Source organism: Alligator mississippiensis, chromosome 11, assembly GCF_030867095.1.
Source record: "Alligator mississippiensis isolate rAllMis1 chromosome 11, rAllMis1, whole genome shotgun sequence".
Classification (NCBI taxonomy): domain Eukaryota; kingdom Metazoa; phylum Chordata; order Crocodylia; family Alligatoridae; genus Alligator; species Alligator mississippiensis.
Window position 1 is genome coordinate 62688412 of NC_081834.1, and position 119974 is coordinate 62808385.

A 119974-nucleotide genomic window follows, 5' to 3' on the forward strand; every position below is an offset into this window, starting at 1 on the left:
CAGAAAAGATGTGGATGAATTGGACAGAGTCCAGCAGAGGGCAATGAAAATGGTTCAAGGGCTGGGACACATGACCTGTGAGGGCAGGCTGAGGGAACTGGGCTTATCGAGTCTGGAGAAGAGAAGACTGAGGAGGGTTTAATAGCAGCCTTCAACTGTGGTTGGGGGAGGGGTGCAAATCGAGGCCCCCATGGTGAGGGAGGGAGTGGGGAAGTGGCATGGGTGAATAGGGCATGTTGTGGGATGGTTGCAGCTCTGGGTAGCTCACCCAGGGGCATGGAGGGAGGGGCTTCCACCACTGCACATACCCCAAGGGAGACACGAGGTGTCCTCCATGTACACAACCTCCCCTTGCATGTCTCATGATCTGGGCATTACCCCCCCACTGCCCTTGGTCCATCATGTGCTCTGAGGAGGGTATGGACAGCTCTGCCCACACCCCCACAGGCACTGACCCCCCTTCTCCCCATAGGGTGGTGTTGGGGGGCCACGGGCCATGGTGCCACTTACAGCCTTTGTGGCAGTGGCCCTGCAGCAGGCATTGGTGCTGTACACAGCCCAGGAGTGCAATGATGAGCTAGGGGCTGCGCGGCTGGCAGAGCTGCGCCAAGTGGTATGGGTGGAAAGGGTGGGGGAGGGGACAGTGGAGCTAGGGTGGGGGGATATTGAGTTAGGGGTTTAGAAGAGGGTATGGGACTGGGTGGGGGAGGAGATGGCATCATGGGCAGTTATGGGGGTACTGAGAGGGATAGGGGCAAGGGCCACAGGGAAGAATGGAGCAAAGGTTGGGAGGGGGTCAGGCTGGAGGAGGGGCCACCCTAAAGAGGGGTGGAGCTAGGGTGAAAGGTGGAGCTAGGTAAGGAGGCTTCATGAAGGGGATGGGGCTGAGTTGGGGGTGGAGGAGAGGGGTGGGACTTGGGTCAGGGGCAGTTATATAGAGGTGGGGGGATGGAGCAAGGTGGGGGAGGGCAGATGGAGCTGGGACTGGGGCTGGGGGTAGGGGGTCAATGGGAGTGGATGGGGACAGGTGAGAAAGGGCAGGAGGGCAGTTGTTGGCTGGGGCCTTGATGGGGTATGGGATGGGGGCAGTGACCAGGCTTGGGAGGGAGAGGGGTGACCGGGGGCGGGCTCCATCCATCTTACCACCCCTCCCCCACCACAGCGGGACAGCCTGGCCCTGGCCTGCCGCTACCTGGCAGGGGCAGGGGAGAGGCTGAGCCTGTATCCAGCCGCCATCACGGCCTACGCTCTCTTGCTGGCCTCCAGTGACCGCAATGCCATTGCTGCTGCTGACCGCTGCCTCCATGACCTTGCCACCACCTCACTGGGTGCATGAGTCCCTGGCCCCCGTGTGCCATGGGTGGGGGGAGAGCTCCAGCTGCTGGGGATGCCCCCCAGTCTATTTCCTCATATACAACATGCGTCTCCTCCCTCCCCCACCAAACCTAGTGCAAGGAAATTGGCCTGCATGTTATATGCAGGGAAATACTCCTTGGCCGGGAGTGCGGGGAGAGCTCCAGCAGCTGGGGTGCCTCACAGTCCCATATTTACTTGAACACAACACGTCTTGCCCCCAACCCTCCAAACCGCACAGTGGCTAGGAACTGGCCAGTGCATTATATGCCTGGAAGTATGGCAAGTGCTGTTTCCAATGCCTTCTGGGGTCAAGGCCACGATCAAGACCATGCAAGATGTGATGGTGGAGACCCTGGCCACTGCCTACAGTAAGGGAAGACCTACCCCCCGCCCCCATGCTTAATTTGTGCATATGGGGCAATACAGTAGTAGCAGCTCCTGGGAGGCCCCCTACTGGTGTTGGAAGGTGTTGAGGCCCAGGAAAGTCCCCTAGCGGTGGGGGGTTGCTGTTGTTGGTATCTGGAGAGCCCCGCAGTGGCCCTAGGGGGTACTGCAGCTGGCTGCAGCCTGACAGGTTTGGGTCCCATAGATGGGGCACAGATATTCTGGGAGGCACAGGTGCAGGGTGAGCCCAAGGGGACCTCGGCCACAGCAGTGTCAGTGGAGGCCACAGCCTACGCGCTGCTGCATCTGCTGCTGCAGAACAACCTGACGACTGCTGCGAAGGTCGTGTGCTGGCTCACGGAGTAGAGGAGCTGTGGTGGCAGCTTCAAATCTACCCAGGTGCTGTCTGGACTCTGGTGTCCCCTCTGTAGGCTGGGGCATGGGTCTGCTTGCATTGGACCAGGGGGGAGCTGGAAGCCGGGACACCTGGTTTTCTGAGTGGCTAGGGGCTGACAACCTGGATGCCTGAATTCTCTGGGAGTGGGTATAGTGTGGGAGCCCAGATACCTGTGTTCTCTGGGAGGGGAGTGGGGGCTGGGAGCCCAGATACCTGGGTCCCAGCACCAGTCGGTCACGCACAGGATACAGTGGTGGCACTGGACGCCCTGTCCCAGTACTGGATCAGCACCTACACCCAGGAGGGTGATGTACTGGACGTTACCATCTCCACCCCTGGCCGTGCCGGCGGCAAGAGGATCTTGCTTGGCCGTACTCGGAACCAAATCCAGTAGGAGCTGAAGGTGAGTGGGGCTGGAGCTTGGCCAGAGCTGAACCCGCAAGAAACCCCCATGGGGTTGATCCCTCAGTTTGACACTCTCTCCCTCCCCCCAGCTCCCCCTCGACTCCAACATCCATGTGAAGTTGGAGGGTGAAGGCAAGGGCAGCCTGACCGTGAGTCCCGCCCGGGTGCCCGGGAGGGCTGGGGGCTGGGGGTGGCAGTTAGGGTGGGGTGGGAACCTGGATGCCTGCGTTTTCTGCAAGGGGAGGGGAGGTGGTGGTGACGGGGGGAGCTGGGAGCCTGGGTTCTTTGGGAAGGGAGCGTGAGCGTGGGGGACAAGAGCAGGGGGGTTGAGAGCTGGGACACCCGGGCTCTCTCCCCACTCTGGGTGGAGCGTGGGGGCTGGGCGGTGAGAGCACAGAGGCTTGGACACCTGGATTCTCTCCTTGCTCTGGGACAGGAGTGGGGCATGACAGGGTAACTTGGAGGGGACCTGGGGGCCCCAGACATGTGGGGTCTCTTCCCCTGCTCCCACCGCAGGTGCTAAAGCAGTACAGTGTCCTGGACCTGCGGAACGCGTCGTGCCAGAGCCTGGAGCTGGACGTCACCGTGACCGGTGCCATCGACTACGCAGGTGCGTCCCTGTCAGTGCCCCAGGCGGAGGAGGGGAGGCTAATGGGGTGTGGTGGCTTCCAGGGTGGCTCTGTGCCCACTGTGGAATCAGAAAAAATATATTCCTTAAACTTTGATTATTTTAGTTATAAGATGACATAACTGCTTTGTGGAGAATTGCTGGCTCTGTACAGTAGAACAGATAAGGGCAAGTGTTTGTTCTTTGTAACTCCTCTGCAACTGCTTCGCTCACCGCGGCCTTGAAGATAGCAAAAAAATGTATATACAAAGTTGATTTCCAGGTGCAAGAAGGAGGTTTGTGAACTAACTGCGCCTCCCCCATTAGTTCCCATCCTGATTACAGCAAAAAAATAATGAAGTAATATTATAGCTGCTTTTCATGTTAATTTCTCTATATGATCACGTGAGTTGTAAGCAACTGTTAAAAAGTATATAAGCCTCCTGATTTTGCTCTTGGGGGAGAACTGCTTCCAAGTGCTTGGGAAATCCATGTCACTTTGGAATCCCCCCTACAGCTGTAGTTTCTTTTGAATAAAAGCTTCTGCTGACCTGACCCAAAAGTACTCTGTGTGTGTTTCCACGACACCACATACCATGTCACACCACCGAGGCCCTGCCTCCTTAGGTACCACAAGCCCAGGGGTGGGGACTGCTCAGAGATGTCATCAGGATTGGTCACATCCTTTTGGTCAAGGTGGGAGGGGCTTTGAGGATGGCCCCACCCTCTGTGATGTAATGACATGCCTTTTAAAGGGAAAGGAGCCCCTTTTTTTCCATTTTAGACCCCCCCCCCCCCCCCCCCCGATTTGCAAGCTGTGGGAGGCTCCACCCCCAACCCTGCTGCTATTACATCATCTCTTTTCCGACACACCTTTAAAGAGCGAGGCTCCTCCCAGGTTTCTTTGGGGGGAAGTTGGCTGATGTCACGTCATCTCTCCCCACCTCAACAGAGATGGAGGACTATGAGCATGACTATGGGGATGAAGCCCTGGCGGCTGATGCCCCCCTCCACCCCATCCACTGGTTTGGTGCCTGGCGCCGGAGGGATGCAGCCGACCCCAGCCAGAAGGAGAAGGAGGTTCACTACACGACCTGCATCCAGTGAGGCCCCTCTGCTGTGGGGGTGGGGGCAGACTTCCTGCCCCAGCTCTGTGCCTTGGGGATGGGTCTTCCCACTCTGCATGTGCTCCAGGGGTGGGACTTCCTGATTTAACCCTTGGAGACTGCACTTCCTGCTTTGTACATGCTTCAAGGGGTGGAACTTCATTTCTCCCCACCCATCCCCAGTGGAACTTCCTGCTTTACACTGCTCCAGGGGGTGGGACTTCCTGCTTCCTGCCTGCTTTTATCTCACCCCATTGGCAGATGCAACTTCCAGCCACAGTCCCCTTATTCCTTCCATGGTCTGTGCCATGGGGTGAGGGGGAACTTCCTGTTACTTCTTTGATCTATTGGGGAAGAGGTGGGACTTCCTGGCATGTTCTGACTCTTTGTCCCTCCCCCCGACACCGCAGGAGGAAGCCAGGGGCCCCAATCTCGTGCATGGCCATTGCCGACATCACACTGCTCAGTGGTTTCCAGCCCCACACAGCTGATCTGGACAAGGTCAGGGGACCTGATCGTGGCGCGTCCCCACCCCCCTGCACTCCCCATTCTCCCCATTTTTCTCCTCATGATGGGGGAAGGGAAGGTGCATCCTTTCCTCTGTGGATCATCCATCTCTCTGTCCATCCCACAGCTGAAAGACCTGGTCAACCACTACATCAGCCACTACAAGGTGCAGGGGCAGTGGCTTCTGCTGTACTTTGAGACAGTGAGTGGGGAGGGCCAGCAGAGGTTGGAGTTGTTCGGGGCAAAGGGGCTGCCCCAGGGACATGGGGGAAGCATTGAGGGGGTCAGAGTGAGCACAGAAATATTCTGGAGGAGGTGTGTCTGTCTGTCTGTGGCATGCCCTGCCCCCACCTAAAGCATGACATGAAGGAGCTGCAGAGCTTTCCCTGGTTTCATAACTGCCTTTGAGGCTGGATCTCCATTTTTGTGGCTTGTCTTTGGGTGGTAAATGGCTTGAACAAATTGCAACGTATCACCGGATTATAGCCTTAAGCCTGAGTTAAATGTAGCATTTGCATGTGCCCTGGACACTTGGGTCTTCTGGGAGTGGGTGTGGGCTTCCTCGGACACCTGGGTCCTTTGGCAGTAGGTGGGAGCATCCCTTTACACCTGGGTTTTTTGGTGGGCATGTGCTTTGGGGGGCCTCCATTTCCATCATGAGGCCATTGCCTGAACCCTGTGTTCACCCTTCCCTTTCCAGGTGCCCAAGGCCCGAGACTGTGTGGGGTTCTGGGCAAAGCAGACGGTGCCCGTGGGGCTGCTCCAGTCTGTGGCTGCCACCCTATATGACTTCTATGAGCTAGGTGGGGGCTGTGGTGGGGCAGGGGGTGGAGAGGGGAGGGGGGACAGGCAGATGGGGTGCGGGAGAGCTCGGGTAGTGGGCAGGCTGGGGGGTCAGGGGAAGCTGGATGAGAGAGGGGCTGCCCCAGAGACCATCCCAGGCCCCAACATCTTGCCCCCAGGCCGGCAGTGCAGCGTGTTCTACAACGCCCCCAGCAGGAGCAAGTTTGTCTCAGCCCTCTGCTCCAATGATGTCTGCCAGTGTGCTGAAGGTGAGGTGACCCAGGCATCTGGGTTGCCAGCACCCCAATTTCCTGCTTTAATTGCCCCAGTTCCCACTCCCCTCTCACAACAGGGAGAGAACCCATGTGGCTCCCTGCTGTAACTCACCAACCCTCATTCCCCTCCTGCAGAAGGGAGAGAACCCAGGCGTCCCAACTCCCCTCTACTCTAACCCCACCAGCCCTAACTCCTGCCAGAGTGGTAAGAGAATGCAGGTGTCCTGATTCTTTTTGCCTCCTCCCCACCAGGTGCCTGCCCCCGGAAGAAGTGGACGCTGGATGATGAGGTGACAGAGGCTGAACGCATGGAGTTCACCTGCTACAGCCCCCAGGCGCAATATGGTGAGCTGGGACACCAACCAGGGGGGAAGGAGGGGCAGGTGGAGGCCTGGAGGGGACACCCTGACCTCCACCCCCATCCCTCCCACACCAGGAGTACCACATAGGACCTTCCCCCCCATGTTTTCCTTGCCCCTTCCATCCCCCAGGGTCAACAATCCAAGATGTTGCTTTTTTCTACTGAAAGCTATTGAAATTTTTACTGACAGATGCATTTTTTTTACTGACACTACAGTGGTTTTATGCCTGCTGCTCCCACTCCAGGGGTCCTGGGCCACCTGTAAACTCTGAAATCCCCAACTGTACCCCCCCCCCAGTTCACAATCCAGTTTGCCCCCATCCTGGCATGGCCCTCCATGGCCCCTTTGTCCCATGACTGGCCCCCTCCTCTCTGTCTTACTTGCTAGGGGAGGCTGGATCAGCCCTGATAGGCATGCAGTGGTGGAACATGGCTGGGGAGATTGGGAACCATTCTTTGGAGCTGTCCATTTATAGCCCATGCCTCGCACCTTGCCCCCAAAGCCCAGCTCCTCCCCTACCACATATCACCCGCTTGCCCCTCCCCAACCCAACATCCTTTTGCCCCCTTCCCCAAATCCCTGTGGGGAGCCAGTGGGAAGGATGTTTGCGGGGAGGGTGGCAGGGGCGGGGCTTGAGAGAAATAGTGGGTAGCCCCGACCCTGACCCTCCCTCCCCCAGGGTATGAGGTGCAGGTCCTGAGGAAGGAAGACCAGAGTGGCTTCTGGGCCTATGAGATGGAGGTGCTGGAGCTGCTGCAGTTCAGTGAGTGTGGGGCAAGGGGAGGACCCCAAGGTGGGGGCCTGAGAGGGGTGACTCCATGGGGTGTCTAGGGCGGGGAACTCTGCAGGGGTGGGGGCAGGAGTGGGATGACCCCAGGGGTTTGGGGGGGCCTGTAGGGGGTGGGGGTAGAAGAGGAATGACCCTGGGGGGGGATTGTGGGGCTGGGGGAGGGGGGCAAGTGACCCTAAGGGGGTTGGGGAATCCTGGGAGGCTGTGACCACAAACTGGAGGGCCAAGGGAGGGTTGGGGGTGATTGAGGGAGGAGCTGGGGGTGCCCCTGCCTGATGCGCCCTCCCCCGCAGCAGGTGACGTGGGGGTGAAGGAGGGTCAGCGGCGCTGGTTCCTGCTCCATGCCTCCTGCTGCCTGCGCCTAGAGCCCAGCCACTGCTACCTGCTTATGGGGCAAGATGGGGAGACCCGTGACGCCCAGGGCTGGTGAGTGCAGTGGGGCTGGGGCTTTGGTGAGGTAGGGGAGGCTTGATGGGGCACATTGAGGGGCTCCTGCACCTCCGTGACCCCCTTGTGATCTCCCATGACCCTTGTGAACTCATTGAGACCTCTGTGAGCCCCTTGATCCCTCCATGACCCTTTTCTGACCCCCATTACCCCTCTGTGACCTCATGACCCTCCCTTGGCTGTGGGGTGTTGCGGGGGGTGCATGTGGGGTTGTGGGGAGACATTTAGCAAGGAGATTCTGCTTGGGGGGCTAGGCAGGATATGCCAAGGGTCCTCCCTGCATATCCCCATTCCTCTTGTTACCTCTGTGACCCTTCCACGGCTGTGAGATTTTGGAGGGGGGTGGGGGTTCAGCAAGGGGGTTCATTGGAGGTGCTGGTGGGGTATGCTAAGGGTCTCTTCCCCTCTGTGACTCCCATGACTCCTCTGTGACCCTCATGACCTCTGTGAGCCTTCCATGACCCTCCTTACTAGGCTGGGGGTGTCTTGGCAGGGTGGGCTGAGGGTTTTGTGTCCCCCATTACCCCTCTGTGACCCCTGTGACTCTCTTCTGCTCATGGGCCTGGAGGTTCTGGGGGTCTGGGGAGTGGGGTGTTTGGCAGGACATGTTGAGGGTCTTCTGCCTTCTGTGACCTGCCCCCGGGCCGCGGTACCTGCTGGAGGAGGGGTCGTGGGTGGAGGAGCTGCCCGACGCCTGGTGCTGTGAGGCCACGGCCTTTCGCAACCTCTGTGCCCAGCTCCGCGCCTTCCAGGACACCTACAGCTAAAACGGCTGCCAGGTCTGAGCCCCGCAGGATCGGGACTGGTTTGGGACCAGTCGGTGCCTGGATTGGAACCACTAGTATGCCCCAGATCCGGGCTACCGGATGCCCCAGCTCGAGCTATGCCCTGTGCCCTGTGCCGCCCCATGTGATAATAAACTCAGGTCCTTGCCCCAGCTCTCATGTCCTGGCTTAGTCTGAGGGTCCCTGGGGTCCCCTCGAGGGGCTGCTGGGAAGGGGGTGAGGGAGGCAGAAGCCGTGGGGGTGCTGCAGTGGGGGCCCCGGTTGGTCATTTCTGGGCCCTGGGGGTGAGGCTGAGGGAAGGGGCGGGGCCTGGCTGGATCTGCTCCTGCAGTGCCCGTGGGGGGGATGGAAAAGTGGGCTGGCTGGTCAAGGGCAAAGGGTGGGGCCTAAGCCAGGTTGGCCTCTCCCCTGCCAAGGAGGGTCCTGCATCTAAGGGCGATGGGGCGGGGCCTCCCCACCTATCTCGGGCGTGAGGTCAGTGGTGGCCGGAATGATGTCACTGGGGGTGAGGGGCAGGAGCATGATGCCAGAGGGTGGCAATGCCACCTGCTCCAATGTGCCAGGGGGGATGATGTCACAGCGCCTGGTGAAGATGGGGGGGAGCCCCAACCCTGTGGGATGACGGGCCAGACTGAAGTGCGGGAGAACCGAGGCTCCCAGCCTTAGGGTGTCCTTCACCCCGCCCGCAGCCCCTGCCTTCCCCCGTCTAACTTGAGAGCGGAAGCTGGAGGAGGGGCAGGGGGCGTGTCCCTGGCGGTCTAGCCCCGCCCCCTGGTGCCTCTCCCCGGCTGGACCCACTGTCTGGGGGAGGGGCTCCTCGCTGTGATTTCCCCGCAGTCATGTGGCTTCTAGGAACCCGGGGGGTGGGGGGCAGGGCCCAGCGGGGGGCTGGGATCCGGCCTGCCCCCCCATGTTTGTGTACCCTCCCAGCCCTGCCAGTGCCCCTCACTCCCGACCTGCAGCCCCCTGCCCCCCACCAGCCTGGCCGGTGCCCCTCGCTCCCCCCTCCCAGGCTCTACCAGCCCTGCCCCCCACTTCCCTGTTTGGGGACCCTGGGAAACCCCCCCCCCCCGGTTGGCATGAGTCCAGGGCCTTGACGTGTTAATGATTCATAGCCCCCGCCCCCCCAGCCCGGACCGTCTGTGCCAGCAGCATCCAGAGCCGCGGGGAGCGCGGGCTGCAGGAGACGCACCCTCGAGGCGGCTGCAACATGGGGCCCCTGCTGGGCCTGATCTGCCTGGGAGCCCTCGTGGCCCCCAGCCTCCAGGCCCCCAGGTGCCGCCGGGCTGCGGGGCGGCAGTGCGGGGCACCGGCGGTGCGGGCTGGGATGGGGCTACAAGCCGGGAGCGAGGAGCACCTAACACAGACGGGAGTTGGGGGCACTGGCAGGAGAGGGGGGCTGAGTGGGGGGCACCTGCAGGGGCTGGGGGGAGCGCTGCGGGCTGGCAGTGAGGCCCCCCGCCGGCGGCGCTGGGGGCTGCGGGCCGGGTCGGGGCTGGCACTGACGGGGCGGCCCTTAGGCTGGTGCTGGTGGGGCCGGCATCGGTGCGGCTGGGCGCGGAGGCGGCCGTGGTGCTGCAGGCCGAGGGGGCGCCGGGCGGCCTGGCCGGGACGCTGCAGCTGCTCAACGAGAAGGACACGCGACTGCCCTGCTCCGCCGAGCTGCCCTTCGCGCTGGGGCCGGGAGCCCGCTCCGTGCAGCGCCTCGTGCTCCAGGTACCGCCCCTGCTGGGGCTCCGCCCCCGGGAGTGCTAAGCCCCGCCCCTGGGGGCGCCTCGGCCCGCCCCGGGCTTTCGGGTCCCTGGTATAGGCCACGCCGCCTGCATGGAGCCCCGCCCCTCTGGATTTCTTGGCCCCGCCCACAGGGCCTGGACACCGCTCGCGCGGCTGCTGCTGTCTGGTTTAGCCCCGCCCCTGGGGATCCCGCCGGTGTCGCTGGCGTCAGCTCCACCCTGGGACCCCATGACGCCCCTGTTATTGCCTGAGATTAGTTCTCGGTGATGTCACTAAACTGCTTGCACTCCGGGGGGGAGGATCCCTGGGACAGCCCCGCCCCCTGGGGGGATCCCTGTGATGTCGCCCCGCCCCGGGGATCCCCGTGACGTCACCGCGCTGCCCCCCCCCCCGGCAGGTGTCCCCCGAGCAGGCGCAGCTCTGTGGGCTGGGGTCGCAGCGCCGGGGCCGGTCGCTGCTGCTGATGGCGCGGAGCCCGCAGCTGCCCCCGCCCGGCACCGCGGCGCTGCGGCTCGGCTGGAGCGGGCGGCGCGGGCAGCTGCTGGTGCAGACCGACAAACCGATCTACACGCCGCGGCAGAGGGGTGAGACTCTGATCCTGGAGGGGACTGATTCTGGGGGGGAGCGGGGACAGGAGGAGGGGTCCTAATCCGGGGGTGGGTTCACTGAGACCCCACCAGCAACCCCCCGGCATGCCCTGCACCCCAGGACCCCCAGCCCCCCAGGGACCTCTTAGAGATCCCAGCAGCCCTACACTCGTGGGACCCCCCCTGGACCCCCCTGCTGCTCATCTTGCACCCCCAGGACCCCCAGAGACCCCTCTGCTACCCATATGCCCCCAAATCAGACCGACTCTGTGGAACACCCTAGCCCCCCTGGACTTCTGAGACCTCCCACAGCCCCCCCATCTGGCCCTGCACCTCTGTTTCTTTAGGACCCACCGAGACACCCTCCTCCTAGGGCCACCCTCAGAAGCCCCCCAGGAACCACAGAGACCTTCACAGATGCCTGGCCAGCCCTGCAGCCCCCAGCTAGTCTTACACACCTTAGACCCCTGTGAGACCCCCCTCTCCCGAGACCCCCTGGCCAGCCCTTCACCCCAAGATGCCTAGAGAGTCCCAGGGATCACCATACCCCCCCCAAGACCCCCACAAACACCCCTGACCACCACTCAGTCTCCACAGACCCCCCACAGCCCCTCACCAGCCCTACACCCCTGAGACCTCTCACCCTCCCCAGGGACACCCCCAAGGACCCCCACCCCACCCTCTCCCACACAGCCCCTAGAAACCCCCAAGACCTGCTCATGGCCCCTAGAGATTCCCCACCTGCTCTGCACCCCCAGCCCTCCAGAGATGCCCATGCCCCACAAGCTCTCCGCAGTCCCCATGCGCCTCTCCAGACCCAGGTTCAACCCTGCCTTCCCCCCCCTCCCCCCACAGTTCATTTCCGAGTCTTCGCCCTGGACCAGTCGCTGCGGCCCACAAATGAGCCGGTTGTCATTTCTGTCCTGGTGAGTAGGGTTGGCGGCAGGATTGGGGTCCCTGGGAGCTGGGGGGATAGGATCGGGGCTCTGTGAACTGGGGGGGAAGGATGGGGCCCCTTGGGGTTGGGGCGGTGGGATCAAGCCAGGATCAGATCTTAGGTGTGGGGGCAGGATCGTGCCCCTTGAGCTTGGCGGGGGGCAAGTTTGGGGCTCTAGGGGCAGGATCAGGCCCCTGGAAGCTATTGCCAGGGGACCAGGATTGAGGCCCTTGGGAGGGGGCAGGATGGGGGGTGCTGACCCCTGACCTTTGCCCCTTGCCCCCCAGAACAGCCAGGGGCTGCAGGTGCGACGGGTGCAGCGAGTCCCTTTCAACTGGGTCATTGCAGATCAGCTCAGCATCCCCGACATCGCCCCGTGAGCCGGGGGGCAGGGCTAGTGACTGGGGTGGGGCATGGGAAAGGGCCTGGGGCTACAGGCACAGGGGGCAGGGCTGGTGACTGAGAGGCGGGGCTTGCAGAAGGGGCGGAGCTAGTGAGAGGGAGTGGGGCACAGGAAAAGGTGGGGCTAAGAGGCCTGGGGGGCAGGGCAGGTGACTGAGGGGTGAGGCTTGGGAAGGGGTGGGGCTACTGACTGAGGGGGCAAGGCATGGGAAAGAGGTGGAGGTAGGGGCGTGGGTGACTGAGTGGGGTGGGACATTGGAAAGGGCGGAGCTACTGAAGGAGGCAGGGCATGGAAAGGAGTGGGAAAGGGGCGGAGCTTCTGATGGGTGGGGCACGTTAAAGGGGGCAGAGCTAGCAGCTCAGGGCTGGGTAATGGGAAAGGAGGCGGAGCTAGAGGCACAGGGAGTGGGGCTTAGAGGGGGTTGGGCGCTGGGAGCCCAAGGCCTGGGAGAGGAGTGGGGGGCTGTAGGCTGAGAGCAGGGAATTCTGGGAGCCCAGACACGTGGGTCCCCACCCAAATTTGCCCTCCCACAACTTGTAGCCCAGGCACGTGGCGCATCATAGCGCGGTTCGCCGATGCCCTTGAGTCCAACACCAGTGCTGAGTTTGAGGTCATGAAGTATGGTGAGTCCCAGACCCCTGGGTTCTCTGGGCGGTTGGGGAGTGAGGGCTAGTGGTTAGAGCCAGGGGGCTGGGAGCCCGGACACCTGGGTTCTCTGGGGAAGTGATGTTTAGTGGTCAGAGCACTAGGGGGCTGGGAGGGCTCTGGGCCCAAAGGGTGGGAGAAGGGGGCTGAGAGCCAGGATGCCTGGGTTCTCTGGGAGGGGAGGGGGGCAGGGGGTGGGAGCAGAGGCCTGTGGGTACCCAGACATTTGGGCCCCACACCCTGCTCCCTCTCCCCAGTGCTCCCCAACTTCGAGGTGCGCCTGGTGCCTGACCGCAGCTTCCTGCTGGTGACGGATGACAGCGGCAGTGACCTACAAATCAACCTGCACGTCAGGTACGGCCCCCCTGTTCCCCGGCCCCCCCGGAGCCACTTGGAACTGCCTGACCCCCCGCTCGATCCCCCAGGTTCACCTATGGGAAGGGGGTGACGGGCGCTGCCTTCCTGCGCTTTGGCATCAGCGACGGCACTGGTGGCCACGTCTTCATACGGGGGCTGGAGCAGCAGGTCACGGTGAGAACCCCCACAGGACCCCCCTGGACTCGCATGACCCCCTGGACCCCCCCAACCCCCCCATAGACTTACCACAGCCCCTGGGACACCCCATGATGTCTCCAGGATCCTCTTCAACCCCCATTGAACCCCCAGGGATCCCCGGTACCTCCTTCTTCCTCCTGAACCCTTGAGAGCCCCCACTTCCCCACAGGAACCCCCCATATCCCCTGCCACCTTCTCTGGATCCCCCTGGTAGCCCCCAAGGCCTCTCAGGAGTTCCCTCCTCCCCTCTGGGGCCCCCATCTTCTCTGGGGACCCCCCACAGGGCCCTCAGCCCGCCCCAAGACCCCTAACCTCTCCCCAAGCCTGTCCCGGTCCCCCATCACCCTGCTACCTCCCTGGGACTCCCCCTATAACCCTCCAGACCCTCCCTGGGACCCCCATTGGCCACCCATTGACCTGCTCTCAGGTGTCAGAGGGGGCAGGGCTTGTAGATCTCCCTTGACCCTGCCTCCAGATGCTGGAGGGGGCGGAGCCTTCCAGCTCCCGTGACCCCACCCCCAGGTGCTGGAAAGGGCCTGTATGTCATTGTTGGCCCTGCCCTCTCTGGCCCTGCCTCCAGGTGACAGAAGGGGAGGCGAGTGTGATGCTGCGGCGTGCCCTGCTGGTGGAGAAGGTGGGGCGCCCCCTGCGGGACCTGGTGGGGACTCGCCTCTACATTGCTGCCACCGTCATTGAGACAGCCAGTGAGTGGGGTCCCAATCAGGGAGTGGGGTGGGGGTCTGATCCTGAGAGGGTGGGGAGGGGACTGGAGCCTCCTGGGGGACCCGGATCCTGGAGGGGACTGATTCTGGGGGAAGTGGGGATAGGAGGAGGGGGGTGGACCACCTGGGGGGGGGGCAATTCTTGGGGGGTGGGGCTAGGGGGAGAAGGATGGACCTTTAAGGGGGTTCTGATCCTGAAGCGGGGAGGGTTGGGGGGAGAGAACTGGAACCTTTAAGGGGGACCCTGATCCTGGAGGGGCCCAATCTTGGCAGAGTGGGGAAGGGGCTGCACCCTCCAAGGGGACCCAATTTTGGGTGGTATGGGCAGGGGCCAGGGTCTGGCTCCAATCTGTGCTGGGCCTGATCCTGATCCTGGGTCCTGGCAGGTGGGGAGATGGAGGAGGCAGAGCTGAACTCAGTGCGGTTTGTGACGTCCCCATGGACTGTGGACCTATCAGGGACGGAGCGCCACTTCGTGCCTGGTGCCCCCTTCCCTGTGCTGGTGTGTGCAGCCTGGATGCCTGGGTTCTGAGTGTGTGTGTGCACGCACGTGTCTGTGTGTGTGCGCGTGCCTGTGTATGTATATGTGTGTGTGTGTGGGTGGCTTGGACACCTGTGAGTGTGGCCTGGATGCTTAGGTCCTGTGAGTGTGCATGTGTATGTCCTGGATGCCCGGGGTTCATGTGCGTGCGTGTCTTGGAGCTCCAGGGTCCTGCGTGTGTGTTGATGCACAGTGGGGAGGGCCGTGACTCAGGACTCCCCCCTGACCTCCTCCACCCTTCTAGGCCCGTGTGACGCAGGCTGACGGCTCCCCGGCCCCCCGGGTCCCCGTGCGGATCACAGCCGAGGTCATGGGGGACGCATCCCCACCCCCACTACCCCAGGAGCTGGTGGCCAATGAGCAGGGGGTTGTGCTTCACCAGCTCAACCTGCCGGCCCGTGCCACCGCCCTCACTGTCACGGTCAGTGGGGGTGGGGCCTGGGGCTAGGTGAATGTGGGTGGGGCTTGGGGGTCGAGCTGGGATATGAATGTGGGTGGGGCCTGGATTGTGGGTCAGGTTAGGGGTTGAATGCAGGTGAGGCTAGGGGGTGAATGAGGGCAGGGCCGACTGGGGGTGGGGCTAGAGTGAGTGGGGCGGGGCCTGGAGTGGGGGTGGAATGGAGGTGGAGCTGGAAGTGCAGGCAGGGCTAGGGAATGAATGGGGTGGAGCCTAGAGTAGGGGTGGGGCTTGCAATGAATGGGGGTGGGGGCTGAAAAGTGGTGGGACTAGGTGGTAAATGGTGTGGAGTTAAGTGGAGAAGGGATGGGGCTTTGGGGTGAATGGAGGCAGGGCTGGAAGTGTGGGTGGAGCTAGGGGGTAAAAGGAGTCGGATCCAGGAGTGTGGGTGTGGTTAGAGGCTGTATGGAGGCAGGGCTGGGTGGGGTGGGGTGGGGCAGGAGGTGAATGGGGGTGGGACTGGGAGGAGAACATGGGCGGGCCTTGAAGGTGACAGGGGGTGGGGCTGAGGTGGGTTGCAGGCTCCTTGCAGGGGTCCCTGGAGCCCCTTGACCCTGGCCCCCCACAGGTGCAAGCAGGCACCATCCACCCAGCTGTAACCTCACTGCGGGCCAAGGTAACGGAAGCACAGGCCAGGGGCTTCCTGCTCATCCAGGCCCCCCGTGACCGCCCTGCTCGGCCTGGCACCACAGTATCCGTGGTGCTCAAGGACATCAGCCCTGTTGCCCCCTCCCACTTCTACTACCTGGTGAGTTTGGCACCCCCTTGAAGCTCCCAGGGGGCAGGGGAGGGGCTGCATCTGGTTGGGTGCTCTTTGCTGGGTCGCCCTAGAGCCCCTGAAGCCCCATCTGTGATGACAGGAGATTGCATCAGCAAGTGCTCAGGGTTTGGGGCGAGGAGGTCAATATTGGTCCAGCTCAGCACTCTCTAGGGGTGCTGAAGGGGGCTGGACACCTCCTGCTGCCCCCCACGCTTCCCAGCTTGGCTCCTTGCCCCCGGCAGATTGTCAGCCGTGGGGCTATCGTCTCGGCCCACTGGGTGACCCGCAGCTACTCCACAGTCATCTCAGTGCCCATCACCCACGCACTAGTCCCGGCCTTCCGCCTCGTGGCCTACTACCACCTGAATGGGCAGGTGGTGGCCAATGCCGTCTGGATCGATGTGGAGGACTCCTGTGAGGGCAAGGTACTGGCTAGGGGTGGGGGCCCCTGGGATGGGCTGGGGAGGTTGATAGTGGGCTAGGCTGGCCTGGCAGGGTGAGGGGTGGGCTATGGGGCCAGGGTGGCATGGGGATGGCTGTGGGGCTTGGGGTTGGGTGGACCTGGTGGGGGGGCTGGGGTGGGGGGTGCCATGAGGTGGGGGGCACCCCCTTGACCTCCCTGTCTCCCCTGCCCCAGCTGGAGCTTGGTGTGGCATCCCAGAGTGAGGCACTGCGGCCCCATGAGACCCTGGCCCTCTCCATCTCCACTGACACCCGTGCCTCAGTTTCCCTGGTGGCTGTCGACTCGGCTGTCTATATCTTGAACAGCCGCAACCGCCTCACATCTGCAAAGGTACCACCACCCCCTGTAACCTCAACCTTTGACTCCTGAGGGGGTGTGGATGCTGTCCAGCTTTAGCTTTGACTTCTGATTGCTGACCTCAATGTGTGACCCATCTGTTGGGGTTAAGGGTTGGCTAGCCATTGGCCATTATTAGACGTGCACTGGTACATCGATCCAATATTGGGTCGGTACTGATATAAAGCAAATTGGCTGTATCAGAAATCGGCCTGATGCGGTTGATAATTTGGTGGATAAATGCCATGTGTGCGCGCAGCCACAGTGCAGCACTCAGGCAGCCAGGAGCACAGCCCGGCAGTGTGGAAAGCTGCCTCCAGCTGGTAAGTCCATTGTGGTGGAAGGGGAGGGAAGGGGTGTGTAGGTGGGGCAGATCAACACCCCTCACAGTGAAGGAGGGGGCAGGGGGAGGGGCAGGCACTGCCCAGCTGGGATGGGGTGGGCACAGGACAGCCGTGGTTTTGGGGGGGACACCTCCCACCGCTACTGCTTGCACCCTGGAGGGCACGGGGTGGGGGGGTGTGCCCCCAGATCTATGTGGGGTGGGGTGGGGTGGGAGGGATGCAGCTGTGGGCTGGAGCCAGGGATGTGCCAGGCTCTTCTCACCAGGGCTTGGGGAGGGGCAGCCACCCCAGGTTTCACCGTAGCTCCCTCCCAGCGCTGCGGCCGCTGTGCTTCTAGCACAGCCCCGGCTCTACCCTGCATGTGGGGGGAAGCAGGGGTTGAGCCAGGAAGAGCCAGGGATGCGCCAGGTATGCAGCGGCGGCAGGGCTGGGAGGGAGCTATGGCGAAATCTGGGGTGGATACAACCCTTTTCATAGCTCCCGCTCCAAGCCCAGCCCCCGGCGATAAGAGCCTGGAGCAGCCATGGCTCCAGCCCGCATCTGCAGCCCGCCTGCTCCACCCCGCCGAGATCTGGGGGCACATCGCCCCCCCCACCTATGCCCTCCCAGGTTGCAAGAAGTGGTGGGAGCCACCCCTGCCAACAAGCCGCAGCTCCGTTCTGTGCCCGCCCGACCCCAGCTGGGCAGCGCCTGCCCCTTCCCCTGCTCCTACCCCTTCCTTCACCGTGGGGTGGGGGTTAGATCTGCCCCCCCCCCAACACCCCTTCCCTCCCCGCTCCCCTTTCACCACAACGGACTTGCCAGCTGGAGACAGATCTCCACACTATTTTGGAAATCGGATCGGTATTGGCCGATATGACTCCTTAAAAATTGGATATCAGAATCACCCCCCAAAATCTCTAGTGGTGCATCCCTAACTGTGACCCATGACCCACTGTTTGACCCAGGATGGGTGACTCTTTATGAGTGGAGTTTGATTTGATCTCCTAGCTCTGACTGGTGGGTGGTGGTATGCAGTGCCCAAGAGCCATCCAACCCATGGCTACTTCCTAGGGTCAGGATGTGACCTGTGACCCCTTGGGTTTGACCTCGAGGGGGTCATGGGGTTGAAGCTTCTGAATGGAAGGCCCCATCCCATGTCCTGGGGGGAGATTTGGGTTTTAGGGTTGAGGGAAGCTTGGAGGAGATGATAATGTCATCTTTTGTGTCCCTGCCCCCTCTCCATCCATCCCTCCTCCATCCCATCTCCCCACCCCCATCAAATGCTCCCCTGTCCGTCTCTTCATGCCTCCATGCACCCACTCCTCTGCCCATCCCCTCAAATATTCTGTCCATCTATCTGTTCATCTGTCCATGCATTCTTTCAACCCCTCAAACACTCCTACATGTCTGTTCATCCTTCTTTTTTTCCATTCTTTCTCTCAAACTCTGTCTGACTCCATTCCTCCAACCAATCCCTCAAATGTTCCTTCTTTTTTTGTATTTATCCATTCGTTCACTCAATCCCTCCTCTGTCTGTTCATCCATCCATTCAACCTATCACCACTACCATCTTCCTGTATGTCCATCCATCTACTTCTTTGTCTATCCCATCAAATGTTCTGTCATTCTTCTTTGACTCCATCCATCCTTTCAAATACTAACATCCATCTGTCCACCTGTCCATCCACTCAACTACTCCATACCTCCATCTTTTTGTCCATCCATCTATCCATACATCCACTCAACCCTGCAACTATTCCCACTTGTCTGTTTATCCATTTTTTCTTTTTCTTCCCTGCATTCCCTCAAACGCTGCATCCTTTCATCCATCCATCTTGTCTGACACTACATCTATCCATCCTTTTCTCCATCCACTCAACCTCTCAACACTCCCACCTCTACTCCATCCATCTCTCCATCCACCCCCCTGCCCCTGGTTCAGGTGTTTGAGGCTCTGAATGGCCATGACCTGGGCTGCTCGCCAGGGGGTGGGGCCAACACCCTGGGGGTCTTCACAGATGCTGGCCTGGCCCTGCGTGCTGGGGACCTGCACAGCACCATCCGGACGGGTGAGATTGGGCTGGGGAGTAGAGAAGGGGGTCCCCTGGAGCAGACCAAGGCAGCTGGGGAACACTTTGTGACTCCATGATGACCTTTGTTCCCAGGTCATGGGTGCAGCATGGATGCCCCCCGGAAGAAGCGCTCACTCGAATTCCAGAGGAAGCTGCAGGAGAAGGGTGAGTGCTGGGGAGAGGAGGGGACTTGAGGTCTGTCCACCTGTCTGTCCCTGCACTTGAATATCTGTCCATCCTCTCTCCATCCCCATGCACAGCCACTCACCCATGCCTTCCTCTGTCCATGTGTCCTTCCATCTGTCCCCCAGCACAACCATTTGTCCATCTGTTTGTCCATCCATCCAAATTCTCAACCCTTCAGACACCCCCTGCCTTATTCTGTTTAGCCAGCTAGCCATCAGTCTGTCCATCCATCCGCCCACCTATCTATCTTCATGTGCCCCCTCCATCCGTTCCCAAGCACAGCCATCCATCTGGGCATCCATCCATTCATCCCCAAGCACAGCTGTCCGCCCATCCAACCATCTCTCCTTTTCTCCATCTCTAACTATCTGTCCAGCTATGCTCAGGCACAGCCAGACACCCATTCCTTTTTCCATCCATTCTTCTATCCATTGCTTCCCTAAGCACAGCCATCTATCCATCTGTCCGTCCATGTACCCCATCCATCCATCCATCCATCCATCCATCCATCCATCCATCCATCCATCCATCCATCCATGCCCAAGTACAGCTAGCTACCTATCCCTTCCTTCATCTATCTCTTCCCAAGATAGCCATCTGTCCATGTACTCATTCATCCATCCATCCATCCTCAAGCACAGCTGTCTATCCACCCACTCAGTCATCTTTCTGTACTTTAATCCATCTTTCCTTCCTTTCATCTGTCATTCCCTACATCCATCCTTCTATGCACACATACAGCCAACCACTCACTGCTTTCTCTGTCCATCCTTCTATCTATCCAGTGCCCAAGCACAGCTGTCTGTCCAGCTGGTCACTCCTTCACCTACCCACCTGTCCCTCCCTCCCTCCCTCCCATCCATACCCAGGGACAGCCAACCGTCCATCCCTTCCTTTGTCCATCCTTCCATCCATCTTTCTCAAGCACAGCTGTGTGTCAGTCTTCTTGTCCGTCCTGGCATGTGTCCATCCATGCCCGAGTACAGCCAACCACCCATCTTTTTCTCTGTTTTTCCATCTGTCCATTCCTCCTGAAGGACAGCCATCTATCAACACATCTGTTCATTGGTCCATTGTTGTATCCATATCCAAACCCACCCATCCACGTGCCTACCCACCATCTTGTCTGTCTGTCCACCCCACCAGCTCTAACACTGCCCCCCTTCCCTCCAGCTGGGCGTTACCAGGGTGATGAGCGGCTGCAGCGGTGTTGCCGGGATGGGCTGACAGCAGTACCCATGCGGCGCTCGTGCGAGGACCGGGCTGCCCGTATCCCCAGCTCTGCCACCCGCTGCCGCAGAGCCTTCCTTGACTGCTGCACCTTTGCCACCAACCTCCGGCGCCAGAATTGGCGCCGCCGTCCCCCTGGGCTGGCCCGTGGTATGATCCCCCAGATGCCTGGGTCCTGGAAAATGGGATGAGGAGGCCTGGACGCCTGGGTTCACACCTCGGGGAGAAGCCTGGATGCTTGAATCTGTGCCCCTAGGAAGGGCAGCCCGGATGCTTGGGTTCTGACCCCAGGGAGGAGTTCTGGGAGCTCGGGTGTGAGGAGAAGGGCTGGGAGCCCGGATGTTGGGTTCAATCCCTACCCTGTGGGGTGGGAGCAGGGGGTCTGGGAGCCTGGATGCCTGGGTTCTCTGGGAGGGGAATGGGGGGTGGGGTTTAGGTAAGAGGTGACAAGGGTGTAACCCATATTTGAGGGGGGGTCCTTCTCTCTGACTCTCCCTCCCCGCTCCCCTACCCCAGCCCAAGCCATGGAGGACGAGAATGAGTTCTTCGACGATGACTTTCTTCAGCCACGGAGCGTCTTCCCTGAGAGCTGGCTCTGGAAGACCCTCACTGTGGAGGGCACCAGCCGGTCAGAGGCCTGCCCCCTCCCTGTGTCCCCTTGGCCCCTCCCCTGCCCCTTGCTCCACCCTGACCCTTCCCCCACTCCTGTCTGTGCCCCTAGGCAGAGCTTCCTGGTGCCCGACTCCATCACCACGTGGGAGATCCAGGCTGTCAGCATGTCGCCCCGCACCGGTGAGTGCCCTTCACTCCTGCCCTGCTCAGCCCTGCTGGTGTCCTTCACTCCTGACCCGCAGACCTCTGCCCCACCCAGCTCTGATGGTGCCCCTCACTCTGAAGCTGCAGCTCTCTGCTCCCCTCCTGGCCTTGCTGGTGCCCCTCACTCCTGACCTACAGCCTCCTGCCCTCTTGGTCCCCCATTCTCACACCCGTCCCCCTGCCCAGGACTGTGCGTCTCGTCCCCACTGCGTGTCCCGGTGACCCAGGACTTCCATGTCTCACTGCGGCTGCCCTACAGTGTGCGGCGCTTCGAGCAGCTGCAGATCACACCTGTGCTCTACAACCATGGGCCTGAGCCCCTTGATGTGAGACCCTCCTGCCCCCTTGAGTCCCCCACTGGACCCCTCCAGCCTGGTCCACAGGCCCCCCCTTCCCCATGTGATGTGGGGGGTGTACCAGGATTGTGCCTGACCCCTGTCTCCTGCCCCTTGCAGGTGCGAGTGCAGCTGGAACTGGAAGAGGGTATTTGTGCACCTTCAGGGGGCGGGCAGCAGCAGGTGCAGGTGCCGGGCCAGGGGGCGCTGGCTGTGCCCTTTTCCCTGGTGCCCTTGGGGGCAGCTGACATCCCCATCACTGTCAGTGCCCGCGGGCAGTTTGGTGTTGGTGACAGCATCACCCGCACCCTCCATGTTGAGGTGGGTCCTGACCACTGACCCTGCCCTGACCTCTTCCTCCTCACCTCGACTCCACCGTGATCTCTTCCTGACCCTGTGACCTCTGATTCCCCCATTTTTCCTGACCCTTGACCCTACCTTGATCCCTAAGCTCTTTGTGACCCCACCCTGACCTCTGACTAAAGTAATCCCTGACCTCTTCCTGACCCTACTCTGATCCCTAAGCTTCTCTTGATCTCGGACCTCTTCCTAAGCCCTGGCTCTGCCTGAATCCCTGACCTCTTATTGACTCCCCGACCCCATCTTGACTTCTTCGTGGCCCCTGATGCCATTCTGACCACTTCTGAACCTGCATTGATGCCTGTCCCTTCCCTGATCCCTAAGCTTCCCCTGACCCTTGATCCTGCCCCCTGACCACTTCCTGCTCCCTGGCACCCCTCCCTCTGCTTCCACCCCGACTCCTTGCCCCCCTTCCCCCACTCTGGCCTATGACTTCCCTTTGTTCTGGTTCTTCTCCCTACGTCAGCCCTGATCCTCTCCTCCTCCCCTCTCCTGCAGAGAGAAGGGGCCCCCTGCTTGGAGGAGATGACCTACTCACTGGACTCTGCTGGTGGGAGATGCCCCCCTGGGGGTGTGGTGTTTGGGCAGGGCCTATGGGGGTGCTGCCCAGCTTGAGGGGTCCTTTCAAGGACACCTGAGGTGGGGCAGGGTGGGATGGGGAGGTTGGATGGGGGCAGGGGCCTAGAGGGCTCAGGGGGTGGGTCTATTAGGTGAGGGGCGGTGGGGAGCCTGGTCTGGTCTCTGACCCCCACCCCCATCATGGCTCCCCCTAGATGGGCACTTACGCTCCCTGGAGATCCCGGGGCAAGTGCCATCCAACGTGCTGCCCGACGGGGACTTCAAGATGAGCGTCCGTGTCACAGGTAGGACCATGCATGCGTCTGTCCATGGTTGTATCTGTCCATGTGTCTGGCCTGGCTGGTCTGTGAGTCCACCTGTGGCCTAGGCATCCATCTGTGGGTTGGCTGGGCCAGGTGTCTGTCTATGCCTTGGCTGGTCCTTCTGTCCCTTTGCTGGGCCACGTGTCTGTCTGTGGTCTGGCAGGTTTGTGTGACTGTCCACAACCTGACTGGCCTGTTTGGTGGCCCCGTCTGTCTGCATGTCTGTCTGTGGCTCGGCCACTCCATGTGCCAGCGTGCTGGTCTGTGTGTCGGTCTGTGGTTCAGCAAGTCCACGCACCTGTCTGTGACTCAGCTGGTCTGTGTGTCCATCCATGGTCCTGCTAGTTCGTGTGTCTGTCCATGGCTCGACTAGTCTGTGTGTATCTGCTCATGGTCCACTTGGTCCATGTGTCTCTCTGTAGCTCAGCCAGTCTCTGACTGTCTGTTAGTCTGTGCGTGCTGGTCTGTGTATCTGTCTGTGGTTCAGCTGGTCTGTGTGTCTGTCCATGGCTCACTTAGTCCATATGTGTCTGTTGGTTTGTGTTTCTGCCCATGGCCTGGCTTAACCATGTTCTTGTGTCTGTCTGTTGGTTCATGTTTGTCTGTGGCTCTGCTGGTCCATGTTCCCGTTACCTGGCAGGTCCATGTGTTCATCCGTGGCCCTGTCCATCCATGTGTCTATCGATGGCCAGGCCAGTCTGTGTGTCTGTCTGCTGGTCTGTATATCCATTTGTGGCTCTACTGGTCCATCTGTTTTTGGCTTGGAAGGTCTGTGCTTCTGTCCACGGCCCATCTGGTCTGTATGTCTGTGGCCTGTATGTGTTCGTCTGTGCCTTGGCCAGTCTGCATGTCTGTCTGTTGGTCTGCGTATCTATCTGTGGTTTGGCTGGTCTGCGTGGCTGTCTGTGGCTCTGTTAGTCCATTTGTCTATGGCCTGGCAGGTCCATATGTCTCTCTGTGGCCTGGCTGGTTTATGTGTCTGTCCATGGTTCAGCCAGTCTATGTGTGTGGCTGTAGCTCTTCTGGTCCGTGGCCTGGATGGTCTGTGACCTCCCCACCCCATCCCTGTTGCAGCGGATGAGGCAGGGGACGTGCTGGAGAGTGCGCTGTCACCTGAGGGGCTGTCGCGGCTGCTGCGGGTACCACACGGCTGTGCGGAGCAGACCATGTTCTTCATGGCACCGGGGCTCTATGCCATGCGCTACCTGGATGAGACAGAGCAGTGGGACCAGCTTTCACCCGACCGCAAAGAGGAGGGTCTCCAGAACCTGCGCACTGGTCAGCGTGGGTGGGGGAGAGGCCATGGGGCAGAGGGGCATAGGGGTGGAAGGTGGGTGGAGGGAAAGAGGGGTAGGGAGGTGGACCAGGGGGTGTTGCCTGGGGTGGCATCTCTTGCACATTGGCTTTGCACACTCATGTGCCTGCCCAGGTATCCCTGCTGCCACTGCCAGGGACACCATGTGTGCACAGGTGTGCCCACGTGGCATGCACAACTAATTGCACGTGTGCCTGAGGCTTGCACATATGGGTGGATTGCACATATGGGCAGCTTGCACATATGTCTGGGGCTTCCCCACATGTGCAGCTTGCACATGCAAGTCTGGCATTTGCACATACATGTGGCTTGCATACATGGGCCTGGGGATTCCACACACATATGACTAGCACATGCAAGCCTGGGGCTTGCACACACATGCAGCTTTGCATACGTGTGCCTGGGGCTTCCACTCACATGCGGTTGGGACATGCATGCCTGGGGCTTGCACATGCATCTAACTTGCACATGTGTGCCTTTGCACAACCACTGACACAAACCCCATGTTTATGCCTCACAGCACTCCTAGGATATGAGGGGCTATGGTAGGTGGGGGTGGGGACTATATTGTGGGGTTTGTGCTCTACTCAGACCTTCCCTCTCTGTCTCCCAGGCTACGAGCGGATCTTGACCTTCCGGAAAGAGGATGGGTCCTATGGGGCCTGGTTGACCCGGCCTAGCAGCACCTGGTGAGGGGGTTGGGAGCCTGGACAACTGGGTTTTCTCTCAGCTCTGGGAGGGGAGTGGGATCTGGTTAGATAGGGAAGCAGCGGGGTCTGGGATATAGGATACCTGGGTTCTGTTTGGGAGGGCAGGGAAGTTGGGTGGGATCTGGGAGGGCAGTGGGGTCTGGTGGTTTAGAGGAGAGAGGGGCTGGGAGCCTGGCTTCCTGGGTTTGTTGGGGGGAGCCCACAGGGCCAGAGGGGACACAGCAGGGGTCTAAGGATGTCGGGCAGAGGCCACAAGGGGAAGGAGGGTGGGGTGTGGGAAGGCTAGGGCCGGGGCCCTGGCTAACCCCACCCTCCCAACACTCTGCTCCCTTCTCCCCCACTAGGCTGACAGCATTTGTGGTGCGGGTGCTGGCGCTGAGCCGGCAGTACCAGCCCGTGGATGAGGTTGGGCTGCGTGGCTCTGTGCGCTGGCTCCTGCGGCACCAGCAGCCTGACGGTTCCTTCAATGACCCCCAGCCCATCATCCACCGTGAGATGCAGGTGAGGCCTCTCTGCCACTTCCCACCCCTGCCTCCTCCCTTCCACATGCACGCCTACTGTATTTCCCCACCTACCACAACTTCCTTTCCCACCCCCCCCAAACATGGGCTTCTTGAAATTGGGGCTGGGCAGCTTGGCTCATGCGGCAGCACTCATGGCGGCCTGCAGCTGTGGGGTTAACAGAGCAGCCAATGTCTTTACTGATAATTTTTGGCCTCTTTTTTACTGACAGTTTTGTCACTGGCAAATTTTTTTAGTGATAAACTTTATTTGCAGACAGATTTTACTGGCAAACTTCTTCATTTCTTTTGTAGCAGAATTCTCTACTAGCATTTTTTTCTGATGTTTTTCACAGATAAACTTTTTTATAGAATTTTTTTTACTGACATGTTTTGTACTGACAAACTTTTGGACTGACAGAGAATTTTTTACTGACCAACTTTTTTACTGACAGTAAAAAAATAATCATCTGGGTTGGCAGCCCTGTGTGACTGCAGTAAGAGTTTTCCGTCCTCATGGTTCCCACCACAGGAGTTGCCTCCTTGCCTCATACCATGCTGTCTCCTCGAGCCAGTCCCATTTCCCTCAGTCCAGCATGGAGACCCAAGAAGACCTACCCACAACTCAGTGTTGTTACAGGAAGGGAAGCAGCAGCAGCAAATGGCTGGGGAGTGTGGGGAGGGATTTCCAAACCTTGAGAGGAGGCTTTCTGAGAGGTGCTGTGCCAGGCTGCTCTTCTCTGGTTATGCCTCTGCAAAGCTCTGGCTGTCCAGCTTCCAGCTAGGAGAAACCTTGCTGGCTCTTACAGGCAGCTCAAACTGATGCGTGGACTTTACGGAGGGGCATTTTTAGTTTGGAGTTTCATTGACTGTCCCTAAATTTATGGGCAGCTGCTGGTGTTTTCCCTGCAAAAATCCTGCCCTGGCTGAGATTTCCAATGAAGGATCTTTCCCTCCCACACTTCTTTCTGCCTTTCCAAAGCAAGGTGCACTGTTCTTTTGGGGGTGTGTGGTATATGAGGATATACAGTAGCTTGCAAGGATCTGGCCTCTCCCCTACCCACTGGCAGCAATGTTGCCTGCTCACCCTCTTGCATTTGGGGGTACCTTGCACACTTATGGCTGCTTCTCATGCTTATGGCTCCTGGGCACTCCTGCCCTCGTGAATGCGTGGTCACCGTGCATGCTTGCTCTTGCATGTTTGCACACTTGGAGGTGCCTCATGTCCCCTTGGCCCCTTGAGTCACTGACTCTTGCACTCTTCCAGTGCCTCACATGTGCATAGCTGCCTCGTATGCCTTGCGCTCACTACAGCTGCATGGCCTTTCATGCTTATGGCTGTCTTGCATACCTGCAGCACATGGAGCCCCATGCACACCCTGCTCCTTGTCCTTCTCCCTCCTTCTGTGTCCTCCATGCACACAACCTCCCCTTGCATGTCTCATGATCTGGGCATCACCCCCCACTCTCCTTGGTGCATCATGTGCTCCAAGGAGGGTATGGACAGCTCTGCCCACACCTCCACAGGCACTGACCTCCCCTTCCCCCACAGGGTGGTGTTGTGGGGCCGCAGGCCGTGGTGTCACTCACAGCCTTTGTGGCAGTGGCCCTGCGGCAGGCACTGGTGCTGTACGCAGCCCAGGAGTCCAGCGACGAGCTAGAGGCTGCGCGGCTGGCAGAGCTGCGCCAAGTGGTATGGATGGGAAGAGTCACTAGGGGCAGTGGAGATAGAGTGGGGGGATACTTAGGGGGTTACGAGAGGGGTGGTGTTGGGTGGGGGGAGGGGACGGCATCATGGACAGTTAAGAGAGGGGTGAGGACAAGGGCCTCTGGGAGGGGCAGAGGGAAGGGTGGGAGGGGGTGAGGCTAGGGGAGGGGCTGCCCTGAGGGGGTGAAGCTAGGCTGAGGGGTGGAGCTATGTAATGGGGCCTCATGGAAGGGATGGAGCTGAGTCAGGGGCTGGAGGGAGGGGTGGGACTTGGGTCATGGGCAGTTATGGGGTGGGGTATAGAGAAAGGGGGAGAGGGGATGGAGCTGGGGGTGGGACTGGGGAAGGGGGCAGGACCAGGTGGGGGAAGTGGCCAGTGGGGATGGAGGAGGACATGTAAGAAGGGGTGGGGGTGGGGGGGGGCAGTTGTAGGCTGGGGCCTGGATGGGGTAGGGAAATGTGGCAACAGCCAGGCCTGGGTGGGAGGGGAGTGACTGGGGGCAGGCTCCATCCCTTTGTCCATCTCACTGCCCCTCCCCCACCACAGCGGGACAGCCTGGCCCTGGCCTGCCGCTACCTGGCAGGGGCGGGAGAAGGGCTGAGCCCCTACCCAGCTGCCATCACAGCCTACGCCCTCTCGCTGGCCTCCAGTGACCGCGATGCCATTGCTGCTGCCAGTGCCCGCCTCCGCGCCCTTGTCACCACCTCCCAGGGTGTGTGAGTCCCTGGCCCCCCTGGGCTGGGTGTGGGGGCGGAGGTCCAGGTGCTGACTGTTCCCCACAGTCCCGTATTTCTTTGTATAGAACGTGCATCTCTCCCCGCCCCCAAACCTAGTGGTGGGAAATTGGTCTGCATGTTATATATGAGGAAATACAGTACTCGCCATTCCCACTCCTTGGCTGGGGTTGGGAGCAGAGCTCTAGCAGATGGAAGGACGCTATACTTCCATATTTCCTCATATAGAACATGTGTCTCCCTCCAACCCCCCAAAAACCCCAATGGGTGGAAACTGGCCTGTGCCTTATATGTGGGGAAGTACAGTAAGCAGTGCTTCCTACCCCTTCCAGGGCCAAAGCTATGGTCAAGGCCACGTGAGATGTGAGGGGGAGTGGAGACTCTCGCCACTGCCTACCGCAGGGGAAGACTGCTCCCCCAAAACTTAATTTGTGTTTTCAAGATCAAGGCACATTGTATATGGGGCAATATGGTAGAGCAACAGCTCCTGGGAGGGTCCCTAGTGGTGCTGGAAGGTGTTGCAGGCCCAGGAAAGCCCCCTAGTGGTTCCAGGGGGATATTGAAGGCCCTGGAGAACCCCCTAGTGGTCCCAGGGGGTACTACAGCCCCTCGAGAGCCCCCTAGTGGCCTTAGGGGGTACTGCATCTGACTGGGCTCTGGTGGGGGCTTCCTTTGGTTCCCACAGACGGGACACAGATGTTTTGGGCAGCACAGGGTGAGGCCCAGGGGATCTCGGCCACAGCGGTGACAGTGGAGGCCACGGCTTATGCACTGCTGCATCTGCTGCTGCAGAATGACCTGACGATTGCCCCGAAGGTCACCCGCTGGCTCACGGAGCAGAGGAACTATGGTGGTGGCTTCAAGTCTACTCAGGTGCCGCTTGGATGCTGATGTTGCCTCTGCAGGGTGTGGGGGGGAGAGGGGTCTGTTTGCATTGGACCAGGGTGGGAGCTGGGAGTCTGGATGCCTGGGTTCTCTGGGAGGGGAGTGGGGGCTGGGAGCCCGGATATCTGGGTCCCAGCACCAGCTGATCACCTGCAGGACACAGTGGTGGCACTGGACGCCCTGTCCCAGTACTGGATCAGCACCTACAAGCAAGAGGACAATGCCCTGGACGTCACTGTCTCCACCCCCGGCCGCAGTGGTGGCAAGAGGATCCTGCTTGACCGCACCCAGAACCACATCCAGGAGGAGCTGAAGGTTAGTGGAGCTGGAGCGGGGCCCCCAAGGACCCCCCCCCATGGGCTGAGGGCTAAGGAGTCCATGCCTCAGTTTGGCACCCTCTCCCTCCCCCCAGTTCCCCCTCGGATCCAACATCCATGTGAAGGTGGAAGGCAAAGGCAAAGGCAGCCTGACCGTGAGTCCCGCCCAGATGCCTGAGTTCTCTGGGAGGGCTGGGGGCTGCCGGGGGGTTGAGGGGGACCCAGATGCCTGTGCTCTCTGCAAGGGGAGGGGAACTGGAGGGTGGTGGTGGTGGTGGGGGGGGGAGGGTCTGAGAGCCTGGATGCCTGGGTTCTTTGGGAGGGGAGTGTGGGTGTGGGGGATGGGAGCAGGGGGTTAAGAGCCTGGACACCTGGGTTCCCTCCACACGTTGGGAGGGGAGTGCGGGTTGGGGGGCTGAGAAGGCCTGGACTCTTGGGTGCCATTGGAGAAGAGTAGGGGTGGGGGTGGGAGGGGACCTAGGGACCTGGACATTTGACTTGTCTAGGAGGGGAGTGGGGTGGGGTGGGGAGGGGGGTGAAAGCAGAGGAGCGTGGGAGCCTGGATGCCTGGGTTCTCTCCTCATTCTGGGACAGGGGTGGGGCATGATGGGGTAGATTGGAGGGGACCTGGGGGCCCCAGACATGTGCTCTCTTCCCCTGCTCCCACCGCAGGTGCTAAAGCAGTACAGCGTCCTGGACCTGCGGAACACGTCGTGCCAGAGCCTGGAGCTGGACGTCACCGTGACCGGTGCCATCGACTACGAAGGTGCGCCCTTGCCAGCCCACCAATACTGTGTCATGCCACCAGGGCCCTGCCTCCTTAAGAACCTCAAGGCTGGGGCGGGGTGCTTAGCTTAGTGATGTCATCAGGATTGCCCCCCTTTTGAAAACCGAGGTGGGAGGGGCTTTGAGAATGGCCCCACCCCCTGTGATGTTATGACACATCTTTTAAAGGGAAATGAGTACCTTTTTGTCTGTCCCATTTCCCAGCTGCCTTTCTGGGAAGGTGGGGTTTTGCAAGCTGTGGTAGGCTCCACCCCATCCCTGCTGCTATGACATCATTTTGTTTCAACCATGCCTTTAAGGGGCAAGGCTCTTCCAGGGTTTTTTGGAGGGCAGTTGGCTGATGTCACGGTATCTCTCCCCCCCTCAACAGATATGGGGGACTATGAGTATAACTATGACTATGGGGATGAAGCCCCAGCAGCTGATGCCCCCCTCCACGCTATCCACTGGTTTGATGCCCGGCGCCGGCGCCGGAGAGACGCAGCTGACCGCAGTCAAAGGGAGAAGGAGGTTCACTACACGATATGCATCCAGTGAGGACCCTCTACTTGGTGGTTGTGGTGGTGGGGAATTCCTGCCCCAGCTCTGTGCCTAGGGGTGGGACTTCCTTTTCTCTCTTCGAGGCGGGACTTCTTGCTTTGCATGTGCTCCAGAGGTGGGACTTCCTGTTTTACACTGCCTCAGGGGGTGGGACTTCCTTCTGCCTGCCTCTTTCGAACACAGGACTTCTGCTGGGGAGCGGTATTTCCTGTTGTGCACGTGCTCTGGGGATGGGTCTTCTAGCTACTATCTCACCCCATTGGCAGATGCAGCTCCCAGCCACAGTCCCCTTATTCCTTCCATGGCCTGTGCTGGGGTGAAAGGGGACTTCTTGTTACTTCTTTAGTCTATTGGGGAGGAGGTTGGACTTCCTGTAGCTTCCTTGGGGGTGGGGGGGGCAGGACTTCCTGCCATGTTCTCACTCTGCCTCTCCACCCCACATTGCAGGAGGAAGCCAGGGGCCCCGATCTCAGGCATGGCCATCGCTGACATCACCCTGCTCAGTGGCTTCCAGCCCCACACGGCTGATCTGGACAAGGTCAGGGGCCCTGATCCTTCCCTGTCCCCTCCCACCCACTGCACTTCTGATCAGCCCCCGGGGGGGACCCCTACCTCCTCTCCTCATGGGGGAGAAGAACAGGCATGTCTGTTCTTCCACGAGTCATCTGTATATCTGTCCATCCCCACAGCTGAAAGACCTGGTTGACCGCTACATCAGCCACTACGAGGTGCAGGGGCAGCGGCTCCTTCTCTACTTTGAGACGGTGAGCAGGGGAAGGGCAACTGTGGTTAGAGTTGTGGAGGGGTAAAGGCGTTGGGGAGCTCCAGGGGTATGGGGGAGGGTTTGGGGGGCAGAATGGGCATAGGAGCATCTTGGGGGTGGTGTCTGTCTGGCTGTAGCATGCCTTGCTCCCACCTAAAGTGTGATATGAAGGAGCTGCAGACCTTTCCCTTGTTTCACAACTAACGTTTTTGAGGCTGGATCCCCATTTCAGTGGCTTGTTTTCCAGGGGTAATGGCTTGAACATGCCACAATGTATCGCAGAATTAGCGCCTTAAGCATGAGATAAACATAGTGTTCGCATGCACCCTGGATGCCTAGGGCCTCTGGCAGTCATTGTGGGCTTTCCAGACACATTTGGGTCTTCTGCCAGTAAGAGCATGGGCATCTCCAGATGCCTAGGACCTCTGCCAATAGGTGTGGGCTTCCCTAAACACCTGGGTCCTTTGGCAGTAGGTGGGAGCATCCCTTTACATCTGGGTTCTTTGGTAGTGGGCATGTGCTCTGGGGGCCTCCATGTCAGTCATGAGGCTCTCCCCCCAACCCTGTGTTCACCCCTCTACTTCCAGGTGCCCGAGGTCCGAGACTGCGTGGGGTTCCGGGCACAGCAGACGGTGCCTGTGGGGATGCTCCAGCCTGCGGCTGCCACCCTCTATGACTTCTATGAGCCAGGTGGGGGCTGCAGTGGGGCAAGGGTGAAGGGGGACAGGCAGATGGGGTCTGGGAGAGCTTGGGTAGTGGGGGGGTGGAGGGGTCAGGGGAAGCTGGATGGAAGAGGAGCTGCCCCAGAGACCAGCCCATCCCCCCACTTCTTGCCCCCAGGCCGGCAGTGCAGCGTGTTCTACAACGCCCCCAGTAGGAGCAAGTTCATCTCAGCCCTCTGCTCCAATGATGTCTGCCAGTGTGCCGAAGGTGAGGAGACCCAAGTGTCTGGGCTCTCTGTACCCCCTTTCCTGTTCTAATCACCCCAGTCCCCATTCCCCTCTCACAACAGGGAGAGAACCCAGGTGTCTGGGCTCCCTGCGGTAACTCTCCAACCCTCATTTCCCTCCCACAGAGGGGAGAGAACCCAGGCAGCCTGACCCCCTCTACTCCAACCCCATGAGCCCTAACTCCTCCTGGAGTGGGCAGAGAACCCAGGTGTCCTGATCCCTTTCTCCCTCTCCCTACCAGGTGCCTGCTCCCGGAAGAAGCGAACGTTGGATGACAAAGTGACAGAGGCTGAACGCACTGAGTTTGCCTGCTACAGCCCCCGGGTGCAGTACGGTGAGATTGGACCCCTGAGGGGTGCCGGGAGGGGAGTGGGGGGAGGCCTGGAGGGAACCCTTGACCTCCAATACCTGCCCCACCCCCACACATGCACACACCAGGGATGTCCTAGAGACCCTCTCCCCATGGTCTCCGTGCCCCTCCCACCCCCAAGGTCAACAATTTAAGACATTGCTTTTTTTACTGCCAGACATATTTTTTTTACTGACACTGTAGTGGTTTTATGCCTGCTGGTTCCACTCCAGGGGTCCCCGACTCCTCCATACACCCTGACACCCCCAGCTGCACCCCCCCCCCCGATCACACCCAAGTATGCTCCTTGCCCCATGATCCAGCCCCTTCCACTCTCCTGCATTTCAGGAGAGGCTGGATCAGCCCTGATAGGCAGGCGGTGGCAGCTGCATGTGGCTGGGGCAAGTGGGGAAGGGAACAATGGCAGTTCCTTCAGAGCTGTATATTTATGGCTCCCTGAGGACCCCCCATCTCTCCTCCCCCATCCTGTACCCCCTACTTACCTCTCCCCCCACCCAACATCTTTTTGCGCCCTTCTCCAATTCCCAGAAGCCCCCCCCCCTCCCCCACTAACTCCTGCCTAAGCCAGTGGGGTAGTCCTAGTCCCGATCCCTGACCTTGACCCCTGCCCCCCCCCCCTCTTCCCCCCCAGGGTATGAGGTGCAGGTGCTGAGGGAGGAAGACCAGAGTGGCTTCCGGGCCTATGTGACGAAGGTGCTGGAGCCGCTGCAGTTCAGTGAGTGTGGGGCAATGGGGGGGACTCCAGGGTAGGGGGCTGGGAGGGTTGACTCCGTGGGATCTCTAGGGTGGGGACTCTGCAGGGGTGGCGGCAGCAGTGGGGTGACCCCAGGAGTTTGGGGGGCCTGTAGACGCTGGGGGCGAGAGGGGGGGGAGAGTGGCCCCATAAGGGGTGGGGAGTCCCAGGGGGCTGTGACTACAAACTTGAGGGGGGGGGCAAGGGGGTTGGGGTGACTGGGGGGGGGCAAGGGGGTTGGGGTGACTGAGGGGGGGCAAGGGGGTTGGGGTGACTGAGGGGGGGCAAGGGGGTTGGGGTGACTGAGGGGGGGGCAAGGGGGTTGGGGTGACTGAGGGGGGGGCAAGGGGGTTCCCCTGCCCCTGTCTGATGCCCCCTTCCCTCACAGCCGGTGACGTGGGAGTGCAGGTGGGCCAGAGCCGCTGGTTCCTGGTCCGTGCCTCCTGCCGCCTGCGCCTGGCGCCTGGGCGCCGCTACCTGCTTATGGGGCAGGATGGGGAGACCCGTGACGCCCAGGGCCAGTGAGTGCGGGGGGCAGGGCTGAGGACTTTGGTGAGGTGGGAGGCTTGGTGGGGTATACTGAGGGACTCCTGCACCTCGGGGACCTCCCATCACCCCTGTGACCCCACTGAGACCTCCGCAGCTCCCTTGATCCCGGTGCGACCCCTTTGTGATGCCGTGACCACCGTGCTCCTTCCGTGACCCCATTACCCTCCCCAAACCGTGGGATGTTTGGGGGGGCACCTGGGAGCGTAGGGGGCACTTAGCAAGGGGGTTTTGTGGAGGCAGAGTGTCCCAAGGGCGACCCTCGTGACTTCTCTCTGCGGGGCCGGAGCGGTCGGGGGGTCTTGGCAGGGTGGGCTGCGGGTCTTATGCCCCCCGTAGCCCCTCTGTGGCCTTGCTGTGACCCCTGCAACCTCCCCAGCCCGCATGCCTGGAGGTCTTGAGGGAGGGGACGCGGCGGGGGGCTCTGCGGGGTGTGCTGGGTGCGGGGCTGAGCGTGTCCTGCCCCCCGTGACCCCTGTGACCTGCCCCCAGGCTGCGGTACCTGCTGGAGGAGGGCTCGTGGGTGGAGGAGCTGCCGGACGACCGGCGCTGCGAGGCCACGGCCTATCGCAACCTCTGCGCCCAGCTCCGCGCCTTCAAGGAGGCGTACGGCCAGAACGGCTGCAAGGTCTGAGCCCCGCAGGGCCGGGCTCGCCTGCACCCCCCGGCCGGGATTGGATCAGGACCTGCTGGTGCCTGGATCGGGACCACCGGTGCCCCTGGCCCGGGGCTGCTGCACCCTCCCCGCTCGCGCCGGGCCCAGCCCCTCCCGCTGTGCAATAATAAACCCGGGTCCTGCCCCAGCCCTTGTCCTGGCTTGGTCTGGGGGGTCGCTCGGGTCCCGCGGGGGCTGCCGCGAGGGGGCAGGAGCTGTGGGGGTGCTGCGATGGGGCGGGGGGGGGGTTGTGCCTGCCCCATCCACCCCTGCCTCAAGCCCGCCGGGCCTGGGGGGCAGCCGCGCACGCGGGGTGGGGGCTGTGACTGGGGGTACGTGTGTGTGGGGGGGGTGTCGGGGTGTCAGTGTTGGGGGGTGTATGTGTGTGTGGCTGGGTGTGAGGGGGTGAGCGCGCGAATGAACGTCAGACTGCGAGGGGGCTTGAAAGCGGGAGCGTGTGCGCACGCGCGGGTGCTGCGCGCCCCCACAGGGCTCAGACACGCCCCGCCCCCAGGGGCGCCCCCCGCCCCCGGCTGCCAGTGGAAATCCGCAGGCCTCCCCGGGGGTCACCACAGAGATGAGGCCGCCGCGCGGCGCAGAGCGGGCCCCGTGGTGACGAGAAGGGGCGGACCATCGAGTCGGGGCCTCCACACAGCGCAGAACGGCTCCGCGGCCACCCTCCGCGGAAGCACCCGCCTCCTCCGGCTCGCCTGTATTCGAACCCCGCCGGAAGTGATGTAAGAGGGGGGCGGGGCCCGGCGGGAAGTTCGAATCTCGGCGGCCGCAGCACGGGTGGTTCCCTCCCCCCAGCGCGGGCGGGGCGCGAGCGAACCGGGCTGACGTCACGGAGAGGGGCGCGCGGGGGCCTCACGTCAGGAGCTAGGAGGTTGGGGGGGGCAAGGTGACGTCAGAAAGACATGGGGGCGGCGATGTCATGGGGCAGCCGGGTGACGCCAGAAGGATTGGCAGTGACGTCACTGCAATGCATAGGAAGGGTTGGGGGGCGTGGGTTCCTCCTGGGGCAAATATGGGGCTCCTGGGGGGAGCCGGCAGGCGTGGTCCCTTTCCCAGCTGTGGGAGGACAGTGGGGTCACAGCAAGGGATGCTGGGAGCTGAGCGCCGGGCTCTGTCCTGGCTCGGAGGAGGGGGCTGCCCCTGGACCCCGGGGTCCTCCCCTCTACCCCCCATCTCCCTTCCCCCGCAGGTGCCAACTGTGCCATGCCCAGGCCCCGCGCCCGCAAGACCACCCCCCGGCGCCGCCCCACTCGCCCCTCGCCCTCGCCCTCACCGCCACCCCCGCCCCCACCCCCACCCCGGCGCTCCCCCCGCCGCGCCCTGCCAGGTGAGTGTCCCCTCCCTGGGCTGCGGGGTATGTGCTCCCCCAGCCCCCCGCTAACGTCCCCGGTCGGGCCCTCAGGACCGCGGCGGCGCCGGTACCGCCCAGGGCAGCGAGCACTGCTGGAGATCCGCAAGTACCAGCGCAGCACGGACCTGCTCATCCGCCGCCTGCCCTTCGCCCGCGTGGTGCGTGTGTGCGCGCCCCCCCGGCATTGCCCCCACTCAGGACATTGTCTGTCTGACCCCCGCTTGAAGCCCTCTCTCCTCCCTGCAGGCCTATCTGACCCCCTCCCAAAGCCTCCTGCTCCTCCTGGTCTGTCTGATCAACACCCCCACATCCATCCCTCTCCTTCCTGTTTGATTTCCATCCTCCTGCCCCCTTCCTGGTCTATCTAACCCCCCCCCCCCCCAAACCCTGCCCCCCGCCAGCTTTTCTGACTCCCCTTCCCCCCCAGGTGCGGGAAATCTGCCTGAATTACACACGGGGGGTGGATTTCCACTGGCAGGCCATGGCCTTGCTGGCCCTGCAGGAGGTGAGTGTGGGGGCTGGCACCCCTGGGGCATGTCTGGGCCCTGGGGGGTGTGGAGGGCAGGGGAGGTGACTGGGGTCCGTGGGGGTGCCTGGGCAGGGGCGATGCTTGTGGCGGGTGCCCATGGACCGGCGGGGTATGTTGGGGTGTGTCTTTTCTGGGGGCAGGGCTATGTGGGGGGTGTCCAGGCAGGGGGCAGGGCTGCAGGGGTCTGTCTGGTTAGGGGGCAGGGCCACAGGCTGTTGCCTAGGCAGGGGGTGAGGCTTGGTGGGTTGTTTGTGTGTGGGGATTGGGCTAAATGTGGGACATCTGGGCAGGGGGTGGGGGGCAGGTATCCTGGCAGGGTTTTGTGCATTATCAGGGCAGGGGGCAGGGCCTCAGGGTGGGTTCTGTGCAGGGGGTGGAGCCACAGGTGGGGTCCAAGTAGGGGACAGAGCCTAGGTGGGGTGTGTCCAGGCTGGGAGCAGGGCTTTGCGGGTTGTCAGGGCAGGAGGCGGGGCCTCAGGGACCAGCCCCACCCCTGATGGCTGCCTCCCCTGTTGTGCCCCTTGCTAGGCGGCTGAGGCCTTCCTGGTGCACCTGCTGGAGGACTCGTACCTGTGCGCCATCCACGCCAAGCGTGTCACCCTCTTCCCCAAGGACATGCAGCTGGCCCGGCGCATCCGCGGTTTGCATGAGGGCCTGGGCTGACCTCTATGGCCCTCCAGCCAGGGCACCCCGTGGCACCCCACAGTTCCCCTGCCCTGCACTGTGTAGGGCAGGCAGCTGGGGGCTTTTAATTTGGACTAAGATGTTTCCTCCCCGCAAATCTACCCCAGGGCAGGGGGGTTTTGGAACCTTCCTGGTGCCCCCAGCCCTGTGTTTCTGCCCCCCCAACCCTGGGAGTGTCTGAGCTAGCCCCACTGGAGGGGCTCTGACCCCAGTGGGGAGTGCTGAGCCCTATGGGGAGGTCCTGAACCCCCTGTGGGGGAGAGGGACCATGGATCTCGGGGCCCTGACTTAGGCAGGGGGAGAGGAGATGGCAACAACGGCTGCTCCTGCTCCCCCTTGCCCCAGGCTCCCTAGTTGCCCCCTCCCCAGCTCTGTGCCCCATGGGATCCCTGCTTAACCCCTCCCCCCAAAGTTCCTTCTTCCATAGTTACCCGTGCCCTGGTCCCTCTTCTTCCCCATGATTTTAGCTGGGGGGTGGGGGGGTGCTTGGAGAGCTGTAGTCTTGGCGATGCATTGTTTTCTCTGCTAATTTCAGGCCAAATTAAAGCAATATTGGATTTTTCAAGTGGTGCTGGCTGTGGCAGAAATGCCAGCATCTGTCTGTCTCTCCAGAGACCTGTCTTGGTCAGCTTGGGACACTGGGGTCAAATTCCTAAAGGAGGGGGGATTTCCCTTCCTGCCTACATGACAGAAGCCTGGTTTGGAGGATGTGGGCTCTCTGGTCACCTGAGTGGGGGAGGGAAAAGCCCCTGCTCCTCTGCCCAGGTGACCAGTGATGATTTTTAAATCGGTTGGCGAGTTGCCAACACCGCTGGCTTCTCTTGGCCTGGGCTGCTGAGGTCAGAAAGGCAATACAGGGGCCTGGTCCAAGAAGAAGGGAGAAGCCATTTTTCCAGCATGGTCCAAACACCAGGACACAGGGAGAGAGTCTGATCCAACCGAAACGCTCTCTCTGGAAATCTCCGAGCCAGATCTGTACCATCTTTTGCACAATACTTGTAAGTGTTTCTAGAGCTAGTCCGCTCCCAGTGATGCATTTGCACATCAAACGGCGACCTCAGCCAGACTGTTTTGTCAGTGGTAATGCCTTGATAGCGCTCCACCTCTTATGCTCTTCTACCCCTACCCTTTGTAACCAATACCGTTCTCCTTTGTGACTGGCGTAGGAAACTTATTGAGGGGTGGGTTTAATTATGCCCAGGAGGCCCCTTGGGTCTGCGGACTAAGGGAGACTATCCTTTTGGCCCCCAACTTGGGGAAGTGCCCCAAGTTCTTGTATTGGGTCGAGTACCCGTGGGACTATTAGGCCTGTGTTTCCCCAAGGACACAGGACCTAGAAGGTCCTCTCTCGGGGTGGTGGCAGCACACATTACCCCCGGACTCTGCGGTGGGGGTCGTTGGGGGGTCTGCCAGGGCTTAGGTGCCCCTGGGGAGACGCATGGAGTCTGGCAGGAGGATGGGCGTGGTGAGGTGGGAGGATCAACGCAGGAGCTCCCCCTACTGGCCCACCAAGCCGGCCTCCAGTGACCTTGCGGCCCAGGGACATCTGCATAGCTTTGCATGTTAATAGATGTTTAAATAGCTATGGAGTGCAGGATACTATAATTAATATAATATAATTTGTATAATACAGTGCATAGCTATATATATTATGCAAGTTGTACTATATATATAGATATATATAGTAAAACTTGTATTATATGAACATTTAATAGATTTCATAGACACTAGTGCTGGAAGGGACCTCGGAAGATCAAGTCCAGCCCTCTGCCCCAGGGGCAGGAAGTCAGCTGGGGTCATAGGATCCCAGCAAGATAAGCATCCGAATTTCTCTTGAAGGTGTTCAATGTAGGTGCTTGAACCACCTCTGGTGGCAGGCTGTTCCAGACCTTGAGGGCTCGGACAGTAAAGAAATTCTTCCTTATGTCCAGCCTGAGATGGTCTTGCAGTAGTTTATAACCATTCGACCTTGTCATCCCTTGGGGCGCTCTGGTGAACAAACATTCCCCCAGATACTGATGGTCACCCCTGATAAACTTATAGGTGGCCATCAGATCACCCCTGAGCCTGCGCTTTTCCAGGCTAAAGCGTCCCATAGCTCTCAGCCTGTCCTGGTAAGGTCTGTTTTCCTGACCTCTGATCACAAGCGTGGCTCTTCTCTGGACTCTCTCAAGCTTCTCCACATCCTTTTTGAATTGTGAAGCCCAAAACTGGACGCAGTACTCCAGCTGCGGCCTCACTAAGGGGCGAATGACATCCCGGGATTTGCTTGAGAAGCATCTATGGATGCAAGCCAGTGTTTTGGTCGCTTTACTAGCTGCAGCATCGCATTGAAGGCTCATGTTCATTATATAGTTAGTTATATATAGCTATATATATAGTTATATATATGAATTATACATATATACAGTTATATACTACATAACTGCTGTAGCCACACAGATACATGCATGCATATGTACACTCATATATATATACACGTGAATATACACACGTGCATGTATCCACATGTACATACCCACATATATCCATGCACACACAGGTACATCCACGCACATACACATATATAAGCACTATTATATCTAGATACATATGTTTGTGTATGTATGTTACAGAAATTATATATATTTTAATGCTTGCATTTAAATATTAAATATCTGGAGCCAAGATAGGAAGCAGGGGGGGAGAGCCCAGCTGACTGTGACCCAGACCCCTTTGGCGGTTGTGGGGGCCAAAACAGGGGAGGAGACTTACCTGTAAAATCGTAATGATGTGACGTAATTAATACTTCTAGTAATAGTTGTCACAAATGATTGCTGTTAATCACGGTAATCATCATCATTAATGTTAATAACCAATTACGGGTAATAGCAGCTACCACGACTAATTGTAGTTGTTATAATTAATGGCAATTATGGTGAATAATTATAATGAATAGCAATTGATAAAAGCTCTGCGAATGGTACGTACATGCAAAGAATTAGTAGAGTTATTAGAAAATGAATGATTGTGATTAATATTGATCTTACAGTAATTAATCATACTAATGAGTTGCAATTAATAATAATGGTTGTAATAGTTATAACAACTTTCAATTAATGATAAGTTGTAATAATTAGTTATAATGAGTCGCACCTAAGGATACAGGTTATTATGATTAGTTATGATGACCTACACTTAACAATTATATTAATCAATTATAATAATTGATTGTAATCAGTAGCAGTTAATCAGGATAATCCATTGCAGTGCAATTAATAGTAATAATTATAATGGTCGTTTTAATTATTTGCAGTTAATGATAATGTGAGTGTTAATGATAATGTTTATTATAATTAGTTATAACAATTATTTGTAATTAATCATAGAGGTTATAATAATTAGTTACAGCAGTGAGTTGCCTCAAAGGATAACATTTATTGTAATTATAATGAGCTGCCATTAAAGACAGTTATATTATTCAGATATAAAAAAGTGATTGTAATCAATAGCACTTAATGCAATGAATCAGAAAGTCAATTGCAGTGCAGTTAATTGGAGCGATCAGTTGCAGTGCAGTTCATTAGGAAAATTGATTACAGTTAATGATAGGAGTAATAATAATGATTATTACAATGATGATGATAACAGTGACTGATCTGTGCAGACCTGTGTAATGTCCTGTGGGCGATGCCCAGAGGTAATAGGCCTTCATGGATCCTGTGGCAGCCTAATGGGTAGACACACATGACGGGTGGCCTCTCATGTGTATGAAGGGAGGCCAAGGGAGGGACTTGGCCACGAGGCTGCTGGGACTTCCTTGAAGTCCCCGCCTTGGGGCTGACGGGTGCCTGCGGAGGGATGGGACTCGCGTGCTGGGACTGCATGCTGGGAAGACATCGGTGCTGCCAGGGGGTCCAGGAGAGTCTAGGCTTCATCCAAACCAGCTTGGCCTGGCGTCTCGGGGGTTCCCTGTGGCTCCCAGCCAGACCCCCACTCACAACCAGGACCTGCCTCCTTTGCTCTAGCCTCAGGCTCCCCCAGCTGCAGCTTGAGGCCATGGCTCCTGGTCCTGTCTTTGTTGCTGTCCCCACGTGTCCCGAGTGGGAAGTCAGGATCCAACCTCCAGTCCTGACTGGTTCCTCTGGCCTGGCCTGGCCTGGCCCGGCCCCAGAGCCTGGGCACTGCTTTGCTCTGTGAGGCTCTGCCCAGGCTCTCCAGCCTCAGGGGAAACCTTGCTGCAGGGACCTCAGTGCTTCAGGGGAGGCCAAGCCGTGCACACACATGCATGCACAGCCCAGGTGTCCAGATCTCAACCACCACACGGAACCTGGGCATCTGGGTCTCTTGTGCACACAGACATGCAACCCAGACCTCTGGGTCTCTTGTACTTGAACAAAACCCAGATGTCCAGGTGTGTGTTTCTCTCTCTGTCGCATGTACATACATACACAACCCAGGTGTGTGTCTCATGCACACACAGAACCCAAACATCCTGGAGACACGCACACAGAACTCAGGTGTCTAGGTCTCTCTCTTGCATACATGGTGCTGGTTGCCTTTCAGCATTATTTCTCCTGCTGGACTCCCACAAGTGTGATCCTTTTTCGAAGGATTTCCCAAGGATAGAGGTGAGACTGTCTGGTCTATAGTTGACTGGATCCTCCTTCCTCCCCTTCTTGAAAATAGGGCCCACATTGACCCTTTTCCAGTCCTCTGGGGCTTCTCCTGAGTGCCACGAGTGCTCAAACAGCCATGGCAGTGGCTCTGCTATGACACTGGCCAATTCCTTTGGCACACTTAGGTGAAGATCATCCGGGGCTGCTGACTTAAAAACATCCAGCCCCTCCAAGTGTCTCTTCACTAGGTTGGTGCTAACAGTTGGTGGGCTGGTGTCCCTGCTGTGCTTATCTAAAACCCAGTTGGGAGATTTGTTTTGATCTATGTTCAGAAATACAGAAGCAAAAAAACTAATTGAACTCAGCTTTGTCCCTCCTGTCACCAACTGCCCTAGTCTGTCCTATAGGGGTCCTATGTTACCATGCACCTTCTTTTTGGTCCCTATGTACCTGAAGCAGGAATTATGTTGTCTTTAATTTTTGTTGCCAGCCTAAGTTTCATTGCTGCCTTGGCCTTTCTAACTGCCTTCCTACAAGTGTGAGTCAAGGAGGTGTACTCCTTGGTGGCTACCACCTGCTTCCGCAGCCTGTGTGCCTCTCTCTTTGCCCCTAGGCTTTCCTGGATTTCCCTGTTCAGCCAAAAGGGTTTCTTGGCCCCTTTCCCCCCTTTATGTGCAATGAGATTGTCCTTTTCTGCACCTGAAGGCTCGTTCCCTTGAGGAACGACCACGCTTGCTGGACTCCCATCTCGCCAATCTTGTCCTTCAGTGCCTCACTTAGTAATCTCCTGATCTCATTGAAGTTGGCCTTTCTGAAGTCTAGCACTTTTGCCCTACTGGTTGTCTTCCCCACCTTCCACCAGATAATGAATTCTAACAATCGATGGTCACTATTCCCCACGTTACCCTCTATCTGCAGATCTCCCACCAGGTCATCCTCTGGAGCAAACGCCAAGTCCAGCAAGGTGTTTCCCCCAGTGGGACTATACCTCCTGCATTACGTGGAGGTCCTGTATGCAGGATAAGAAAGGACCTATGTGAACGGTCAGATCTAGCTGACTGCTCCTCCCAGCAGATGTGAGGTGCGGTGGTCTGTAATACACCCCCACTACCAGATCTCCTCCCCCACCACAACCCCCTTGTCTTCTGACTCACAGTGCCTTAATTTCCCTCTCTTCCGATGCCATTGTGATTATAGAAGGCGTGCATTGCTCCCTGCCTCTTTCCCCTCTCTCTCTTTTTTTCCCCACTCTACAGATACATATGGACAAACAGGCATGTGCACACATGCACAGTCACAAAGACACACATGCTCATACCCACAGAGACACATGCACACACAGACCTGCACATACACACAGACATGGAAGAACATGTATGCACACATACACAGAGCCCAGGTGGTCCGGGACGCACAGAACCTAGGCATCTGGGTCTCTCTCTCATATACATGTGCATGTATGTGCACACACACACAGACCCCCTTTCTCCCCAGCATCCCCATGCACACAAAATCCCGGTGTCTGGGTTCACATACAGACACAGGCACATGCATACAGGCACATACATGCACGTGTGCACACAGATGCACACGCAGTCAGTCAGAGACGTGCATATGCACTTGGACAGAGATGTGCACACTGGCACAGGCATAGAGACATGCATACAGGTGCAAGCATGTGCACACAGTCCCAAACACACACACTGACACAAACACATACATGTGTATGTTCGCACAGATGTATGCACATGCCCATAGACACAAATGCACATATGCACGTGTACACACATGCTCATACCCACATGAACAGACATGTATGCACATGTACGCGTGTGCACACACGCATGCACACAACCCAAGCATCCTGGAGACATGCACATGGAACCCAGGCATCCAGGTCCACGGGCACAGGTGTGCACATACAGGCACGCACACAACATGCACACACGCACAGATGCACACGCACAGTCTTAGATGTATGCCCATGCACAGAGACGCACAGACACCAGGACATGCACCCACAAGCACACATGGATGCACACAGAGGCATATGCAGACACACACACACACACACACAGAGGCATATATGCACATATACCGATACACACAGGCGCGTGCATACACTTACAGATACACCAAACTCAGGTGTCCAGGTCTCTCTGGCTGTCTTTGTCTCTCTCTCTGTCACACAGGGCGTGTGTGTGTGTGTGTGCGCGCGTGTATGCATGCGCGTGTGTCCTGCACACCTGGGTTCTCTGTGTGTGTGCATGTGGGGAACTAGAGGAAGCAGCATTAGGGGGTCTTATTGCCCCCCCCACCAGGGGCTGCCTCCAAGCCCCCTCCCCCATCACTGCCTGGGCCCAGGCGTGACCATGACCCCCACTGACGCAGGGATCCCCCCAGCCGTTCCCATAGCGACATGGGAGGGGCACAGGGGTCAAGAGCGATGGAGATGGAGCCAATAACACCTCAAGGCCGGGAAGAGGTGGGGTAGGGACTGGGGATAACAGCCCCCGCCTACCCGTGAGATGTGGCTCGCTCTGGGGGGCACGTGGCGGCTGAGTAGAACAGGGCTAGGCGCTGTCGCTGGCTCGGGCACACGTGGCTGTGGGTCACGGCCAAGATTGCCACATCACGGGGGCTGGTATAAAGCCTGGGTCCCAGCCTCACGGGGCCCAGCCATGCTCACAGCTTTCCTCCTCCTCCTCCTCCTCCTGCTGCTGGGCCTGGGCCTTGGCTTGGGGCGGCAGCGGGGGGCCCTACCTGGCCCCCTAGCCCTGCCTCTGCTGGGCCACCTGCCCCACCTGCTGCACCCACACCTGCCCCAACACCTGCTGCGCCTGGCCCAGCGCCATGGGCCCCTATACTGCCTGCATCTGGGCAGCCGTGGTGAGTCTGCTCTGGGGCCCCCGACCCTCCCATGGACCTTCCCAGACTTGGGGACCCTCCAGACCCTTCCCAAGCCAGCCAGAGTCCCTCCAATGGGATCTCCCAGCCTTGGGGACCCTCAGCCAGGTCTCCATTGCCCCCCACATGGACCCTCCCAGCCTTGGGGTTGCAACCAGGACCCCACTATGGAATCTCCCAGCCTTAGGGACATCCAGCCAGACATCCCCCCCTCACCTTGGGGCCACCCCCAGGCAACCAGGGTCCCCCCATGGGATCCCCCCAAGCCAGGCTCCCCACCCCACTACGGACCCTACCAGGCTTGGGGTTCCCCCCCTGAGACTCCCCTCAATCAACCAACCCCCATGAGATCGCCCAGCCTTGGGCGTCTCCCCCACAGCCAGCCCTTGCCCCATGGAGTCTTTCAGATGTGGGGTCCCCCCCAGCCACCCACCTCCCATAAGGGCATCTAGCTTTGCACTCCCCCCAATATGTCCCCTCTCCTGAGCCGGAGCACCCCCTCACATCGGGACTCCCAGCCTTGGCATCCCCCCATATCTCCCCTCCACTCAGCCAGCCCCCACCAGGGTCCCCTCCCATGCATCTTTGGGCTCCCTTCCCCTGCTCAGCAACCCCCACTAAAATCCCCTCCCCCTACTGGGACTCTTAGCTTTGGCATCCCCCTAACCAGGCCCCCTCCCAAGCTCCTCAGCCCCCAATAACCCTGCCAGCACCTCTCTGTGACCCCCCCCCCCAGCTACCCAAAGCCCCCAGCCCCTGCCAATAGGGGCTCCCAGCTTTAGGGTCCCTCATATCACCCCCAACCGTGGCCCTCCCTGTAATCCTTCATCTTCCCCCATGCCCCTTCCCATGGCGAGGCTCCTGGGTGGGCCCTGGGGGTGAAGGGCAGAGATGGGGGCAGGGCCTTGGGGGGCTCTGGGGGAGGAGGGGCACTCACAGCCCCCCCCCCCCCCCGCTTCCAGATGTGCTGGTGCTGAACACGGCCGAGACCATCCGCGAGGCATTGCTGCGGCACTGGGGGGACTTAGCTGGACGCCCCCCCAGCTACCTGGGTGACTGGGGTCGGGGGTGGGGGGGCTTTGGATTCTGGGAGGGAGTAATGGGGGTCACAGGTAGTGCTGGGGGGTGTTGGGTGGACTTGGGGGATTATGGGGAGGTCTCAGGGGAGGCTGGGGGGCCTAAGGGGACTGGGGGAACCAGGGGGTCTCTGTGGGGGCTTGAGAGGGGGTTGTGGTGGTCACAGAGGGTCGAGAGGGCTGGGAGAGGTTGCAAGGGGCAATGGTGGGGACTGGATGGGGCTGGGGGCTCTGGGCTGGGTTATGTGGGTTGGGCTGCAGAGTTCTGGGAGTCTCTGCCATCTGCCCCAGCTGATCCTGAGGCCCCCCCCCACAGGGGCGCTGGTGTCACTGGGGGGTCAAGATCTGTCGCTGGGGGATGTGGGGGAGCCCTGGCGTAGGCAGCGACGTGCTGCCACCTCAGGGCTCCTGTGGGCGCAGCGGCAGCGCCTGGCCCCGATCCTCGCTCGCCGTGCTGCTGGCCTTGCCCGCGTGAGTCCCACCTGGGAGCCCCCCCGCTTGGGCCCCCCTAAACTCCCCTGCCCTCAAGACCTCCCTCGAAATCCTCCCCTCTTGGAACCCCCCCTTGACCCCCCCCCAAGATCCCCCACCAAGACCACCCTTGGACCTCCCAATCAGGACCCCCAAACCTCCCCTGGGATTTCCCCACCCTGGATCTCCTGACCCCCCCCCAGGACCCTCCCTCGAGTCCCCCCCAGAATCCCCTAGGATTCCCTCCTTGGGGAACTTCCTAGAAGCCCCCCACCAGCAGGACCCTCCCATGGGACCACCCACCACCACCCCCAGCCAAGACCCCCCAGGAGCCCTGCAGCCCCAGCCCTGAGACCCTCCTCCAGAGCCAACCCCCAGCTCTGCCCCCCGGCTAGGCTTACAGCCCCCCTGGGACTCCTCCTAACCCCCACCTCCTGGAATCACCCTGGGCAGCCCCCGCAGGTTGCCCAATCCCCATCATCACCCCAAGAGCCCCAGCCCCACTCCCAGAGCCCTCTTAAAAATCCTCCCAGCCCTGGGACACCCCTGGAGCCCCCCAGCCCTGAGCTTCCCCCCACCCCGCAGTGCCACCCATCCTGGACCCTCCAGGCCTGAGATCCCTCCGGGGCTGACTCAGGCCTCATCCTCTTAGGTCCCCTGACCCCCAGACTCCCCCTCTGGGGCAGCCCTGCCTATAGGGGGGTTCCCTTCTGTAGTCGAGGCCCTGGGGGATCCCCCCACAGCTCCTCCAACCTGCTCTGCACCCCCCCCCCCCAGATTTTCCGTAGCTATGAGGGGGCGGCCGTGGACTTGACCTCTCACTTCACCCTGCACACTGCCCACGTCATTTGTGACCTCATCTTCGGGCCTATGGTGAGAGCTGGTGGGGCAGGAGAGGGTTCGGGGACTCAGGCATCCGGGGGCTCTAGCTCACCCCAGGGGACTTCTAGGAGGGTGGGGAGTGAACCTAGGTTTTTCGGGGATCCCAGCTTACCCCAGGGAACTCTAGGGATCCAACCCAGGTGTCCAGGGGCCCTAGTTCACTCCAGAGGACTATGGGGAAGGCAAGGCATGAACCCAGGCATCCTCTCCCCTCACAGATGCCATCGGAGGCCGAGATCCGGGACTTCACGGCCTGCATCACGGAGCTGGTGCAGCTGTGGAGCTGCATCTCCATCCAGGCGCTGGACACTGTGCCTCTGCTGCGGGTGAGGGGGGGTCCTAGGGGCTGATGTGGGGGGGTCCAGCAGGGGGTCACTAGGGAGTACTGTGCTGTGGGCAGCGCTTTCTCCCCTCCAGTGGGCACTTGTTTGCAACATGGCAGGCAAGGCTACTGCAGCCCCGTAGGGTGATGTGTGACACTAGGGGGCACTGCGGGGCTTGGGGAGGGTCCAGCATGGGGCTGAGTCGCAGTTTTGGGGTCCCCCCCTAGATTCTGCCCAACCCATCCCTGCAGCGGCTGCTGCAGGTGGTGGAGAAGCGTGACGCCTTTGTGCGGGCCCAGATCCAGCGGCACCAGGTAGGGTCTTTCCCTGGGGTGAGAGGGTCTCATGGGGGGTGGAGGGGTCTGGAGTCCAGGCAGTGGGCTCTGAGGCAGTACAGAGGGGTTCCCTGGTGTGGAGGGGGGTGCCCAGGGGTGAAGGGGGGGTCCATATAGTGGGGGGGGGTTCTTGGGGGTTCTGATGGGGGCAGTAGGGTCCCTGGGGGTAGGGCAGAATCCCTTGGGGGGGTCCCTGGAGTGTGAGGGGGTCTCTTGGGTAGGGGAAATTCCTTGGAGGGTCCCTGGGGCAGGGAGAGGGTCTATGTGGGGGGGTCACAGCATCCCTAGGGGGGAACCGTGGGTGGTGGTGGGGTCCCTGGAGTATCCCCGCAGGTAGAGAGGCGTACCTGGGTGGTCTCCAGGGATAGGAGGCTCCCAAGGGGGCAGTCCCTGGGAGCAGGGCCGGGTCCTTGAGGGCAGAGGGGTTCTTGTGGGGGTGGGGCCTGGGGAGGTCTCCAAACAATGTGGGGGGAAGGTTGCTGGGGTGTCCCAGGCTCCCTTTCTGCCACGCCAAGGAATCTCTGGAGCCAGAGAGGCCGCGGGACGTGGTGGACCACCTGCTGCTGGCGATGGGGGACCTGGGCCCCAAGCGGCTGCACATGGCTCTTGTTGACCTCTTCATCGGTGGCACTGAGACCACGGCTGCGCTGCTGGCCTGGGCCTGCGCCTTCCTGGTCCGTCACCCCGAGGTGGGTGGGGTTGTGGGGGAGGCTGTGGCTGATGTGTGGGGCTGTGGCTGGAGCTGTAGAGGAGCTCAGGGGAACCTAGGGGGCTGGGTGGGGGCCCCCAAAGGGCCACGGAAGGGTTGGGTGGTTCCCAAGGGGCCTGGTCATAGGGGGCTGGAGGGATGTACGGTGGTCTAGGTAGGGTTGTGGAGACCCCAGGGGGCCAGGGCTGCAGCTGTGGGGGACTTAGGATCCATAAGGACCCAGGGGGCCACAGGGGGGTCTCACCCATGCCCCCCACCCCCCAGGTGCAGGACAGGATCCATGCAGAGCTGCAGGATGTGCTGGGCCCCACGGCCCCCCTGAGACCCCGTGACCGTGACCGTCTGCCCCTGCTCAGCGCCACCCTGAACGAGACCCTGCGTCTGCGGCCGCCTGTGCCCCTCGCCCTGCCCCACCGCACCACCCGCCCCACCAGGTACCCCCTGCACCCCACAACCCCCCCCCACCCCATTCCCTGGGCTGTCCTGCCTCCCAGGGGGTAGGAACTGCCTGTGTTGCAGGGGGGAACAGCTTGGAAAGGGGCCACGGGGCAGCTCCACGGAGTGTCGAGACCCCCGAGCACATGGTGCTGTCCTGTGCCCCCCTCCAAACCATTCCCCCCTGCGACACTGGCTTTGACCTACAGGTTCCTACCCGCCCTTGATGCCATCACCCAGGTGCTCCCCTGCCTTGCTCGTCCAACCCACTGACCCCACCCAGTGTCCCCTCTCCAAACCATTGGACCCTGCAACACCAGCTCTGACTCACAGATTCCTACCTACTGGTGCCACAGCCCTGGGTGCCCCCGCATCTGCCCCCCTAGTAATCCTTGCCCTGCCCTTCCAACCCATTCATCCCCCTCACATCCCCCCTCCAAACCATTCACCCCTGCAATGCTCACTTTGAGCCATAGGTTCCTACCCCCTTCCCTCCCCATGTCACAGCCCTGGGTGCCCCCCCATGTTGTCTCCTGCCCCCCCAACCCTACTGACCCCCCCTATGTCCCCCCTCCAAACAGTTCCCCTCTGCAACACTGGCTTTGACCCATAGGCCTGCCCCCTTGATGCCCCCTGCTCCTCCAACTCACTGACCCCTAGTGTCCCCTCTCCAAACTCTCCCCTCTGCAACACCAGCAGTGAACCACGGGTTCCTACCCCCCTATGGGCCTGGGTACTTCCCATGCCAGTCCCAACAACCCCTCTGCCCCCACAGTGTGGCCGGCATGTCCATCCCCCAGGACACCATTGTGATCCCCAATCTCTTCGCTGCCCACCATGATGAGACCAAGTGGCTGGAGCCAGAAGAGTTCAGACCAGGTAGAGGGCTGGAGAGGGGGTTGGACTGGCCCCCGGACGCCTGGGTACGAGGATGCCTGGTTCCTACTGATGGCCCCTCACCCAGACACCTGGGTTTCCACCGATGGTGTTTCCCCTTCCAAAGGCTTGGGCCCCACTAATGGCACCCAATTCCTGGATGCCTGGGTCCCGGCTGATGGCACCACTCTCCCAGATGCTTGGGTTTCCACAGATGTCCTCCCCTGGCCCCCAGACACCTGGGGCCCCAGTGACAACCTCATCCTCCCCTGGGTCTTGGCCGATGGGATCCCTCAGGTATCTGGGCACCAGTTGACTTGCCCCCCCATCTACAGAGCGGTTCCTGGCTCCAGGGGCACTGCGGGACCTGCTGCCATTCAGCTGCGGAGCCCGGGCCTGCCCTGGGGAGGCACTGGCCCGGGCCGAGGCCCTGGTGACGCTGGGCCGGCTGCTGCGCGAGTTCCGGCTGGAGCCTGCGGTGCTGGGCACTCTCCCAGCCCTGAGCGTCGTCAGCTTTGGCATCGTCCTGCGCTGCCCCTCACTCTGCCTCCGCCTTGTGCCCCGCCCCCGGGCCCCGCCCCCTGCGAGAGGCCACACCCTTGTGACTCCACTTCCTGGAGTTATGACGCCACTCCCTGGGGAACTCCCGTGACTGCCCCCCCTGGGGACCCCCATGGCTCTGCCCCCCAGGGGAGCTCACCTACTGCCCTTGTGACCTCATGAATTCCCCCCGCAATCGCCATGACCTCGTGACCTGCATCCCTCTGTGATCCCATCCCCTGGGGCCTTGACCCCACCCCCATGGGCATCCTGCTGCTCCCTCCCGCCACTCTGTGACTCTGCTCCCTAAAGTTGTCCCCATCCCATGACATGACCCCACACCTGTGACCCCACCCCTTTCAGGCATTACTCCACCCACCTGGGGAATCCCCCATATGCCTGCCACCCTGTGACTCCATCCCCTGTGGGCTCATTCTACTTTCCCAAGGGATCCCCTCTTCCCCCTACCTCTGACCTCTTATGCCTCCATCCAGGGGTCATTCAACCCCTTCCCTTACCCCCCAGTGCCAGTGACACATCCAGCCTGGATAAACCCTTTATTCCTTCCCCCCCAAATATATATATATATAATCTCTATAACCTCATCTCTCTCGTTCGCACTGTACAAGCCCCTCCTGCCCGCCAAAGCCCTGCCCCCTTCCTCTTAACTCTGCCCACTCCCCCAGGCCCCATTTGGCCTGGCATCCCCTGCTGCCCCCCTAGTAAAGCTGCTGTCTGCCCCTTCTGGGTTTTTTTGGGGTGCCCCCAGAGACCTCCCCCTGGCAGTGCTGGGACCCTGTGGGGTGCTGCCACGATGCCTGGGCTCCATCCCCCAAGGAGGTGGATCTGGGAGGGTCTCCTGGTTGGGGGAGATGTCCATGGAGGCCTCTGTCTGTCTGTCCATGGGTCTGTCCGTCCATCCATCCGGGCCCTGCTCAGCTGCGCCGGGGCCGGATCTTCATCTCAGTGAAGGGGATGGAGAACTCAAAGCCTTTCCAGTTGTACCAGTTAATTCCCTGCAGGAGGAGGGGAAGGAGAAGGGGTGAGAGATGGACAGACTGACAGGCCCATCCCACTTACCCACAGTGCCCAGTGGTCTCTATCAGGGCTATAGGGCCTAGATCCCCTCCCCTCTGGATCTGGCAGTGTCCAGATCCAGAGGGTCCCTGCTGTCTCCAAGGTCCCCCTCCCCTCTGCTCTATATTGTCCCCATGGTTGATATCATTCTTGTACAGCCCGGGCCATGTTGGCCCCCAAAGATTCTTAGGATCCTTGTACGGCCTGCCCCTGCCTCCCCCAGGGTCCTGGCTCCTCCCCGCAACCCTGTATGATGCCCACCTCAGTCTGTGCTGGGTCCATAAGGCCCAGCTCCCCCTTCCTGCGGTCCACATTGTCCCCATATGGCCCCCTCGGCTGACTCCCCCCGTGGTCTGCGTCTTTTCCACATGGCCTGGTGCCTCCCCCCAGTCCCTCTCTGACCCAGTTCTCACCCCCATAACAATCCATATAATCCCCATAGGGCCCAGTCCTCTCCTCACAACACATCCCTCGTCCATATAGCCAATGTACTGCCTGGTGTTCCTCCAGGATACAGCCCTCTTATGGTCCATACGGCTCCTGTATGGCCCAGTGTGCCTGCAGGGCAGCGCGGGCAGGTACCTGTTGGTCCTTGTTGTTGCCGTACATGCCATTGAGGTTGGCAAAGTGGCAGTTGTGGTACCACCAGGCCCCGCGGTAGGAGACGGCGCACGAGATGATGAGGCGGTTGGGGTCGTGGTCCCGCGTCGAGAACACGCTGCCCGAGTGGTAGCTCATGGCATCGCCTGCGGGCAGGGGCTGGTCAGCCTGGACGCCTGGGTTCTCACCTGTCTCCCTGCAGGCCCTCTGTGCCCTCCCAAGACCTGGGGTGACTGCCATCCCATGGACACCCCCCTGCCTTCCCCAGATCCTGGGAACCCCCTCCATGCCCTCTCCAAGACCTGGGGTGATTCCCATCCCCCATGGACCCCCCTGCTTCCCCAAGACCCTGGGAACCACCCCCATACCTCCCAAGACCCTTGGGACCACCTCCCCCAGCTCCTAGGACACCCCCTTGGCTCCAGGGACTCCCACCTCCCCTCCAGGTCCCAGAGACCCTCTATCCCTTCCCCTTAGGCCCCATGGACCACCCCCTCCAAGGCATGAGGACCTGCCCACCTTCCCCAAGAGCCCAGGGCTCCCCCCAGAGGCCCCCAATGCCCTCAGACCTCAGCTCCCCCCATCTCCCCTGGACTCCATAGTGACCCCCCCACTCTTCCAGGCCCCCAAGGAATCCTCCTCCCCCCTCCAAGACCCCGGAGATTATCCATCTCCCTCAAAATGTCAGCCCTGCCCCCAAGACACTAGGGACTCCCCCTAAGCTTGAGCAACACCCCCCATGGGCTCCAAGAATGCTCCATCCCTGCTTGTTCCTGCAGTGAACTCCCAATTGCCGCAGAGGCCAGGGATCCCTTATCCCCCACAAGGCTTTGGCTCTCCCTGTCTCCTCTGGTGCCAGGAATGCCCCATATCCCCCCCTCAGACCCTAGGGCCCCCTCCATAGGCTCCAGGGACCCCCCTCATGGGCTCCAGGGACCTCCCCATGCCTCCAGTCTTAGGATGACTCCCCAAGAGCCCAGGGATTCCCCCCACACTGCCAACTGACCAGCGGTACCACGGTAGGACCCCAGATGCAGGCGGTAGTGCTCGCTGGGGGGGTCCACGCGGAAGTGGCTGTAGATGGCGTGGGCGGCCTCGGCCCCTGCCCGCAGGTCCACTCGCAGCTCATAGTCACCGGCCGAGGTCAGTGCATGTAGTGCATCATTACCTGAAAGGCAGGGACCCAGACACCTGGTTTTTCCCCTGGCTCTGGGAGCAAGGGGGTGGGGGGTGATGGGGGCGGATGCCTGGCTTCTCCCCAGCTCTGGGAGGGGAGTGGGGGCTGAGGGTTAGGATAGTCGTTAAGGGCTGGAAGGGACCTTACAGATCATCGGGTCCAGCCCCGCTTCAGTGGGCAGGAAAGACACCTGGGGTCAGATGACCCCAGCAAGTGGGCATCAAGATGCTTCTTGAAGATCACCAGGGTGCGTACCTGTACCACATCTGGGGGGACCCTGTTCCAGACCCTCAGCACTCGACTTGTAAAGTTTTTCCTTATGTCTAGTCTGAAGCAATCTTCAATCAATTTGTGCCTATTATTACTTGTCCTATTATTTCTTGTCCTCCCCTGGGGGGCCTTGGTGAACAGATGCTTCCCCCAAGCCTTGGTGTATGCCCCTGATATAGGCTGCCACCAAGTCCCCCCGAGTCTTCTCCAAAAAAATGAACGGAGAATGTGGGCATCGATCCCACTACCTCTCACATGCTAAGTGAGCACTCTACCACTTGAGCTAATTCCCCTTCCTATAAAATAGCTAGCTGACAGGCAGACTTGAACTGGCAACCTTGCAGCCACCAGCTTGCAACTCTGGCCCTTCAGCCACAGAAGAGGCTTGCTAAAAAGTATGGAACGCTTCATGAATTTGCATGTCACCCTTACACAGGGGCCATGCTAACCTCTGTATTGTTCCAATTTTACTATACATGCGGCCAAAGGATGCCTGGGTTCACTCCAGCTCTGGGCCCAGGGTGAGGGCTGGGGTGCCCAGACACCTGGGTTCCCTCTAGCCATGGGAAGAGGGGAGGGGAGGGGTCCTGGGTTCCTCTCAACTCTGGGAGGGAAGTAGGGGCTGGGGGCCTGGGTATTGGACTCTTGGGATCTCCCCCAGTGACAGCAGGGGAGTCGGGGCTGGGATCCCGGACATCTGGTTTCTTTGGGAGGGCAGTAGGGGATGGTAGGTCAGAGACGTGGGGCTGGGGACCTGGATGCCTGGGTTCCCGCCAGCTCTGGGAGCAGGGCACTGGGGGCTGGGTGCCAAACACCTGGGTTCTGGGGACTCACCCAGCCAGAACTCGCGGGAGAGGTCGCCAAAGCCCTGGACGTAGTCCTGCCAGTCACGCCAGAAGTCGGTTTTCCCGTTCATGCGCCGCTGAAACACCTGGGGATGTGGGGGCGGGGGGTCACAGACAGCCTGGCATGCCCCTCCAGGGGACATCCCCTCCTGCCCCCCATCACCCCCAGGGGAAGTGGGCGAATCCTTCTGTGAGGGCATGCTGGGGTCTGGGTCTGCAGCCAAGCACACCAATGTGGGCACATGTTCACGGGGGTGTGGGCTGCATGTTCCCATGAGTGTGCACATGTGTGTATGCACATAACAGTGAGCGCACATGAGGGTGTGCTGCTGGGGTGAATATGTGAATTTTTGTGAGTGTATGCACATGCGTGTCTATGTTCCAGATACCCGGGTTCTGTGTGTGTGTGTGTGTGTGTGTGTGTGTGTGTCCTGGGTTCTGTGTGAATGTGTGTTTGTGTCCCAGACACTTGGGTTCTGTGTGTGTGTGTGTGTGTGTGTGCAGGAAGCAGGGTGTTATGGGGGATGTGGGGAGCTGAGCTGAGGAGGAACAATTCTTGTGTGTCCAGGATACCTGGGTTCTGTGTGTGTGTGCATGTGTCCCAGATGCCTGGGTTTTCTGTGTGTCCTGGATACCTGGGTTCTGGATATGTGTGTGTGTGTGTGTGTGTGTGTGTGTGTGTGTGTGTGTGTGTGTGTGTGCACATGTGCACACATGTGCTGGATGCCTGGGTTTGGTGTGTGTACTAATCCTTATGGGAAGATGTGAACATGCCAATGACGACAGGTGTGCAAGAGTGCATATATGCAGGACCAGCATGCAGCTCAGCCCATGAATGCTTGTGTGACAAGTGTGCAAATCCTAACGAGAATCCGCCCATTGTGTGAGTGCTCAAATGCTTCTGGGAATGCAGCTGATCATGAGTGCACACAAGGGTCTGTGGGCTGAGCTTGGCAATCGGCACACGTGTGTGCACAAGAAGTGTTCAAATCCCTCTGTGTATGCATGCGTGTGTGTGTGGTGGGTGTGTGTGTGTGTGTGCACATGTGTATATTCTGCACACATGTGTGTCCCCCCTTGCACACGCACCAACCAGCCACCGCCATCTGTGTCCATGTCGCAGTAGACCCTCAGGGGTTGGTCCCGTGCACCGCCCACATACACGGTCATCTCCCGCGACTGGCTTGGCCCATTCAGCAGCTCCTCAGCGCAGTCCCGGGGGAATGGGTACATCAGGCGCCCTGTAGGTCACAGCGCACCATAGGGCTTGGGCACCCAGACTCCCACCCTGCAGCTCCCCCCCCTTCCCAAGAAACCCAGGTGTCCAAGTACCTGCCCCATTCCTCTTTGAGTCACAGGATAGACCCCAGGTGTCCAGACTCTCAGGCCCCTCCAGCTCTAAGCCCCAGCCCCAATTTCCTCCCAGAGACCCCATGCTTCCGGACTTCCAGCCCCCACTGCTCCCAGACACCCTCCCCTCCCAGAGAACCCAGGTGTTGGGGGTCCTGGGCCTAACCCCCCCAGACACCTCTAAATTCTGGTTAGGGAACCCAGGCATCTGGGGCTCCAGCCCCACCCCCTGCTCCCACCCCCAAGACCCTCTTCCCTTCCCAAAGAGCCCAGGTGTCCAGGCTGTGCACCCACCGGTGGTGAAGGAAGTGGTGATGGGGGCACCAGGAGTACCTCCCCGCAGCACCTGCACTTGCACACGGTACCGGCTGGATGGGTCCAGGTCCTGCAGCTCGTGGGAGGCAGCAGTTGCAGCCAGGGGCACCTCCTGGAGGGGGTAGGGGGCACAGTGAGCCTGGATGCCTGGGTTCCCTGAGAGTGGGGGGTTGTGGGGAGGGGGTTACCTGTGTGATGCCAGAGGGGCCCTCATAGACTAGCAGGTAGCCATCAGGGGGGTTGTGGGGTGGGGTCCAGACTAGATGGGCGCTGCGGGAGGTCACGGCTATGGCTCGGAGGTCGCGGGGGGCATCTGACCCTGTGAGGAGGGGCTGTTAGAGCGAGGCCATCCCTACCCACCTCCAAGACCCCAGCCCTGGCTTCCCAAAAGGGCAGGGGCTCCTGACCCCCTCCAGCAGGTCATCCCCAACCCCCCTTTCACCTCCTCCCCAAGCCTCTCTGCCTCTTGCCCCCCAAATCCCCATCCCTGCCCCCCCTAGGATCCCAGCTCACCTCTCCTGCCCCCAAACCTCCTTCCCACTGTATCCAGAAGCCCAGCCCTACCACCTGCTCTCTGCCCCCGCCCTGCCCACGGTACCGGTGCTGAAGGCGGCACTGGCTGGGATGCTGCGGTTGCTGCCTGTCTCTCCGCTGATGCTGACCTGATACTCCGTGTCCACTTGAAGCCCCTGGAGCGGGTGCTGGGTCTGATCCCCAGGGACCCGCTCAGTGATCGCGGGGCCTGCAGGAGATGCGGGCAGGGTGAGATGGGGCTGGGAGGAATGGGGGGCAGGGCCCCTAGCTCTGAGCTGTTCCTGCCTCCCACTAAGCCCCTCCAAGTGCTCCCAAAGGGTGGAGGTATGGGAAAGAGTGAGGGGCAAAGAGGAAAAGGAAATGGTAAAGGCTGGGAGGAGAAAGAGAGAGAGATGGATGGATGGACGGACAGACTGATGGATGTAGAGATGGACAGGTGAAGAGATGGACAGATGAATGGGTGGGCAGATGGATGGATGGATGGACAGACAGACAGACGGATGGATGGATGGAAGGGTATGCATGGAGATGGATGGATGGATGGATGGATGGAAAGAAATATGGATGAATGGAGAGAGAGGTGGACAGATGGATGGATGGACAGATATGCATGGAAATGGATGGATGAATGGATGAACAGATGGATGGAAGGACAGGTGGACACATGGATAGATGAGCAGACAGATGAATAGATAGAAGGGTGGACAGACAGATGGATGGATGGTTGGATGGATGACCATGCATGGAGATGGATGGGTGGACAGGAGGACAGATAGACAGATGGATGGAGGATGGGTGTTGGCAGGGTTGGAGACATGGCCGGATGGACAAGCAGAGAGAAACAGGATGAGGGAAGGAGGAAAGGGGTGACAGCAGAGGCCTGGGGGACAGCTGCGGGTCCTGCTGGGTGTTGGGGGGGCTCCAGCTCTCACCCTGGGGGGGCCCGTAGTTCAGCGCATAGCTGTCGACCTTGGCCTGGGGGGGGCGCCAGCTGAGCATGGCCGACGAATCTGTGATGTTGATAGCACGCAGGTCCGAGGGGCCGTCGGGGGCTGGGGGGACAGAGCAGGGCAGTGTCAGCCAGGGACAGAGGGATCCAGGCATCCAGGAACATGCGGTACTTGCACCCTGGGCAGGGGAGGGGAAGGAACCCAGGCATCTGGGTTGGCAGCATAGGGACCCCATAGCTCCAAGGGGGTGCTGAGGTCTCCTGGGTGGTAGTGCTCACCCCCTGGAGAGGGGGAGTGGATGGAAACCAGGAGCCAGGCATCCGGGCAGTACCTGTGGTAACATAGCCGATGAGGGGTTCGCTCTCTTCGAAGCCACGCATCGACATCACGCTGACCTCATAGCTGGAGCCTGGTGCCAGCCCCCGCAGCGTGGTCTCCAGCTGGGTCCCCTGCAGCACTATGCTCTGTGGCTCCCCTGTGGGACAAGCCTGTCAGAGGGCCCCCTCGAGGGTCCAGCACGGGTGCTCTGCCTGGGGCAGTCACCCCGGGGGGCACTAGGATGCATTTTGCTATGGCTGGCACTTTCTCCCTGACACTGCACACTTGCTCGCACTATTGCAGCCAGGGCTGGGGCGGGACCTGGAGGACACCAGGTGGTGCTGGGGGTTGAGGTTGGGGGTCACTTACCACCGTCAGTCAGCTGGTAGGACACCTTGTAGCGGTCAGGGCGGGAAGACGGCGGCCCCCAGCTCACGCCCACCGAGGTCTCCTGGATGTCGCTGAAGCGCAGGTCACGGGGGCTGCCCAGCTCTGGGGGAGGGAGAGGAGGTGAGGGCAGAGCCTGTAGCCCAGAGGCACTGATACAATGGGGAGTCATGCCTGGTACAAACAGCAGGGGGCAGGACTGGGCAGGCCACGTGCACCCCCTCAGTGGTCCATCCCTTCATTTCTATGTGGCCCCTCCCTGCCATCCCCACACCCCCCAGTCATTCCTTCTGCCCTTCTGTAAACACCCCTCCATCCATCCCTCCCTCCCTGTCTCCCTCCATCCATCCATCCACCCACCCACCCACCTATGCATCCCTCTATCCCTCCCTCCCTCAACCCACCCATCCCTCCCTCCCTCTCTCCCTCCATCCATCCATCACATCCCTCCCTCCCTCTCTCCCTCCCTCCCTCCCTCCCTCCATCCATCCATTTCTCCCTCTCTCCATACATCCACCCACCTATCCATCTATCCCTCCTGCCACCCACCCCTCCTTCCCTCCCTTTCTCCAACCACTCACCCACCTGCCCGCCCATTTCTTCTCTCCATACATCCACCCACCCAGCCACCCATCCCTCCCTCCCTCCTTCCCTCCCTCCAGCCACACCCACCCACCTGTCCATCCACCCATCCACTGCCTGACTGATCACCCCCCCATCCCTCCCCACATGCTATCTGTGTGCTGTGGAGCTGGAACCACTGCCAGGTGGCCAGGGCCAGGTGAGCCCTCCCAGCGGGCCACCATGCTGGGCAGCACTTTCTGCCCCACACTGAGCACTTGCTTGTACCATCCCACCCCCAGGGCTGGGGCAAGACCCAGGGGTCCAGCAGGGGGTGCTGTCCTAGGCAGACAGGGCTGGTGCAGGTCCCCGGGGGGCACTGGGGGGTGCTGTGATGCAGGGGGTCAGTAGGGGCATCAGCGCTGCCCGCAGCCCCCTGGAGGGGCACAAAGGGCCCGTGCTGAGGGGCATGGCGTGGGGCTCCCAGTGCTATTACCGAGGCTGGAGGTCCGCGCCGTGCCGCTGAGGCTGGCCGCCCGCTCCCTGCCCTTGATGCCGTGGAGGGTGAGGCTGTAATGGGTGCTAGGCTGCAACCCCCGCAGCACGGCTGAGCGCTGCCCCCCCGGCACCTCTGCTTCCTGCACTGGCCCCAGCCTTCCTCCGGGCCTTGTGTCCCGGTACTGGATGAGGAAGGTGTCAAACTCTCCGGCAGGCGCGTCCCAGCTCAGGCGCACTGAGGTGGGCAGCATCTCCGACACCGCCAGCTGGCTCAGCTGGGCCGGGGGCTCGCTCTGGGCCTCTGGGAAGGCTGCAGCAGTGGGAGGAGAAGAGCAGAAAGGCTGGTTAGGCACCTGTGAGGGCAGGAAGGGGTTAATGAGGTCTGGGCAGGGGGAGGGGAAGGGGAGAGGGAGGGGTGGGATGGGGCCGGGTCCAGGCAGGAAGGGGTTACTTAGAGCCCTGGTGGGATGGGGGGGGAAGAGGCCCCTGCTTTTGCAGGGGAGGGGCGGGGCTTATGCTGTCCCCACCCAGGAAGGGGCAGGGCCAGGTCTGTCCCCCTGTGTATGTGCAGAGCTTTTGGGGTCCCCTCCGCCCCATCCCCACTCCCAGTCCCATGCCTGCCGCCGCCCCCTCCAGCCCCTACCCTCGTCCCACCAAGCCCAGGTGTCCGGGGTCCCAGCTCTGCCTGGCTCCAACCCTCCAGTACCTGTGACCGCATCGGTGGAGACGGGGCCATGGGGCTTCTGCCCTGAGATGCCATAGAGGTGGAACTGGTACCGGTGGGAGGGCACCAGGTCGGAGACAACAGCTGTGAGGGTCCCCGCGTCCAGGGGCAGGGCCTGGGGCCTCCCCTCGGCATCCTCGTACTGGACGAGGAAGGAGTCAAAGGTGCCTTCCCGCACGGTCCAGGAGAGCCGCACCGAGTCCTTGGTGACTTCTGAGACTGCCAGGTCCCCCAGCTGGAGCCCCGGCTGCCTGCCTTCCTCCTCCTTTTCTTTCTCCTCCTCCATCAGCTGCGCTTGCTTCGTGGCGATGGCTACAAGAGATGGGCAGTGGGTTGGGACAACTGGAAACCTCAGGATTTGCTTTTGGGGGGCAGGGAATACAGCTGGCTGCAGCATCTGGGCCCCAGCAGTGTTTGCTACCATATTTTCTAGCACGCAACATGCACTTCTCCCCCCTAAATTAGCCCAAATCATTATTACAAGCAGGCACTAGGTGTTGGGGGGGGTGGGGGCGGGGGGTCATGCAGTTTTAAGCACAGGTTACAGAAGCAGAGAGCTGGGCTGATTTAGCCAGGATGATCCTTCCCCGAGTTGGGGGTGTGACTCCTGGGGGTCAGCATGGTCCCACTGCTCTGGGATCTCATGATAAGAGGCACAATAGCCTACACATCATGCCATCATAATATAATGGGGTGGCCAACCTGTGGCAAGGAAAAGGGGAGAGGACAAAGAAGCACTGCGGCATATAGGGCGGGGAGCAGAAAGCAGAATATATTTTATTATGTAAATGATGGCATGTATTCTACACACGCACGCACGCACACACACACATCTACATAGTCACACACACATACACAAACATATATAGACATACACACACATATATAGATATGCACGTATGTACACACATAATGTATACAGGTATACAGGAACATATATACACACATACAGACACACACATATAGATACATACACACACACACACAATATGTAAATATATATATAGACACATTATATACATACACACACACATATACACACATCTATAGATACACACATGCACACATGCCGTAATATATATAAAAACATCAAATACTATAATTACAAGTGTGCTGACCTGTGACAACATCAGTGGAGACGGGGCCGTGGCGCTTCCGCCCAGAGATGCCATAGAGGTGGAATTTGTATCGCCGGGAGGATGCCAGGCCTGGAACAGTGACTGTGCGAGATCCCCCGTCCAGGGGCAAGACCTGGGGTTTCCCTTCCACGTCCTTGTACTGGACGGTGAAGGAATCAAACTCCCCCTGCGGGATGGTCCAGGAGAGGCGGACGGAGTTGTGGGTGATGTTGGAGGCTGAGAGCTCCCCCAGGCTGGGCTGGGCTGGGGGTTCCTTCTCCCGTGGTGCCTGGGCTGCAACAGAAAATTAGGGGGAGAATAAAGCATGTGCCTGAGGGTTTGCTGGGCCTCAGAGTCCTTGAGGGCACCCTGTTCCTCCCACTGGATGGAGATGGGTTGGGAGTAATAGCACAGGAGACAATAAGGGGGAGAAGTGGGTGGTGAAGATCTAGGGTAGTGTCTTTGAGGTGGAGAGCTCCGGTTGGGCTAGAAGGGGGTGGCAGAAACATCCCCTGGTAAGCAAGGCATCGAGGGGACAGACAAGAGGACAGCATAGGGGTCTCCTACAGATACCTCCAATACCGCATATAGGGCAAGATGGCTGGGGCAGAGGGAGGAAGATGTTGGGAAGCAGCAAGTGGTCATATCTTTTATTGGACCAACAATGTTGTCCTTCTCAGGAGGGTTGCAAGTGGTGGCTCTGGCCTAGTTGTGGATTTCTTCTTTCAGGTGAAGCCTGCAGAAGAATTCTTCTGATTCTCCATATATTACTATCTTCTCAGGTTTCTTTTTCTAGGCAGAAGTTCAAGCCTTTGGAGAGGACAGATATTTTAGAGTGGGACAGTGGGTTTGGTGATAGGTTGTTGGTGTTGGTGCTTTGAGTGCTGCTGTCTTGGCCCCTTTTGGTGTTGCCGGTGAGATGACTTTGATTGTCCTTTCTCCTCTTCCATTGGCTGGCTGTCATCAGGTAGTTTTGGCTGTACATTTGGGTGTGCTGCATAATAGTCAGGTAGGTTTCCGGTTGAATGTCTCCTAGTTTTGTAGTATAAGTATATATACATTTAAAGATGTTTAGCCAGCATGGCAAGGGTTGCCAACATCAATGTGCTCAGAACCACTGCACTCACAATGTTATGCACCCCAGCAGGATACTGGGCTCCTGTATGGTCCGGAAGTCATCACACGCAAAAGCTCAACACTGTACTTTGTGCACAGAGACTCATAACAGGCTGAACAACTTGCACACAGATGTACTCCCTTGACTCTTGGGCATCAGAGAAAGTGATATAAGAAGACAGGCCCTAAGATCACTACTGGCAATAGAGGTAAGAGATGACGAAAATCACCTGCTCCATTAACCGTTAACTGAAGACCTGAACAGATGGAGGCTTAAGAGGCTTAAAAGTCATAAACCACTTATACATGTAGCCTGCAAGATCGTGGAAGAGACTGGGGATATTGAACCAAACCTATGGGTAGTAACTGAGTGGGCTGGCCACTAGAAAAGGTCACTTCTATTCCTATGGCATTTTATACCAACACCAAACAAGTCCCCCATTGGGCACGACTTTGACAGAGAAGCATGGGTCAAGTTGAATGGACTGAAATCTGGATATGGACACCTCAAAACAACGCTTCAGAAGATGAACATCTTGGACAGCCCCCTGTGTGAATGTGGTGCCCAGCAAACAGCACAGCACTTCATCGAAAGCTGCAATCTTTACAAATGCCCAGATGGGCAGAGTGATAACTGAGCAACAATACCAGACAACGGCTCATGGATTTGGAAGTTGATATCTGATGGCATATGAAAGAAGAAAGGAGAAGAAGCATAAGTATCTCTTGTTTAAGCTGATCCCTTTTGGAAGAGGTCAAACAAGGAAGATGGTGTCTCAGCTTTTCTGAAGTTTTCCTGCATAGTTGGGCTGTAATATGTCATTCTACATAGCTGGTCAAATAAAAGCGGTCACCCTAAGGGTCCTACTACACATTCAAATTCAAGCTAGCTAGAAACCAGCTACGGAGCTGTTACACATTTTTAGGCACTAACTTCAGAGCTGGTTGTCTCTTTTTATAGCTGGATAGTCATTTTTATCATGTGACAATGACTTTGCATGTGTGGCTGGTCTAAATTGATATGATTCACCAGTTAATTGTGTAATTTATGTAGTGTGTACCAGGGGCCTTAGAGATCATAGAATCAAAGAATCATAGAAAATGAGGGTTAGAAGGGATCTCAGAAGGTCACATCTAGCCCAGTCCCCTGCTCAAAGCAGGACCAGCCCCAACTAGATCATCTCAGCCAAGGTCTTAGCCAGGTCTTAAAAACCTCCAGGTAAAAATGTTCAAAAACTTCCTTGCCTCTCACATAACTTATGGATCATCATGGCTACAACATCCCTCTGACACTACTGGGGAGAGGAAGGAAGACAGACTGAAGAGGAAACATGGTAGATGCAGCAGGAAAGGGACCTGATTTGTGGGTGGAGGAGGAGAAATCCCAAGGGACGGATGGGGGCAGGAAGCACGGAGAGAAGATGTGATGGAAGGAATCAGAGCCGGAGCTGGAGCTCCTGGCAGCAGCCACTGACCTGTGATGGCATCGGTTGAGAGTGGGCCCAGGCGCTTCCGCCCAGAGACACCGTAGAGGTTGAATTTGTACCGTCGGGAGGGTGCCAGGTTGGGGACATGGAGGGAACGCTGGGCCCCATCCACAGGCAGGGCCTGCGGTTCTCCTGCTGCATCCCGGTAGTGGACAATGAAGGAGTCAAAGTCACCCTCTTCCAGAGTCCAGGCAAGGTCCAGGGAGTCATGGGTGATGTTGTCTGTAACCAGCTGCCCCAGCCTGAGCCGGGTCACGATTTCTCCTTGTGGAACCGGGGCTGGAACAGAGAGAGAGAGGGAGGTGAAGGACACAAAAGTGGTTGATATTGGCCATGGATCGGGTGGAGACATCAAGCTGATGCATGGAAGTAGAACAGTGGTGGAAGAAACATTTTACTTTACAGGCTCTGGAATGGGCTCCCAAGTGAGGTGGTGCTCTCTCCAACCTTGGGGGTCTTCAAGAGGAGGCTGGACAGATATTTGGCTGGGGTGATATGACCCTGGCACCTGTTCCTGCCCGGGGCGGGGGGCAGACCTGATGATCTGTTTTGGTCCCTTCTGACCCTAAGCACTATGATACTATGATCCCAAGGGGATCACATTCTCCATGGGAGGACAGAGGGAGATGGATTGTGGTGCCCAGAATGAAGAGGGAAGAGACAGAGTGAATATGTGCAAAGTCCTGGAATTGGGAGGGAATGACCTTATGGACAAATCCAGGCTGGGGAATGACTGGCCAGGCAGCAGCTCTGCAAAGAAGGACCTGGGGGTGACAGGGTATCATGATCTGATTATAAGCCAGCAGTGACTCTTGTTGTAAACAAAGCTGTTGCCTTCTGGGTTGTATTAACCGGAGCATCTCTTGCAAATCCAGGGCAGTGATTCTTCTGCTCTGTTCAGCACTGGGGAGGCCTCCCGTGGACCAGTGCTGGCCCTGAATTTCAAGAAGGACATGGACAGATTGGAAAGAGTCCAACACAGAGCAACACAAATGATTAGAAGCCTGAAAGGCAAGGTTGATGAGGACAGGCTGAAAGAGCTAAGGTGATTGAGGCTGGAGAAGAGAAGACTAGGGGGGTGGGACTTGATCGTAGTCTTCAAATCCCTTGAGGGCGATGACACAGAGGGTAGAGATGGACTTTTCCCTGTGGCCACAGGGGACAGGAGTAGGAGCAGCAACTTCAAGCTGCAGCAGGGGAAACTGAGGCTGGAGAGGAGGGGAAACTTTCTGACTCTGGGCAGTTAAGCACTAGATCGGGCTGCCCAGAGACATGGTGGAATCTCCATCCCTGGGAAGTGCCAAGGTTGGACAGACATGGCCAGGATGGTTTAGTCAGGGAAAATCCTGCCTGCACTAGATGTGATCTTGTAAGGTCCTTTCCAGTGATTATCCAGCTGTAACTTTCCTAGGATCCTATGACCTGGGAAAGGAAGAGAGAAGGTTGGCTAGAGCTTGGTGCTAATAAAACTGAGATCTCAGATTTGATACCTGGTTGGACTAGATGCTCTCTTGAGATCCCTTCCAGCCTTACTTTTCTAGAAGGTCTGGAGTGAAGGAATGGGAGGGAAGTGAGCAATAAACAGGGATGTATGAGAATGTGAACATCACCAGGGCATGAGAGACTTGGAGCAGGACAAAATCAAAGAGGAAGACGGAGAGGTGGCTATGAACCAACAACCAGAGGAGGGAAGAGGAGAGGAGGGAAGCAGGAAGCAAGAAAGCAAAGAAAGGAGGAAGAATCACTGTGGAAGGACAGATCAGGAAAACTTAGGATGTAATGGAGGGGGAAGGAGGTTCAGGATGCAGGAGAGGAAGGGGATGAACCCCACTGAGGGAAGGAGGAGAGAGCTGAGATGAGAAGGCCTTAGGCTGGCTCGGTGGAACGAGAAGAAAGGAGAGGGGGGCCATGGTGACAGCCACTAACCTGTGACAGCCTCGGTGGAGATGGGGCCAAGGCGCTTCCGCCCTGAGACACCGTAGAGATGGAACTTGTATCGTCGGGAGGGTGTCAGGCTGGGCACTGTGACCGCCCGGGACCCCCCATCCACAGGCAGGGCCTGGGGCTTCCCCTTCGCGTCTTTGTACTGGATGGTGAAGGAGTCAAATTCCCCCTCTGGGACGGTCCAGGAGAGGCGGACGGAGTCGTGGGTGATGTCAGAGGCCGAGAGCTCCCCCAGGCTGGGCTGGGCCGGGGCTGCTGTTGTCTCCTCCCGTGGTGCTGGGACTGAGAGAGACAGGAGCAGAATGCAAGATGGGATCAAGACAGGATCCATGAATGACCACTCTGGGGAGGGGATGTGGCAGGTAGTGGGGTGCAGAGGGATGAACTGGAAGCTGATGAGACAGGAGCAGAAGCTGATGGGGAATGGCAGGGGCCTGCGAGGAAGGAGCTTTGCTCATTCAATGCCCTGTGGAGGAGGACAAAGCCAAGACCAAACACCGTGCCACTTTCTATCTACTGTCACCCTTCCTGAGCCCCCATCCTGGTGCCCAGAATCTCACCCTCCCCAGACAAGAGGGTGCAGTTCTGACCTCATGGATATGAAAGCCACCTTCCAAACGTACCGGATACATTGTGGCTGCCTGAGCCATGATAAGGTGCTATTCATGGTCATATTCATTATCATAGAGAAGCAAGGCCAGAAGGGACCTTAGGAGATCATCTAGTCCAACCGCGGATTGAACCGTGACTCAAGGCTGGGTGCCATGCCTTTCGCATGTCCAGGCTGGAGGGAGGGCACCATGCCCACCTGCCCCATGGAACCCAGCCCAGACCTGGGCCCTACATGGGCCTGGATGAAGCCTTTTGTTGGGCCCTCCTCATTATAAGCTCCTCATTAAAAGCTGCCCCCTCATGGCTGAGTCTGGAGGTGCTCCCTCTTGCCCCAAATCTCTTCCCTATAGAGACTCTTGCAGACCTGTGTTGGCATCAGTGGATATGGGGCCAATGCGCTTCCTTCCAGAGATGCCATAGAGGTTAAACTTGTACCGCTGGGAGGGGGCCAGACTTGGGACACGGAAGGAGCGGTGGGCCCCACCCACAGGCAGGGCCTGGGGTTTGCCTGATGCATCTCGGTAATGGATGATAAAGGAGTCAAAGGTGCCCTCTAGGACGGTCCAGGTGAGCAGGATGGAGTCGTGGGTGACGTCGGATGCCGAGAGCTCCCCCAGGCGAGGTGGAGTCTGAAGGTCTGTCTCCCGTGATGGGGCTGCAAGAGAGAGAGCAGGTAGAGGAATAAGGGATCTGGGCAGAGACAGCATCAATGGATGTCCAGGATAGGATGGCAAGATAAGGAAGGGCAGCATGGAGGCTGGGTGGCCAGGGTGGGCCCGGACACCTAAATTCTCTCCCTGCTCTGAGAGGGGCTGGTGGGTAAGAGCAGGGTGAGCTGGGGGGCTGGATGCAAGGTTCTCTCCCTGTCCTGGAAGGTGAGTAAGCTCTGATGGGTGCAGAGATGGCTGGTATTGACCCAGGAAAGAAATGCCCAGTGAGAGAGAGGGGAGACTCCAGGATATTCTGTCTTTCTAGAGGGAAAGAAAAGAGTTAAGGAAAGACACCCTGAGGGGGAAGACAAGGGATTAGTGACCATCCTGGCCCGAGGCTAATGTGGAGACAAGGGGGTGAGTTAGTTCTGAGCTAGCTGTCACGTCTCAGGGGAGGGACTTGAGGTCATTGTAGATGGCTCTCTCAAAATGTCAGCTCAGCCTGCCAAAAAAGACAATAAAATGCTGAGCATCATTAAAAAGGGACATGAAAACCCAATGGAGAACACTTTCATGCCATTATATGAAGCCATGGTGCACCCACATCTTAAATACTGAGCACAGCTCTGCATCTCAACAAGGATGTAGTAGAGTTAGAAAAGGTCTACAGAAGAGCAACCCAAATGATCAGGGGCCTGGAGGAGTTGCCAAATCAGGAGACACTACAAAAGGTTTGGACTCTTTCCTTATGAGAGGAGAAGGCCGAGAGGGGCTAGGACAGAGGTCTGTCACATCATGGAAGGTGTGTACCAAGTGAGCAGGGACCTGTTGTCTACCCGGTCTCAGAAGACTAGAACCAGGGGCACCCACTGCAATAAGGAGTTTATTGGTTTAAAACTAACGAGAGAGGACTTTTTTGATGCCACACATTGTTAACGTGTGGAATTCATTGCCACGGGATGGGGCGGAGGCAGAGAGCAGAGCCAGGGTCAACCATGATCTGCATGAATTCATGGAGGATAGATCTATTAATGGCTATAGACCAGGGGCGGGTGATTATTTGGGCCCATGGGCCACATAGGGAGTTTTTCTGAGCTGTTGTGGGCCTGGTCAGCATTACTGCCCATGCAACAGCTATGTGGGATGAGGCCATGGGCAGGTGAGGAGTGGTGTTCAGGACTGGGATGAGTCGGTGAGGCTGGGATCACAGGGTGGGGTTGTGGGATAGTGACAACACAGGGCCAGGGCCAGGGCCAGGGCCAGGGCCAGGGCAGAGTCCTGATCCACTGCCCACACACCCCTGTGATGGGCACTGTTTCCGTGGGCAGGGGCGCGTGAGGAGTGGATTGCAGCTCTGTCCTGGCCCTGGTCTCAGACTGTCACCACCCCAAGATCCTGGCCCTAGATGCGACTCCCTGCCCATCCATGGCCCCAGCCCCTCCACCTGGCTGTGCACCTTGCCTGTGTGGCTCCTGGCTGGTCTCCGTGGCGCTGCAATCTACTCCCCGCACACCCCTGCCCTCCGAACCAGGCCTCTGCCCTGGCCCCAGTCCTGCCCCATAATCCCAGGGTGTCTATGGAGCTGCGTGGGCAGGTGTGCAGCCAGGCAGACAGGATGGGACCATGGCCAGGTCTCCATGGGTTCGGGATCTTGGGGCAGTGGCTGGGTCTAGGATCTTGGAACAGTGACAGTGTGGGGCCAGGGCAGGGCCATGATCCACTCCCCACACACCCCTGCCAATGGCACCTACACTTGTCACAGGGGCATGGGGGCAGTGGATCAGGGCTTTACTCTGGCCTCAGTCTCAGCCCTGGCCCTATGCTGTCACCACCTCAAGATCCTGGGGTCTCCCCAGCCCTGCCTACCCATCTTGCTCCTGGACACTGCTCTCCCCCCATCCCAGCCACCCAACAGAGCGCCCTGCCCTTGGGTGTGGGATGGACAGTGGGTGTAGGGTGGATGGGCTGGGGTGCATAGGCAATGGGTCTGTGTCTGGCAATGGCAGCCAGAAGGAGCTGCCTCTGCCAGGGCTGCCAGAAAATGTAGTCCAGCCACCGCACTGCCCCAGACCCATTGTGCAGGAGGTGGGACTGGCAACACACACTACGGATCGGGCATTGTGCCTCCTGCACCTGGGCCAGGTGGGACCAAGGGACCCACTGTGGGCCCAACAAGATCCCTTGGGCAAGCCAGACCCAGCCTGTGGGCTGTATTTTGCCCACCCCTGCTATAGACCAGAACAGCTGGAGATGTTTCTTCTGGAATCTCTAACCCATAATGGTGGATGTCAGGGAGGGTGCTGAATAGGGGACAGACCCCTCTAGAGAGGTCCGGTTCAGTTCTCCCCCTGTATAGCCCCTACTTCTGCCACTACTGGGGGACAAGACACTGGGCTAGATGGCTCATTGGGCTGACCCAGTCTGGAACTGCTTCTGTTCTTAGGGAACTGGAAGGGGAGGGCATTTTTACACACGCAAGTGCTGCAGTGCTGGGCCCTTTGAAAAGCACCCAGCGCTGTGATGCTTGCAGTTGTATAAGCGGGGACATGCACATCGGCCCTGAGAAAATGGCAGCAGTGCACTTTTGAACTAAAACACATTGGAAGTGGTTTAATTTAAAAGTGCCCCGCCACCATTTTCTGCATGCTGACACGCATTTCGCCACTCATACAACTGCACACGGAGCAGCGCAGTTGCCTCAGCTTGCATGCAAAGCAGACTCAATTAATCAAGTCTGCTATGAAGCGGGGGATATCTGGTGCGTCACGGGACAAAAAAGTAATGTGTTTATACATTGGCTGTGCACCTTGCCTATGTGGCTCCTGCCCGGAGGGCCATGGTATAGGAGGGATTAAATCATGGATATTGGGTGGAAGGGAGAGAGCCGACAGCTTGGAGCCACGGTGGGCTGCTTTGTGGAGTAGGAAGGAAGGTGACAGGAGGAAGACAGGAGAGGCATTCTCCTGTCAGCCGCTGACCTGTGACAGCCTCAGTGGAGACAGGGCCAAGGCGCTTCTGCCCGGAAATGCCATAGAGATGGAACTTGTATCGGCGAGAAGGCACCAGGCCAGGGACGGTGGCTGTACGGGATCCCCCATCCACGGGCAGGGCTTGGGGCTTCCCCTCCGTGTCTCTGTACTGGACGGTGAAGGAGTCAAACTGCCCCTGTGGGATGGTCCAGGAGAGGCGGACAGAGTCGTGGGTGATGTTGGAGGCTGAGAGCTCCCCCAGGCTGGGCTGGGCTGGGGCTGCCGTTGGTTCTTTCTCCTTTTCCTCCTTCTGTGGGGCTGAGGCTGTGACAGGGAGACAGATTATGGGCATCAATGAGTGGTGAATCACTGGAGGAGACCTGATGTGTGCAGTGGAAAAGAGGAAGAGAGAACATCCCCCAGGAGACTAGGTCCTTGGTGGAAAGCTGCCCCTGGTTCCTGGTGATGGAAGCAGGGTCCTGAAGGGGAAAGAGCCCCCATGGGTAGTTGTGTAGATGGATGGAGCTGCCACAAGGCCAGGGAGACACTTGCTGGGACCTGTGAGGCTGGAGTTCTTCTACTTGGGGAAATGGGAGAGACACTTAAACTCCATTCCAACATCTGGAAACTGTGCTAAGAAACCTCTGTCTCCACCTGAGACAGGCTACAAACAGACATTGCATTTGTCCTGGGATAAACCATTTTATCTTGGGAGAAAGCGCACTCCCTTCAGACATCCATGTCAGTTGTCCTGGGATAAATTCCTAAAAGATTCACAGGATGAAAAGGATGAACAGTTTATCTCAGGATATCACAAAGTGCATCTAAATGGTTATCCTGCGATGGCATCTTTGAATCAATGGCAGAAAAACAGCAGTGCATTCAGCCAGTCACTAAGCCCAGATTGGAAGGGCGATGTGTATATGGGCCAGTCCCAGGATATTGTTTGGGGTGGGGGGAAGAAACAGAGATGCAGCTTGTCCAGGGACAAATGCAATGTGCCACAGAAAGGCAGATTTCAATGGCTGCTGTGAAATAGCAGAGAAATGAGATAAGAATGGAAAGGAAGAAAGTGAGGAAACAAAGACAGGCAGAGAAGGGCCCTGAGCATGGACCAAAGGAAAAGTTGGAAGGCGCCAGTTTTGGAGGCTGAAAACAAAGTGTCTCCACATGGGTGAAGCCTCCTGTGGGCAGAAAACCAGGAATCCACATGATCTTGGCAAGGAAACATGTCTGCATCAAAGATGTACCAGAAGGTTGTGTTTTGGCCAAGCAATCAGGTGCAAAAGGGCTGACAGGGCAGAGGACATGTGGGTGAGAGACAGGGAAAGAAGGCTGAGAGAAAGGCAGCCCGGCATCATGGGAAGAGACAAGGAAGAGAGCTGCCAGCAGATACCGGCAGCGGAGAACACCCATTTCTGCAAAGCAGGAGATACAGAGAGAGAAAAGTGGGGAAGGGAAGTGATGGCATCTAGAGAAGGAGGCTGGCTGTTTGTGGGGGGCACTGACCTGTTACGGCATCAGTGGAGATGGGGCCGAGGTGCTGCTGCCCAGAGATGCCATAGAGCTGGAACTCATATCGGTGGGAAGGTGCCAAATCAGGGACGGTGACCGTGTGGGATGTCCCCTCCACAGGCAGGGTCTGGGGCTTCCCCTCTGCGTTGTTGTACTGGACAATAAAAGAATCAAACTCTCCCTCCTGGATGGTCCAGGAGAGGCGGACGGAGTCGTGGGTGATGTCAGAGGCTGAGAGATCCCCCAGGCTGAGCTGAATTGGGGCTACCGTGGCTTCCTGCTTCTCCTGTTGTGGGGCTGAGACTGCAACAGAGAGAAATGATAGGTGTGAAGGATGCAGCTTCAATGAGGGAACCCTGGTGACCTGATGAGGCTGGAAATCGGGACAGGGAGGGGAGCGTGTGATGGAGGAGACAGCTGAGCCCACGAATGTTGCACTGACTTCACAGAATATCCCCCAGCAAAATCCTGGAGGAGAGATTTGTGGGTGGCTGTGCAAATCCTTTGGGAAATAAGTAGGAGTCACAGCTGCCCATCAGTCGGGGAAGATGAGGACTGCAACTGAGCTCTTTTGTGGAGAAAGGAAGCTACTTGATTAGACGAAGGTCAACACCCAGACAGTATCTATTCCCCAAGGCCTGGAACAGACTACTGCCAGAGGTGGTTCAAGCTTGAACGCCTTTAAGAGAAATTTGGATGTTTTTTTTGCTGGGATCCTGTGACCCCTGCTGACTTCCTGCCCCAGGGGCCGGGGGCTGGACTCGATGATCTTCCGAGGTCCCTTCCAGCCCTAATGTCTATGAATCTATGAATTTCATGGAGGCACAGAGGGGCCTCTAGGAATTTTTCTATGCAGGTTTGTGCATCCACGAAAGATGTGAGAAGCCAAAAGAAGCACAAATGCAGAGCTGAAGAAGGCCTGGGGAAAGCTAGAAGGTCCTGCCTCTCTGATCAGGGTCAAACTGCTACTGCACTTGGGGCCAGGAACAAATGTTACCCCATGGTCAGATTGGTAGGGGCTGGGGAGGAGGTTTCCCTTCTTCTGTAGCAGACAGCATAGCCCTCTCTGGGATCTCTGGAGTGTATATTAATTAGTACCCTTTACAGCAGCAGGACATTGGCTGCCTCAGTTTACCTGTGGCAGGTTGGAGTGTGATGTCTGGTGCTGTGTTGGGGTGACTGTTATTTTGCTAAGAGGTCAGACAATGGATTGGCCTGAGCTGGTCTGGAGAAGGTTGATCCTGCCTCAGGCAGGGGTTGGACTAGATGTGACCTCTGGAGCTCCCTTCAACTTCCCTGTGATTCTGTAAGTGCAGAGGCAGAAATGTGGGGCTGAAAAGCTGCTGATTGCCAAGGCCCTTCCCCTCTGTGCCCTGCTGTGGGCAGGGAAGGACCTGTGGTTTTTTCAAATGAACACAGCTGCTTTGCAGAAACATCCATCTCCCTCCTTGATTCCTCCACTGGATGGAAACAGTACAGAGGGCCCCGAGCTGGGTCCAAAAGGGGTGACAGAGAAGCACGGTGGGTGAGAGGAGGGGTTGAGCAAAGCTACAGACCACAACTTGAGAAGGCGAATGGACAAAACACAAATGATCAGCATCTGCGAATGGGCACAATGGTGGCCAGGCAGAGCCACGCATCCCTGTGGAGGGTGGGAGTCGGTTCCTGAAAATGGGGGCTTCTGAAAGGCAGGAAATGCATCAGGATCAGAGGCTGATGGGAGCTCGGTGCTGGCTAAGAATGGAGGACTGTGCCTCATTTTGGCTGCTGACCTGTGACGGCGTCAGTGGAGACGGGGCCGTGGCGCTTCCTCCCGAAGATGCCGTAGAGGTGGAACTTGTATCGGCGGGAAGGCACCAGGTTGGGGACAGTGATGGTGCGGGATCCCCCATCCACGGGCAGGGCCTGGGGCTTCCCCTCTGCATCCTTGTACTGGACGGTGAAGGAGTCAAACTGCCCCTGGGGAACGGTCCAGGAGAGGCGGACGGAGTCGTGGGTGATGTCGGAGACCGAGAGCTCCCCCAGGCTGGGCTGGGCTGGGGTTTTATCCTTCTCCTTCGGTGCTGGGGCTGAAACAGAGAGAAACGATGAGGGGTTACAGGAATGTGGCTTTGAACAAATATGCCATTCATGGTAACTTGGGTGGTGGAGATAACAGTTGTTGCTCTGCTGGGGCAAAAGCAATACTGTATTTTTTTGCATATAATATCCTTCTGAACATAATGCTCCTTGTTTTTGGAAGGCAGAACAAAGGAAAAAAAAGATTTCTCCAGAGTTGTGGGAAGCCTGGACAGAGCAACTCACTCTTCCTTTTCTGCTTAATTAAAGCTGAAGCCCCTACTGCTGCTGCAGACTTGTCTTGATAGGTGGACCTATGTGACTCTGAAAAGAGCTAAAGAGTTGTCAAATAGGAGAAGAGACTGGGAGCAGCTAGGAGACAGCAACATTTCTCTAAGACTGGGTAGCTCGAGTAGTGGAATATCAAGACCATTAGAAAGAGTAGATGGTCGTTAACTTCTCTGGCGTGAAGAACAATGAAATATTTAGTCAACTGACTTCCTCAGCTGACGGCCTGAGATCAAAGTTTTGTGGATGGCGAGGTTTGCCTATTGGTTTGCTTGGTGCAGATTTGTGGATATGCATTAGAGAAAAGCAGCTGAGAGAGACAGAAGGCAGCAAAACAAGGCAAAGATGACATCTGGGGAGATTTGGGGGTGCAGCATGGAGCAAAAACCTGGAAAAGAAAATATTGGTAACCGACACATGGCTTGGAGTGGAGAGCAGCCACACAACCTCCTGGTTTCTGAGGCGTGTTGCATGCAGGGGCACACAATTCTCCTGGGTCTTTGCAAATAAACAGGACCAGGGTGAAGAGACCACCTTTTCCACCACCTACTGAGGGAAACAACGCACAGGTGTCTGTTTTGGAAAAGCCCTCAGAGCCAGAAGGGACAATCCAGAAGGAAGCATCATGGAAAGGAAGGAGAAGTGGAGAAGATAGTAACCACTGTGGGGGTCCAGGTGGCCAGGTTGCCCTGTGGAGGGGGAAAACATGTGGTTGCAAGAATCAGAAACTACAGAGATCAAAGCCGGGAAGGAAGTGTGAGGGCATTTAAGAAAGGGATCTGGCTCCTCCTAGCATGCACAGACCTGTGACGGCATCCGTGGAGATGGGGCCGAGGCGCTTCTGCCCAGAGACACCGTAGAGGTGGAACTTATATCGTCTGGAGGACACCAGGTTGGGGACAGAGAGTGTGTGGGACCTCCCATCCACAGGCAGGGCCTGGGGTTTCCCCTCTGCATCCTTGTATTGGACAATAAAGGAATCAAATTCTCCTTCTGGGATGGTCCAGGAGAGGCGGACAGAGTCGTGGGTGATGTCGGAGACTGAGAGCTCCCCCAGGCTGGGCTGGGCTGGTGCCACTGTTGGTTCTTCCTTCTGTGGGGCTGAGGCTGCAACAGAGAGAAACTGCAGATATGAAGTGCAGGGCTTCACTGAACAATCTCCAGTCCACACTGCATGAAGGAGCCCTGGCAGCGGGAAAGGAGGAAGGAAAGCTAGCGAGCAGAATAGAGGAAGCAGCCCTGGGAAAGCCAAAAGTACCATGGCCTGTTAAAAAATTGCACCAATTTCACAGGACATCCTGCCGGGAACAAATCCTGCTGGAAGGAGGCAGCCATGCAGAAGGCAGGAGCTGTCACATCTGCAGAGTCACATTTATCTTTCAATCAGGGGAAAGGTGTCCTCTGGTGTCCTCTGCTTCCTTTAATGAACTGGACAGCTGCAGCTGTGCCACCACCATAACAGCGAAGCGTGGCAAGGCAGAAAGGTTTCCCTGCCTATTTTTACAGGGTTCCCATGAAAGCAAAACAAAGCATTGAGAGAGAAGACAGCACGAGGTAGAGACTCCATCAGGGAAGGCCTGAAGCTCAAAAAAAAAAGAGAGGAAAAAATTGTGTGGAAAGATATGGCCTCTTGCTCTCTGAGTCCTCCTATGTGCAGGGACCAATGCTAGCATGACATGACAAACAGTGCCCTAAATTTTAGCCCAGGCTGTGTATCCCATGCAGGTATGTGGGGTGAGAGGGGAGGCACCTGAGAGCAAAACTGAATTAGAAATGAGAGGTAGAGACCATATCAGCACCCGTGATGCTGGGCAGGAGATGAGGTGGCTTGGCCCCTCGCAGCGGGCACTGACCTGTGATGGTGTCAATGGAGATGGGGCCATGCCGCTTCTGCCCGGAGATGCCATAGAGGTGGAACTTGTATCGACGGGAAGGCTGCAGGTCAGGGATGGTGACTGTGTGGGATCCCCCATCCACGGGCAGGGCCTGGGGCTTCCCTTCCACATCCTTGTACTGGACAGTGAAGGAGTCAAACACGCCCTGGGAGACAGTCCAGGAGAGGCGGACAGAGTCATGGGTGATGTTGGAGGCTGAGAGCTCCCCCAGGCTGGGCTGGGCTGGGGCTACTGTCACCACCTCCTCCTCTTTCTGAGGGGCTGAGGCTGCAACAGAAAGAAACGGAGGGTTGGAAGCGTCCAGCTTCAGTAAGTGACACCTGGAAACTCGCTCTGGAGGGGCCTGGTAGCTGCAATGGAGAATGGGGCGTAGAGCAGTGGGATAGAGTAACCAGCTCCGGTGATGGCCAAACCCTTGAAGGCCTCAAGTCAACTGCATCCACTTCAAGAAATGTGAATGGCAGATCCTGTTAGAGAGAGAAACCACTGAGAGGTCTGGCCACACATGGGAAGAAGAGAAATTTGAGGGCAGAACAGAGGCTTGGAGCAGGAAGCAAAGACCCTGCCCCTCAGTGCATGTCCAGCCAAATGCAGGGAAACAACACACTCTATATTCTCAGAGCATAAATAGGATTATTGCTTGCTGCTCCAAATGGAAACATGGTCCAATGCCCCAAATTTTGGACAAGGCTTTAGGTCATAGCAGGGGGAGAGAGAGCTGAGGAGTGGTGGGGCAGGGAGAGGGAAAGCTGTGAGCAAAGCAACCCAGTATAATGGAGCCATAAGAGAAGGGGAGAAGAAGTTAACAGGACAAGTGGTCCATGAGGGTGGAGGTCATCTGGTAGGGCAATAGGGAGAAGAAAGTACCTATCTCTGAGAAGCAGAAAATTATGGACTATGGAGTAGGGAGGGCAACACAGAAGGACCAAAGGGCTGTGGGTGAGGGCTGCTGACCTGTGACGGTGTCAGTGGAGACGGGGCCGTGGCGCTTCCTCCCGAAGATGCCGTAGAGGTGGAACTTGTATCGGCGGGAAGGCACCAGGTTGGGGACAGTGATGGTGCGGGATCCCCCATCCATGGGCAGGGCCTGGGGCTTCCCCTCTGCATCCTTGTACTGGACAGTGAAGGAGTCAAACTGCCCCTGGGGAACGGTCCAGGAGAGGCGGACAGAGTCGTGGGCGATGTCGGAGACCGAGAGCTCCCCCAGGCTGGGCTGGGTTGGGGTTTTATCCTTCTCCTGCGGCGCTGGGGCTGAAACGGAGAGAAACGATGAGGGGTTACAGGAATGTGGCTTTGAACAAATATGCCATTCGTGGTAACTTGGGTGGTGGAGATAACAGTTGTTGCTCTGCCGGGGCGGAAGCAATACTGTATTTTTTTTGCATATAATATCCTTCTGCGAAGGAATCAAATTCCCCCTGTGGATCCGTCCAGGAAAGGCAGATGGAGTCGTGGGTGATGTCAGAGACCGAGAGCTCCCCAAGGCTGGGCTGGGCCGGGGCTGCTGTAACCTCGTCCTGTGGAGCAGAGGCTGCAACAGAGAGAAATTGTAGGTGGGAAGGATGTGGGATCCACGAGTGATCCCCAGTGATGGACTGGAGGAAGGAGACCTGGGGGCTGCAAAGCGGAGCAGAGACTAGTATGGACTAAGCAGTTGTGTGAAAACCGGGCCCTTGAGGCCCTGTAAAGAGTTATACCAGCTTCACAGATTGTCCCTATTAAACACAAATCCTGTTGGGGAGAGAAAGCTCCTGCAGGCACCTACCCAGAAGGAAGATGCAGTCCAGGGTGGGGAAAACATTGGTGAAACCTCCAGCTATTACTAGCTACCCTTTTGGCAGACAGAATATGAGTAACAAGTAAGCTTCCTGAAGGCACCAAAAGGCACTAAACTATGAGACTAGAAGGGCCAGACTGGGCCAGACCAGTGGATAATCGAGCCCAGTGTATGCAATGCAAGGAGAGCATTGAGCTGGATCTCTCAGGAGTGATCTATCCCCTCTTCATTCCCCTCCCTGACATCCACCATTACTAGGTGAGAGATGCCAGAGGAAACATGTCCAGCTGCCCTGTTTGAAAGCCATGAATAGATCCATCATCCATAATTTTATCCAGTCCCTTGTTGACCCTGGCTCTGCCTCCACCACCCCCTGTGGCAATGAATTTTACATATTAACTATGTATTGTGTCAGAAAGTCCTTTCTCTTGTTAGTTTTAACCCAATCACGTCCTCATTTAAGCAGGTTCCCCCTGGTTCTAGTCTTCAGGGACTGGGTGAATAACAGTTCTCTCTTTGCTTGGTCCATACCCTTTGCGGTGTTACAGACCTCGATTCAATCCTCACTCAGCCTTCTCCTCTCCAAACTGAGTAGCCTGAGCCTCAAGTCTATCCTGGTCTGGCCACAGCTCCAGGCCCCTGATCAGTCTGGTTGCTCTTTCTCTGTTCCCTCATTTCCCTGCCCTGGCTCATGTGGACAGTGCCCTAGTTTTCTGTTTGCACAAGTTTGTCTATCTATGAAACACAAAAGAAACAGTGACAGATGACAGCAAAGTTCAAGCACACAGTCTAAGAAGGCAGGGAGGGAAGGACTCGAAAAAATTCTCAGAGGTAGACATTTGAAGGTTGAAAAAGGGCTTGGGATTGGGAGCAAGAGCCTTGCCCTCCCATCATGTTCAGGGAAGCAGGACTCTGTAGGTACTCGATACATCACCATGGCTGCGTCACTTAATCAACTCCTTTTCTTCACGGAAGCAGCACAATGGGACCTGAGGTTTGCTCAAGCCCTAGGATCCAGAAGGGATGACAAAGCTTAGGAGTAAGTAAGAGGGTAAGCAAACAAAAAGCAAGGCAAGGAAGAACAATTGAACGAAGTGGGAAGTGGGGGAGATATCAGTGGCCTGTGGGTGTTGAGGTGGCCTGGCAATGCTGTGTTCTCATGGAAAGTGGCTGCAGAAAATGCCCACCTAAGGGAAGCAAGAAATATAAGGAGAGCAAAGCAAGGAAAGGGGTAGCACAGCAGCATCTAAGGAAGAGAGCTGGCTCCTGGTGGCAGGCGCTGACCTGTGGTGGCATCAGTGGAGATGGGGCCAAGGCGCTTTCGGCCAAAGGTCCCATAGAGGTGGAACTTGTATCTCCGAGATGGTGCCAGGCCAGGAATGGTGACAGTGCGGGATCCTCCATTCACAGGCAGGGCCTGGGACTTCCCCTCAATGTCCTTGTACTGAACAATAAAGGAGTCAAACTCTCCCTGTGGGACGGTCCAGGAGAGGCGGACAGATTCATGGGTGATGTCGGAGGCCGAGAGCTCCCCCAGGCTGGGCTGGGCTGGGGGTTCCTCCACCTGTGGTAGCTGGTCTGCAACAGAGAGAGGGAAAGGGTGGAGCATGTGGCTCTGGGTCTTCAGTCTTTAGGAACAGGGATGCTGGACCCTAATGAGGAAAAATCCTGGGCCAGAGGTGGACAGCCCATGACTGACAGGAGACAAGAGCTGTTGAATATATCAGAGAGGGGAACCATCTATGAATGAAAAGGACTTAGTGTGGTTTCAAGTCCCTTTTGTCCAGACACTGAACAGCTTCACTTGAGCAGTCCCAGGCTAAGAAGTTTCCTAGCACCGTGTTCCAAAATAATCACTCTCAGCTTTACTGAATGGGCTTAATCTATTTAGCTTAGCGACAACACAGATGAGGAGGAGATAAGAAAAGGTCTGAATCCATCCTGTTGCTAAAGGGATTGTGAAACTGGAAGTATGAAACCAACCCACATTAGAAGCTACATCATCTTATCAGGCTGCCTGTCCATGTGTCTCTGGTCAGCTAGTTTCATCATGGTACTAAGCTAATGAGCCTAATAACTTTGTGTGCTAAGGTGTCCAGTTCACACTGGAAGCCATCAAGAAATGGAAGTTTCATGGTGGCTCTGGGTAGATTGATTTAATTGCATTCATTAAGCTTGCTGGGAGAAAAGTAAACAGTACTTTTCTTTTAACCGGGATGTATGTAGCTTCAATTCCTACCCACTATGCTCTGTTCCATTAATGTGGCCATTTGTAGCTGATGTTCTGACTCTATCATCAAACCAGATCTCCATCTTCAGTTTGCTAAGCTGAACAGATTGAGCTCCTTAGATGACTCAGTCTTAGCTAATTCCCCACCATGTCCCACCAGTAAATAATTTTGCAAGCTCTTCTCTGCACCGCCCCCCCCCCCCCCCCCCCCAACTTGCCTTACAACACCAGTTCTTAAAAATCATGCACAAATCCTGGGCACAGGACTTCAGGAGAAGGCCAAATTCAGAAAAAGAAAGTTCAATTCAGACAAAGGAGTGTGTATGTGGGGGAGAGAACTGAGAATGAAAGAGGAAAAGATGGAGAGCTCAGGAAAAGGAGAAGAAACCTGGGAAAAAGAGAAGAGCTGGTGGTGACCTTGGAAGTGCTATGGAGCTCTGTTCTGACCTGTGACAGCATCGGTGGAGATAGGGCCATGGCGTTTCCGCCCGGAGATGCCGTAGAGGTGGAACTTATATCTTCGGGAGGGTGCCAGGCCAGGGACAATGACCGTGCGGGATCCCCTATCTACAGGCAAGGCCTGGGGCCTCCCCTCCACATCCTTGTATTGAACAGTGAAGGAATCAAACTCTCCCTGTGGGACGGTCCAAGAGAGATGGACGGAGTCATGGGTGATGTTGGAGACCAAGAGCTCCCCTAGGCTGGGCTGGATTTGGGGTCCCTCCTCTTGTGCTGGGCCTGAAAGAGAGAGATAGGTGTGAAGAATGCATCTAGGAGGTTTCTGGTCCTTCCTGCATGGAGACAAGCCAGTTGTGGAGAAAGCCTGGGCAGAAGGCAGAGAGACTGCGGCCAAGAGGTCAGGAGATCTGGATGAAGGAACCTGAAGGGGCGGGTGGTGCTATCTCTGAATGCAGAACAATGAGAAGACCGTGGCTCTGTCCAGCCCCGACACTGAGTGGATTTGTTTTGGCAGGTCTGGGCTGTAGTAACACTGAGAAACAGATTATCAGAAAGTGGCCTGCTACCCACACACAGAGCTGGGAGGTAGAAAGCAAGGCATGGAGCAGAAAATTTCCCCTCCTTGTTCACTTGGCATCCTCCTGGTGGATGAGGCGAGGCTGGAGTATGCAAGGGAAAGGAAAGAGAGAGGGAAGAAAGGCAGCCCAGAGAAGTGAGAAATGCTAAGGGAAGGAAGGGTTAAAAGAAGAAAGGAAGGAAAAACTCAAGAGAGCCCAAAGAGATCCTGGAAGTTGTGTGAGGTCCTCAGCACATATCTGACCTGTGACGGCATCGGTGGAGATAGGGCCATGGCGCTCTCGCCCGGAGATGCCGTAGAGGTTGAACTTATATCGATGGGAGGACGCTAAGTTGGGGATGGTGACTGTACGGGATCCCCCGTCCATAGGCAGGGCCTGGGGCTTCCCCTCAGTGTCTTTGTACTGGATAGAGAAAGAGTCAAACTCCCCTTGTGCGATGGTCCAGGAGAGGTGGATGGAGTCATGGGTGACATTGGAAGCTGAGAGCTCCCCCAGGGTAGGCTGGACTTGGGGCTCCTCCTCTTGTGGTGCTGGGGCTGCAACAGAGAAGCAGGGAGCAGGGTGAAGGATGCAGAGCAGGACAGCATCAACAATGATCTCCTAGGACATGACTGAGGGAGGAGGCATGGGGTCTGGAGTCCTGAGGTTAGGGGCAGCACAGTCCACAATGGGCAAATCATCCCTGTGGAATTATAACCCTGTAGGGAAGAGACTGAGTGTGTCAACCAAGGCCAAAAGAGAAGGAGGGAAGAAAAGGACTGGGAGCAAAGTATCTAGAGCAAAGTAGTAGGCATGCGCTTTGTTGTGAGCAACTCAGGAACGTTGGAAGAGTTGGAGAAGAAAGAAAGATGAGAAGTGCAGGGAGAGAGAAAGAAGATGGGAGGGTGGGGGGAGGGGAACATCCCTGCCTTTGGATGTGTTTCTGACCCATTCAAAACACATCTGTGTTTTGAATGGGTCAGAGGCATATGAGGCTGAGGCCAATCCTGAACAAAACAACAGCTAGGCTGAGCCATGAACAGTAGATCCACAGTGTTGGGGGCCCAGGACCTTCATCCAGGAGCACTCAGATTCCTGCTGACATCTGCTGAAGCATCTGCCCGACAGCAAAGAACGATGGTGGCAAAAGTCACTTTGGACAATATAGCTTGTGAGGAAAATAGGTCTCAATGGTCAATGTGAACATTGTTTTTCTCTGGAGAGACCTCAGATTTGGCCAAGATGGTCAACCACTTGATACTGAAGAGGAGGGCTTCTGCAGTGTGGGGCTCAGTCCCCTGTGATGTCTTCACTGAAAGAAAAATAGAACATGGTACAATATCATCAGCTGCTGTCTCTCTTTATCCTGTGCAGAGGATGTGACCAGTTTCCACCATTTATTCTGCACCTGTCCTACTCTGATCTGGCTTTGGACTGCCCTGCAAGTGGAGTGGGATACTCTCTGTGCAGCTATAGTATGGGTCACTTTCTCCTTCCCTCTCTTAGTGGCAGCCATGTTATCTCTTGACGTGCAAGTCATGCTGGTGGCGTTCTTAAGGCGTGTCCTAAATGTGCCCATTGTCATCTTCCCTCTGGGCGTGATGTGTCTGGCTCCGTGACTTAGAATGCCTGACATTGCAAGAAACTCTTTTCAATGGACTCTTTCACGGGCATCGGCTTTGGAATGAGTTGACCTTCTATTCAAGACGTCCCACATGAAATGGCATAAATGCTGGTTAATGAAGAAGTTTCCCAAGGAATTGCTCAGAAGGCAGAGCCCCTTGACCGGATAGGAATCCTTTCTGGGTCTGTCATTCTTCAGTATCATTATTAATGATCTCAAAGGAGAGATGAATCATAGCATCATAGAGAAGTAGGGCTGCAAAGGACCTCCAGAGGTCAGATTTGGTCCAACTACCTACCTGAAGCAGGATCATCCCTGTCCAAACCATCCCATAGACATCTATTATCTAAGCTCTTAGCAAAATTTCAGTCCACCCTGACACAACACAAGACATCATACGCAAACCTGCCGCAGGTAAAGCAGGACTGTGGTGGCCAACAAATTACTGTTGAAAAGTTCGTTAATATATGTTCAAGAGATCCCAGGGAGAGGCCACACTTTCCACTACAGAGAAAGGCAAAACCCCTCAGCCTGTACCAATCTGTCCATGCAGTAAAATTCATTTCTGACCCTAGATAAGGCATTGGTCTGAGCAGGGGTGCAAGACCCTCTGGCCAGGACCCTCTGACTTTGGTCCCAGCAGGAACATTAGCAGAGCCCAGTCATCACCCCCAGCCTGGGCTGCAGCCAATGCCCAAAGCCTCTGAGAATGACTTAAAAACATCCTGACACACGTAGCAGTGAAGGAGCGGTGGGGGAAGAATTCCCTCCCAGCCCCATGTGGCAACCAACAAAGCCCAGAATGCTAGGAAATACCCATGGATACAATATGCCAATGAAATATAACTTGGCAGTGTGGCCGATAACCATGGGGACAGGTTGAGTTGAGTCTAGGAGACCTGGATTGCTTGTGGAGGAAGTGATCAGTCAAGCAACATGCATTTGACATGGCCTAATACATAGTTGTACATGGCATGGTAGAAGCTTAGGATTGGGGGGACCTTGAGGGTCATTGAAGGACACAGAAAGTGAGCTGTGCTATATGGGACCTCTCTCATTGGAAGGAGGGACTCTGAATAGTCTCCCGTGATTGTGCTGGAAGCCAGCAGCAGGCAGGGCGCAGCAGGTGAATGGTACCCTGGACTATCTGACCTGGGAAACCCAGCAGAGAAGCAGGGAGGTGGAGTCACTATCCAGGATGAGGCTGTCTAAGAGCAGAGGGCTCTTTAGTCTAGTTGACAAAGGAAGAACATGATCTGGCAGCTGATTTTCATAGGATTATGGGAAAATCAGGCCGGAAGGGACCTCATGAGGTCACATCTAGTCCTTCCCTGTTCAAGGCAGGATCACCCTTGACTAAACCATCCCAGCCACGTGTCCTTCCAACCTGCCCTTGGAAATTCCCAGGAATGGAGAGTCCACCATGTCTCTGGGGAGCCTGGTCCAGTGCTTGACCCCCCTTAGAGTCAGAAATTGCTCTTCATCTCCAGCCTTGGTTTCTTCTGCTGCAGCTGGAGGCCATTGCACCTAGTCCTATTTCCTGTGGCCACAGAGAAAAGCCCACCTCCATCCTTTCTGTCATTGCTTTTCAGGGACTGGAAGAGATGATCAAAGTCATCCTTTCACCTTTCCTTCCCCTAAATAAATAACTCTAGCTTTTCCAGCCTTTCCAAATCAGTTCTGCTTTCCAGGCCTCTAATTATTTGTGTTGCTCTGTGCTGGACTCTTTCCAATCCTGTCCACATCTTTCTTGAAGTGGGCCCAATACTGGACACAGTGCTCCAGAGGAGGCCTCCGTTGTGCTGAATCAAGTGGAAGACTCACTGCTTTGGCTTTGCACGTCACACTTCTGTTAATGTAACCCAGGAGGCTGTTGGCTTTGTTTGCAACCAGAGCATGCTGCTGGCTCCTATTCAGCTCACAGTCTGCTGTTAGCCTCCAGGTCCTTCTGTGCAGGACTGAAGTTCAGCCAGTCATTCCTCTATGTGGATTTGTGCATGCAGTTATTCTGTCCAGAGTTCAGGGCTTTGTGTTTGTCCTTGTTGATATATGAAGCCTATGTGGTAATGAGGATGGGAAACAACCACCGGAGCAGCTGATTCAAGGGCAGGGCAAATTCTCTTATCCCCTGGAGCTTTTCAGAGTATCTTAAAGGAATTCTAGTCCAACCTCTATTCAGGGAAGGATTTGCTGTTCTCAAACCATCCCAGGCAGGTGCCTGTGAGTCTCAAGTGGACATCTTCTCCTAACAGCCCTGCAGGAGCTCAAACTCGGGGATGGAGAGGCAGGAGTCATGGCTGAGCCTGTCCAAGTTGTGCAATGCACAATGTCAAATCAGGTGACCTGCTCTTCTGGCCTGAGAAACTGACTGAATTGTGAGACGCACAGGAAGAGGAGACAAGGGAAGGAGAGAAAATAGAGGGGAATGGAGGAGAAATGCAGAGGGATGGAAAGAAACAGAGGCTAGAACATGGGAAGGAAAGGTCAGACAAGGAAGGGGGTGGCGGGGATGCTGTGAAAAATGAGAAGATCCATGAAAGCCTTAGCTCCCCAGGGTGGGCTCTGACCTGTGATGGCCTCAGTGGAGATAGGGCCGAGGCGCTTTGGCCCAGAGATGCCGTAGAGGTTAAACTTGTATTGTCGGGAAGGCAGCAGGCCAGGGACAGTGGCCGTGCGTGACCTCCCGTCCACAGGCAGGGCCTGGGGCTTCCCCTCTGTGTCTCGGTACTGGATGATGAAGGAGTCAAATTCCCCCTCTGGGACAGTCCAGGAGAGGCCCACGGAGTCATGGGTGATGTTGGAGGCTGAGAGCACTCCCAGGCTGGGCCGGGCCGGGGCCACTGTTGGCGCCTCCTCTTCTTCCTCCTGTGGGGCTGTGGCTGCAATGAGGAAAAAGGCATGAAAGTCATAGGGGAGGTGGGGTCTTCAATGGAGGATCCCCCTGAAGTTTGCTTCCAGTGAGCCTGTGTGGGGGTTAGAAACAGGAACAGGGTCTGATGGGGCTTCCTGTAGACAACCATGCCCTGTAGGGAGAATCAGACCTGGGGGTGACAGTGTTCTGGAGCACAACTCAGGAGTGCCACTGAGGACTGCAAGAGGGCTGTGAGGAACCAAGTCCTAAGGAAGAAAAGAAAAGCACTTGGCCTTTGAGATATGACAGCATGAACTCTTGGGGAATGAAAGAAAGAGGAGAGGAAGTTGGCTAGGAAGGGAAAATAGGAAGAGCAGGCCAAGGATCATAGGATCATATGAAAGTTGGGATGGAAGGGGTCTAATGAGGTCACTTCTAGTCTAGCCCTTGCTCAAGGAAGGATCATCCCATCCCAGCCAAGTGTCTCTCTAATCTCTGACTGAACCATCCCAGCCAAGTGTCTCTCCAACCTGCTTTTAGAAATCCCCAAGGATGGCGATTCCACAACCTCTCTGGGCAGCTTGTTCCAGCGCCAGACCACCCTCAGAGTCAGCAAGCTCCTCCTCACCTCCAACCTCAATCCCCTCTGCTACAGCTTGAGGCTGTTGCTCCCAGTCTTCGAGAAAAGCCCATCTTCAACCTCTCTGTCATTGCTTTTCAGGGGTTTGCTGGGGGAACAGAACCCAGGACCCAGTGCTCCAACCTGACCCTGGGTGGATATGACTGACCTGCTTTGCAATCATTTAGAGGAAAAGGGTTACATGGGCTGCGACCCAAAAGAATAGATGAAAGGGTCATGAATAAACTTTAGAAATGGATTGACAAATTTTAAAAAATGGATTCTTTAAAGGAGACAAACATGGGAAAGGATGATTTTTCCCTTGCAGGCTGGCAGAGCTCCAGCCTGCAAGGGGTTGTTTGGGGTACCACCTGCCCCCCCCTTCTGCCCCACAGACTGGGGGGCCGAGGCCTGGGGGTAGAGGAGGGCAGTGGGTCAGGAGTGAGAGGCACTGGGTCAGGACTGGCCATGAATGTTTATAAATGGGTCCTGGTACAAAAAGTTTGACAGCCCCTGAGTTAGAGGTTTAGAGAGATTGTGGCACCGGTCAGCAGACCCCAGCTTGGGCTCTTTTAAAAGAACGCTCTGCCTCCAGCTTGCAGAAGCTGTGGAAGATTTCAACCCCTTCCTAGAGCAGAGTGAGACAGTTGTTTAAACTCACTGCATAAATCTCACCTGAAGCTGAGATGAAGGGCTCAGTGGTTCCTAAGCCCAAAGTCCTTTACCTTTAAACAGAGGGCTCTCAGCTCCTTTGTAGAACTGGGTGGTAGATGGAGATAAGGCCTAGACAGACACCTCTATCTACAGCCAGTGGGAGAACTGTTCTGCCCATGCTCAGAGCACCCTGTCGTGCAGTGTGTTGCTTCCTGGCATGGCGTGGGCTGCCTAGGTGAGGCGTGTCTGTATGCAGTGGGAATCAGGTGTGTGCCTTTTCCTTGCTCTGCTTTACCTGGATGCAAAATTAACTGAGGTCTTGTTTGTCAGAGTGGCCCCTCTTTGGTCCTCACTGCTGAGAGGGGATGGGGGCAGGGAGGGGGGGCAGGGACAGAGGCAACCACAGAAGGTAATAAAGGTGGGGGGTGAGTGGGATGTTTCAGGCATGGAGAAGGGAAGGAGCATGGGATCTAACATGGAAGAGGGAGAGAAAGGAAAGCAAGAAAGCAAGCAAGAAAGAAAGAAAGAAAAGAGAGAGGAAGATCCAGGAGGCAGAGGGGCACCCTGGAACATCATTCCTGGAGACCTTCCTGGGGAGAAATGCAATATTTGAGAAAGGGAGCACGTGGCCCACTGGAGAAGAGCATGAAACATATAGAGGGAGGTGGGCAGGAGGATGGAGGGAGGGAGCTGATATGGCCTGGCTGTTGTCCTGGAAAGGTCCCTGGGCAGAGCTTCTCAGCAAGGTGGACACTGACCTGTGAGGACATCGGTGGAGACAGGGCCATGGCGTTTGTGCCCGGAGACACCATAGAGGTTGAACTTGTATCTGTGGGAGGGCACTAGGTCAGGGACTGTGACTGTACGGGATCCCCCATCCAGGGGCAGAGCCTGGGGCTTCCCATCTGTGTCCCTGTATTGGATGCTGAAGGAATCAAAATCTCCTTGTGGAACGGTCCAGGAGAGGCGGACGGAGTAATGGGTCACGTCAGAGGCCCAGAGCTCCCCCAAGCTGGGCTGGGCTGGGGTTTTATCCTTCGCCTGTGGTGCTGGGGCTGCAACAGAGAATTAAGGACAGACTGTAGGACATGGCTGGGAGGTCAGCAGTTTGTGGAGTCCTTTGCTGGGGAGAAGGTGGCACTTTACACCCAGGAGAAAATATGGAGAGGGCAACAGCAGGAGGATGACTCACAGGGGCAAGGTCTCATACCTGGGAAGGGAGCTGGATCCTGCTGTGGGAAGGAGAGCTGAGGACAGAGGGATGGAGATGAACGTATGCAGAGAGGGCCTGGACTGCCTCACATCCACCCACCTCCATACACATTGCACCATCTCTCCATTTGTCCATCCACTCTTCCCCACATTTAGCCATCTGTCCATCCATCCATTCATCCCCATGCGTACTGCTCCATCCATCCATATGCTTATCCTTTGCTTATGCACAGTGGTGTCATTTACTGGTCTGCACAGGGTGGACTCTTCAAAGCATCCACTCTGAAGGTCCCTGCCTGAGGGCCAGGGTCTCTGCTGCCCTGTGAAGCAAAGCAGAGAGAAGCCAGTAGTCCTGGCAGGAGTCACTGACCTGTGATGGCATCAGTGGAGATGGGGCCATGGCGCTTCCTCCCAGAGTTGCCGTAGAGGTTGAACTTGTATCGTCGAGAGGGTGCCAGGCCAGGGATAGTGACTGTGCGGGATCCCCCTCTAACAGGCAAGGCCTGGGGTTTCCCTTCTGTGTCCCTGTACTGGATGGAGAAGGAATCAAACTCTCCCTGTGGGACAGTCCAGGAGAGGCGGACGGAGTCATGGGTGATGTCAGAGGCTGACAGCTCCCCCAGGCTGGGCTGGGCTGGGGCTATTGGTGACTCCTCCTTTTCCTTCTGTGGAGCTGGTGCTGTAACAAAAGGAAGAAAGAAGAATGAAAGGCCCCGCTTTGATGAATGTGGTCTCTGGAGACTTTCTGCTTTGAGGCAACCTGTTGGGTCACTTCAAGCTCAATTGCATCCAGTTCTGGTCCCCCATGTTCAAGGAAGATGACTTCAAACTAACATGGACAAATTGGCTACAGGGGTGACCGGGGGAATAGAGATCCAGTCTCACCAGAGAACAGAAGAGCTTGAAAGACAAAGGCTGAGAGAAGGCCTAATTGCTGTCTTCAGACACCAATCTATGGGGAAGAATATAAGGTAGCTCAGGAGCTTTGAAGCAAAGAGTCTTGGGACAGCCTCCCAGGGCAGCCCAAACTGGTTTTGCAATGGAGCCAGATTGGGTTCCCTGACCTGGCTGCCTCAGACAGGAGGGGCCAGTCTGGAAGACCTACAGGATCCCTTCCCAGCTGATGTTCCCATCATTTGTCTGGAGTACTCGAGGGGTAGAGATAGGCAGAGGACAACTGGATTGCGGGTTCTGGATTCTCCAATGTGCCTTCAAAAAGAGGTCCCTGCTTCAGCAGACAGTATCCTAGGTGTGCTGCAAAGCAAAGAGGATGGTGAAGGGACCCCTGGATGCAGGCACCAACCTGTGACAGTGTCAGTGGAGATGGGGCCAAGGCGCTTCTGCCCAGAGATGCCATAGAGGTGGAACTTGTATCTATGGGAAGGTGTCAAATTGAGGATGGTGATTGTGTGGGTTCCCCCATCCACAGGCAGGGCCTGGGGCTTCTCCTCTGCATCCTTGTACTGAACAGTGAAGGAATCAAAGTCCCCGTGGGGGACGGTCCAGGCGAGGTGGACAGAGTCGTGAGTGACATCAGAGGCCGAGAGCACCCCCAGGCTGGGTTGGGTTGGGGCAGCTGTTGGTTCTTTTTCCCCCTCCTCCTCTTCCTCTTCCTCCTCCTCTTGATCAGAGGCTGCAACAGAGAGAGGAAGAGAGTGATGGATCAGGACCAGAACAACATGCACATGCAATCCTCCAGGGATTTGTAGCAAAGAATGCCTACGGGGTCTGCAAGCTGTGGGAACAAAGACCATAACAAAGAGAAAGTCCTGGAGAAAGGTTAATTCAGAAGCTCTGTAGAAATTCACACCAATTTCTTCATATCTGAAACTGGAAGAGACTACAAGAGAATCTGGCCCGATCACCTGTGAAACACAAGACAGAGGCCATCCCTCAGTTCCCCTGGGCTGAATATATCTGACTCCTGCTTCTAGGTGTTGGTTCCTGTCCTGCCTTCCTCTTCTCATTTTAAGTGCCCTTTGATACCTGGTAGATGTGATCATGAGAGAAAAGGCAAAACAAGAGGGAAGAAAATGGCAAGGCCTTGGAGGAGAAAAGTCAAAGATGGACAAGGGGAAGGGAACAGAATAGTTTTCCCCTGCAACACTAGAGGTGTGAGGGCTGCTGGCCACAGCCACTGACCTGTGGCAGCAGTGGTGGAGATGGGGCCAAGACGCTTCCGCCCAGAGATGCCATAAATGTTGAACTTGTATCTGTGAGAAGGCAGCAGGTTGGAGACAGTGACCATGCGGGAACCCCCATCCACTGTCATTGTCTGGGACTGGCCATCTGCATCTTTGTACTGGACGAGGAAGGAGTTGAAGTTCCCAGCCTGGATGGTCCATGAGAGGCGGAGAGAATCTGGAGTCACATCAGAGACTGAGAGCTCCCCCAGGCTGGGCTGGGCCTGGACTTCCTCTGCCTCTGGTCCTGAGGCTGCAACATAATGAGAGAGGGAGAATGAAGGAGGGGGAAGGAGCCATGTCAGCTGATCACAGAGGCTGTGAAAGGAAGAAGGAAAGGATGACAATAGCAGGGAAGAGGTGAAGGCAGGTGTAATGCTCCAACTGGGAGGAACACTGAAGCATAGCAGCAGAGTCTAAAGCTTTGGTCCATCAGAGCTGTAACCACAGAGCTGGGACCACACCAGCTGGAAGTCAGTAAGAGGTGGCCAGAGTGGTGCCAACCGTATTGCTCAGGATAGGCACAACTGGAGTAGATGGAGATGAGGTCCAAAGAGGAGAAAGGCATTGATGGGAGCAGGATAATTTGCAAGCTAAGCGCATGCATATTCCTCAGAAGCAGAAGCATCCTATGTGAAGTCCTGGCCCAGGAGCTGGCATCCTCCCTGAGCTGCAAAGGCAAAGAAGAGAAAAGGAAAAGAGTCGGAGTCTTCAGAAGTAGCCGCTGACCTGTGACGGCATCGGTGGAGATGGGCCCATGGCGCTTCCGACCAGAGACTCCGTAGAGGTGGAACTTGTATCGTTGGGAGGACACCAGACTGGGGACGATGACCGTGCGGGATGTCCCGTCCACGGGCAGGGCCTGGAGCTTCCCCTTTACATCCTTGTACTGAACAATGAAGGAGTCAAACTCCCCTTGTGGGACAGTCCAGGAGAGGCGGATGGACTCATGGGTGACATCAGAAGCTGAGAGCTCCCCCAGGCTGGGCTGGGCCAGGGCTACCGTTGGTTCCTCCTCTTCCTCCTCCTTCTGTGGGGCTGCAGCTGAAACAAAGTGAAGGTGGAAGAGTGAAGGAGGCATCTGCTGCTTCCTCAGCTATTTCAGAAGGCTGCAAAGGGTTTGGAAGTCAAAGAGAAGGCATTGAGGAAGGCAGGAAGGAAGGCAGGCAGGCAGGAATGAAGAAGTTCCACAGGTGGGATGGGAATCTCCAGGTTCTGAGCATCCTCTCCTGATGTCCCAGTTAATCCCAAACCACTGGGACTTAGATAGGTGGCCAGAGTGACACCTCCCATCCTGGCTCGGGGCAGGTGCAGCTGCAGGTATAAGCAGGATGTGAAGATAAGGCAGTATCTCAAGACGAGAGGGGATGCATGGCTTGGACCCAGATGCTTTGCAAATGAGGTCATGCATATTCAGCAGAGTTTGTGCTTCCATTTGGATATGGTCTCCAGGTATTAACCTGTGAGGAGAACAAGTGAGGAAGGATGGGGGAGAAAAACAAGAAGATAGAGAGTCTGGCCACAGCACTGGACCATCACGACTACACTCTTGGAAGGCTGCTCAATGGAAGTCCAAGGCCAGTGGCTGGTGTCCCTGGTCTCCTGCACAGCAAAAGAGAGATAGGAGAGGGGTGGGCACTCTGAGGAACAGCTGCTGACCTGTGATGGTGTTGGTGAAGACAGGGCCTTGGCGCTTCTGCCCAGAGATGCCGTAGAGGTTGAACCTGTATCTATGGGAAGGTGCCAGGCCAGGAATGGTGACCACACGTGATCCACCACCCACAGGCAGGGCCTGGGGCTTTCCCTCTACATCTTTGTACTGGACAGTGAAGGAGTCAAATTCCCCCTGCGGGACAGTCCAGGAGAGGCGGACGGAGTCGTGGGTGATGTCGGAGGCTGAGAGCTCCCCCAGGCTGGGCTGGGCCGGGGCTACCGTGGGTCCTTCCTTCTCTTCCTCCTGTGGGGCTGAGGCTGCAACAAAATGAGGAAGGGAGAGAGAAAGAAGCATCCTGCTGTTGTCAGCTGCTCCCAGAGGCTGGAAAAAGGCAGGAAGAGGAAAAGAAGGCAGAAAGGAAGGGTGGGGGAGGGTAGCACTGTATCCGAGTTGGGAAAGAGAATATACTAGATCTTGGGGGCTGCTAGAGGTCATGGAGAGGAAGTGAAGATGGGAGTGAAGGCAGGTGGTGCCTTGTGTCCTAACTGGATACCAGTCTTCCAGTTTGGGGCATCTGCTTTTGATCTCCCACCAATGAGGCACATGCCAAACTGTGTCCCCAGGCTCGGCAGAGTCGCTGGGGTAGGTACGCTAGGGCTGGACCCATGGATTACATTTCTGAAGTGCCTGAGACTTGGAGAAGCGGACAGAGCAATGCCCTAGCCCACTGAATCTCAGCCCTGGTGCCTTGAGTTCCCTTCAGGGGTGCCATGGCATGTTTGCACCCTTATATGTGCAAACATGAATCACAAGATAAACCCTGAGATTTCAAACAGGCCTGAAAAGGCTAGGGTTATGTAGTCTGGGGAAAAGAAAACTGAAGGAGGATTTGAAAACGGTCATCAAATTTCTGAAGGGCAGTGACAAATAGGGTGGATATGGGCTTTTCTCTGTAGTCATAGGAGACAGGACAAGGAGCAATGGCCTCAAGCTGCAGCAGAGGAGGTTGAGGTGGGAGATGAGGAGGACTTTTCTGACCCTGAAGGTGGCCAGGCGTCAGAACCGGCTGTCCGGAGAGGTTGTGGAATCTCTATCCTTGGGGGCTGTCAAAAGCAGGCGGGACAGACACTTGCCTGGGATACTTTAGTCAGGGATGATCCTTCCTTGAGGAAGGGGCTGGTTTAGATTGTCTCATGAGATCCCTTCCAAACCAACTTTCCAATGACCCTATGACCATATGGCCTGGCTGAGGGTGGGCACATTTGGTTGGAGGTTGTTCCAACTGTTGGGCACGTGAAGGGAATGGTGTTCCAGAAGGAGGAGGAATGCAGGGATCGGAGGAGGATGTTTAGCGATTGAGCTCACACAGAGTCACTAAGGAGAGAAACAGGGTTGTGGCATCTGCTGCATATGGGCTCCAGGCTAGAATGGAAGTGGCAGTGTTAGATGGAAGTGGCAATGTGTCCAAGATGGGAAAGGAGATGCCCAGTTGTTGGTGTCCTGTCTTAACCTCCAGCCAGGGAGAAGCAAACAAAGCTAGGTCTTCCTGTGATGTAGCATGTATGGGGTGTGTAGTTCAAAAGCATAACAGCAAAACACATCTCCCCAACTACCTGGGAATGGGAGAAGTGACTTAGAAGACAGGGAGGAGGAGACAAATAAGGGGGTGAAGAAAGAGATAGGACGCAGTACCGGGGAATGGAGGCAGGACTCCTGGAAGCACGTTCCCAGAAGTTCCTGTCTGGTGGCTCGCATCCCTGTTGCAAAACAAAGCAGAGAGAGGGAAAAGGGGCAGGTAGTTTCAGCAGCAGGCGCTGACCTGTGATGGCATTAGTGGAGACGGGGCCATGACGTTTCCTCCCAGAGACTCCATAGAGGTTGAAAATGTATCGTTGAGAGGGCACCAGGTTGAGGATGGTGACCGTATGGGTTCCCCCACCTATAGGCAGGGCCTTGGTTTTTCCCTCCACATCCTTGTACTGGACAGTGAAGGAATCAAACTGCCCCTGTGGGATGGTCCAGGAGAGGCGGACAGAGTCATGGGTGATATCAGAGGCTGAGAGCTCCCCCAGGCTGGGCTGGGCTGGGGCTACCGTGGGTCCTTCCTTCTCTTCCTCCTGTGGGGCTGAGGCTGCAACAGAGGGAAGATGGAAGAGTGAAGGAGATATCTACTTTTATCAGCTGGTCCCAGAGACTGGAAAAGGGCAGAAAGAGAAACAAAAGGCAGGGAGGAAAGATGGAAGTGGCAATGTGTCCAAGATAGGAAGGGAGCTGCCCAGTTGTTGGTGTCCTGTCCTAACCTCCAGCCAGGGAGAAGCAAAGCTAGGTCTTCCTCTGATGTAACATCTATGGGGTGTGTAGTCCAAAAGCATAACAGCAAAACACATCTACCCAACTGCCTGGGACTGGGAGAAGTGACCGGTATAACACCTGAAAGCAGGGTTTAAGGTGCATGCACCTGGTGGGAGGTGGAGCCAGGGGTTGGGGGAGAGGAGGAAGCGTTGTTCTCAGCAGCAGATAAAATTTATCCATAGGGAAAAAAAAGTTTTGCAACTGAGGTTGTGCATGTTCATCCCAAAGCCAGGGGAGGTTGTTCTGTCACATGCATATGGGCTCCAGGTCCCTGTGCCTATGGAGAAAACGAGACAGGAGAAATGGAGAAAGGGGGAAGGAGAGGGAGAGCCCAGATGCCTTCTTGCAATGTAGAAGCTGGAGTCCAGGGAGCTTCTTCCTGGACAGTCCGGCTGGGTTGCCAGTGTCTAAGCTGTGCCTCAGACAAAGAAGAGAGAAGAAAGGAGACCATCAGACACTGACCTGTGGTGGCCTCAGTGGAGATGGGGCCATGGCGCTTCTTCCCGGAGACTCCATAGAGATTGAATTTGTAACGTCGGGTGGGTGCTAGGTTGGGGGCGGTGACGGTGCGGAATGACCCATCCACGGGCAGGACCTGTGTCTTCCCCTTCACGTCCTTGTACTGGACGGTGAAGGAGTCAAACTGCCCCTGTGGGATGGTCCACGAGAGGCGGACGGAGTCGTGGGTGATGTCGGAGGCTGAGAGCTCTCCCAGACTGGGCTGGGCTGGGGCTACCGTGGGTTCTTCCTCCTCTTCCTCCTCTTCCTCCTGTGGGGGTGAGGCTGCAACAGAGGAAAGATGGGAGAGTGAAGCAGCTGTCTGCTCTTTTCAACTTGCCACAGAGACTGGATAAGGGCAGAAAGAGGGAAAAGAAATCAAGGAAAGATGGAAATGGTGACATGTCCAAGATGGGAAGGGAGTCAGCGAGTTATGGTTGTCCTCTCCTCAGCTCCCATCAGGAAGGGGCATAGAAAACTTCATCTCCACGAACTGCAGAATCTCTGATGTAGGTAGTCCAAAAAATGTAACCACAGAACACATCCTCCCAACTGCCTGGGCCTGGGAGAAGTGCCCAGTGTAACACCTGACAGTAGGGCTAGGAGTCCATGAGGATCTGGGAGGCAGACCCAATGGCTGGGGAGAGGAGGAAGTGGTGTTCCAGGCTAGAGATAAAACTTATCCATAGAAAAAGAGATGTTTTGCAAATGAGGTCATACATATTCATCCCAGATGTAGAAGAGGTTGTGACATCACATACCTATGGGCTTCAGCTTTCTGTGCCTATGGAGAAAACATGACAGGAGTAATAGAGATAGGGAGAAGGAGAGCAAGAGCCCAGATATCCTGCTGAAATGTAGAGGATGGAGTGCAGGAGCTTCTTTCTGAAAAGTTGTGTCTGGTGGCCAGTATCCAAGCTGTGCCCCAAGCAAAGAAAAGAAAGGAGGGAAGGTCATCAGGTGCTGACCTGTGGTGGCCTCAGTAGAGATGGGACCATGACGCTTCCTCTTGAAGACACCATAGAGGTTGAACTTGTATCGTTGGGAGGGCACCAGGTTGGGTATGGTAACCGTGCGGGATCCTCCATCCATGGGTAGGACCTGGGTCTTCCCATCTGCATCCTTGTACTGGACAGTGAAGGAGTCAAACTGCCCCTGCGGGACGGTCCAGGAGAGGTGGACTGAGTTGTGGGTGATGTCAGAGGCCGTGAGCTCCCCCAGGCTGGGCTGGGCTGGGGCTACCGTGGGTTCTTCTTCCTCTTCCTCCTGTAGGACTGAGGCTGCAACACAGGAAAGATGGGAAAGTGAAGGAGCTGTTAGCTGTTTTCAACTTGCCCCAGAGGCTGGATAGAGGCAGGAAGAGTAAAAAGGAAGCAAGGAAAGATGGAAGTGCTGACATGTCCAAAATGGGAATCAGTGAGTTGTGGGTGTCCTTTCTTGGGCTTCTATTAGGAAGGGGCGCAGAAAACTACAGCTCCATGAACTCTAGAGTCCCTGGTTTAGGTAGTCAAAAAGTATAACAGGAGAACATATCCTCCCAACTGCCTGGGACTGGGAGAAGTGACCCATATAACACCTGACAGCAGGTCTTGGGGTGCATGAGGATGCTGGGAGGCAGACCCAATGGCTGGGGAAGAGGAGGAAGGGATGTTCCAGGCTAGGGATAAAATTCATCAATGGGGAAAAAACCAGATGTTTTGTAAATGAGGTCATACATATTCATTCCAGATGCAGAAGCAGTTGTGATGTCATATGCATGTGGTCTCCAGATTCCTGTGCCTATAGAGAAAACAAGACAGGAGGAATGAAGATAGGAGCCCAGAAGCCCTGCTGGAATGTAGAGGCTGGGGTCTAGGGACCTTCTTCCTGGAAAGTCACGTCTGGTGGCCAATGTCCAAACTATGCCTCAAGGGAAAAAGAGAAAGGAGAGAAAGCCCATTAGGTGCTGACCTGTGGTGGCCTCAAGGGAGATGGGGCCATGGCGCTTCCTCCCAAAAACACCGTAGAGGTTGAACTTGTATCGTTGGGATGGCACCAGGTTGGGGATGGGGACTGTGCGGGATCCCCCATCCACGGGTACGGCCTGGGTCTTCCCCCCTATGTCCTTGTACTGGACAGTGAAGGAGTCAAACTGCCCCTGTAGAACGGTCCAGGAGAGGCGGACGGAGTCATGGGAGATGTTGGAGACCGAGAGCTGCCCCAGGCTGGGCTGGGCTGGGGCTACCGTGGGTTCTTCCTCCTCTTCCTCCTCTTTCCCCTGTGTGGCTGAGACTGCAACAAGGAAATATGGGAGAATGAAGGAGCCATCTGATGTCAGCTGGTCCCAAAGGCTGGAAAAAGGCAGGAAGAGAAAGAAAAGATGGGAAGGAAAGACGGAAGGGGCAAAGTGTTGAAAATGGGAAGGGAGTCAGTTATGAGTGAGGGATGTGCAGGAATGTAACCACAGAACACATTCCCCCAACCACCTGGGACCAGGAGAAGTGACCCGTGTAATATGTGAGAGCAGGGTTTGGGGCATGTGTGGGTGGTGGGAGGCAGATCCAGTGGCTGGGAGAGAGGAAGAAGAGTTGTTCCAGGCAGGGGATAAAATGAATCAATTGGAAAAAAAGAAGTTTCACAAATGAGGGTCATGAAAATTCATCCCAGAGGCAGAAGGGGTTGTGATGTCATGTGCATATGGTCTCCAAGTTCCTGTGCCTAGGGAGAAAACAAGACAGGAGGAATGGAGGTGGGAGGAAGGAGAGGGAGAGCCCAAATGTACTGCTGGAATATAGAGGCTGGAGTCCTGCAAGCTTGTTCCTGTAAAGTCCTTTCTTGCGGACAGAAGCCAAGGCGTTCCCCCAGCAAAGAAGAGAGAAGAGAGGAGCCCATCAGCTGCTGACCTGTGGTGGTCTCAGTGGAGATGGGGCCGTGACGCTTCCTCCCGGAGACACCATAGAGGTTGAACTTGTATCGTCGGGAGGGCACGAGGTTAGAGACAGTGACCGTGCGGGATCCCCCATCCATGGGCAAGGTCTGAGTTTTCCCATCCACATCCTTGTAGTGGACAGTGAAGGAGTCAAATTGCCCCTGTGGGACCGTCCAGATGAGGTGGACAGAGTCATGGGTGACATCGGAAGCTGAGAGTTCCCCCAGGCTGGGCTGCGCTGGGGTTACTGTGGGTGCTTCCACTTTTTCCTCCTGGGGGGCTGAGGCTGCAACAATGGAAAGATGGGAGAGTGAAGGAGGCACATATTGTCAGCTGGTCCCAGAGGAAGAGAAGGCTGTGATGTCACATGCCTATGGCATCCAGGATCCAGCGTCCATGGAGAAAACAAGACAGGAGGAGTGGAGATAGGAGAAAATAGAGGGAGAGGTGGATCTATTGCTGGAAGATAAAGGCTGGGAGCTTCCTTCTGAAAAGTCCTGCCTCGCAGCTAGTGTCAGTCTTTGCCCCAGGCAAGAAGAGAGAAGAGAGGAGAACATCAGACACTGACCTGTGGTGGCCTCAGTGGAGATGGGGCCATGGCGCTTCTTCCCAAACACTCCATAGAGGTTGAACTTGTATTGTTGGGCGGGTGCCAGGTTGGGTATGGTGACTGTGTGGGATCCTCCATCCACGGGCAGGGCCTGGATCGTCCCCTCTGCATCCTTGTACTGGACAGTGAAGGAGTCAAACTGCCCCTGTGGGACGGTCCAGGAGAGGCGGACGGAGTCGTGGGTGATATCAGAGGCTGAGAGCTCCCCCAGGCTGGGCTGGGCTGGGGCTACCGTGGGTTCTTCCTCCTGTGGGGCTGAGGCTGCAACAAAGGGAAGATGGGAGAGTGAAGGAGGCATCTGCTGTTCTCAGCTTTCCCCAGAGGCTGGAAAAGAGCAGGAAGAAAAAGGAAAGGCAGGAAAGAAAGGTGGAGAGGGTAACTACCCAAGATGGGAAGGGAGTCAACTAGTTATGGTGTCCACTCCTGAACTCCCTTCATGGAGGAACACATAAAGCCAGGTCTCCATGTGCTGTAGAGGGTCTGGGGTGGGTAGTGTAGGAGTGTAACCACAGAACACTCCAAACACCTGGGACCGGGAGACGTGACCCATGTAACACTGAGGGAAGGGCTCGGGGGGCATGTAGCTGATGGAAAGCAAATCTGGTGACGGGGGGAGAGGAGAAAGGGTTGTTCTAAGCTAGGAATAAAATTCATCAATAGGAAAAGAATGTTTTGCAATGAGGTCATGCATATTCATCCCAGAGGCAGAGGAGTTTGTCATGTCACATGCACGTGGGCTCTAGGTTCCTTTACCTATGGATTAAAGAAGACAGGAGAAATGGGAATAGTGGGAAGCAGAGGGATAACCAGGATGAACTGCTGGAATGGTGAGGCTGGAGTCCATGGAGCTTCTTTCCGGAAAGTCATGTCTTGTTATCAAAGTCCTAGCTGTGCCCCAAGCAAAGAAGATAAAGGAGAGGAGACCATCAGGTGCTGACCTGTTGTGGCCTCAGTGGAGATGGGGCCATGACGCTTCCTCCCAGAGACACCGTAGAGGTTGAACTTGTATCGTCTGGAAGGCACCAGACTGGGGACAGTCACTGTCCGGGATCCCCCATCCACTGGCAGGGCCTGGGTTTTCCCCTCCACATCCTTGTACTGGACAGTGAAGGAGTCAAACTGCCCCTGTGGGACGGTCCAGGAGAGGCGGATGGAGTCGTGGGTGATGTCAGAGGCCGTGAGCTCCCCCAGGCTGGGCTGGGCTGGGGCTACCGTGGGTTTTTCCTCCTTTTCCTCCTGTAGGACTGAGGCTGCAACAGAGGGAGGACAGGAGAGTGAAGGGGCTGTCTGCTGTTCTCAACTTTGCCCAGAGGCTGGAAAAGGGTAGAAAGAGAAAGGAAAGGTGGGAAGGGAAGATCGAGGGGATGGAAGGTCCAAAATGGGAAGGGAGTCAGCCAGGTATGGGTGTCAATTCCTGAACTCCCTTTAGTGGGAGCACACAAACCCTGGCCTCCATGTGCTTTAGATTGTCTGGGGAGGTTAGTGTAGGACTGTAACCACAGAACACATCCTCCCAACCACCTGGGACAGGGAGAAGTGACCTATGTAACACCTGGCAGCCAGGCTTTGGGGGGCATGCAGTAGATAGGAGGCATATCCAATGGCTGGGGGAGAGGAGAAAGGGTTGTTCCAGGCTGGGGATAAAATTTGTCCATAGGAAAAAATATGTTTTGCAAATGAGGTCATGCATATTCATCCCAGAGGCAGAGGAGAATGTGATGTCACATGCATATGGGCTCCATGTTCCTTCACCTATGGAGAAAACTAGATATGAGATATGGAGAAAAGATGAAACAGAGAGAGAGAGAGCCAGATGTCTTGCTGAGATGTGGAGGCTGGATTCTTAGGAGCTTCTTTCTGGAAATTTGTGTCTAGTGGTCAGGGTCCATGCTGTGTCCCAAGTGAAGAGAAGAGATGAGACCATCAGGCACTGACCTGTGGTGGCCTCAGTGGAGATGGGACCATGGCGCTTCTTCCCAGAGACTCCATAGAGATTGAATTTGTATCGTCGAGAGGGTGCCAGGTTGGGGACAGTGACCGTGTGAGATCCTCCATCCACGGGCAGGGCCTTGGTCTTCCCCTCCATGTCCTTGTACTGGACAGTGAAGGAATCAAAATGCCCCTGTAGGATGGTCCAGGAGAGGTGGACGGAGTCATGGGTGATATCAGAGGCTGAGAGCTCCCCCAGGCTGGGCTGGGCTGGGGCTACCGTGGGTTCTTCCTCCTCTTCCTCCTGTGGGGCTAAGGCTGCAACAGAGGGAAGACAGGAGAGTAAAAGAGATGTCTGCTGTTCTCAGCTTTCCCCAGAGGCAGGCAAAGGGCAGGAACAGAAAGGAAAGGCAGGAAGGAAAGGTGGATGGGGCAACTGCCACAACATGGGAAGGAAGTCGGCCAGTTATGTTGTCCACTCCTGACCTCCCTTCATGGAGGAGCACATTAAGCTAGATCTCCATGTGCTGCAGAGTGTCTGGAGAGTGTAGTGTAGAAGTGTAACCACAGAACACATCCCCACAACCACCTGGGACAGGGACAAGTGACCCATGTAACACTTGAATCAGGGCTTGGGGTGCACATGGATGGTGGGAGGTGAATCTAATGGCTGGGAAAGAGGAGGAAGGGTTGTTTCAGGCTGAGTATAAAATTCATCATTTGGAAAAAGAAGATGAAGTCATGCATAGTCTTCCCAGAGGTAGAAGAGGCTGTGATGTCATGTGGATATGAGCTCCAGGTTCCTGCACCTATGGAGGAAATACGACAGGAAAGAATGGAGAAAGGAGGAAGCAGAGGGAAAGCCTGGATGTACTGCATGATTGTAGAGGCTGCAGTCCTGGGAGCTTCCCAGAAGTTTCTGACTGGAATCCAGTGTCCAAGCTGTGCCCCATGCAAGATGAGAGAAGAGAGGAGACAATAAGACACCGACCTGTGGTGGCCTCAGTGGAGATGGGACCATGGCGCTTCTTCCCAGAGACTCCATAGACATTGAATTTGTATCGTCGGGAGGGTGCCAGGTTGGGGACAGTGACCGTGTGAGATCCTCCATCCACGGGCAGGGCCTGGGTCTTCCCTTCCACGTTCTTGTACTGGACAGTGAAGGAGTCAAACTGCCCCTGTGGGACAGTCCAGGAGAGGCGGACGGAGTCGTGGGTGATGTCGGAGGCTGAGAGCTCCCCCAGGCTGGGCTGGGCTGGGGCTACTGTGGTTTCTTCTTCCTGTGGGACTGAGGCTGCAACAGAGGGAAGACAAGAGAGTGAAGGTGGTGTTTGGTGGTATCATCTTGTGTCAGAAGATGGAAAAGATCTGGAAGAGACAGAAAAGAAAGCAAGGAAAGATGGGATGGTGACATTTCCAAGCTAGGAATGGAGTTGCCCAATTGTGGGATACCTCTCTTGCTCTCCCATCAGGAAGGAGCACACCAAGGTAGGTCTCCATGCACTGCAGACTCTCTGGATAGGGTAGTTCACGAGTGTAGCCACAGAACACCTATCCTGTACTGTCTGGGACCAGAAGAGGTGACCCATGTGACATGATAGCTCAGAGTGCATGCGAGTGGTGGGAGGCAGACCCAATGGCTGGGTGAGAGAAAGAAGGGTTGTTCCAGGATCAACTTAAAATTAAGCCATTTGAAAAAAAAAAAGTTTTACAAAGGAGGTCATGTCTATTCATCTTAGACCCAGAGGAGGTTGTGATGTCACGGCCATATGGGCTCCAGGTTCCTTCACCTATGGAAAAAACAAGACAGGGAAGAATGGAGAAACGAGGGAGGAGAGGGAGAGCCCAGGTGTCCTGCTGGAATGTAGAGGCTGAGTCCTCAGAGCTTCCTCCCAGAAGCTCTTGTCTGGCATCCAGCGTCCAAGCTGTGCCCCAAGTAGAGAAGAGAGAGGAGAAGAGACCATCAGGCGCTGACCTGTGGTGGCCTCAGTGGAGATGGGGCCATGACGCTTCCTCCCAGAGACACCGTAGAGGTTGAACCTGTATCGTCGGGATGGCACCAGGTTGGGGACAGTGACCATGCGGGATCCTCCATCCATGGGCAGGGCCTGGGTCTTCCCCTCCATGTCCTTGTACTGGACAGTGAAGGAGTCAAACTGCCCCTGGGGGACAGTCCAGGAGAGGCGGACGGAGTCGTGGGTGATGTCGGAGGCTGAGAGCTCCCCCAGGCTGGGCTGGGCTGGGGCTACCGTGGGTTCTTTCTTGTCTTCCTCCTGTAGGACTGAGGCTGCAACAGAGGGAAGACAGGAGAGTGAAGGAAGCACCTATTGTTGCCAGCTGGTCCCAGAGGATCTAAATGGACAGGTAGAGAATAGAAAGACAGGTAGGAAAGATGGAAGGGGTGATGTGCTCAAGATGGGAAGGGAGTCAGCCGGTTGTGGTGTACTCTCCTGAGCTTCCATCAGACAGGAGCGCACAAAGGTAGGGCTCTATGCACTGCCTGGTCTCTGTGGTGGGTAGTCTAGGAATGTAACCACAGAACACATCCCCCACATGCCTGGGACTGAGAGAAGTGGTCAATGTTACACCTGACAGGTGGGCTTGGGGTGCATGGTGCTGTTGGGAGGTGGATCCAAGGTCTGGGGGACAGGAGGAAGGGTTGTTCTAGCCTGGGCATAATATTCATGCATAGGAAAAAAAGAAAGTTTTGCATATGAGGTCATGCATATTGTTCCTAGAAGTAGAGGAGTTTGTGATGCCATGTGCATATGGGCTCCCGGTTTCTGCACCTACAGAAACAAAACAAGGCAGGAGGAATGGAGAAAAGAGGAAGGAGAGGAAGAGCCTGATGTCATGCTTCAGTGTAGAGGCAGGGGTCCTTGGAGATTCTTCCCCAAATGTCCTGTCTGGTGGCCAGTGCCCAAGCTTTGCCCCAAGGAAAGAAGAGAAATGAGAGGAACCCATCAGGCGCTGACCTGTGAGGGCACCTGTGGAGATGGGGCCATGTCGCTTTCTCCCAGAGATGCCGTAGAGGTTGAACTTGTATCGTTGGGAGGGTGCCAGGTTGAGCATGGTGACAGTGTGGGTTCCCCCATCAATGGGGAGGGCCTGGGTCTTCCCCTCCACATCCTTGTACTGGACTGTGAAGGAGTCGAACTGCCCTTGTGGGACGGTCCAGGAGAGGCGGACGGAGTCGTGGGTGATGTCAGAGGCCGTGAGCTCCCCCAGGCTGGGCTGGGCTGGGGCTACTGTCACTACCTCCTCTTCTTCCTGAGGGGCTGGGGCTGCAACGAAGTGGGGAAAGGAAAGAGAAAGAAGCATCCTGCTGTTGTATTGACTAGTTCTGGCAAGTGGAAGAAAGGCTGGAATGGAGAAGTGATAGGAAGGGAAAGAGATTGTTAGGAAGGGAGGAGGGGCATTATGTCCAGAATGGGATGGAAATCCCCAGCTGTCACGGTCTAGACATGATGCCTGGGATTACCGTCCAGCATGAGCTGAGCTGAAGGAACATGGGGGGCCTATACTGGGTTTGAAGAGGAAGTGGCATGCTGGGCAGAGAAGCAATACATGTACTGGAGCAGGATATTTTGCCAGTGAGATCATGCCTCTTCATTAGGGAAGCAGAAGTGATGGTGGAATGGTTTGCATACAATGTCCAGGCTTCTGCACCTATGAAAGGAGCAAGTGAGGATGGAGGGGTGAGAAAAATAAAGGGAGGAGAGGAAGAGTCTGGAGATAGCACTGGACTGTGGAGGGTGGCCTCTTGGTTGCTTTGAACCTGGGAAGTTCTGGCCTGATGGCTGGTGTCCTCACTCTGCTACCAAAGCAAAAGGGAAAGAGGAGGAGACTTCTAGGTCCTGGGAACAGCTGCTGACCTGTGATAATATCAGTGGAGATGGGGCCGTGGCGCTTCTTCCCAGAGGTGCCATAGAGCTTGAACCTGTATCCCTGGGAAGGTGCCAAGCTGGGGATGGAGACTGTACGCTGTTTTCCACCCATGGGCAGGGCCTGGAGCTTCCCCTCCATGTCCCTGTACTGGATGGTGAAGGAGTTGAACTCCCCCTGTGGGACAGTCCAGGAGAGGCGGACGGAGTCGTGGGTGACATCAGAGGCTGAGAGCTCCCCCAGGCTGGGCTGGGCTGGGGCTACTGTTGTCTCTTCCTCCTCTTCCTCCTGCAGTGCTGAGGCTGAAACAGAGGGTAAGATTGTGGGTGTGGAGGATGTGGCTTCCCGAGTTATTTTGGGAACTTGCTGCAAGGAGGAGATGTGGAAGCCAGAAACAGGGAGTGGAGTAGCAAAGAGTGTGACCGAGTCAACAGCCCTGTGACAGCCCGATCCTTGAAGGCCTCCTAGAAAGCCTATTGTGCTAAGGAACCTCTCTAGTGTCTGGTGGTGAGTCTGGGTCCTGCACTCAAGGTGAAACCAATCACCAGATTTGGGGTGAAAAATATACATCTCCCCACAGTGGCTGGGACTGCCTTTATAGGGCATGGTCCTTTCTCTAGGATCCTGGAAGCAGATGATGCAGTGAATCTGGGCTGGACTGAAGGATCCAGGAGAGCCTTTCCAGTCCTCTGTTCCTAAATTTGTATCATTTTCAGGGTGCTTAGTACAACCATTGACTCACTGTGGTTGACCTCCTGTCTAGCACAGGCCCAGGCAGTTGCCCCTGTCTTGAGCCGGTTTTGTGTTGGACTATAGCAGTGTCCATGAAGGTGTTCAGTCTGGAGTGGAGGGCATTCGGACAGGGAAAATCCACCTCTACCTGCAGGCATCTTCTTGAATTATCAGTCACCTTAAAACATTGGCCCCAGAACTGGAGGTGGATATTTCAGCCTTGTTCTTGCTGATGCCAGGAATGGTGAGAAATCATATTCTCACTCCTACTCTTGGCAAAGAAAGGGACGTGGTTAATGTGGTTCAACTCCTTCCCCTTGACACACTTAGATCAGCCCAGAGTCAATTCCAAATTGATCCAAGCTGAATAGATGCAGCATGATCCTAAACCCAGAGAAAAATGTCTACATGGATTTCCTCTCTGATGGTGTGGGGGAGAGGTGGTGAGGAAACCAGGCACCGTTCCTTGTTCAGGCAGAAGCTGAGAACATGACGGGGAAGAGGAGGAATGAAGAGAGAGGACAGACAGCAGAAAGAAGAAAGGAGAAGATAAGTAATGAAATGAGCAAGAGAAGGAAAGTAGGAAGGCAAAGTAGCTAGGCAAAGGAATGGCATGTAAAAGGAAGAGAGAGTGATGGAAAAGAGAAGGGAAGGGCTGGGAAGACTGGAGAGGAGGTTACAGAAGGAAAGAAGTGAGGGTGATAAATTGGTTCTCCCAAAACACTGACCTGTGACAGCATCGGTGGAGACAGGGCCATGGCGCTTTCGGCTGGCGACACCATAGAGGTTGAACTTGTATTTGCGGTAGGGCACCAGGTTGGAGATGGTGACTGTACGGGATCCTCCATCCACTGTCAGTGTCTGGGGTCGACCTTCTGCGTCCTTGTACTGGACCAGGAAAGAGTCAAAACTTCCAGACTGGACCATCCAGGACAGGCGGAGAGAATCTGGGGTAATGTCAGAGACTGAGAGCTCTCCCAGGTGGGGCTTCTCCTTCCATGACTCTGGGGCTGCAGCAGAGAGATGGGGAAGAGAGCTGCTGATCACAGACAGCAAAATTTCCAGAAAGAGATGGGGGAGGGAGCATCTCTAGGCTCTAACAGATGAGCTGGGGAAAGATGTTGCTTTCCCTCAAAACGATTCTTCCAGTTTCCTCTCCCGCCACAGTGTAAAGCAGGTGGAGAGAGAAGGAGGAATGGGAATCACTCTTGTTCATGGTGCCCTAAGACAGTTTTGCATGCTCAACTGGGCTCGCCAGTTCTCTTTGGATACAGTGAGGAGGCGGTGTCCAAAGGCAAGGAAAAGGACAAGTACTGGAGCAGGAAATTTGGCAATTGAGGTCATGCATATTCATCAGAATGGCATACATGGTTGTATGGCTGGTAGAAAGGCTCCCAGCTTCTGGACTGATGGGGAGAATAAAAGCGGAAGGAAGGGAGGGAAAAATGAAAGGAGGGGAAAAGTCCATCTGCTGTGCTGGACCATGGTGGGTGGACTCTTGGAAGCATCTTCCCAGGAAATCCCAGCCCTGGGGCTGCAAAGCAAGGAGGAGAGATGGGGGAGACATTGGGACGCCCTGGAACAGCCACTGACCTGTGACCAGATCGGTGGAGACGGGGCCAAAGCGCTGCTGGGCAGAGATGCCATAGAGGTGGAATATGTATCTGTGAGAAGGTACCAAGTGGCCGACCCGGATGGAGCGGTGGGTTCCATCCGCAGGCAGGGACTGTAGTTGGCCGGCGGCATCCTGGTACTCAATCAGGAAGGAGTTAAACTCCCCCTCCTGGATGGTCCAGGAGAGCAGGACGGAGTTGTGGGTGGCATCATAGTAGGAGAGGTCTCCTAGGCGGGGCTGGGTCAAGGGCTCCCCCTCCTGGGGTGCTGCTGAAACAAGAAGAGGGGAACATTGAATGGAAGGACCTAACATAGCTGTGAGCTGGGAGGATGAAGGTGGCTTGAGGGCAGTTACGGACCTGTGATGGCATTGGTGGAGATGGGGCCAAGCCGCTTCCGGCCAGAGATGCCATAGAGGTTGAAACGGTATTGGTGGGAGGGTGTCAGATCATGGAGGTGCAGGGAGCGCAGGACTCCATCCACAGGCAGTGCCTGGGCTTGGCCTGCTGCATCCCGGTAGTGGATGATGAAGGAGTCGAAGGTGCCCTCTTCCACGGTCCAGGAGAGGTCCAGGGAGCGTGGGCCCACATTGTCCGCTGTCAGTGCTCCTAGGTGGAGCTGGGGTGTGATGTACTCCTGTGGTGCCGGGGCTGGAACAGAGAGGACAGGGGAGTGAAGGGCACACAGCTGGGGGCAACCCCTCTCTACATCCAAGGTGGAATAAACAACACCAATGCCAGATGATTGCATGGGGGCTCTTGGAAACAGGAGCTCTGGGCCCCAAACTATAGGGAGCAAAGAGTTAACCAGGAAAGGCCATGAGGGCATAGCATCCTTCAGGTCAGGGAACAGCACCCAGGGGAAGGGCCAGAGAGAATGGAGCTGGACTTCACCCCAACACAGTGATGGACAGGTGGGAAGTGGAAATAGAAGATCAGCAGGGGCTGCCAGTGGATGGGTGGGCAGGTGGGAGAATGTGAGAGGGTGAGTGGCTGGATGGAGGGGGTGTAAGGGAAGGGGTGGATGTATGTATGACTTAGCAATGGTAGATGTATAATGGGGATGGGTGGATGGGTGGATGGATGGTTCCAGTCACAGCAGTAGGCAGAAAACAAGGTTCAGGATAGGTGGGCAAGCAGGCAGATCCCAAGGGTAGGGGGAGGGTACCTGTGATGACATCAGTGGATACAGGGCCACGGCGCTTCTGCCCAGAGATGCCATAGAGGTTGAACTTGTATCGTTGGGAGGGTGTCAGGTCGAGGACAGTGACCGTGTGGGATCCCCCATCCACAGGCAGGGCCTGGGGCTTCCCCTCCCTGTCTCTGTACTGGATGGTGAAGGAATTAAATTCCCCCTGTGGGACAGTCCAGGAGAGGCGGACAGAGTCATGGGTGACGTTGGAGGCTGAGAGCTCCCCCAGGCTGGGCTGGGCTGGGGCCACTGTGGCCTCTTCTGTCTCCTGCAGGGCAGAGGCTGCAAAGGATAGAGAGAAGAAAGTAAAGGGCTTGGGTGATGGGCTCAGCAGGTTGCAGAGTCCAGAAAAAGAGGGAAGAATGGGGTAGCAATGCAAAGAACCTGATTGGTCTTAATCTGTCCATTCACATACACATCTCTCCATTTCTCCATCCAACCAACAAGTGAGACAATCCACTTGCCCAATGTCCCTCCCTCCTTCCCTCCATCCATCCATCCATCCCCTTCTTCACCTTTATAATCATCCAGCCAACCTCCCACACATGCCCCAGCTATCTATCCATTCCCACACACACCTTTCTTCCAGCTAGACCCACCCTCACCTCTCTCTCCCTTCCCTGTAGCCATTGGCCTGCACATATCCACTTCCATATTCATCCATCCACACAACCATCTTCCTATAGCTCTATGCCTAGCTCTCTTCTATTGCTATACAGAGCAGCCACTAGCTGGCCCACACAGACTGGGTTTCTAGATATGTGTTCCCCAGAGCACTCCAGGGTGGAGATGCTACATTATGCTACAAAGCAAAGAGGCTGATGGGGGTACCGCTGGGAGAAACTTCTGACCTGTGACAATGTCAGTGGAGACAGGGCCGTGACGCTTCCGGCCAGAGACACCATAGAGGTTGAACTTGTATTGGTGGGAGGGTGTCAGGTTGGGGACAGTGACTGTGCGGGATCCCCCATCCATGGGCAGAGCCTGCGTTTTCCCTGCCACATCCTTGTACTGGATGGTGAAGGAGTCAAACTGGCCCTGTGGGATGGTCCAGGAGAGGCGGACAGAGTCGTGGGTGATGTCGGAGGCTGAGAGCTCCCCCAGGCTGGGCTGAGTGGAGGGTTTCTCTTCCCGTGGTGCCCGGGCTGCAACAGAAAATTCAGGAGAAAGTAAAGGATATGGCCAAAATTTCAGTGGATCCCAGGGTCCTTGAGTGCACCATTTTCTTTCTAGTGGGAGATGGGATGAGGGCACAGGGAGGTACAGGGGCCTGCCTGCCCTGGGAACATGGTAGTGGGAAGGAGAGCTGGGTAATATTCCCAGATTGCCATGTGGAGGGATTGGGCCAGCATGATGGGCTGAGAACAGGAGAGAAATGGATGTATGTGTGAAGCCAATCCATCCATCCATCCATCCATCCATCCATCCATCCGTTTCTAGATACACCCAACCATTCATCCATCTATATGCACACCCACCCTTCTGTCTTTTTCTATCCAACCATTGGCCCAATCCCACATAACCCCTCCACCTGCATACACACCCCTTTCTCTCTAGCCCTCTCTCCATCCCACCTCATTCCTGTCACATGGTCACCATTTCCTTCCCTGTCTCTGCCCTTTCCACCCATCCACCCACGAACTCATCCATCCACCTCAAGCATGCATGCACATCTATTTGCATTCACTGTCAACCGTTCATCTCGATGCACACCCTCCCTCCCTTCCTTCTCTTCCACAACCTTCTATCCTTCCAGCTATCTCCACACACCCCCTGACCTCCCTTCCTCCTCTACACTGATCCATTGCACCATGTGCTCCTGTGCACCCCCTCCACCTATGCACTGAGCTATCCATTGCTGGGCCAAAGATGCATCCTTCTCAGTGATGTCTTCCTCAAAAGTCCCAACTTGTTGTTCAGTGTCCCCACTGCACTGCAGTCAGGGACAGCCAAAGGAGCCAACAATCCTGGAGCAACCACTGACCTGTGACAGCATCTGTGGAGATGGGGCCATGACGCTTCCGCCCAGAAATGCCATAGAGATTGAACTTATATCGTCGGGAGGGTACCAGGTTGGGAATGGTGACACTGCGGGATCCCCCATCCACAGGCAGGGCCTGCATCTTCCCTTCTGTGTCCTTGTATTGGATGGTGAAGGAGTCAAACTGCCCCTGTGGGATGGTCCAGGACAGGTGGACGGAGTTGTGGGTGATGTCAGAAGCTGAGAGCTCCCCCAGGCTGGGCTGGGCTGGGTGTTCCTCTTCCCGCCGGGGTGCAGGGGCTTCAGGAGATAAAAAGGGGTACAATGAAGGGTGTGACAGAAGGGGTCAGTGGATTGCAGAGCCCTTGGGGAGTGCCACATTATGCCCTATGAAAGAAGATGGCAAGAAGGCATGGAGAGAAGCAGGTTCCCACCCATGGAGAGCTGGGGCCACAGAGATGTGCTTGTGCATAGGCCAGGGCTGATTCTTCCAGGGTGGCACTGCCTCTGCAAGGGGCCAGCTCAGGGCTGGAGGTGATGCTCATGGACACTTGAGTTGAGACCCAGGAGAGAAAGGGGAGGGAAAGGAGAGAGATGGGTATTACACATAGTCCTCTAATGGATATGGAGAGAGGTCACTGGTGTCCATCTATTCCCAGGAGTACCCTTGTATCCATCCCCTCTGCCATCCATCAACCCCACCCCCAAACACATCCATCCCTACACATGGCTCCATCCATCCCTTTATCTATGTCTGCACACAGATACAATTACCCATTCATCTTTACACACCACCATCCTTCCATCCCTGCACACAGCTCCAATTACCCACCCACCTGTACATGCCTCTATCCATCCATCCTTAGCTATAGACCTCCATCCATCCATCCATCCATCCATCCATCCATCCACCCCTTTACCCATGCCTGCACACACCTCCAATTACTCATTCACCCCTCTTTCCATCCGTCTGTCCATCTGTTCATCAATCCCCACACACGTGCCTCCATCCACTCCTACATGGAAGCATCCACCCACACATCCCTGTACACACAACTCCAGTTACCCATTCTCCCTCGCGCACCTCCATCCGTCTGCCCATCCATCCTTCTGTCTGCACACACCTGCCTCCCTCCCTCCTTCCACCTACCCATTCTTAGATAGAAACATCCATCCATCCATCCATCCATCCATCCTCCGCCTTCCCACCCTCACACACATGCCTTCATCTCTGTTTTCCCATTCCTTGCCCATCACTGTCTGGATCTGTCCTTGCAGATGCTGCAGTCACAAAAGCATCTTGCTCAAGGACCTGTCTTGTAAGCTGGGGTCCCCGCTGTCCTGGAAAGCAGAGTGAGGGACAGGGCAGGGCATCACTGACCTGTGATGACATCCGTGGAGATGGGGCCAGTGCGTTTCTGCCCAGAGATACCATAGAGGTGGAATTTGTATCGTCGGGAGGGCACTAGGCTGGGGACGGTGACCTCTCGGGATCCTCTGTCTACAGGTAGGGCCTGGGGCTTCCCATCTGTGTCCCTGTACTGGATGATGAAGGAGTCAAACTGCCCCTGTGGGACAGTCCAGGAGAGGCGGACGGAGTTGTGGGTGATGTCGGAGGCTGAGAGCTCCCCCAGGCTGGGCTGGGCTGGGTGGTCGGCTGGTGCTGGAGAGGAGGGAGCACAAGAGGATCCTGTTAGTGCCAGCTTGTGACGCAGGAGCTCCCAGCCCCCTGGGGCTCCAACTTCTTCTCAAGGTATCATCACTACCCAGGACAGGGAGCCCTGGGTGAGCCCCACAGTTGTGACCTGCCCTACACACTACTCTGTCCGTGATGGACCCTTCCATCTCCATCCAGGCCTGGGCCCATCCTCTTTCTCCATCACTCTCTTCTCCCTCTTGGATCAAATGTCCCTCTACTTTTTTTCTTTGGGGCTCTCTCTCCCTCCTTGTTCCTCTGACACTTCTTTCTTGGCAGGTACACCTCCCTTCCCTCCCCCCCACAACCTTGGCTCTTTCCTTCCTCTCATCCTTTTCCTGCATACAATCTCTCTCATGTCCTTCCAGTTTATTTTTTGCATTGCTTTTGCATTCCACCAGGCTGCGTTGTCATGTGGCTCTGTCTACCTCACTGCTTTATTTCTGCACATTCTTTCTCTCCTACCTACTCCTTTCTTCATTTCTTTCTGCCCCTGCTCCTCTCTCTCTCCAGTTTTCTTCCTATCTCCATAGGTCTTTCTGCATCCATCCAGGCTTCCTGATGTGTACTCAGCCTGCCATCCACCCATGCCTTCATTCAGCCCCATGTACACCCATCCACCTATCCTTCCTTCCTCATGTAGATCCATCTGCCCCTTGCACACCTACCATCCATCCATCCACCTCATGCACACCTGCCCATCCATCCATTCCCAGATACACCCAACCATTCATCCATCTACATGCACTCCCATCCTTCTCTCTTTCTCTATCCAACCATTGACTCACTCCCACATAACTCCTCTATCTCTCTGTCCTCATACACACCCCTTTCTCTCTAGCCCTCTCTCCACCCCATCTCATTCCTGGGACATGGTCACCATTTCCTTCCTTGCCTCTATCCTTTCCATCCATCCCCAGGTATATCCATCCATCTATCCCTCCTTCCCCATGCATATGCATCCATCCATCCACCCACTGACCTGCCTCATGCACACCTGTCTATCCATCCACTCCCAGATACACCCAACCATTCATCTGTCTACAAGCACATCCATCCTTCCATCTTGCTGTTGACCCAGCCATTGACCCATTCCCACAGAACCCCCTCCATCAATCTCTGCATCCCTATACACACCCCTTTCTCTCTCTCTTTCTCTCTTTTTCCACCTCATCTCATTCCTGCCATGCAGTCACTATTTCCTTCCCTGTCTCTCTCCTTTCTCCCTGCCACATTTCCTTCATCATCCAGCCAAGGGATCCAGAGTGGTTCTTTAAAGGCTCCCAGGTATCTCATTCCCTTGGTGCCCCGGGGGAGGCTGGGGCAGAGACCCCCCAATGCTTGGGTTCTATCCCAGCTCCGGGTCTGGAGTGGGGTCTTGTGGGTTAGAGAAGGAAAGTGGAGCTGGAAGCCAAGATGTGCTGGTCCTATCCCAGTGCTGGGAGGGCAGCGGGGTCCAGTGAATTAGAGCAGGGAGAGCCAGGGAGCCCGGACACCTGGGTTCTGTCCCATAGTGCTGATGAAGGCAAGCAGAGAAGGAGGGTAGAGGAGCAGCAAGAGGGTTGGTGTGCAGGCAGGGATCCCCAGCACAACGCTACCTGTGCTGACGTTGGCACGCAGAGGCCGGGAGAGCCGACCCTGGTGCACCCCGTACAGTGTGACAGCATAGGCCGTGGCTGGGTGCAGCCCCTGGATGAGGGTTGCCCGCTGGTCGCCGGGCACCTGTACTTCCTGGGAGCCTGCCTGCCCTGCCATGTCCTGAGAGAGCACCAGGAAGGAGTCGAACAGCCCCTGCCACATGGTCCATGCAAGCCCAAAGCTGTCGCTGGTCACGTTCCCCACTGCCAGGCCCCCCAGCACGCCAGGCCCGGGGCTCCCACCCTGGGGAGCTGCAAGAAAGAGCAGGCAGGAGTCAGCATGCCTGGGTTTCATTCCCAGCTTGGTGAGGGCAGGGGGCCTAGTGGTTAGAGCAGGGAGGGGGAGAAAGCCTGGACACCTGGGTTCCATTGGCAGCATGGTGAGGGCAGTGGGGACTAGCGGGTTAGAGCAAGGGAGCTTGGGAGCCCGGACACCTGGGTTCCATGCCCAGCGCAGCAAGGGCAGCAGGATCGAGCCAGTTAGGACGGGGGGCCGGAGCCAGAATACCTGCACCCTGTCCCAGCTCAGGAAGCGTGGGCTGGTGGGTTGGAGTAGGGGGTGCAGGTTGGAAGCCAGGACTCCTGGGTTCTGTGTCCATGTGTGGGAAGGGAGTGGGGTCTAGTGGCTTAGAAGAGGTGGGCTGAAAGCTGGACTCCTAGGCTCTATTCCAGCTCTGGAGGAGTGGGGTCTACTGGGTTGCAGCAGGAGCGATTGGGGGGAGGGAAGGAACCAGGATACCTGGGATCTATGCCCAGGTACAGGAGGGGAGTGGGGATTAGGGGGTAGCGTAGGGGCCGGGTTGGGAATTAGGACACCTGGGTTCAATGGCCTTGTCTGGGAAGGGAGTGGGGTCTGGCAGATTAGAGGAAGGGAACTGGAAGCTAGGATGCCTGGGTTCTGCTCTAGCTCTTGGGGAGGGATGCCTACTGGTTAGAGTGGAGGGGGCTGGGGATGGGTGCAGGGTGCGGATCATGGTTACCTGTCATAGCCCTGGTGATGGTGGGCTCAGATAGGGTCCCCCCAGGCCCCTCTCCCCACAGTTCCAGCTCATACTCAGTGCCTGGGCTCAGTTGAGTGACGACCACGCTCTGCTGCCCCCCAGGCACCTGGATCTCCCCTGGGGGGGCCCTGGAGCTGGTGTCGCGGTACCGCAGCAGGAAGCGCTGGAAGATGTTGGAGGTGGCTGTCCAGGTGACACGGAACCGGTCAGCAGTAACGTCCGTCACAGCCAGGTCCCTCGGGGAATAGGATTCTTCCTGGCTGGGAGAGGTTGTGCTGGGCACTGGGGGAGCTGTGGGCTCCTCAGGACTGGATGACTCTGGAGCTGGTGGGGCAGGAGACGATGAGATGGATGGGGAAAGAAGCCACTGCTGCCCCATGCTCACCCCTTTAAGCCAGCCCATGTTCCCCAGTGCCAGGGGCTGGATCAGGGCCAGCACCCCCTGGAGCAAAAAGGCCCCTGCCCTGTTGCCCAAGGTGGCTTGGTGGGTGCATCCACAGTGTGGCCTCCGCAGCTGGTGGAGGAGGAATCTGTGGGGTTAGTGCCAGAGGAGTGAAGGGGATGAGGGGGGCAGAGACAGGTGGTGGAAGGGACCCATCTGATAGCCACACCTGTGCCCTGTGGGGAAAGAAACCAGAGCATGCTGGAGCCCATGACCTGAAAGGAGAGAGAAGCAGGAGTCAGCTGTGATGGTTAGCGTGAGCGTGTAGCACTGCTGGGCAGCCAAGCAGTGCCATGGGGCGATGCAGCTGGATGGGGGGCGGTCCCCGGAGCTGACTTGTGCTACCTGTGGAGATGATGATGGAATACGACTTGGATGACCGCCCCTTGACTACGCCGTGGATCTCCACCTGGTAGGTGGCACCAGGTGCCAGGCTGGGTAGGCGCACTGTAGCTGCATCCCCAGGCACCGAGAACTCCTTCGCCGTGCTGCCACTTTGGCCACCCACCTGTCGGTACCGGATGACCACGCGGTCTGCGTGACCCCGCAAGCCGTCCAGTGAGATCACGACAGTGCCAGGGGAGCTGGCCACAACCTGTGGCTTGGTGTGAGTCTGCCGCCCCCCATCCAGCTGGGAGTAGCCCTCAGAGTAGATGCTGCCCACCTCCCCGCCCAAGGGAAAGGCACTAGGGGCCCTTGTGGAAACTATGTCTGCCAGTCCCTCTGTATGCTCGCTCAGGCGGCTGAACACCATCTCGCGGACATCCACGGGCTTCCTCCGCATGAGGTAGAAGAAGATGGCCTGGGCCACGCTGGGGATGGTCTGGTTGCCACGGAGCGGGAAGCCTGTGGCTCGCAGGTAGCTCTCCAGGCGCTGCAAAAAGGTCCCGTTGTAGGGGGACAGCTTGGCTGTGATGTTCTGCACCACGGTGCGGAGGAAGACATGGCTGGACAGCGGGGAGGCGTCAGGAAGGGAGGGCTGGGGGCTGGACCGCACTGCTGGGGGGGCAGGGGCGGGTGGACGGGTGCGGGAGGCCTCAGGGCGCGTGGACTCAGGGGGTGGCCCCATGGGTGGGGGTGGGGCTGTCGTCGATGCTGCCGGGAGCAAATGTAGTTCAGTTGTGAGAGAGGGGCCTCATAAGGCATTCCCCACCCAGCCTGTCCCCAGCCTTGGACTGGACCAGCACCTCCATGAGGTGCCCATTTTCCACCCCAAGAGCCAGTTGATGCCCCTGGGCAGGCACCCCCTGGAGGGGTCGGACCCCTGCCCCATCCCCCACCCTCCTCTGGTGCCTTCAACTCAGCTGCAAAGGAAAGAGGACTAGGTTATTTCTGGCTTCTCTGGGGTAGGAGACCTGTGGACCCTAAATGGACAGATGGTTGGATGGACACATGGTTAAGCAGGAAGGAAGGATGACGGAGAGGGAGAGGGAGTGTTGTCCTGGCTCGCCGACGGCCTGGTGGTGGGTGGTAAAGAGGAGAGGGAAACAATTCCTAGAACAGATGAGTGAGAAGAAATGAAGGGGAGGATAAGGGCCAATCTCTGGATCCCTGAAAGAGATGTGGACAAATGCACAGAAAGAGAGGTGGGCCAGTGGGGAGGCGGATGGATGGATGGATGGACAGGTAAGCCAATGGAAAAATGGATGGATGTATACATGGGCCAATAAAACAGGTGGATGGGCGTATGGATGGCCCAGTGGAGAGAAGGATGGACACATGGATGGATGCATGGAGACATAGACCAATGAAGGCACATCTGGACAGACACAGCTGTGTTCTCAGCCCTCATGTACTCCCTCCCTGCTCCCCGTCTCCTCCCCACCCCACCCCACCCCACCCCATGTGGGAGCACCCACCGGTGGCAGCGGTGATGATAGCAGGTGGGCTGGCCTCGCGGTCCCGATGGGCCTTCAGGGTGATGCGGTAGCGGGTGTCACTCTCCAGGCCACTCAGGGTGACATGCCGGCGGTCGGGGGGCAGGTCCAGATGGCTGGGGGGGCCCTTACCCACGCGGTTGACAGGGGTGTACTGCAGGGTGTAGCGCTCAGGAGCAGCAGCCGGGGGTTCCCAGCGGAGGCTCAGCGAGGTGGGGGTGGTACCTGTGGGGCGCAGGCCATGGGGTGCATCGATGCCTGGGGGAGAGAAGGGTAGGGATGAGAGGTGCCAGGGATGGGCCTCTTATCCATGTGTCCATGCCTCCATGCTGCCCTTCAGTGGTCTGTGCATGCATGCATCCATCTCTGTGTTGGCTCATCCATTCATCCAGCCACTTTTCTATTGGCCCTTCCATACATCTACCTCTCTTTCCACTGGCCTGGCCATATGCCCCTTCATCTCTCCATTGGCTCAACCATATGCCCAGCCATTGCTCCATTGGTCCATACATACACTTATATATAACCCCCTCCTCCAGTGACTGCTCCCCTGCACCCCCACTCTTTCCCCTGGGGCCATTCAGCACAGAGAACTTCTCTTTCCCCAACATGGACACCTACCCCCCGAGCTGCCCCCCTGCCCCAGCCCCAGCCCCCCTCAGAACTCACGGGTGCTGACAGTTAGGGTGGTGGGGGGACCAAGGTGCTGGTCCCGCAGGGCCTGGACCATGACGCTGAACTCCTGCCCTGGCACCAGCCCTGAGGGCGCGAAGACCGTGGTCGAGCTGGGCAGCCGGAGCAAGGACACCCCCTGGGGGTTGTCCTGGGAGAGGGAAGCAGGAGTCAGGACCCCTCCATTCTTCCCCTCTCCTCTTCAAGAATCCCAAGCCCCCCAAATCTGCCCCCACCCATCCTGCTGCCCCTCCTGCACTATCTCCCTGCACAGGAGGAGTGATTAATAACCCCCACCCCACCTGGGAGGGATCCCATTACCGTAGGGACAAGGCGAATCTCATAGCCATCCACGGGAGTCTCGGGGCGACGCCACTCCAGCCGGAAGCTCGTCTCCTCCCTGCTCACCACGCGCACATCCACAGAAGGGATCTCTGATGGGGGCAAGATGCGGGGGGTGAGGCATCCATCCCTGCCCCCTCCTGGATCCAGTCAGCACCTTCCTGTGGCCTGGGGCTGGTTTGGGATCAGTTCCCCCCACCCCTCCACCTCTCCCCACTCCCTGTTCTCTGCCTCTCTGAGGTCTTTGATGGGCATCCAGGCCGGGCGCGGTGGAAAGCAAACACTTTGGGGAACAGATGCAGCTCTGATCCACTCCCCCCTTCCCCCCCGCAGCGGCGCCTGGCCCCTGCAGCCACGATGAATGGGGCCGATTCTACAGGGGGTTACCCGAGCTGGCGTGGGCAGGGTGCCATGTGGATCTTGGCTGGGCTAGTGCAGGGATCGGGCAGGTCTGAACAGGGGGTCTCTGTGCCCAAGGAAGTCCCCCCTTCACCTCCCCCACTGCCCCTGGCCCCACCCCACTCCCAACGGCCTTGGCCTGCGGTCAAGACTGGATTAGGCAGCACAAAGGGCAGCTTCATCCCTGGGCTGCCCCATACAGCAGGGAGGAATTGAGAAGGGGGCAATCACCCCAATGCAGGGAGGGATATGGGGGCCCAGGGGGATTGTGGGTACTGAGTGAGTAGTCCCCTGGGGCATTCTGAGTAGGCAATGCACAGGAGGGAGTAGGACCATGGGGCTTCACGCTTTTATGGGTTAGGAGCAGTTGAATACCCCAGGGGATTGTGGGTAGGGAACAGGAGTGGCCAAATGGGATTATGGGCTAGGAGCAAATTGTCCAGGAGGACTATGGATAGGGAGCAAGGGCAGTACAGGAGGATTGTGGGTAGGGAGCAAGAAGGGCAAAAAGGGGGTCATTGAGAGGGGAGGCAAAGGCCACTGAAGGTGAGCATGGGTGGGCAGTGAGGGCAACTCAGGGGGATTGTGGGTAGGGAGCAAGAGGGGCACAAAGGGACTGTGGGTAGGGAGCGGGGATGGTCCAGGGGATGGTCCAACCCTAGAGCATTGCAGATAGGGAGTGAGGGTGGGCCAAGGATCAAGGGCTGGGGCATGAGCTGTCCTAGGGGATTCTGGGTAGGTTAGCAAAATAATCCCGGGGTACTGTGGGTAAATTAATACTCCAGGTTCTGGGTGATTATGGGTACTTTAGCAAGACAGCCCAGGGTGATTGTAAGATAGCAAGCCAGGAAATGGTAGTTTAGCAAGCCAACACTGGGGGGTTGTGGGTAGGTTAGCACGCCAGCCCCCAGGTACTGAGGGTAATTTAGGAAACCAGCCCCAAGGGATTGTGGGTAAATCAGTGAGCCAGCCTCAGGGGATTGTGGGTAAACAAGCAAGATGGCCCCCAGGGATTGTGGGTAAGCTAGTAATGTGGCCCCAGGAGACTGTGGGTAAACTAGTGAGCCAGCTCTGGGGGACTGTGGATAAGCTAACAGGCCAGCCCTATGGGATTATGGGTAGGCTAGCATGCCGGCCCCTGGCCATACCTAGGGCGCAGTCCTCGCCGGCGAAGCCCGGGCGGCAGTGACACCGGCCTTGGCGGCACTCACCGCGGCCCCAACAGTCCCCGGGGCAGGCCCGGGTCCCACAGTCGGGGCCACTGTAGCCAGGATGGCAGACACAGCGCCCAGCCACGCAGCGCCCGCGGGCCCGGCAGCCCTGGGGGCAGGAGGGAGTCTCACAGGCAGGGCCTGAGTAGCCCTCGAAGCAGACACAGCGACCGCCTAGGCATCGGCCCTGGTCGTTGCAGTCATCAGGGCAGGTGGGGGCCTGGCAGTGCCCATCCACACAGACCCCGCCTGGGCCACAACCACCTGGGCACTGGGGCTCAGCACATGTGGGGCCACCCCAGCCCTTCTCGCACACACAGCCACAGGCCGCCAGGTCGAAAGTGCCGTGCTGGCTGCACAGGCTCCGCGTGTCCGTCTGGCCTGCATTGGGATGGGATGGGAGGGGAGGGGTTAATGTTTCACCCCAGCCCTGCCCCCGCCCCCTTTGTATGGCTCCACCCACCCATTTAGCCCAACCCTCCTCCACCAAGACTCTACCCCTCCATGCCCACACCTTCGTTTGACCTTTGACCGGTAGGTTGGCTTTTGGCCCTGCTCACCTATTTAGCCCTACCCTCTTCCCCAAAGCTCCACCCCCAGTGGCCACACCCCTCCCAGCCACAGCCCTACCCCTACCCCCTTGTCCTGCTCCACCTCCTTTTGATGCCCTTGGCTGGCTCCCAGCTCCACCCGTGCATTTAGCCACACCTGTGTTCATACCCCTCCCTGACACAGCCTCGCCCCCTTCTCCAGCCCCCCTGTTTTGGCACCCTCCCTAAAGTTCCTCCCATCACTCTAGCCATGCCCTTTTCTGACACCCTGAGTTAGCTCTGGGCCTCAGCCAGTCATGGAGCTCTAGCCACCCTCTGCCAAGGCTCCACCCCTTACTGTAGTCACATCCCTTCTATGCCACCACAACACCCCTTCTGCCCTGCCCCTTTTCAACACCTTCAGCTGCTGCTGGGTCCCTACCGACTCCTGGTGCCACCCGCCACTCCAACCCCACCCAGGGCTCCAGCCCTTTCCATGGCCATGCCCCCTCCCTGCCACCACCACACTCCTTCTGCCCCACCCCTTTTTGACACCCCAGCTGGAGCTGGGTTCCACCCCCATCCCCAGACTCCACCCACTCCTCTGCTTGCTCCACCCCCACTACTCCCCGCACCCTGTCTCACCTGTGCCAGCTTGGGTAGTGGCAGCAGCAGTTGGGCTGCACTGGTCTCGCAGGGACCGGACCTGGGCCTCAAGGACACGAAGCCGGGCGAGGACGTCCCTCAGGGCAGTGGTGTCAGCCTCACAGCCACAGCCCGGGCCGGCCAGGTTGATGCGGTGGGTCAGTACCACCTGCTTCTCGGCCTCCCCCATCCCTGGCTCTCCCAGTGGGACTGCCGTGGCTGCCGACCCCCGCGCTTCCTGGGGGTCTCCGCAAGCTGGGCAGGGTGGTACGCGGATGTTGTAGACATGGGAGAAGATGGTGGTATTGGCCGGAGGAGGGAGTGGAGCAGCTCGGCGAGATCGGGGCCTGGGGGGCCTGGGTGATGCCCCCTGGAACAGTGGCAGGAGCAGCAGCAGCAGTGGCACCAGCACCTGGGGACCCATGGTGCAGTGGGGACCTGTGGGAGGGAGAGAGAGGGATGGATGGGGATGCTCCCCAGGTGGGGGGTCCTCCCCTCCCCCTTCCTCAGACAGACCCACTGGCCCCCCATAAGCAGCGAAGACCCCCCCTCCATAACACAGCTCTCTCCCTTTCCTGGTACAGCCCAGCTCCCCTTAGTGAACTAGGCCTCACCCCTCTCCCACTACAGGGTACCTGGGTTCTCTGGGAGGTGAGTAGGGTGTGGGGGGTCAGAGAAGCCAGGGGCTGGGGGCCCAGATGCCTGGGTTTTACCCTGTCTCTGGCAAGGGAGTGGGGTGTGTCGGGGAGTTAGAGCAGAGGGGTGGGGGCCTGGATGCCTGGGTTCTCTGGGACGGGAGTGGCGGCTGCTGTGATGGAGCCCGGATGCCTGGGTTCCCCAGGACAGGAGTGGGGTCCGGGGGTTACAACCTGGGGTCTGGGACTCTAGACACCTGGGTTCTTTCCTAGGTCTGGGAGGGGAGTGAGGACTTCTGGGATGCAGCCTGGATG

At 57.1% G+C, this 119974-nt stretch overlaps 5 protein-coding genes and 1 pseudogene across 7 annotated transcripts; 3 read left to right on the plus strand and 3 right to left on the minus strand.

Moving 5' to 3' along the window:
- Positions 1-9335: 9335 nt before the first annotated feature.
- LOC102568973 (complement C4) lies at positions 9336-34211 on the plus strand. Its single transcript, XM_059715233.1, has 41 exons — positions 9336-9479; positions 9725-9920; positions 10336-10522; positions 11381-11451; positions 11750-11838; positions 12406-12488; positions 12768-12864; positions 12936-13041; positions 13646-13769; positions 14174-14289; positions 14573-14749; positions 15354-15533; positions 15788-15970; positions 16183-16338; positions 18613-18739; positions 18836-18907; positions 20102-20308; positions 20675-20786; positions 20880-20950; positions 21161-21300; positions 21430-21630; positions 22168-22219; positions 22443-22532; positions 23625-23828; positions 24479-24554; positions 24920-25076; positions 26628-26768; positions 27331-27496; positions 28204-28391; positions 28560-28718; positions 28816-28875; positions 29393-29486; positions 29877-30039; positions 30494-30584; positions 30736-30810; positions 31397-31499; positions 31650-31739; positions 32001-32093; positions 32761-32844; positions 33251-33383; positions 33901-34211. Exons 1-41 carry the CDS (start codon positions 9415-9417, stop codon positions 34040-34042), a joined length of 5121 nt encoding a protein of 1706 aa, XP_059571216.1. The 5' UTR covers positions 9336-9414; the 3' UTR covers positions 34043-34211.
- Positions 34212-34567: 356 nt separating this feature from the next.
- Positions 34568-37207, plus strand: CENPA (centromere protein A). Of its 3 annotated transcripts, none has more exons than XM_059715269.1 (5): positions 34568-34800; positions 35268-35405; positions 35481-35587; positions 35857-35934; positions 36487-37207. In XM_059715269.1, the coding sequence occupies exons 2-5, from the start codon at positions 35282-35284 to the stop codon at positions 36619-36621; spliced, it is 444 nt and encodes a 147-aa protein (XP_059571252.1). In that variant the 5' UTR covers positions 34568-34800; positions 35268-35281; the 3' UTR covers positions 36622-37207. The 3 variants fall into 3 exon arrangements, with proteins under 3 accessions (XP_059571252.1, XP_059571253.1, XP_059571251.1); XM_059715270.1 differs by lacking the exon at positions 34568-34800 and adding an exon at positions 34811-34964; XM_059715268.1 differs by lacking the exon at positions 34568-34800 and adding an exon at positions 34811-34949.
- Positions 37208-43744: 6537 nt separating this feature from the next.
- On the plus strand, positions 43745-50394 carry LOC102575314 (steroid 21-hydroxylase). The gene is made up of 10 exons (XM_059715249.1): positions 43745-44129; positions 45110-45199; positions 45540-45694; positions 46472-46567; positions 46795-46902; positions 47127-47213; positions 47750-47923; positions 48208-48377; positions 49154-49257; positions 49590-50394. Exons 1-10 carry the CDS (start codon positions 43769-43771, stop codon positions 49904-49906), a joined length of 1662 nt encoding a protein of 553 aa, XP_059571232.1. The 5' UTR covers positions 43745-43768; the 3' UTR covers positions 49907-50394.
- A 41-nt stretch (positions 50395-50435) lies between these two features.
- On the minus strand, positions 50436-119463 carry TNXB (tenascin XB). The gene is made up of 58 exons (XM_059715232.1): positions 119025-119463; positions 117787-118230; positions 116219-116331; positions 115895-116048; positions 115208-115483; positions 112886-113230; positions 109954-110235; positions 108576-108872; positions 107443-107736; positions 106568-106873; positions 105760-106050; positions 105380-105670; positions 104515-104796; positions 103045-103356; positions 102145-102453; positions 101145-101456; positions 100161-100463; positions 99176-99487; positions 98179-98490; positions 97199-97501; positions 96605-96916; positions 95673-95993; positions 94691-95002; positions 93687-94007; positions 92692-93003; positions 90878-91189; positions 89948-90262; positions 89178-89471; positions 88339-88668; positions 87406-87714; positions 86582-86878; positions 84267-84578; positions 80339-80632; positions 79507-79797; positions 78114-78407; positions 76007-76303; positions 75011-75319; positions 73962-74264; positions 72584-72880; positions 70806-71114; positions 69306-69620; positions 66042-66332; positions 65048-65347; positions 63110-63400; positions 60519-60812; positions 59383-59712; positions 58675-58986; positions 57600-57722; positions 57244-57387; positions 56895-57014; positions 56027-56170; positions 55617-55747; positions 55408-55540; positions 54853-55004; positions 53753-53849; positions 52478-52639; positions 51454-51617; positions 50436-50810 (listed from the first exon to the last, which is right to left on the minus strand). Exons 1-58 carry the CDS (start codon positions 119446-119448, stop codon positions 50730-50732), a joined length of 15687 nt encoding a protein of 5228 aa, XP_059571215.1. The 5' UTR covers positions 119449-119463; the 3' UTR covers positions 50436-50729.
- On the minus strand, positions 53310-53409 carry LOC132244266 (U6 spliceosomal RNA; annotated as a pseudogene).
- Positions 113212-114564, minus strand: LOC132244193 (uncharacterized). The gene has a single exon (XM_059715265.1). The coding sequence runs from the start codon at positions 114415-114417 to the stop codon at positions 113587-113589; it is 831 nt and encodes a 276-aa protein (XP_059571248.1). The 5' UTR covers positions 114418-114564; the 3' UTR covers positions 113212-113586.
- Positions 119464-119974: the final 511 nt, after the last annotated feature.

Coding starts and splice junctions, on each gene's coding strand:
- LOC132244193 (XM_059715265.1), bottom strand. CDS start 114,417: ATGGGGCCACCCCCTGAGTCCACGCGCCCTGAGGCCTCCCGCACCCGT.
- CENPA (XM_059715269.1), top strand. CDS start 35,282: ATGCCCAGGCCCCGCGCCCGCAAGACCACCCCCCGGCGCCGCCCCACT. Junction 35,588..35,856: donor GCCTGCCCTTCGCCCGCGTG/GTGCGTGTGTGC, acceptor CTTCCCCCCCAG/GTGCGGGAAATCTGCCTGAA. Junction 35,935..36,486: donor CCTTGCTGGCCCTGCAGGAG/GTGAGTGTGGGG, acceptor GCCCCTTGCTAG/GCGGCTGAGGCCTTCCTGGT.
- TNXB (XM_059715232.1), bottom strand. CDS start 119,448: ATGGGTCCCCAGGTGCTGGTGCCACTGCTGCTGCTGCTCCTGCCACTG. Junction 115,484..115,894: donor CACCCTAACTGTCAGCACCC/GTGAGTTCTGAG, acceptor TCTCTCCCCCAG/GCATCGATGCACCCCATGGC. Junction 88,669..89,177: donor CTCCACCACTGCTGCCACAG/GTCAGTGGCTGT, acceptor TCTCTGTTGCAG/CCTCTGATCAAGAGGAGGAG.
- LOC102575314 (XM_059715249.1), top strand. CDS start 43,769: ATGTGGCTCGCTCTGGGGGGCACGTGGCGGCTGAGTAGAACAGGGCTA. Junction 48,378..49,153: donor CGCACCACCCGCCCCACCAG/GTACCCCCTGCA, acceptor CTGCCCCCACAG/TGTGGCCGGCATGTCCATCC. Junction 49,258..49,589: donor GCCAGAAGAGTTCAGACCAG/GTAGAGGGCTGG, acceptor CCCCATCTACAG/AGCGGTTCCTGGCTCCAGGG.
- LOC102568973 (XM_059715233.1), top strand. CDS start 9,415: ATGGGGCCCCTGCTGGGCCTGATCTGCCTGGGAGCCCTCGTGGCCCCC. Junction 13,042..13,645: donor GGCTGGAGCAGCAGGTCACG/GTGAGAACCCCC, acceptor CCCTGCCTCCAG/GTGACAGAAGGGGAGGCGAG. Junction 32,845..33,250: donor GCTGGAGCCGCTGCAGTTCA/GTGAGTGTGGGG, acceptor CTTCCCTCACAG/CCGGTGACGTGGGAGTGCAG.